Source organism: Ursus maritimus, unplaced genomic scaffold (assembly GCF_017311325.1).
Source record: "Ursus maritimus isolate PB19 unplaced genomic scaffold, ASM1731132v1 scaffold_12, whole genome shotgun sequence".
Lineage (NCBI taxonomy): Eukaryota > Metazoa > Chordata > Mammalia > Carnivora > Ursidae > Ursus > Ursus maritimus.
In genome coordinates, this window is record NW_024423564.1 from 66,609,069 (window position 1) to 66,753,247 (window position 144,179).

The following is a 144,179-nucleotide window of genomic DNA, read 5'->3' on the forward strand; positions in this document are numbered from 1 at the left end:
TGAAAGGAACCAAAGCACCTAGTCTCAGCAGTCTTCTTCAAAACCTTAAATTTGCTTTCCCAATATGAATGTAAATATTTAGATTCCGCCATCTGATGAATTTCTTCACTTATTTGAGTAGGAATGCTCTCAAAGCCTTAGTCTTTACTCTCGCTTCATCCTGCCGCTGTTTGATTAAACCACCAGCAAAGTCCCTCTGTCCAGGCTGGACTACATCTCTAGATAAGAATTCATTACAATCTCTTCCAAGAAACCAAGATAATCTCAATACAAATTTTGGTGGCTAATATGTTACAGTACTTACAGATACTTTGTTTCCTAATGGCAAGTTTGTTGAAAAATGTATCATTAATAAGTGAATTTCATAATACACATAGAAAGAAATGAACCTATTATAATGTAAGAACATCCATAAATTGCACTCACTATCCCCAATGACTTTATACTTCTTCTTCTTCTTTTTTTAAAGTAAACTCTGTGTTCAATGTGGGGCTTGAACTCATGACCATGAGATCAAGAACTACATGCTCTACCACTTAGCCAGCCAGGTGGCTCCTATTCCCAAGGACTTTAAATATAAAATCAAATTACGCAAGGACAAAATTCCTTACCTGATTTAAACCTGTATACCAAAAATGAGAAACATTTTAATAAATCTCACACTAAGAACACTGGAAGTCACTCTGCATTAGTAATGGCAGAAAAAGATAAGAAAGGAGAAAACAAATTTCTCAGAGATTTTTTAAAGGAAGAATGGATTTAAGAGACAATTCCTTTGGGCTCTATAGCCTTTTTTTTTTTTATTCTGTAACTTTCAATGCTTCAACATGATGCCAAAAAAGAATATACTAAATAAAAGTAACCAGTAAGGAAATCAAACATTTATAAGATATATTTATTATTTTTCTGACCAAAGTGCAATGATTTTTAAATCTCCTTAAACAAATAATTGAAAAAAGTATTCAAGAAAATAAAACACAAATGGAAAATTAACCAGATGTTTTTACTTCATACCAATCCTACATTTAGTCTAGAAAACAAACAAAAACACTTTGAATCAAGTGTTACTAAAACGCTAACCAAATCATTTACCATAAACCTCGTACATGCATTTCAAGGTTCCACTGCTAGGAATTTTGTTAAGATCAATTTAATCATTAATAACACTATATAATAGAGCACAGGAACACAGGTCATTAGATGTGATCCTTGCCCCTCACCCTCAGATTAATGTCAGAATAAAGCTGACAATTCTGCCAGGCTCTGAACCCCCAGTGACCCCATCCCAATCCCTGGAAGCAAAGAAGATGCCCTGTCACACAACTTTGTATAAGTTGTAATAAAACAAAGCCTAAGTTTTCTTACCTTTCTATAGGAAATGGTCAGTTATTTGATAAATACTAAAACACTTCTAGGAATTCATTTTATAAGATTGTTTACCAAACACATTTTGCAAGAACTGACTACACAATAAGTTCCTTTGGAATTTGGTCCACAAATTCACTTAACAGGTTGGAAATTTAAAACCTGCAAGAAAAAAAGGATGTGGGGAATCCCTAATCCTAACATGTTGTAATTATTAAAGGGATATACAGACATACTAAAAAGTTTTGCTCACAGAAGGCACAAACTATAAAAGGGATATGCTTTTTGAATAAAAACAAAGAACTAAGCTGATATCCTTCTTTGTTTTGTGAGCACCATAGCTAAGATGAAGTTAGACCCGAATTCACTGTCTACTCCTACAACCAAAAAAATCTAAGATAAAAAATTTGTCTTACTACATACTTTCCAGCCATTAATTGAGATGTAATTATGAAAGATTAAAATTGCCTTAAAAAGGGGTTGTAATAGCAGCTATCAAAGCAATATTCAAGCATGATTTCGAAGATGCTTTCAGGTTTAGAGTTAGCCTTCTTTGTCAAAAATCTTCACGACTTCATCGAAAACCTGTAAAGGACAAAAATAATAGTAATTTAAAAAGCAGGTATTATTAAAACACATTATGTGGCTAAGTTCCTGTTAAAAAGTCAATTTTTAAATTAATTTTCAAGATGTATCATATTAAAAATATTGTAATTTGTTGGTTTCATCTATTTTACTTTAGACAGTAGTATGTAATAGCAAAAATACATAAAAAATGGTAAACAGGTACATTCAATTTTATTGTGTTTTCAGGACAAAACAAATTTCTTGATCGGTAGCAATTACTTGATAAAATGCAAACTGAAGTGGCTTGTTTTTCTAGATCTGGTTCTAAAGCACTAACTTCCCTGATGTACCAGCTCACTTCTATGGGAAGGAGTAATGGATAAAAAACCCAACAGAACTATGTGATAAACAAGGAAGGTCCAGAAAGGAAGACTCAGGGAATCAAGGCAAGAGGAGATGGATTAAGAGATACTAGAAAGAGCTGCTGGGCACTGAGAGATCATCAATTTTCAGAGGAGAGAAGGGCCGGGTCTGGAAGCCCTGCGCCCCTAGAGCTCTGTGCTCTGTGATGAAGAGATGGAAGCAGCCCGGTGCCCTTGAGCTAAGAGGAATTGCCATTCACATTAGATTTTAAAAAGTGAACACGGTCCAAATCATAGTTCTCAAAATGCCAATTTTCCAGTGCTTGAGCAAAGAGGTTTGGAATTAATAACCACGCATTTCTTGTGAGGAACAAGTCTGAAGTTGTAAAATTTACTTTAGACGCTTTTCAAAAAGGAGAAAAAAAAGCTCATTTTTCATTTAGTCTCCAGGGTCTTGAAAAGCAAACAAACTAACTTGTCATATCTCTTTTTCTCCTGCCTACCTACCCCCCCTGGCCCTGCTAAATCACATTTTTACTTGACTTTTCTTTTAAGGCAAGCTAGGGATACTCACTTCGTCAACAGACTTAGAGGCATCTATTTTCTTGACTTTCCCCATTTCTTCATATAAGTCAATAATTGGCTTTGTTGACTGAAGATAGGTCTGAATTCTGCAAAAACAGCAAATAATGCAAGGTTCTAAGTATCCACCCGTTCTTCCCCATGTTACAGGATCGCTCAGAGCACAACCCAGATCTGACTCCCTTACCATCTCCTTAGACAAGACATTTTACGTATTGAAGCATGCCATTCTCTGTGTCTGGGCAAACTGAGGCAGGTATTTAATCTGCTCCTCAAAGTTCCCAACTGAGCCTAAGGCGGCGATGTGTAAAATCTGCAAAGTACCTCTTCTCCAAGCTCTCTCTGTTGTCATCACTTCTACCACTACTCTTTCCCCTCTCAAGGCATCGTTCGATACAGATCTAAAAAGAGAAATAAATAGTCATTACAAAAAAAAAAGATGTGAATTTGCTATTCACATTCACCATCCTTTTTTTTTTTTTTTTTTAAAGATTTTATTTATTTATTTGACAGAGAGAGACAGCCAGCGAGAGAGGGAACACAAGCAGGGGGAGTGGGAGAGGAAGAAGCAGGCTCCTAGCAGAGGAGCCTGATGTGGGGCTCGATCCCAGAACGCCGGGATCACGCCCTGAGCCGAAGGCAGATGCTTAACGACTGCGCCACCCAGGCGCCCCCACATTTGCCATTCTTTTAACCTGAAAAGAGAACAAAGTTTGAAGAGAATACAAAAACTCCTACATTGAAACTAATTTGTCTAATTCATTAATCAACATGCAAAGTCCTTTTAAATTTAAACATGTGGCTCAATTTATATAAACTAGGTTAAATAAGTACAGAGCATAATAAGAATTCATTCATGACTCAGTTTTTCCTGTGTACTTTTTTTTAAACCGCAATAAAAAGAAGATCTGTATGTGTATGCTTCCATCTAGGATATATTATTAACTTATTAGGTATGAATTACATGCCTCAAACTTTGTTCCATTTTGCTTACTTTTTGATAATTCCATAAATCTCCTAATATTTAAGAATCAACAAATTTGCATTTGAATAAAGTATCCCTTGTTAATAGTGAATAAACATTCCTTAGTTATAAAGCTGTGGTAACATTCTAAAGTTATCTTTGAAGAATAACTGAAAACATATTTTTGAGGGTTGGAAAAAGAGAGTTAGATTTTCAAACAACGCAAAGGCTGCAGCAAGTCTCTCCAGCAGAGGCACATTTGCAATTCAACCCAAGAAGAGCCAACTTCCTTCCAGGCAGTACTTCAGAGTCTTATTCTTTCAGGCTGTTGGCACTAATTTAATGAAGTTATAGTGCAGCTGTCAAACAGTCAGGCCCTTTAATTAAATGATCCTGAGAAATTCATTTAGTTATTCAAAGGTATGTCTGGGTATGTTATTAGAAGTACCAGGAAGAAAAAGAAGGCTTCCCTGCTTTTTTCAAGATCCTTTCACTCTTAGGGAGATCACTATCAAGCTATCTTCCCCCCCTCCCAAATCAAGCTAGCTTATATGTTTAAAAAAGAAAGCTTTCCCAACTTCCCAAAACTGTTTCCCTAACATCCTAAGGCAATGCTCTCTGATAAGAGCGCAGCCTCATTACCTCACATCATTGGACACGTCAATTCTTACTTAAAAACAAAGCAACTACTTGTTATCTTGAAAATAAAACAAATTTGAGGTCCACAAAGTTGCTGATGCCAAACAGTTTTTAGTAGTCCAACAGCAAGACAGTGCCTCTCCAGTTCAATTTACCAGTTCAAAGTAAAACTGCTGCCAATATAACATGTAAATGTAAGTACAAAGTCACTGTTTCTCTCTAAAAACAACTGTCCGTTGGTTAAAGCCCATGTGAGCTGATGAAGGTCTTCATTACCTCATTATTACAATCAAAAAACAGAACGAAAGACACATCTGCCTTCCCATCCATGGTCTTGTTCCATCCTTGAAGGTTGTCTTGATTTCTTGGAAACCCATCAATCAAGAATTTATTCTTCTGAGCATTGGCAGCCATTGTCTGATCCATTTCCTAAAAGAGAAGGAAGATTTAGGTTCAACAGGACAACAACAAAATGCAATTTCTTTTTTTCAGTGTTAACATGTTAAAGAAAAGCATATACTAGGTTCAAAAGTAGCCTAACTGAAGGAGTGACTAATTTTATGAAGTTTATGGGGCGAGGGTAGAAGAAAAGGTTTGACTCAGGAACGATGTCCATTTGAGGGGGTATCTGAAACAATGAAGCATAAGCAGAAATGTGAAAAAAAAAAAAAAAAAAAGCTCGTAAGGTAGATATCAATAAATGACTACAAAATGCTGACTGACCACACAGAAGAAATTAAAATATAAAGACGTACAGAATTCTATTAATTTTAAATTGGCAGCAAAAAGATTAGTTGAAAAATGGAGTGAAAAGGGTAGAGAAGTTCTTTTTTTTTTTTTAAGATTTTATGCTTACTTAAATTTTAATTAACATATAACGTATTACTGGTTTCGGAGGTAGAGTCCAGTGATTCATCGGTCTTATATAACACCCAGTGCTCATTACATCACGTGCCCTCCTTAATGTCCATCACCCAGTTACCCCATCCCCCCACCCCGCTCCCCTCCAACAAAATGCAATTTCTTAAGCAGGGTGTTGGAGATATGAGTGTTTGTTTTGTTATTATTATTCCTTAAATCACTAGTAAAGAGTGGAGGGTGCATAGAAAAAAAAAAAAAAAGACTTAAAGGCAATGATCCAGTGTAGCAAGTTGGTGGAATTACAGGTATGTATCCCTTCCCAATTTATACACATACACACATACAACTTTTTTTCCTGCAGTTTCTAGATTTTCTTCAGTAAGCATTTATTACTTTCATATATACATTCACAAAGTTATGAAGGGCAAAAAGAAAAAAAAAAAAAGCATTAACCAGTATCTTTGCTCCAGCCCCTAGAGACCCTATCTTGCCTACCCCCCTGCCCCCCCCCCGCCCAATTCCCAAGTCATTTTGCTGTAGGAAGAAGTATGCTGCTTCTGCAGCCATTCAGATTCTCTGCAATAATTCAAGTCCAACTGCACAAAGCTTCAGACAAATATAAAGAGATTGCTAGCATTAATTATTAGCATAAAAGTTAATATATTTCTGACAGAAGCTAATTAAACTTTAAAAGCCACTAGCTACCCCATAACACAGGTAGCAGAGGAAAGAATTCAGTCAAGAAAGACAGCAAGAGAGCACGCTTCACCACCCTCCCCCAAAGTCTGAAGCCAGAATGTCGAAATATGTGAACAGGGGATGCATATCTCTGAGGTCTCCAAATCCTCACCACCGCCCGCCACCATGGGGTATGCACTGATGCATGGCTCTGTCCCGCTCTAGAGAAGCCTCTATTCCAAAGCTAACCAACAGCCTGTCCCCTCAGTGCTCAAACTATCTCCTTGTTCCTCCAGAAGAACAAGGGCCATCAGGCCCTCTGATTCCTTCATCTGAGGGTTGGCTGTGTCCCAGCATTTGCTTCTCCAATATTCTCCAAGAATACAAAACTTGCCCAGAATGTTTTTGGGCCCCTGCTATATAGCATTTCTACTCCAATTATGGTAGGGAAGGTATCTGAAGAGGTGCATGGATATTGTGCTCACTCAATGTACATTAACTCAAGGCCTATTACTAGGGAACATGGACAGCGACATGGCTCTTGGCGGGGCTCATGGTTCAGCAGGTAACAAACGGGTAAAGAAATGTGCTAAGTTCTATGAGGACGTATGAAAGGATGCTATGATAAAACAAAGAAATAAAGCTGATTCCTAAATCAAGAGCTGAGTCCTAAATCATGAAGTGGCAAGCAGACAGGGATCAAGGCACTCCAGAGAGTGTAAACTGAATATATAAAGGCTCGGACATGAGAAAGCATAACAGCTTTGATGAATCTGAAGTAAGCTGAGGCAGCTGAATATTAGGACATGTTACAGAGTGGTGGGAGATATGACTAGAAAGCAGGTAGGGGAAAGATTAAGGAACAATTTATTATGCCAAAGGAACTGGTTTTTATTCTGGAAGCAACAGAGGACCGCTAAGGAATTTTAAGCAGGATATGCTTGTATCACCTTCTAGAAAAAAAATCACCCTGACTGGGATGCCTGAGTGGCTAAGTCTGTTGAGCGTCGTCAACTCTTCATTTTGGCTCAAGTCATGATCTCGGGTTTGTGAAATCAAGCCCCATGATGGGCTCTGTGATGGGCTCCGCACTGGGTGTGGAGCCTGCTTGAGATTCTCTCACTCCCTCTGCCCCCCTCCCCTCCCCCTCTCAAAAAAAAAAAAAATCACCCTGACTGCGCCATGAAGGTTGAATTAGAAGGGGACAAGCATGGATTAAAGGTAAAAAGACTCATGAGAAGGCTCTAGTGATGGTCCAGGTAAGGAAAAGAGGACCTGAACTACGGTGACAGTGGTAATAGAGAAAAAAAACTAAGTCAAAGAGGGTTAAGAGGAAGTTAACTGGAAGATCTGCTCACTGAATTGATATGGGAAAGTGAGGAAGAGGTGGAAAATACCGGATAGCCCCCAGATTTCTGGCTTGGGCACAGATGGTAGAACCATTAACCAGGACAGGAGATGAAGGGTGATTACACTTTAGATGATACACTGATACGCTGAGACACTTGTTAAATATTTGGGCGGCTGTCTAGTAATTAGAAATATAGGTCTGGAGTTCAGGAAAAAGGTGTGTGCTAGAGCTATCGATTTTAGCATGTGTTAGTATAATGAGAGCCGTGGGCATGGCTAAAAGCATCCAGCATGTGGGGCGCCTGGGTGGCACAGCGGTTAATCATCTGCCTTTGGCTCAGGGCGTGATCCCAGCGTTATGGGATCGAGTCCCACATCAGGCTCCTCCGCTATGAGCCTGCTTCTTCCTCTCCCACTCCCCCTGCTTGTGTTCCCTCTCTCGCTGGCTGTCTCTCTCTGGCGAATAAATAAATAAAATCTTAAAAAAAAAAAAAAAAAAAGCATCCAGCATGGACTACGTAAAAGGAGAGGAGAACCATGGATAAACCCCAGAGAACACCATGGTTTAGGAAACTTGTAAGGAGACGTAAGGAACAACAGCTGTTGAAGCAGAAAGAATTAAGAAAAATGGTGTCACACAGAACAACGAAATTTCAAAAAGACAGTGAATAGAGTTAAATGCTGTAAGAAAAATCACTAAAAATAACCCCTAGATTTGATAAGAAAGATCACTGGTAACAATAGCAAGAGTAGTTTCAATGCAGATGGAAGTAGAACCTGACTACAAAGGGCTGAAGAGCAGAAAGTGAAAAACGGAGATGACTTTTTCACGTTTAGTGATAAAGCGGAGAAAGGGCATTACATCTAAAGAATAGGGAGGGAGGATATATTCTGGAATAGAAGCAGGTGACTCCAATCTCTGAAACAAAAGGTAAGAATGCGTGTAAATGAGCCACTCCTCCCCCTCAAGTTCCTGTGTTGCACCCAGGTGCTCATAGATCTCTCTCCCGTTGGGTTTCAACGATTTCTTGCTGTTCTCACTCTTGCATTTCTCCTTCGCAGTTTCTTGTATGTGAAAATACATGTTAATGACTCATCCTGGGAATCTATAGTGGAGAGATACCACGTAAATGCAAGATAACTATATTTAAGATGGGACATATTTTAATTTGATAGCTGCTAATCTCCATATTTCATACTGACGATGGTGACACATTCACCACAAAAGGAAACATCAAAATTGAGAAAATGGCAACAATTGGAGGGTCATGGGAAAAAGGAAGAAAGGAAAGGAAGGAAGGGAAGGAGGGAGGGAAGAAAGAAGGCTTACAAGAAAACAGAAAAGGGAAAGGAGGGGGGAAGGAAGAAGAGGAGGAGGGAAGGGAGAAAAGGAAGAAGAAACAGAAATGGAAGTGACACACTGCATGTTGTGGAAGGATCAAGGACACACATATGGATGTGAAACTGAGCTAGCTGATCCTAGATCGAGGTAGAGAATGCTTGCTACTGCCCAGTTTCTTCCCAGGTGAAAGCAGAATGTCCAGTATTACCATTCTCAAACAGCATGGCCACCTACCACAAGCCAAGAAATTTAGTACTCTCATTTTTTTTTTTTTTAAATACTCAAAGGAAAAGTAGATTTAGTTTCTCATTTCCTTGCTGGTTTAAACTGGTTGGCATTCACAGTCCTTACCCTCTTTAACAAACTGATGGTTATCTCAACTGGCACAATCTTGCCATCTTTAATGTACTTTTCAATGAGTTCACCATACTGTGAATCTGGGTTCTTCCTTTCATCACGAAGAAGTTCTCCTGCAGAAAGGTGGGTGTAACCATATTTCTGAAAGAAACAACACATAGGGAAAAAAATCAGAATACATTCAACCCAGGAGCACCTGGGTGGCTTGGTCGGTTGAGCATCCCGCTCTTCATTTCGGCTCAGGTCATGATTTTGGATGGAACCTCAGGTCTGGCTCCGCCCTCAGCATGAGTCTGCTTGTCCCTCTCCCTCTGCTCCTCCCCCGGCTCACTCTCTCTCTCTCTCTCTCCCTCTCGTTCTCAAAAAAAAAAAAAATAATAATAATAATAATAATAATACACTCAACCCAGTGGTAGGACTATCAATTTTTTTCCTTCATGTTAATTTCCATAGTCTAACTTTTCTATAATATGCTTTGCTTGTACAGTAAACAAATAATAAACAAATTTTAAGAGATTTTATACAATCAAGCTTGCTTAAAAAACATTCTTGGGGCACCTGGGTGGCTCAGTCATTAAGCGTCTGCCTTCGGCCCAGGGCGTGATCTCAGGGTCCTGGGATCGAGCCCCGCAGGGGGCTCCCTGCTCTGCTGGGAGCCTGTTTCTTCCTCTCCGACTCCCCCTGCTTGTGTTCCCTCTCTCACTGGCTGTCTCTCTCTCTTTGTCCGATAAATAAATAAAATCTGAAAAAGAAATTTTTTTTTTTTAAAGATTTTATTTATTTATTCGACAGAGATAGAGACAGCCAGTGAGAGAGAACACAAGCAGGGGGAGTGGGAGAGGAAGAAGCAGGCTCATAGCGGAGGAGCCTGATGTGGGGCTTGATCCCACAACGCCGGGATCATGCCCTGGGCTGAAGGCAGACGCTTAACCACTGTGCCACCCAGGCGCCCCTGAAAAAAAAAAATTCTTAACCTGGTAGGGCATGGTAGCTAAAATGTTCACACACCAAGAAATCATCCCGAAATTTATGTAACTATTCAAGGCCTTAACATTTCATTATAATTCTTTAGAAACACAATCAAAGTTTAAATGTCATTAATAATGTTAAAAGAAATGCCTAACAAAAACCTATATAATTCAAGGCAAAAAAAAAAAAAAAAAAATCTCACCACTGTTGGCCATACCCACCTTCTACAAAATGCTTCCCTTCCTTAAAACATCGAACTGAACTCATCGGCATTTACACTAACCCTGTTCTTCTGGTCTGTTCCCTTTCTTGGTAAATAGCACAAATCCTACCTCCTCCACAAAATTAACTTTCCTAACCACTCTGGAGAGTGGTCACATAATCAAACAGTGCCTTCAAGTACCACTGTCTCTCTACCGAGACCACTACCTTCCTTACCATTCTTAAATATCCATCTCCTCCTTCTCCAGTTGCAACTAGAGGTCTCATCTGTAAAATGGGAATACAGATACCTATTTTATAAGTTAGTGGTGATGACTAAATGAGATAACATATATAAATTGCCTACCAAAGAGCCTGATGCATAGTATGAGATAAAAGTCATCAATTATCTTCTTGCCATTATGAAGATACTTATCTTAAATAATCTAGAAGCATTTTTATATTATATGTATATATATATACACCATTTTTATATTACGTATATACATATACACACACCTGCATACGTACGCACTTTAATGGTTTTTATAGAAGGACCAATCAAGAGGCTTAAGTGAAATTACAGATACGAATAGCCTATGAGAGGTCAGTAGAATAGTATTATTATGATTGTGATGATCATTATTGTGTAGGACCTAATGATGCATTAGGTCAGGGTGTAGGGTAATAGTTGAACTAAGTCATATGAGATGCTATAGTGTTGTTCTGCCATTTCCCCATGACTGGAATGAGAAAACAATGTAGATCTAAGAAACAATTCTGAATAATGAGAAGCTTCTTCCACCACATGAACGTACACATTCCCTGTCATTAAATCAAAAGAACTATAAAATCTACTTAAAAAACATTTTTGGGGCACCTGGGTGGCTCAGTCGGTTAAGCCAACGACTCTTGATTTCAGCTCTGATCATGATCTCAGGGTTGTGAGACTGAGCCCCAAGTCGGGCTCTGTGCTCCGCGCGGAGTCGGCTTGTCCCTCTCCCTCTGCCCCTCCCCCCACTTATTCAATCTCACTTTCTCTCTCAAGTAAATCTTAAAAAAATTGTTTCAAATAAATAATAAAAAGAACACTTAATATTTAAAAAAGTGTTTTTACTCTCAAATATCAGGGCACTCAGAACTATATTCAATTTTCAGTTACAACAATCATCCCACCCCAAATTCTTAAGACTCCCTAAATGGGTTTTTATCTCACCTATAGTTAAGTGTACAATAAAAATTTAATATCTTAAATTTATCTTTAATTTCAACATTTAGATTTGAGGAAGCCCACATTCCCACCCTCCTTTTAAAGCAGGATATTTCAATTGCACAGTTCATAAAAACTCTCAATTACCTAGGTTATGGTGAGTCTTCTTTTTTTGGACTGCAGAAGCCATATATTCTTTACCCCTTTTTCTATTTCTAAACATTGTTGGCTAAACTTGTTCTTGCTGAGTAAAGTAAGCTAGCGGCAAGGTAGTCAGCAAAGGAAAACAAACTCTAAATAGTTTATTTGCTGACTAAAATTGGGCATAAAGTTGGATGAGAATAAACAAAACCGCAGCGTCACTCGTGTCTCTTAGTCATACAGCCCCTTCCATTAGAATAATCAAAAGTGTATTTAGTTGTTGTAACAGGCTTTAAAAAAAAACCCTCCCATTGTTTACAGAAAATGGAAATACAAAATGTTTAATTATTTAAACTGTTATTCTAAAATTATTTCCACACCACACCATTTTTAAATGCTACTTTGATCACCAAGCATAAGGAAACTACTGAAAGATGGGTGTAGAAAAGACTATAAAAAATGAGGCGTGACCCACTTTCCCACTCACTATTATAATTTTCAAAAAGCATTTTGCAACTAGTGTCCATAAAATTTTATAGCAGCTCCATTTCCTACAGCTTACTTTGCTTCCTGCTTGGAAGTCTATGCTTGCTGGATGTTCGCATCTGGTCTAGAGATTATAGCATATGGTAATATTGAATAACTGCAGAGACAAACAGTACTAAACAATGGCAAATGCTTAGTGAAACACCAACCACACAGACTGCTCTGTACGGACTGCCTCTGCTGCAGGAACAACATACATTTAGAAGCCCAGCTAGTAATTTAGAAATGAGTACATACGGTATTGGTTTCCTGACTCTGGAGTGCTCCAATTTGCAAGCTTTACATTGCATTAAAATGGGTTTTGGCATATCACTTTTCTAAAAGAGAAACTAGTTATAAACTGTAGAAGTATACAAATGATATTTTAAAAAATAATTACACACAGTTTGTCAAAAAGAGAGAAAACAACCTTATCTACAAAGTCAAACAAAACAAGGAATTTAAATAAATATAACCACGTCAGATCTATACATGTGTCTTCCTATTTCTCATCCACATTCCACTTTTTAAAATCCTCTATTTACTGTTTTATACTATATTTTTCTTAAGGATTTTGCTGAAGCTTTCCTCTTACCACAGAGTTTCTACAACAAAAAAGCAACTATCACTTACACACTAGCTATTATGGTATTTTAATAACAACTTCAAGGAGCATGTTTTTAAAGCATTCTGTTGTCATTAAGTAGTCACTGATGCCAATTTTGAGGAAAGCAAGAATGGCTATTTCCCAGGCTTAACCAAAACTTTTTCACATTCTCTGAAATTTCCTAGCAATTAAAACCTAGTGGGTCACTAACTGCAGTCTTAAGAACAACATTCAAAACCACAGCAGGTTATAAATACTATAAACTACAATAAATACAATTACAAGCTACTATTCAACTAAAAATAGCTTTGTAGTGACAAATGTATAAACTCAATTCATTTAGAGGAACAGTCGCAACTTTTTACTTTCATTTTCTCCCGTAAGAAACTGAAAAAACAACTCAATAAATTTTTATAAACCACATACTAAGATTTGGAGGGAGAAAAAAAAAGCACCATGCTCTCAATAAGGACAGAATGGCACTCTACTTTACTAGGTGAATGTTGACAATTTTATGGTATCAAATCTCCAATCATCTTGACGGACTTCTTTCACTTCTTAGCAATCATCTTTCCTTCTTTCTTAATTTAGGTAACGTGGTTCTATGTGAACAAAAACAATAAAAACAACCAAAAACAAAACCACCACAACAAAAAAGAGTTCAAGGTAAAACTGATACGGGGTGCCTGGGTTGGCTCAGTGATTAATAGTCTGCCTTCAGCTGAGGTTATGATCCCAGGGTTCTGGGACGGAGCCCCGCCTAGGGCTCCCTGCTCTGCAGGAGCCGGCTTTTCCCCTCTTGCTCTGCCCCTCCCCGCCCCCACTCGTGGTCTCTCTCTCTCTCTCTCTCTCTCTCAAATAAATAAAATCTAAAAATTAAAAAAAGGTAAAAATGATGCATAAATGGCAAGTCCTTGGAGGCAAGAAGAGATCCAGATGCCAGATACCTCCTCCAGTTAGTGTGGTGATTGGAAAGTACCATGGGACTGCTTCTGAGCCTCACAACAAAGGGCACATAGCAGATATATCAGATATAAATATATTTTTAATGTAACTATGTGTGTTAAGATTATTGGGCATCCTTTAAATAGTGGACGCATCTATGAAGCATTTAAGACTAAGTTTACTTTGGATTCCCTAGAAGATTAATGAACCTTCAAATGTAAATTTTGGTTATGTACTATCAACAATGCACCTTCAGCAGAACACCCAGAAATGCTGCAAGGACTATCCAGAGCGATCCACTCACCAGTCTGGTGCTTGTTGCAAACAACAGCTTCAGAGCCTACAGCCTCCCAGCAACATTTTACGTAAGCCTATCATTCATTTCAAAGGGATTTCCAATAGAACTTTTTCCAATTACTCTAAATGAGATGTCTGACAAGGACCTTCCAAGAACAGAATCTGCCAGTCTTGGGGAACTTCCATTACTTTGAATGTAAAAACTAACACAGTGCCCAGATGCTTAAAACTGGTCAAACGTTTAAGGTTCCTTCCAGTTTCACCGACAGTGGGTTTGAAAAAGGGTCTTTCCTATAATCACCATTAAAGAAAGGTTAGCATTAAAAGAAAAAAAAAAAAAATCCAGGGCAAGAGAAGCCGAGTGTAATAGTTGACTTAAGTTGCTAGCGGATTTCCAATCTCATTTTTAGTCTGCCCTCATTGTATTTCCAAATGTATGCATTGCATTTCACATGCCTATTTAATTGCAAATCTACATTAACTATAAACTATGGAAGTTATAAACCAAGCTAAATCTTTTCTTAAGCAAAAAGCTTTAGCAGACAGATTTTAAATTAAAATGAAGCATACTTCTTTTTCTAATTAAAGAGTGATATTTTAAAAGCTTATATTCCGAAAAGAAGAGGAGGGGTATAATCCATTCAACTGCACATAATTATAGCACTATTTATTTTCCTCAATGTTTTGCTCTTCATATAAGAAAACCTTAATTCAGGCAATACTTAAATCCATAAATATTTATTGAGTATCTATGAAATGTCAGGTCATGCGCTGATTCAGGGAAGGTAAATAGGATGTAATAGTGACCTGCATATATAAAGTGACGGGCACCCTACTATTAACTAATAAGGCAATTCTTCATACTTGCACAACTTTTCCTAAGGAATTCAGTCTTTACCAGCACCGTCTGCTTGGGGAAGAAGCTGATTCTTCAGAGGAGGTGGCAAGAAGACAGAACAATAAATAAAACTTAAAGCAAGGGTGAGTTAGAAACCCCCCAACACTATTTCCCCACCTGCGTAAGTCTGCATATCCCTCTAACAGTTTGCGAAAGGCTCTCAGATAACTAAGGATTTGGGTACCTGATTGACATACCGAATGGGCCCTATAGCAACTGTGAATTGCAATTTTCACACTCCAATTTCATTCCAGTTGGTCATTGCCAGTATTTCTCTTTTAATTCATCTCACCCATTCTTAATCAATCTGTATTCCCTACATTAGAAAGAGATGGAAAATGGTCAAAGATGAAGACCAGGCCCAGAAGCCTCCTGGGATTTCAGGAGCTCAGAAGCAATAATTTGAAAACTTCCAACACTAATGGACAGGCCCAGAGGTCTTGTTAATCTTGGAAAACACTCTCTGATCTTGTTAATTGAATGACCAATTCATACAGTCACCGTAGGGTCTACAAGCTATGCACTCGTATCACTACAACCCAAATATTGTTGCAGGTGGCCTAAGAGCCTAGAGTTCAGTTAAGTCATTTCCTGTGAGAACACTTGGAGGACATATATCAAACCACTCAGATGAAGCCCTTGCCTCTATTTCACATTAGAAAAGAGAGGTTTTTAAAATATTAAGCAGGCCTAATTGTATTTATTATTTAAAGAAAAGTAAATAACACTAAAATCAGAATATCACTACCTATGGAATACCAAAAGTAATAAAGTCACCCTAAGAGATTTAACTACTTGAGGATGCAATTTGTAAAAAGCATCATCACAAAATAACAACATTTTAACAGCTCAGGTTCTCCCTAAGGGCTAGAATTTATTTGGATTTACGAATCCACTCTTTGAGTAAAATGTGCAAAGGATACCAAACTCTGAATTCAATAATGTATACAAACATAGCATTTGAGCATCTGCAAAAATGATCAAACTAATGGAGAAATGCACTTAGAGAAACAAAGAATTCAGCAAGAACCACAAGGACATAAGAACCTTGCATGAAGTCACATCCTCAGAACACTGAACTGAAAGTTACGGGATTATTTTAAGACTAAACTCTGTCACAACCCTGTGTGACACTGGAAAACTGTGTAACCTTTCTTAGATCTCAGCTGCTTCATTTCTAAAACACAATTAATACTATCAGAAATAATATCTATACTATACTATCGGCTACAACAAAGTATTGTTATTAGCTATTACAACTAGAGGTATTCTCCTTAAGAACACAGTCCTAAATACATGGTCTACACTGCTAGATTTAAGACCTACTATGAGAGCATTCATGTCAGGGAGAAGTTAGACAAACACATTCAGGTTATTCCTGGAGCAAAGGCCAAAATAATCAGTGGCTAAACTACAAATTACATACCAATCAAGGAAAAGAACTACCAAACTGGGTCAACATCATACAAATGTACACAAGAAAGGAGCAAAGTCAACAAATAACTACAGAACAAGTATAGTATGATAAATGACAATCCAATCCACTATGCAAATAGCCTCAAACACAGAGGCTCCAAAAATTGGCATCAGAGATGTATTTGAGTACATTTAAAAATTTATGAGAACAGGAACTTATCTTGCTTATAAACAAACAGATCAATAGCTTTCCAATCAACTAGCAATGACTAATTAGAAAATATACATTTTAAAAGATCCTATTCAAAACAGCAATAAAACTTAAATTAGGATTAAAACTAATGTATAAAAATCATATAAAGAAATTAAAAATCCTTAAAACCATTACCATAAAAAGAAAGCTTTGGGGCATCTGGCTGGCTCAGTTGGAAGGGCATGCGACTCTCGATCTCAGGGTCATGAGTCCCACATTGGGCGCTTACTCAAAAACAATAAATATTTTTAAAAAAATAAGTAAAAAGAAGGCATCTGTGTTTCTGTGTTCCTGAACAGAAGGATGCAATACTATAAATATTTTAAAATTCCACAAATTAATCTATGAATTTATTGCAACCTCAAACAAATTTCAACTGGAATGAATTAATTTTTTTAATGAAACAGAATGACCTGATTCTCAAGTTCATCAGACAGTAAATGCGAGGAGAAAGGCCAAACCTGAAAATAATTTTAACAACTACAAGTGGGAACTTGTCCTACCAGGTGGCATAAAATACCACAAAACTATAATAATTAAAACAGTATGACACTAGTATAAAAATAGGCAAACAGAACAATGAAACTCAACAGTCCTGAAACAGACCCAAGTATAAATGGGAATTCAATAAATGACAGACTTGGGGGTCCTGGGTGGCTCCGTTGGTTAAGCGGCTGCCTTCAGCTTGGGTAGTGATCCTGAGTCCCGGGATCCAGCCCCGCGACAGGCTCCCTGCTCAGCAGGGAGTCTGCCTCTTCCTCTGACACTCACCCCGCTCTGGTGCCCTCTCACATAAATAAATAAAATCTTAAAAAAAAAAGATAGACTTAGAATCTAAGAACTAGTAAGGGGAGTGAGTGGCTGGCTGGCTCAGTCACTACAGCACACAACTCTTGATCTCGGGGTCCTGAGTTTGAGCCCCACGTTGGGCACAGAGAGTACTAAAAAAAAAAAAGAAAAAAGTTAAAAAAGACTTAAATGAAGGGGCACCTGGGTGGCTCAGTCAGTTAAGCATCTGCCTTCAGCTCAGGTCATGATCTCAGTCCGGGGATCGAGCCCGACATCGGGCTCCCTGCTCAGCGGAGAGTCTGCTTCTCCCTCTCCTTCTGCCTACCCCCACTTGTGCTCTCTCTCGCGCTCTCAAATAAATAAAATCTTTAAAAAAAACTTAAATGAAATAAAAATCAATGAGGAAAAGATTAACTATTTAATAAATGATACTTGCACAACTAGCTACCCATCTGGGAAAAAATTAAATCAGATTCCTGCATCATACCATATGTAAAACCCTAAGCAAAAAACCCTATGACAGTATTAGAGAAAAATAATCTTGAGATATAAAAAAGGCATTCTAAAATAAGAACCAAGTCAGCTAAGATTTATGTTTGACCACATAAATAATAAAAACTTCAGAACAAAGATATCATAAATATAATCAAATAACAAGCAAGAGCCTGGAAGAAAATGTTTTCGCCATACAAAGGTGGAAGGGGTAATCCACACTGTACATAAAGACATCATACTAACAAATAAAGAAAAAACCTCAATATAGAAATAGGCAAAGGATAAGAATAAACAATTCACAGGAAAGAACAGATGCTCAATTCACTGGTAATCATGAAAATGCAAATTAAAACAATGTGATTCCATTTTCCACCCTTCAGATCGGTTAAAATAAAAAGACTGCTCTATCTGGCTATGGCAAGAATGGCGGTAGGGGTGTGGGAAAACCAGCATCCTCATACTCTGTGGGAGTGTGAACTGGTTCAGCCTTTTTAGATGGCAATGTAGCAGAATCTATCAGAATTTCAGTTTATACTCCCTCTGGCTCAGTACTTCCATCTCTAGGAGCTGTGCTACTGAAAGAGTTGCACATGCGCGCCAAGACATTTTGTACGTGAATGTTCACAGCAGCATCATTTGTAAACAAAATCAAACTGTTCACCAACATACAAGAGGTTAAATAGATCTTTGTATGTATTATGAATGATGTAGAGCTATCTCTATGGAAAGCTATCCAAGATACACTGTTAAGCAAAAAAATGCAAGTCACAAAACAACAGGCAACATGTGTGCACACAGATGTGCGTGCATTGCATCTGTGTATAGACACATCAAGAAAAGGACCAGAGCGACGCGTGGCTGGCTCAGTCGGTAGAGCACACTACTCTGGATCTCAGGGTCGTGAGTTGGAGCCCCAGGTTGGGCGTGGAGCCTACATTAAAAAAAAAAAAAAAAAAAAAAAAAAAAGGACCAGATACACATACAAAAAAATTTTTAAGTGATTACATAAGGAGTACTCTGAGGTTGATTAAGGAGAACTTTCACTTTTACTTTATGTACTTTCAAAACGTTTGAATCTTTATAATGTACATGTATACATATAAACTTTTTAAAGTTTTAATAGATATACTTTTACATAAAGCATATATACTATCCACACATCTCTAAATGGCAAATACCACAAAGAAAAATTAATGATTTAAATGTTTTATTAATATAAAATCCTTGGGGCATCTGGCTGGCTCAGTCGGTGGAGCATGCAACTCCTGATCTCGGGGTTTTAAGTTCAAGCCCCACATTGGGTGTAGAGATTGCTCAGAAATAAAAATATAAAAAAAAAAAGTACATACATATGTGTGTGTGTGTATATGTGTGTGTGTGTGTATACATGTATATGTATATATAAACTCTTAAGAAAACAGCAAAATGAAATTCAAAATAGCCTCACATGAAGGATAAAATCCCTACATAAAAAAAAATGTAATTTCAAGAAAAAAGGGAAACAGTACCTGTACAATCAAGAACTTATTTAAAATTTAAAACTAAATCATTGTAGAGAATAGCAAAAACCAATTCAAATGTTTGAATAAAAATTTCTCTGTAAAGTGAGCCATTCTTTAAACAAAAGAGAAACAAAAGTATAATATAGCAACACAAAAACATACTGCATGGGCATGAAGTCAAGAGTTATATAAGGAGACAGAAAACAGTTCAGTTTTATAGCCTAGAAACAGATGGAAATTTAGAGACAACATTCAGTTGAGAGAATCCAAAAGGCACAGCAGCGAAGGTTTAAAAGGAAACATATTTCAATGAAGCCCTACTCTAGACACTAGAGTTCAAAATTGTAAGCAAGTTGTTCTGTAAATGACACCTTCATGGCAAAGACAATATACTCATACTACTTCTAGTCTCCAGAATAACCCTTTGGAGCACTTGCAGAACTTTACTGTGCCAAGCAATCTCTCTCAATTGATTTTTTAGACATAATTAATCTTGCTTAACTTTAACAAAGAATCGTCTTCGTTTTAGTCCACCAACCTGTGCTAATAGAAGAAAGTATGAGCAAAACCATTTTTTCCCCAAAGATTTTATTTATTTATTTACTTACTTATTTATTTATGTGCCAGAGAGAAAGAGAGAGAGAGAGGGAGCACAAGAAGGGGGAGCAGAAGGCAGAGGCAGAAGCAGACTCCTCATGGAGCAAGGAGTCCAATGCCGGACTTGATCCCAGGATCCCTGGATCACAACCTGAGCCGAAGGCAGACGCTTAACCAACTGAGCCACCCAGGCATATCAAAACCATTATTTATTTGGTTTTGAAAGATAGTACATGTTTTTAAAATTTGGGGGTATAAAGTTTAGTTTCATTACATTTTGTTCAATCTAAAATTAAAGTCGGCAAAACAAATGAACAAACAAAAAGCAGAATCAAATCTACAGATACAGAGAATAAACTGATGGTTGCTGAGGGGGGTGGGCAAGTTATAATAGAAGATACAGTATAGGGAATGTAGTCAATAACACTATAATAATATTGTATAGTGACAGATCGTAGCTACACTTGTGGTGAGCACAGCATAACCTACAGAGATCCTGAATCACTACGTACACCTGAAACGAATGTAACATTGTGCATCAACAATCAATCAATCAATCAATCAAAGTTTAAGTCTAAGAATACACATTTTTGATGAAACAGCCATTAAATCCTAACCCAGCTTGGAATTCAATGTTGGCCACAGGTAACTGTACCCATTTCTATAATGGGGAACAGAGAATATAAGGGACTCCCAGTTCTTGATTAGAGCCTAATTTCTTCCTATAAGGGAAAAAGTGATAAACGTATAGAAAATTTTATGGCAAATTTTCTTTCCTGCCATGACTATACAACAGGAAGAACACTGGAAACCATTCTGTTAAATGGGCAACTTCTCTCTCCCACCCCACTAGTGTGACTTAACTTGGTTGGACTCAATTATGCCCTAGAATCAGTCAAGTAAGCACTAAGAATCTGTTACCCTCACTCCTCCTTTCCATCCACCACTACCGCCTCTCTCATCCACCCCCTACTCTTAGTCCCAAGTACAAGACATACACTTACCAGCTGTCCTCTTTTTTAGTTTTAAACGTATCAATCTCTTAATCCCTGCATCATAGGCAATAGATCGCATACCTTATGTTCTAATGTGCAAGATGTAAGGCCTCATCAAAATTAAGAACTACTGTGCTTCCAAGGGTACTACCAAGAAAATGAAAAGACGACCCATGGGATGGGAGAAAATATTTGCAAATTATATATCTGGATAAGGGACTTGTATCTAAAATACGTAAACAACTTTGTAACTCAATAATAAAAAGATAATCCAATTCATAAACAAAGACAATTTGTAAAATGCAATATTCCGGGGAAAAGAAAGAAAAAAAGGACAAAGGATACATGTCCCCAAAGCAGGTATACAAATGCCTGGTAAGTATGGGAAAGTTGCTCAATATCATTAGTCACTAGGGAAATGCAAACCAAAACCATAGTAAGATACCACTTCCCATTCACTGGATAGCTGTTAAAAAAACAAACAAATGAAAAAAACAGGTAAGAAGTGTTAGCCAGTACATCAAGAAATTGGAACCTTTATACCCTGTAGGTAGGAACGTAAAAGAGTGCAGCCACTTTGAGAAAGTCAAGCAGTTCCTCAAAAGCTTAAATGTAAAATGTCTGCACCTCGTCTATCTGACAAAGGCTTAATATCTAGAATAAAGAACTCCTATAACCGAATAACAAAAAGCCACCTCAATTAATAAATGGGTCGAGGACTTGAATAGACATTTCTCCAAAGCTACACAAATGACCAACAAGTGCAGGAAAGATGCTCATCCTAGTCATTAGGGAAATGCAGACTGAAACCACAATGAGATACCACTTCACACTACTAGGATGGTAAACTGAAAATTAAGTGTTGGTAAGGATCTGAAGAAGCTGGAACGCTCAAACATTGCTGATGGGAATGTAAAATGGTAACAGTCACTGCAGAAAACAGTTTGGCAGTTCCTCAACAAGTTAAACAGAATTATCATATGACCCAGCAATTATATTCCTAGCTATACAACCAAAAGAATTCAAAACTGACTCAAACAGATGCTTGTATGCCAATGTTCGTTGCAGCATTATTCACAATAGCCAAAAGGTGGAAGCAGCCCTGTCCCACAACAGATAAATGGATAAACAAAATGTGATGTACATATTATGAAGTATTAGCCATAAAAAAGAAAAAAGTTCTGACACATGCTAATGTGTATGAACCTTGAAAACAGTAATGCTAAGTGAAATAAGCTAGACACAACGAGACAAATACTGTGATTCCACTTGTGTGAAGGATGCAACATAGGCAGATTCATAAAGGGAGAAAGTAGATCAGAGGTTAACGGGGACTGGGAGAAGGGAGGCATGGGGACTTATCTCTATATGGCACAGTTTCTGCTTGTGTATCAAAGAAGTTTTAGAAAAGTGGTGATGGCTGCACAACGTGGTGAATGCGATTAACGCTACTCAGCTGCACACTTAAGACGGTTAAAATGAGAAATCTTAGTTGTATTTTACCACAATTTAAAAAAATTAACAATGTAATATCAAAACCACTGAATTATACACTTCAAATGGGTGAATCGTATGTAAGTTATATCTCAATGAAGTTATTTTTTAAAAAAACAGAATACAGGGGTGCCTGGGTGGCTCGGTTGGTTAGGTGTCTGCCTTCAGCTCAGGTCATAATCCCGGGGTCCTGGAATCAAGCCCCACATCGGGCTCTCTGCTCAGCCGGAGTTGGCTTCTCCCCCTGCCCGGCAGCCCCCTGCTCCACGCCCCGCTCATGCTTGCATGCTTTCCCTCCTCTCTCTCTGAAATAAATACTTAAAAAAAAATACAATTCCTGAAAAATCATAAACAAGAAAATTTCCAAAACAGGGTATTAATTATATAATGTATCTAATCTATACAGTATATTGTTATATAGATTATATGATAAAAGTATATTTATTAACATGGTAATATGTTGACGATATTATAAGTGAAAAAGCAGGGGCGCCTGGCTGGCTCACTCGTTAAGCATCTGCCTTCGGCTCAGGGCGTAATCCCAGAGTCCTGGGATTGAGCCCCACATCAGGCTCCTCCGCTGGGAGCCTGCTTCTTCCTCTCCCATTCCCCCTGCCTGTGTTCCCTCTCTTGCAGGCTGTCTCTCTGTTAAATAAATAAATAAAATCTTTAAAAAAAAAAAAAAGTGAAAAAGCAGGTTTCCAGACAGCATGAGCCCACTAAAAAAAAATGTCTGGAAGAAGATGCCTGAAAATAGTGACTGATGGTAGCTTTCTCTGGATGGTAAGATTACTGATAATTTTTATATTCTTTTTCTTTTTTAAGATTTTATTTATTTGAGAGAGAGAGGAGAAAGCATGAGTGAGGGGAGGGGCAGAGGGAGAGGGACAAGCAGACTGTCCGCTAAGTGGGGAGCCCAATGTGGGGCTTGATCCCAGGACCCTGAGATCATGACTTGAGCCGAAGGCAGATGCTTAACCGACTGAGCCACCCAGGAGCCCCTATACTCTTATTTTTATGTATCTGTATTTTCTAAATTTTGTGTAATGTTCTATACTCCTTGCATAATAAAAAAGTAACCAAAATAAGAAGTATGTACATCTTTAATAACAGGACAGTTGAGGTATACATACAGTAATAGCTTATGACACTTAACCCATCATTAGGTCACTAGCTCCATTTGGCATCTAATAATCTATTTTGAATATAAATAATATTTATACTATAAACTTCCTTAAATCCACTCACCCTTTCTAGGATTTTTAAATGTAAGCTAACTCCAAATACTTTCTCTAAGTACAAAGATCTTTCATATTCCATAGCCTCTAAATACTATACCAGATTTTCTAAAATTTATAAACTGATCAGTGTGAGCAATCACTTTCCATGTTATAGCAAACAATAAGAATATAATGCTTTCCAAAACTACTTTTTTCCAAATTACTTTTTGATCTCTTTCCTACAGGTCTTTTCTAAAATGATAAATGTCACCTACACACTCAGTGTCATGTACTGTGCTGAACATTGTTGAATCATCACCTCATTTCATCTTCCTAACAGCCCAGTGAGGTTGGCATTATCATGGCTTTACAAACAAAGATACAGAATCAGACAAGTTAGCAAATACAGCTGTAGGTGGTAGACTGAGAGTCAAACCAACGTTTGAATTCAAAGTCTACGTGCTTTCTAATTGTATGCTCTATCGTAAGAAAGAAAGTTGGTCCTAATACCCCAATTCTTACATATTTGTAATGTGTAAAATACATACATGCACAATTCTATTTCAGAAAGCTACTCCTTTTCCCACCTTACACATTCTTTGTTACCAGCCTGAAGCTCTATGTAAACATGAAATACACAGGAAGTTATTAAATACAATTCCTTGAGCACAATTCATACAGCACAGAATGGCACAGAAGGTATCCATATTCATAGTGACTGGCTGATTTGCCTCTGAGTGTGACTACACTGGATTTCACGCTATCTAACACTGAAGTCTCGGGATACAGATTTGTTTCAGGGCTGGCAAGACCACCTACTTCTATACCCCTCCTTTTATAAGAGGGCACGCTGAGATAAACCGACCTGCCAGTTAGTGGAGAGGAAACCAGCACTTGAACCCAAATCTGACTATTAATCCACAGTAAGCATCTGGGGCAATTCCTAGGTGACAGACCTGGAGACAGTTTTTTGCCTTCAAGATACTTACTGCCTTTGAATAACAGAATCTACTGGTAGAAATTAAAAAGGGAATTCAAAGTTGATGTACTTTATCATTGGGTTGTATCCTAGCATAGGGATGAGAGGAGAACTTTATCCACACACAAAGAGCCAGACATATTTGGCCTATCTATCATCCAGCCAGATTCTGACCATCCTTGCTTCAGTCTTGCCTTTATGACACCACTACCGCTTCTGACACCATTACCATTTCCACTTGCCACCTCCCTCACCCAATAATCACTAAATAAGTAGCAAATAAAACTGCCCACAATATAAAAACCTGTATTAACCATTAAGTCAATTCCCAATCACATAATCAAAGCATCCAGGCTGTCTCTCTACTCCCTGTAGACACCAAGAAAATATTAATTCATGTTATCTACCTAAACCATACATAATTATAAAGGGAAATCTTATCGGTTAAATTAAACACATAATACTTTCCAATGGCACACACCAGTGACAAATACATCACGGAAGTTCCAAACGGATGGTGGGCAGGGAAGCAGTCTCTTGCATAGCCCCAAGTTAAGCATATTTAATTGTTTGTTGAAATAAGATATAGCCTAATGATGAATGAAACCAATTTACGGGTCTTCTGGAGAAGACTGATGGGACCCAGTCCCTCAACGTGAGTTTCTGAGAATGGTCGGTAACAACCGGTCCTTTTTCCTTTACCAAAGTAATGTTTTGTTAGGTTTATTTACCAGGCAGCATAAAACTGTTGGCAAACAATATGTCCACTCGCACCTGTTCTCTATTAAATTCTAGGTGCTCTTATCACATATTTAGTCTATAAAAATGTTCTTGATTTGCCAGGTTAAAGCAATAGAAATGTTAGAGCAAATACATTTTCATAGGCAACTGGGCTAAAAGTATTAGCTTTAAGGTTAACAAGAGTAGGTGTGATTCGGCGAACATGACATGAAGAATAAGACGGTTATCACCCATGTCCACCCTTTCTCTCTTACCTGATCTAAAAGTCCCACTACTAGAGAACTTCTCTGAAGTGCTCAGGACAAGCGTTAGAAAAAATACTGTACTCCTATGTAACTTTGGGAGGTCCTCAGTGATTGAGGTTCTCTCCCCATTGGCATCTTAACTAGAATGTGGTCTTTAGATCAACCCATTATTGTCACTGGAACTTTAACCCAAAGGGTGTACATCAAGCAGATTTCAAAGAGAGTAAGGATAAGGGAAAGAACTGATGTTGAAGAGGCGCTTTGAGCTAAGACTTAGGTCGAGGCATCTAATTTTCATGGGGGTAGAACATATACATACATTCAGAGAAGCTCCTCCCTGCATAGCAAATTCATGTAGTTGGATATGTGTGTGTGTGTGTGTGTGTGTGTGTGTGTGTGTGTGTGTATTTTTTAAGATTTCATTTTAAAATAATCTCTACACCCAACATGGGGCTTGACCCCACAACCCCAAGATCAAGAGTCACATGTTCCACCAGTCGACTGAGCCAGCCAGGCACCCCAAATGGAGTATTTTTTATAAAATTTTTTCTTTATTTTCTTCAGTAATCTCTACAGCCAATGTGGGGCTCAAACTCATGTCCCTGAGATCAAGAGTCTCATGCTTTACCAACTAAGCCAGCCAGGCACACCGTATATATATTCTTTTTCAAGGCATGACTGAGCTGGCAGAAAATTAAAGAAGTAACTCAGATTTAGCTAAATCGAGGATGCACAAATCTGGAGTGAGTGTGTGCTAGAGTTGTGGCTGCCCTGGGGTCTTTCCCCACCCCCAAATCTCTGATGGCTAGAACCTGGGATTTAATGGCCCACAGACTGGGGAAAGGGGACAAAGACTGAGGCCTAAATAGGACTGGAGATCAGATCAAAGAGCTCCATGTAAAGTCAGAACCCCAAAAGGATGATACTCTTCGTGGCTCAACTAGAAAAGAAAACCCACCAGGCAGAGAAAACTGCAACAATTCCTAACCACAAGCCCATACTGATTAAAAAAACTTGTTAAGGAAAAAAGAAGGAAGTTCTGAAGTGCAAAAATAAATGGTGAATAGACAAACTGGTATACATGTGAGTTATTCTACACAAACATTACATCATTGCTATAAAACATTAACACATCATTTGCAGGGATTTAAGAAATCACTACAGTATTTAAATCCTGGAACACAGATAGGATGAACCTAGAGTTAAGCCTACTAAGGTATTTCTACTGATTAGGAGGGGGGAGAGTAAAAATATTAATCAATACTAGACTTAAGTTAAATAACACGTATGCTTAAAATTTCTAGGGCAGACACTAAAAACAGACTATAGCAACCAAAGTAGGAGGGAGTAAATGAGGGGAGGCATCTCAATCAAGTCAAAGAAAGCAGATGCGAGAGGGGGGTGTACAAAATTCATACACAAAAAGATGATGATATTAATAAAAACACTTATGTATGATTTACCACGTGCCTGGCACTGCTCTAAGAACTACACATATTAGTTCACTTAATCTCCACACCACCCCTTTGAGGTAGATACTATGTATTATTATTCCCATTTTACAGATGAAATTTAAGCACAGAGAGATTAAATGACTTGGCTGAGGTCACGCGTACAGGTGTTAGGATGAAATTCAAACCCAGGCACTCTGACTCTAGAATCTGAACTCTACGTAGTGCCTAATAGACAATACACAGGTATGACACTTTGACATTCATTCATATCCTTTCAGTTCGATTTTTCTTCATCTAATGACTAAGAAATTAGCTACCTGTACCAAACGTACCCAAAGTATAGCTACTTACACTGCTCAAACCATTTCCTACGTTGACTATTTATGGATAAGCACAGAGTAGGCAAAGAGGGGGGTGCTAACATATATGAAGTAATAATACATATTAGGCACTCTGCCAGACATTTTATTACATAGGTTCTTTTGGTTAATCCTCACGATCACCATGAAAAGTAAATTAATATTCCAAATTTTCAGTGGAAGAAACTAAAAAGCAAAAATTTCAGTAACTCACCAAGAGGCAGGAACCCAGGTCTGAATGGCTTCAAAATCTATTTAAATGTTCAGTGAGCATCAGTTTATGCCAGATGTTGTGCTGGGCACTAAAGATATGAGAGTAAATCAGACATTTGAGGTTCTACCCATATGGAGTTTATGGTCTAAAGGGGGGTAATCTTTGGGGTTCCTGGACCCAATTCTAACTTGAGGGACAGGTTGCCTTACACAATTCTTGAACACCAGCAGAGTGTCCGAAAATTCAACTCAATTCTATCTACCCAGAGATATCGTCAGCTTTCACAGGTTAAAGGTTCAGTCCTACAAGACGCCCCCCCCACCACCACTTCAGAGCCCAGTTCCAAATCCAAGGTATTGCCTGTACTTCTGACCAAATGACTATAAATTAGAGGACCCCAAGACCCCCTCTTTGGATTTGATTAATTTGCTAGAATGGCTCACAAAACCCAGAGAAACATTTTACTTACTAGATCATTGGTTTACTATAAAAAGGATGTAACTCAGGAACAGCCAGATACATGCATAGCACCAGGGCACAGAGCTTCCGTGCCTCTCCAGACAAGTGTCTCCCCCTGAGTCTCCACGTGTTCACCAACCCAGAAGCTCTCTGAACCCCGTCCTCATTTTTGGAAGCTTTATTACATAGTCATGATTGATTAAATCATTGGCCATTGGTTAAATATCCAGGTTCACTCCCCTCCCAGCAGGTGAGGGGGAGGAGTGAGACTGAAAGTTCCAACCCTCTCTTCACACAGTTGGTTTTCTGGTCAACCAGCACCCCGCCCACCTTACGTGGGGTCCAAACCCCACCTCATTAACATAACAAGAAACACTTTTGTAACTCTGAACACTAGGGAAATTCCAAGGGTTTTGGGAAGGTGTTAAGTCAGAAACTGTGAACAAAGATCACAAGTTGTTCTGAAAATACCTAAGTATTGTTCAGATCTAATTACTTAACAAATATAACTTAGATATTTCTTTTGGACTAGGGTAGTTGTGAAAAAATTACTGAGACACTAGGGCACCATGAGCTGAGAATGTCCTGGAATTTCCGTAGTAAGCTAAGATCTGAAAGATAAGCAAGCATTTCAAACACCAAGTAGGAGAAGGAGTCAAAGACAGGGTCCCCACCCTTGAAGGCATTACAATACAGTTCAGAAGGCAAAAACTACAAGATAAACAGTTTTTAAACAATGTAATGTTAAATTTGACTATTTGCAAAAGTTTTTCATATCTTTTCTCATAAAATTCTATTAAATGCGTATCTATCCCTACTAAATTGAAAGCCCGTAGAAGCCTGCCTCTATCTGCATACACAGATAAGCACACAGTCTGCATTCAGGAAGTGTTTTCTGGGTCAATCTCACATAGGTTTACTCTCCTTAGGCTTTTCTCAGAAATGAAACCTCCAATTACCCGTCAAGGGTAACTCTGCTTTAAGTGTTCTCTACTCCCCCACATCTCCCAGCTGCTTCTTTCCTACTGTCCTTCAAAACTGAGTTCAGACACACCACCTCCCCTGGGAAGACCTCCCTGACCCACTAGACTGAAATTTAAATGTCCTTATTTAAATGGTATATTTAGTACATTTTTATCATAGGACTTACCACTCTATTCTATAGTAGTCACCGATAAACTTCCTTACCTCCACACTAACTAAAAGCTTTCAGCAGCAGGATGTGTGCTTTATTCAGCTCAACAACAATCACAGTGCCTAGCTCTCAAAAAACTGTTTTCTGAATAAATGACAAGTCAAAGGAAATTTTTAAAATTATGTTTTTTCACCTTTATGGACTTATTGGAAAAAATGAGGAGTTTACTCAGAAAAACTTTAGAAAGGGGGTTCACAAGTTTGCAAAAATTAAAGCAGTTCATAACCATCCCGTGCTATCTAATAAAGAACGATACACTGCTGACAGAAATGTAATAAGTATAATGTTTTTGAAAAGTATTCTGACAATTATCAATTAAAATTTTTAAAAATGCACATATCCTCTGACTCGACAATCCTACTTTTAGGGACTTTATTTACAAAAACAGTATCCATATGCAATGTCTATTTACAAGGAAGTTTTCTGAAGTACAGTTTACAATAGCAAAACAATTCCTGGAAACTATCCTTAATGTTCATCAATAGGGGAATGGTACAACCATGCTATAGAACATGAATATTATGGAATATTCTACAGCTACTAATAAGAATGAATTAAATCAGGTGCCTGGGTGGCTCAGTCCGTTAAGAGTCTGCCTTCGGCTCAGGTCATGATCTCAGGGTCCTGGGATGGAGTCCTTTGTAGGGTTCCCTGCCCAGCGGCAAGTCTGCTTCTCCCTCTGCCCCTCCCCCCTGCTTGAGCTCTCTCTCTCTCTCTCTCTCTCTCTCTCATGCTCTAATAATAAAATCTTTAAAGAAAAAAAAAAAGAATGAATTAAATCTATACGTAATGACCTGAAAGGATATCCATGATACATTCAGTAGAAAATAGACGAATCCCATCTGGAGGTAAAAAATACATATATACACTGGCATTTTTATTTCTAAGAATATTGAGAAAGAGATGGTGAAGCAGTTAAAACTAGACAGCTAATACAAAAGACATCAGAATTAGAGGGGATTTTACATTTCCCAACCAAGTATGTATTACTTTTGTAATTTAAAATAGAAAGGTAAAAAAAAAAAAGAGGACGTTTTCAAAAGTAATGATAGTAGTATCTCAATATAGTCTCCTCTCCTACAAGTTCTTAACCAAAAAAAAAAAAAAATCTAAGTTACAACCACCTTTAATAAGAAAGGTGGTACATCAGAAAAGTCAAGAATTCTGTGGACTATCTCTTTTACAGATAATTTAAACTTTCTATTATTTAAAAAACCTATCTCTTACTCTATCCTATCCCACCAAAAGGAGAGAAAGGCCTATTCTTAAACAAGCTTAATGTTCAGTGGATCTTTCTATCAAGTTTCTTCTATGAGCCATAATCTGCTTTGGGGATTTGTAATCAGGAGCTTGGATATTTCAGAATATTCAGCAGATTTTCACAACCATACCATTTATTCACTGAGAGTAAGCAGAAGTGTTACATAAGAAATCTGAGCCTGACAGAGCTAGGTCTCATTCAAGCATTTCTGTCCTGAAATTGGGAGAGCTAACTGCTACTTGGGCGCCCCCTGGGGACCAAATTTTAAAACTTTTTACATCTTAGGACAAACCAGTGTCTTCTAAGAAATCTACTGATTCAAAAAATACTTATTAAGCCCTTACTATGTGCCAGGCACAATGTACAGCACTAGAAACACAAAGACAAATAAAATCAGCTTTCTGATTTCTACATGCTTAAAGTTAATATCATCCCAAAATTTCTAAGCACAGTAGGTAGGGAGACCATACAAAGTATGAATTACCCATATAGTCCCTGGAGAAAGTTATGACACAGAAAATGACAAGAATGTTTTTGGGGTACTAAAGAAAGCAATTTGGCATTGAGATAAGATTTAGCATAATTTGTTTATGTAAGCAAATCTTTAAAAGAGAGGAGATTTAAGGGGCGCCTAGGTGGCTCAGATGGTTGAGCACCTACCTTCTGCTCAGGTCATGATCTCCAGGTCCTGCAATCCAGCTCCTCCCCCCCCCCAGCCCGGACCCCGGGCTCAGTGGGGAGTCTGCTTCTCCCTCTCCCCATCTCATGCGCGCTCTCTCTCTGTATTTCTGTGCCTCAAATGAATAAATAAAAAATCTTAAAAAAAAAAGAGAGAGAGAGAGAGGAGGTTTAAATAACCTTCCAGCTAACACATGCAAAATTGTGATTATTTTGAAAGACAAATTTAGGTTATGGCACCAAAATTTTTCTTGGGCCAAAACAATATAAATAAAGCTTAATTTTAGAAATTAAAAAAATGACACAGTAAGCCCATCATCCTTTAGTAACAAGTTATTCCACAATAACTCTAAGCACTTAACTCTGGAAGGATTGCACTGACTTAGAACACCGCTAATTTTCAAAAACAAATCGAGTACAAGAGGACACAGATTTAGAAACAATTAGTTACAAAATAAAATAAAACTGAGGAAGACAAGTACAAATAAATGGGCAAAGTCAACACCCAAATCTCCCTCAAATCCTCTCATCCCAGTTCAGAACACTTTCAGAAGACACTGTATCAGATCTGCCTTTTCTTCCTCACAGTCTGGGAGAGTAAGCAGCAGAGGTACAACTCACCTCAAGGAAGGAAAGAAGGCAGGGAGGGAAGGGAGAAAAGAAAGAGATAGATAATAAATAAATACATATAGACATACAAACCAGCTTCCCTCCCCTTATATCCACATCACTAACTGCAATGCCCCAGGACATTGGAGGGCCAGATATTCTCAGATTCTATAGCCAGGTCCAAATATGTACTTCTGGCAGCATGAGTTGGAAATCCATGTAATTCCCCACCTCCCCAAATTGTATTTCAGTCACAATTCAGGTACCCTGTGAGCTAAACTAGCACTGGCATGATAGATAGGGAATTTAACCTTTAGTTACAGAACTTTTTCCCTACAGAAAAAAACTTAGTCCTCAAAATTACAATTTTTTAGGATTCAGTTTATATTTGCTTATGAAATTTAAAAAATGAGTCAAAATACAGAAGACTCATGAGGGGGGGAAAAAGTCTCTGACTTAACTATTCACAGACATTCCATTGTTTAATTTAGTCAGCTAGGAGATAGCAATTGCTAAATTATAAACTATTTGGAATTTGTAGAAATCAACCCAATTATCGCAACTGGAATCAAGAGCAACTATTTTCATGAAAGATGACAATTTAAAACAATTTAAGCTCATATAATTGCCAAAATACTAAAGAATAATACATTATGAAACATTTAATCATGGAAATCTTATAGTTGATAATTAACAGGTTTAAAACATTATCAGCCATTACTGAACACAGTAAAGAATAAATACTAGTTACAGAATGTGTAGATTATTTTTAAAGCAGTGGAGTAATTTGAGTATTATTAGTTTGGGTGTGGATATTTAAAGCCACATTATGATTCAGAAACAAAATATTTAAATGCATTCAAATACAGCAGTCATAAACCAATTTTTAAAGTAATACTACTTTAAAGTAGAAATAACCAACTTCATAAATTAAGTACAAGAAGTATAAAATGGAGAAAAAAATTATCTGCATCTATGTGTGCCAGATATTTTACCTCATTTAATACTCACAAATACCACACTAGATAGGTATCATTTCTCTTTTCACAGAGGAAGGCCAGATAAAAGTAGCAACTTCCCTGGGTCTAAACAAACAGTAAATGGGGGGCACCTGGCTGGCTCAGTCAGTAGAGCATGCAACTCTTGATCTCCAGGTTGTGAGTTCAAGCCCCACAGTGGGCATAGAGATTACTTAAAAATAAATACAATCTTTTTATTTTATTTTATTTATTTATTTGAGAGAGAGAATGAGAGAGCACGAGAGGGAGGAGAGTCGGAGGAAGAAGCAGACTCCCTGATGAGCAAGGAGCAGGACTCCGGAACTCCATCCCTGGGACTCCAGGATTATGATCTGAGTCAAAGACAGTGGCTTAACCAACCGAGCTACCCAGGTGCCCAAAAATGAATAAAATCTTAAAAAAAAAAAAAGAAACACAAAGGACAGAGTTAGGGTTTGAACCTGTATCTCTTTGACTCCAAAATCTTTTCTCCTTTCCCTATTATGCTACATACATGTAAGAGTCATCTCAGATATTTAAAACAAACAAACAAACAAACAAACAAAGGGAGCCTGAGTGCCTCAGTTGTTAAGCATCTGCCTTCGGCTCAGGGCGTGATCCCAGAATGCCGGGATCGAGCTCCCCTACTGCCTCCCTGCTTGGCTGGGAAGCCTGCTTCTTCCTCTCCCACTCCCCCTGCTTGTGTTCCCTCTCTCGCTGGCTGTCTCTCTCTCTCTGTCAGATAAATAAATAAAATATTTAAAAATAAATAAATAAAAATAAAACAAAACAAAACCTGACATCATTCAGTTGCCACTTATCTTAAAAAGTTAAAAAGAACCAACAAAAATAAGAAGAAAAATATTTATGGGGTTTTTTTTGGTTGAATTAGTTCCACTTTCATTCCTTAAAATGATCAGTAATTATCAAGACAGCTGTAAAACAGTAATGAAGTAGATGTTACTATTTGACTTTCTTTGGATGCTCTTTAGAGAATAAAATACAGGACAGGAGTGCATTGTATGAACATAGGAATGGAATGAAAGTCCAAAGCTAATATAAGCCACGTCCTGGAACAGCAGAGGGCATTATTTTAGAAGTTCTGGGTCAAAACTTTTGTGGTCACAGAGTTTCACAGGGATTGTTTGGGTGTTTTACAGCACCACTGGTCGCCTCTCATTTCTATATATCATATCCTGTTTTCCTTCACTCCCCTGATTCTCCAATTAGCCTTTCTCCTCACAGTGTCACCGCAGCTAACCACGTTTACCTGTTCGAAAATTAAGAGAACGGAACCGGTAACCTTAACATGTGAAGCAACAACAAAAAAAGTAACACAATTTTTGAGTCGGGAGGTATTTCACATTGAGTTTAAATCTGGGTGCAGAGCTCTTAGGGTCCAGAGTGCAACTGAGACTCGGAGAGAGGAAGTGACTTGGCCATGGACAAGGCGTGAGTTGGCAGCGGGACCAGAGGTTGAAGCTTGAACTCCTACTCTGCTCCTCAGCTTTTCGACCACACGAATCCGGACTGAGCCTCAGAGCTGGTACTGCCATTGACAGGGTCACAGAAGTGCTCCGGGCAGATCACAGAATACCTTAAGCAACACCCTGTCCCCAGGGGTTCTTTTCCAAGATTAAGACCAGGGTAAGGTTAGCTGAGGCGTTGGCGTTTACGGAGGGTTTGAGGGAAGGGGCGGAGTGGATAAACCGGTCTCCCCTCCAGATAGCTGCGAGTGCACACTGCCTCTAACCTGAACCCACGCTCCTGCTGCCTTCACCTACCACACAACCAGCGACACACTGACCTCGGTGCGCCGGGGGTCCCCCGAGGCTGATCTTCCCGGATCTCCCTCCCAGCCCACTCTCGAGACGAACCTGATCCCCAAATTGTAAGGAAAGAGGTGCGCGGGAACAAAGCGACCCCAAGCGGTCCCCCTCCATTACGGGCGCCCCCGAGGCGGGCGGACGTGGACTACGAGTCCCGACAGGCTGCGCGCCTCAGGACCCTCGACTACCGCCACGCGGGCGCCGCAATGGTCGCCGGGACTCGTAGTCCGCGGCCCCGGGGGGGGGGGGCGCGGACCGCCCCGCACGGCGGGACAGGCCAACCCGGCGTCCGGTCAAGCCCAGGGAGTGCGCCTGCTGCCCGGGCCTCACCTCGACGATGCGGGCGCACTGGGTCCCCTTGCCGGCGCCGGGACCGCCGAGGACGAACACGACCAGCGGTTTCATGAGGCGGTGAGGGCAGAGGAAAAGCGGCCGGCGGGTCAGCAGCGGGAAGCTAAGGCCCAGGACGTGCAGCAGCCTCCGGCCGCAGCGGTTCAGCATACACAGCGTCTCCGCCCGACGCTAAGGAGAGCTGACAGCAGCCCGGCCGGCGGCGGCGCGGGGCGGGGCGGGGGAAAGGGGGCGGGCCGAGTCGGCGCCCGCCGCGGCCCCGCCGCCGTGGCTGCCGAGATGTCCGCGCCGCAGCCGGAAGGGGCGGGGCTTCCGCTGCTCCCTAAGAGGCTGCGCCTGGGCGCCCCCCGGTGCGGGCCCGCGCGCGTTCTCGTCCCCGCCCCTCTGCCGGCTCATTCATCCCACCGCTGGCAGTTCGTCCAGCGGCAGAGCCTTCATCGCACGCCTTGTGTGACAGGGCTGTGCTGGCGTCTGCAACGCGACGCGGGGGAGAGAAAACCTATTGTCTGCTCGTGAAGAGTTTAAATTCCAATGGGGAGGCATCCGAGCTGGACAAGCCAACGTAAGAAGAGATGATAGACAAGAAGGAAGGAAGGAAGAGTGATAGAGGCTTTGGAGGAAAAGAGCGGAAAAATAACAAGGGGTGGATGTGATTTGTAGAAGGGAGGCAGAGAAAGCCTCTGAAGAGGTGACATTTAAGCCAAGACATAGGAATAGGAAAGAGCAAAAGCAGGTAAAGACTAGGATAGTGTCCCGCAAAAAGAAAAGCGCGTGAAAAAACCCTAAAACAGCCTGTGTTGGAAAAGGCCGGAGAGACCAGAGCTAAGGGAATGAGGCAGAGAATGGAATGTGGGAAAGGTAGGCCCAGGCAGGTCGTTCAGGCGCTTTGGTTATGGAAAGGAGTTGGTATTACATTTTAATTGCAGTGGGAAGCCTTTAACTGTAACTCCATTTCTCTGCTGCCTGCATGTGAGAAAAATCTCATTAAATAGAAATAAAAATTAAATTTTTCAGTCACACTAACACATTTCAAGTGCTCAGTGGTCACAGGCGGTAGTGGCAATTGTATTGGACAGCTCCTAGAGAACATACCCACTACAATCAGTTCTATTGGGCAGTGCTGTACTAGAGCTTGTATTTAAGCTCCTGGGAATGATTTGATAGAAAGGGAGACAAGCAGCCCCTTGAGAAGAAAAATCAGTTGGGCTCGAAGGGACAAATGGAGGGCCTTAGATGACTTAAAAGGTTTTAAGAGACAGGGGTGACTGGGTGGCCCAATTGGTTAAGCTTTCCGACTCTTGATTTTGGCTCAGGTTGGTGGGATTGAGCGGGGAGTCTGCTTGAGATTCTCTCTCTCCCTCTCCCTCTGCCCACCCATCCCCCCACGCACACACACTCTCTCCCTCTCTCTTCCGTGGATCGATAAATCTTTAAAAATATTTTTTTAAAAAGGTCTTAAGAGACCAAGACATTAATTTGCAATCAGAGTTGCAAGAAGGGCACAGTTGCAGGAAAGTTTGAAGGTAGGAAGAGTTCCTGTCTGAAAATTGTATTTTCTCAGTAAAGAAAAGGCAGTATCAGCTAAGGGTAAAGATTTTGTGGTAGGATTTTTGAGAGAGAAGGTATCAAATAGACATTTTTTAAGACTGGAAAAGTTTCTAAAGAAAAATAATCAGTAGGACTTCTGAGCAATATTAAGAGCTCACTTGGTATTTGAGATCATGGATTTTAAATTTGAAGGTGTTTGGGTGCAGACAGAGAGAAGACAGATTCTTGATGTCACCCAGGGTTGGATTTTTGCCAAGCAAGTACAACAGAGGGAGAGAGGACCAGCATGGTGTTTGCACGAGAATGTTTGCGATGATGTATACGGAATCAAAACCATATAGAAAGCAAATGATGGCATATGAGGGCTGACAGTGGGGATGTGGAAGAGAGCCCGGAAGGGGGCCAAGTTATTAGAAGCATCGATGTTGAAGAATGACTGCGGTTGGGTATTTGAGTAAATGAACTGTCAGTACAGATGCCAGTGTTCTGAGTGGGATATTTGGAATTGAGATTTCAGAGATTGTAAGTTTCTTTTTTTTTTTAAATATTTTATTTATTTATTTGACAGAGAGAGACAGCCAGCGAGAGAGGGAACACAAGTAGGGGGAGTGGGAGAGGAAGAAGCAGGCTCCTAGCGGAGGAGCCCGATGTGGGACTGGATCCCAGAACTGAGCTGAAGGCAGATGCCCAACGACTGCGCCACCCAGGCGCCCCCAGAGATTGTAAGTTTCTGATGCTGTTGAGATTCAGGGTGAGCCCAAGCTGGGTGAGACTGCAGGAGTAGAAGGCTGAGGCAAGAACATGCCCTGTGGTTGGAACTGAGTGGCCAGGGTGTTAGATTTGTCATCCAAGAAGTTTACAAGATAGCATTAGAGTGAAGAGAAAAACTACAAAAGAGGAACTAAGTTGTTGAAGACAGAGGGACAAGAAGTTTGATAAATGATAGCAAACAGGAGGGGAAGAGGGTAGTATAGCCAGCTTCCGTCTGGCTACCCTCAGTCTCTTTCCCCTCTACCACTCCTTACCTCTCTCCTTACCCAGTATTTCCAGCCTCCTCCCCATCTCATCCTAGCTTCTCTCCCTCCCTCCTCTCTCTCTCTCTCTTTTTTTTTTTTTTGACTTATACCATCTCTCCTCCCCTTCTTTTCCCGTTTCTAACTTCCTCCCATTTTCCCTTTCTACTTCTCTTTTTCTGTCCTTCTCCCCACCCTGTTCTCTTTCTTTGCCTCTCTTATCCCTTCTCTCTTCAGTTCCTACTTCCTTCCTTCCCATAATTTCTACCTTTTCCTTCCATGGAAGAGGGAATGGAATATCTCAGATCATCAAAGCTAGAGACATCTTATGATTAATAACTTACATTCCTTCACAATATCCCTTGTTTTGCTTGTTTATTGAGCCCCCTGCACCCCTGGGAAGGAGGAGCTAGGACATCAGTCAGCTGAAAACAAGAACAGTTGGTTACAATACTAAGAGCTAGTAGTATAAAAAAGGCCTCATTGAAGCAAATATGCCTTCTTTTTCCTTTGTGCATGTTCTCTTAAGTGTCTTCTGTATCTCTTCTGGCAATTAAAAGATATTCAGGATATGAAGTTTGTGGAAAGGGGGATTAAGAAGCTATTCACATGATTTTAGTGAAGGCCTTAGACCATATAGACAAAAAGTAGTCTTTCTTGATCCCATGATGGAGTCCACCAGAATAAGGTATCCACACCGGAGTGTGGATCCAAAATCTCATTGTATATCTATATATAGCAAGGTGCAGGGACTTTTCTATGTCTCTCTGGAGAGCTCTGACCACTGTAGATTGAGTACCTACTGTCTTGTATCTTGCCCAGCTCTTTTATGCCAACCATGCAGACAACTAAGGAAAATACTGCTGTGGAAATATATCAAAAAGTGAAACTCATGGGGCGCCTGGGTAGCGCAGTCCTTAAGCGTCTGCCTTCGGCTCAGGGCGTGATCCCAGCGTTCTGGGATCAAGCCCCACATCAGGCTCCTCCGCTGGGAGCCTGCTTCTTCCTCTCCCACTCCCCCTGCTGTGTTCCCTCTCTTGCTGGCTGTCTCTCTGTCAAATAAATAAATAAAATCTTTAAAAAAAAAAAAAGTGAAACTCATATACTCATCCCTGCCAAGGGTTTTCCAGGGAGTTATTTCCAGGAAGAACAAGGCTAGGCTAAAAAACAATTTATTATTTGTTAGTTCTGGGGGCCTGTACTGGTTATCTATTGCTACATAACAAACCAACCCCAAAACTTAATGGCTTACAACATGAAATGCTTAGTGTGGGAACCCTGCCCTCCCTTCTCCCCTCCCCCCTTTGCCCCACATTGGTGACCTAAAATGTTCAGTGTGGGTAGTGCTATGAGTAGAAAGAGGATTAACATGGAGGAGTTTTTCCAAAGCACCTATGTTACCATACCAGGCAGTCCCATGCGGCCATGCCAAGGATTCATAAAAGACACCATGCTACTCTGATGCTTTAACATTTAACCCCTCTACTTGTCCACAGTGAAAGGTCTAACTCTAACACCTTGCTCCTAATTTGTCCCCAAAGAATTCACTGTGTTTTTTTTTAAAGATTTTATTTATTTATTTGACAGAGATAGAGAGAACCAGCGAGAGAGGGAACACAAGCAGGGGGAGTGGGAGAGGAAGAAGCAGGCTCATAGCAGAGGAGCCTGATGTGGGGCTCGAGCCTGATGTGGGGCTCGATCCCATAACGCCGGGATCACGCCCTGAGCCGAAGGCAGACACTTAACCGCTATGCCACCCAGGCGCCCTAAGAATTCACTTTTTTTAAGCCTTAGATCAGTGCTCCTACTCCTTGGAGAAAAGGGTAAGTTCCACCCAGATGCAAACAACCAGACCTTCAATAATAATATGCCGTAATAAATATATATTGAGTAAATGGGTGTCACCAAGTAAAGGGCCATTTCCTAACTAAACCCATAGATTGAATTCCTAGATTAAATAAATTTGATGAATATCTGTTGAATATCCACTAAGTACCAGGCATTTCACTTACATTACCTAATTTTTGAATGATATCCAAACTTTTTAATAATCAGTGCAATCAGAATATTTGTAAATTTCTTCGCCAAGATATGCTATCCCAGGCATCAACCCTCTAATTACTGGACCATGGAGAGGTCCTTGGGGTCCCCGGAGAGGGGTGGAGGGCACTCAAAGTGCTCAGTGGAGTAGTTATAAACCAACTAATCTGAAAATAATTCACTATTTTAACCACCAATACTGGTCTTACCAGTTGTGTGTTGATTAAACATCAGCCTTGCCTTATAGAGTCCTCTAAACGATGTGACATTAGTACTGTCATTTTGCAGGTGGAGAAACAGCCAGGAAATGGAAGTACTTTGTTCAAGACCACATAGGCAGTAGATAACAAAGTCAAATTCAAACTCAGTGTATATGGCTTTGAATCTACATTCTTTCTATACAATACAGACCCCATACAAGATAAAAAGTTCCATATTCACAAAAGCCCCTCAAAGTTAATACTATTACAGATGAGAAGACTGATCTCAGAAAGATTTATAACAAGAGCTATCCTCAAAACCCACTCCTACCCATATGTGTTTATTTATCAAGTATCTTAGGTCTTTGGGGCATATATTCAATGTATGCTATTATTTCCAGGGTATAGCTATGTTCTTAGCGAACTCTATAGGAGCTGTCCTATTTATCATAATTACCCTTTAGCAATAGATCATCTGTTCCCATACTTTCATTTTCCCATTCTTGACCATACATACCTCTGCTGGTATGTGCCATTCATTCCTCAGGATTCAGCTCAGATCTTTCCTCCTTCAGGAACCTCTCTCCAAATTCCCAAGACTGGGTGAGGTGCCCCTTTTTTGTTCTATACACATCACCACCACCACCACCACCCATACACACTTATTCCTTCCCCCCTTTACTTCTGTTGTAGCACCATGGTGTATTGTGTATCTCCACACTGGATTTGGAACTTCTGGAAGGAAGACACTATGTCTGATTACTCTTTGTACAGCATGACAACCTGTTATTGTTACAGTAGGATTCACTCTCTTAAGTGTACTCTGAGGTCCTTGGAATATTTAGACTACTTTGGTTGCTGCCACTCAAGCTTAATCTACGATGGTCTTTGGCAGCTAGTTCCCTGTAATTACAAAAACACCTTTCTTGAGTATACTTAGGAACCAGTTTCTAGGATCAGTCTGGGCAATGAAGCAAAGACATGGCATGTGGTAGCATTGGAAGGCGGGGTAGCAGGCCATATGCTTTGCATTCAGGCCTTTGTAGCCATCTATTATATTGCGATCTATTTCCTGGAAGGATGCTTAGTGCATTACATCACCTGATGCTTAATGGAGTTTCTAAAATGCAGATTCCTGTTACTTAGATTTGCATATTTGCATATTAGATTTCCTCTTTTATCAAAGGACCACTTAACAAAGACTCTGAGAACATTTGTTAAAGGAAACATGGTCTTTAAAAAGCTGATGTGGTAAATCTGACAACAGGCAATATGCGTAACCCCTTGGGAATGTGTCAGCTGAGCTCAGTCGGGTTTATGCTGCAGAATGGCAGGCTGAACAGGGAAGGGAGATTGTCTTATGATGGGTCTTACAGCATCTTTGCTTATTAACTCTGAAAGCATAGGTAGGATGGTTATACCTATAGTTTCCTTGCCTGCAAAATCAGGATAATGGTACATTAACTCAGTTACGCAAATACTTTTAGAGAATTTACCTATGTGTGTTATTTCATCATTCCTGTCTTCATTCCAAACAATCCAAGCTTTAAAAAAATCAATAAAATAAGGCGCATCTGGTGCGCATCAGTGGGCAGAGCGTGTGGTGTGACTCTTGATCTCAGGGTCATTAGTTTGAGCCCTACACTGGGTATAGAGATTACAAAAAAAGAGAAAAAAAAAGGTAAAATAAGTGGACTTGACACATAAATTGTTATTTTTACCTCTCCCAAGAGGATTAAGAGTCTCAAGGGAATTTTATACAAATTGACAGTTTAACAATCCCCCTAAAAAATATGTTTCTTAAAAGCAAAGCTGCAGGTGTTTTTAAAGAGCAGTAGTCTAGCTTAGCTCAGAAGTGTAAATAGAGAAAGGAAAATTGGTATTTGGAGAAATTGAGTAACAAAACTCATAACTAATTCCAACTTCCTTGTTCCTGGTGATAACAATACCTCTTTAATTCCTTCAGCCAGCCTACTAGCAGACATGCCAGGGTTTATGACACCAAACATTTACCCAGGGTTAACATAAAGACTATGGCATGTAGACAGGGACTGAAAGGGAATAAGGAAAAATGAGAACAACGGATGTGTTAAGATGTAGAATTTTGGGTGAAATTTGCCCTTTATAATTTTTTTTCTTGTTATAGCATTGTTTGTGCAACAAACTCATGCATTTTTTAAATGTATACCATACTAGAAATGATCCTCTGTGAAGCAAATTAAAGCACTTGCAAATTTGAAAAGTAAGGCTGGTAGCTTTTCTCTGTAGGGACCCATAACCAGAGCAATTCCCTAGTGTCCTGAAATGACATAAATTTTTAAAAACGGGGATCAAAGAAGAGATCAATAGAATAGTATATATTCAGTCTATTTAAATTGTCTGCAATCTAAAAATAATTCATATTTGCTTTGAATAATTACCTCTTATTACCCCACCTTTAAAATTGGGCCTTCCTTGTTCTGTTTGTTATATCCTTCCAGTTCCCTATGCCATCAAGCGCAAAGCTGAGTGGGTAGTAAGTCCTTGGTATAGCATTTGTAGATTTTATTTCACTAAGCTTATTCTCTAATTTAACAAATCAGTTCCCTTAATCTCTATGAATGTGTTGCTCATTTATTAACACTGTCAATTGTCAATACATCTGGACAAATAATATATGGGTACTCTTTTAATTAACTTTCGCACTCATTAACTCTTTTCTATAATAATGTACAATATGCAAATGAGGAAAATCAATTTTAGAGAGATTAAATGGCAGAATTGAGGCCAGATCCCCAAAGCCAGTGATTGTTACATTATAACATAATTCAAAAAATGTTCTCAATATTTAGGGAAGTAGGCACTTTAGGCACCTCTCAGTTGTTCTAAATATGAGGCTGAGTCATTCCAATCCTTAAATGAAGTCAATAATTACCTTTCTCTTCATTTAATTTGAGAAGTATCTGTATTATGCATATCATTAAGTGTATATCCTGCTTAGGAATCCAGTGGTAATAAAATGTTTAATTGAAGTCTTACTGGTATTTGAGTTCTTATTAAGCAAAAAGAAGACATTTTATTTTATTGCTGTTGCTCAAAAAGTTAGCATATGTTTCAACTCTCCTCTTGTCCCTTCCTTTTTTTTTTTTTTCTAAAGATTTTATTTATTTATTTGACAGAGAGAGAGACAGCCAGCGAGAGAGGGAACACAAGCAGGGGGAGTGGGAGAGGAAGAAGCAGGCTCATAGTGGAGGAGCCTGACGTGGGGCTCGATCCCGTAACGCCGGGATCACGCCCTGAGCCAAAGGCAGACGCTTAACCGCTGTGCCACCCCAGGCGCCCCTCTTGTCCCTTCCTTTTTTCTTTTTTAGTAGACTTTATTTTTTAGAACAGTTTTAGATTTATAGAAAAATTAAGAACCTAGTACAAAGTTCTTATATACCCCCCACAGAGTTTCCCTCTATTATTAACATCTTATATTTAGTATGGTACATTTGTTACAATTAGTTAACCAATATTGGTACATTATTATTAACTAAAGTCCATAGTTTATTTAGATTTTCTTGGTTTCTTTTTTTGTTTTTGTTTTTATTTTTTGAGAGAGAGAGCATACGTGCAAGGGGTTGGGGAGGAGGGGAAGAGGGAGAAGGTGAGAGAGAATCTTAAGCAAGCTCCACTGACACGGGGTTTGATCTCATGACCCTGAGATCATGACCTGAGCTGAAATCAAGAGTTGGACCCTTAACTGACTGAGCCACCAAGACACCCCTAGATACGGCCAACATTGTCATAAGTCATGTTGATAGTATGTACACTGGATATGCCATTTTCAACACAGCATATCCAGTGTACATACTATCTACATGAGTTATGACAATTTGACCGTGATCACCTGGCTGAAGTAGCTTTGGTCAAGTTTCTCCAGTGTAAAGTTACTCTTTCCTCCCCTCTTTCCCTACTGTACTCTATACCTACCCTACACCTAAGGAGGGAGTTATGTGTTATGTTCATCCTTTCTCTTTTATCTAATATCATCTTACATTTCTCTTTCAGATATCTTAAAGTAGTTCTAAAGAAAACCATAGATCAATAGGGTCCCACCCAAAGTCCCTTTCTTTTACATCCCAAATTCAATCTCTAATGAAATCCTGTTGATTTTACCTTCAAAATATATCTAGAATCCAGCCACCTTTCACCACCTCTATTGCTAACCACTCTGGTTCAAGCCACCATCAGTGTCTCTCCTAGGTGGCTTGCAGTAGCTTTCTAACTGGTCTCCTTGCTTCCCCTTCCCCCTCCAGTTTATTCTCAAAGTAGCAACCACAGTAGTCTTCTGAAACCTAAAGTCAGATCTTGCAGCCCTTGTTTAGAATATTCCAGTGGTTAGGGCACCTGGTTGGCTCAGTTGATAAAGCATGTGACTTTTAATCTCAGGATTTTGAGTTCAAGCCCCACGTTGTAGGTGTGCAGCCTACTTTAAAAATAAATAAAAATAAAAATAAAAATAAAATAAAATAAAGTAAAATAAAATAAAAATATTCTGGTGACTTCCTGTCTAACTCAAAAGTGCAACCAAATCCTTATCATGGCCTTTAAGGCCCTGTGTGGTCTACCAACACCTTCTCCCCTTCAACCCTTGCTATTCTTCTCCTCACTCGCTCTGCTAAGGACATACTGGCCTCCTTGGTCTTCCTTGAAGATGCCAGGGAGCTCCCTCCCTAGGGCCTTTGCACTTAATGTAACTCATGACAGCCATCAAGGTGTCTTTCTCCAGAAAGGTCATGCCAATCAGCTGCAAAGCATACACTTGGCTAACAGCCTCTTGCTGTGGCCTTCAGGATCTGCCTTAGCTTGGTGCTTGCTTTTTCTTAGAAGCCCCAGCCAATGACTAAGCACAGCAAGGATTCTAGCCATTTCTGCCTAATGTGTAACTCTTCTAATGGGCAATCGTTGTTCCCGAGTTCCCTATTGGGTTGGCAAACACTTTGTCAGACATGCAACACTGTCTGAGGATCTTCCTACTCTCATACCAGAGCTGAGGAACTCACCATCAATTCTCTTAAAATGAGTGCCCTACATTCTAAGAATTTTTTCAGGAAAGCAGAGAATGACATTCTATAGCGCATATCTCTCTATTGGCTAGTTTTTTTTTTTTTAATTTATTTATTTGAGAGAGAGAGAGAGAAAGAAGGCACTTGCCCACCACTGCGAGCAGGGGGAGAGGCAGAGGGAGAAGAGAATCTCAAGCAGACTCCCTGCTGAAGGCAGAGCCCCACCCTGGGACAATCCCACCACCCCAGATCAGGACCTGAGCTGAAATTGGGAGTCAGTTGCTCAACTGACTGAGTCACCCAGGCACCCCTCTCTTGGCTAGTTTGATACATTTTTCAGGATAATGTTTTGGGGACTCCTGGGTGGCCTAGTCAGTTAAGCGTCTGCCTTCTGCTCAGGTCATGATCCCAGGGTCCTGGGATCCAGTCCTGCATTGGGCTCCTTGCTGGGTGGGGAGCCTGCTTCTCTCTCTGCCTACCGCTCCCCCTGCTTATGCTCACACTCTGCTCTCTCTGACAAATAAATAAAACCTTAAAAAAAAAAAAAAAAGGATAGTGTTCTAACTCCCTCGAAAGAGTGGACGCTTACTCAGAACAATACAACCTACAGTTGCATCTCACACTTTGACATTCCCAAATTGCTCGGAAAGCTACTATAAGTGAAATGTAGAGGAAAGTGGCATTTCAAATCCTCACTCCACACTAACTAGCGGTGTGGTTTTACACATTTTTTTTACATTTACTACCTTTTTGAATAGTGATAATACCCACTTTGGCTGTTGCAGGTCAATCATATAAAATAATGGTGGAGAAAGCTCAATTACCAACATTAGTCCTAGAGACTAAGAATAAATGGTTTATAAATTTAAATCACGTTCTTTTCTACTCAACGGTAAGGAATTAAAACTTTTGTTGTTGTTGTTATTGACAGGAGAGGATTCTTCTTAGCTCAGAAACTAGAAGTAACCTAACTTCCCTCTCTTTTGTCCATTTAAGTAAAAAGTTTTGTCCGCTTCTACTCGCCGAGCGACAATTCGGACAGCAAGCACTTCCCACTGCCTCTGCCACCCCTGCATCCACGGGCTTGGGCTTCTCATTGCGCGTGCGCAAGGCCCGCCCCACCCCGGAACTTAACCGTTGACCAAAATGTAGTGTTTAAATCCTCCGGAATCTGATCCTGCAGGGCCGGTGGCGCACTCATTTCTCCAATGAGGCTTGGGATTGGTCAAGCGCCGGATTGGTGCGGAGAGCTGATTGGCTGATGTAGCAGTACGTCACGGCGACCGTGCGAGTTGCCTCTGGCGCCGCCCCTGCCCCTGACGGGTCGGATTTCCGACCAGTCAGTAGGCGCGGCGCGGGCTTCGGTTTCGCGAACCTCTGTTTGCCGCCTCGGTTCCCGCTACCCTAACGTCCCGGAGGCGGGGTGGAGGCGGCGGAGGCGCTCCTTGGAGCCGACCTCTCTTCCGACCTAACAAACGGACCCCGCTGGGCGGAGGTTGCGGTGAGCCTGGCTTTGTGTCCTGGATTCTTCCGAAGGGCGGCAGCGAAGCTCGGAGGAGGACGGTGGGCAACATTCGGGGCCCTGTGGTGGGTTCAGCCCTCCTGGAGCCAGAGGCCGACGATGTGAAGGGGAACTACTGGCAGAAATAAGTCAAGCGGACCACGAATTCCCTAGGAATCGTTTGTCGTTAGGTATGTGAAAGAGGTTTGCCGTAGATAACGTGCCATTTAAAGGTGTTTTTACTGTGAAGCTTTGATGGCTGAAGTGTGCTGGTTCTTGCATTCCTCGCATTCAGCTTATATAGCTACGTAGTTAAGGGGTCAGTTAAGGTTTGAGGTCCGTGGTCTACTGGGAATAGTGTGTAAGCAATACAGTGTGAAAATGCTGTGTGTGTGAACGCAGGCGGTGGTCACATCACATGGTGTCCAGGAGATGGTTTTACAGAGCAAGTGACATTGGATTTGGACTGTGAAGGATGATGGAGCTTTACCAGGGCATTCCAAGTTAAGGGAACAGACTGTGCAAAGATGCTTGAACTGGGGGAACTGTAAATAGTTCAATTTGGTTGGAATGTAGGGTAAAGGATGAGGTTGGAATAACAAGGTGGGGCCAGATTGTGAAGGTGCTTTATTTTGTATATAAAGAAGAGCCATCAGCTTTTTAAGTAGGGGGAATAATTTGGCCAGATAGGCACAAATACCCTTCTAGGAGCACTCTGGGGACTTTTCTGTAAATCTGGTGAGAATTGAAGTCAGGAACTAAGGTTGGAGAGATGTTAAGGCAGAATTTATATGGGGAAACAGGGAGGAAGGGGAGGTAAGGATAACTTCAGGGTTTCCATTTTGATAAACGATGCCATTATCTGAGAAGAATCTGTTTTGCTAGATATAGGTGGTATGTGGTTTTAGTTTCACTGGCTTTAATTGCTTGTGTGATACTCTTAGAATAAACTCATATATTGTTTTAAAATGAGAAATAGATCAACATTATCTTTTTACCCTAATACATAAAGGAAGAGGGGACAAATATGGAGCTTTAAGACTTTTTTGTTTAATGAAGAAAAATGGCATTTTATGTACTTTCTAGAGTTACAAATATCGATCCGAATACTGTAACCTGTGACAACCAAGTGATGTAGAAGGGCTTTCAAGTTTAAAGCCTTCATTCCATAGATGATGCATGAAATCCAGATATCTCCAAGAGGGGCTTTTTAGTCAATGTTACAAGAACACTCTAAACAAGATTTTGTTCTAGTCAGTAATTTCAGCCTCTGGCTTTATCTGAAAAATCTCTTCTGCACCTGCATTAATAACTCTCTCCTCCCTTATCTTGCTTCAGACGATTCCTTCTTGCTAGAATTAAAGTAGAATGTACAGGGCCTAAAGAACTCCAAGACCTAATAAAAGAGTATAGGAAATACTGAACTGTAAAGAAAGGACTATGAGCTCTGTATTTTGCTTTGATAATATTTAGATGGAGATACCCAGTGGGCAATTAGAAATATAGGTTTGAAACTGAGAAGAGAGGTGGAAGCTGAGAGTTTGCTATGTACAGATGGGTGTGGAAGCAATGGGAGTGGATGAGGAGTACCCAGAGAGGGCATGTGCAGCCAAAAAAAGACCACTGATTCTGTAGGGAAACAAGTCCGTTTGTGGGGATGCAGTATTTGTCTCTGTCTCCACAAGATTTAAGGTTTGTTAACCTTGTTACAGATCCAATAAATATCTAGTTTGTTGTTCCTATGTACTGTTTTGAGGTTTTCTGAATATTGTGAGGCTTTTGGTCAAAATTTCATATATTAAATACTGCCTGCTGCCTAGATTAATATTAACATTAATTTATAGGCAGAATGACTATAAAGTATGAAAATGATCAGATTCTACAAGCATTTTATCTTACTAATCCAAAGATGAAGGCACTTCATATAAGTAACCTAATTTTGCCTGTACTGTTAATATGTGGTGAAATCATGTTTCTTATTTTTTGTTTTTATCATTCATTAGTAACATTCTCTTTACTTTTTTAGGATACTAAGCATTTGAAATTGAATACATAATTCACCAACTATCATGGAGCCTACATATTCTCTTGCAGGGCCCCAGATGAATACCAGGTATAGAAACATTTTTATTAAAATTTTTTTCACTGCTTCTCATAACTTGGGAAGATAGGTTGGAATAGGAAAACAACAACAACAACAGCAACAACAACTTTCAAATCAGGAAAACCTGGGTCCACATCTCAGCTCTACCACTTGGTAGGTGGGTGACCTTGATCAAGTTAATTAACTTCTCTAAGCCTCAGTTTCCTCATCTGTAAATGGGGGATAGTAATCTCTATATAACAGAAGATTATTGTGAAGGATTAAATAAGATTACTAAAGTAAAGGGTCTGGCACATAGTAGGCACTTAGTAAATATTACTTTCATTCCCATCTTCTCTTTTATGGTTTCACAGCGCATCTTTATTGATGGGAAATAGAACCTGAGCTCTCGAGGCTAAAAATCATAGACATATTTATTTACATCCTAGACAAGTGAGAAAGTGGTTGGGTTCCTTCCTTTGTGTAAAACCTAATCCTTGATGGGAAAAATTTCACATTGGATATACCAAGTTTCTTTAAATGTCCCTAAACCTTTCCCCACTCATGTGGAATAGGAAGGAGGAGCTTGCCACCTGTCCCCTAATTTTCTCAGTCTGTCAGTACTCTGGGGATAAGGCAGATTGGCTTGTGTTATTTGGCTGTTTAGGTCATTTATCGTTCCTTTTTTCCCTCTAGGGAGGGACAATTAATGCTGACGTGAATTTTTTTTTTCTTCTAAACTATAATTATATCCATGAGTTACCTTCATTCTCTGTACTTTTCTTTTCTGCCAGATGTTTTTGATGAAGATAGTGGGAAACATGACCCAAAGAGGCTATCATATTCCTTTTGCTTAATTTTGGCCCTTCTGTTTTATCCTGCTGCCACCCCTTATTCTTTGAAAATTTGTCGACTCTGTTCTTTGAAAAAACTTGTTGCACTTGCAACAAGCCAATACATTCTCTTTTTTATTTTATTTTTGGGTCAAATTCATTCCTTACATTCTAGGTAAGATAATATTCTCATGTAATTTAAATTGATTATTCCTGATATATTCAACTCTAGTTTTTTTACTTATTTAATGACCTTTGGTTTTCTTTCTTTTTTTTTTTTTTTAAGATTTTATTTATTTATTTGAGAGTGAGAGAGAGAACATAAGCAGAGGAGAGGCAGGGGGAGAGGGAGAAACGGACTCCCTGTGGAGCAGGGAGCACGACGTGGGGCTCAATCTCAGGACCCTGGGATCATGACCTGAGCTGAAGGCAGACGCTTAACTGAGCCATCCAGGTGCCCCTGACCTCTGGTTTTCAATAATCTCTGGGCTACAACAGTTCTGAATTATTTAGGGGTTATAGACCGCTTTGAATATCTGATGGCATGAATCCCCTCCCATAAGATAAAACACTTACATACATACATGTAAAATTTTGTGCCACGTTGCAGGATGGTTGTGTTTCCCCTGCCTCTAAAGTCTATGGTATACCTTAGATTAAGAAAAGGAGTAATAGCAACATTTATTGAGATCTTGTTACGTGCCGTTTGCTGTGCTAATAAGCATATTACATTATTCTTATTTAATCCTCATAACAAACCTATGAGGTATAGGTGCTATTATTATACCCCTGCCTCTTTTTTTTTAAACTGTAGAGTGATTAACCAATCCAGAGTTATATAGTTGATAAGTGGTATAGGCAGGATTTAAATCTGATGTGACTTCTACTTTAAACCCTTTACATAGATGCACTCATTTAATATTCAGTGTAATTACCAGGAGATACAGGTATTATCCTGTTTAACAGATGAGGAAACTGAGGCACCGAGACATTAAATAACGTGAGCAAGGTCACACAGGTAGCAAATTTTGAAGCGAGTTTTCAGACCTAAACAATTGATTTCCAGACATTTTGCTTTATCCACCACATCATACTGCCTCTCACCAACTGATAAGTGATAAATATATTAGATATAGAAACTTAGATAAACTGACAGTTTGTTACTTACTAGCTTTGTGACCTTGAACAGCTCAGACTATGTCCTCATTTCAAAAACGGGAGATTAAAGATCCTTCTTACAGATATTATGAGCTCAAATTGGACATGGATTTGAAAGCACACAGCTAGGAATAGTGGTGGAGCCGGAATTGGAATCCAGGTTCTAAAGCACTATACCATTCAGCTTTTTAATTGTTGTATAAAGTTAGGAGAGTTATAGTTTGTTATTGATAAAATGGATAATAAAGTGTTTCTGGAAGTTTTAGTGAGAAATCTTGTGTATGTAAAGTGCCTTCTGGTATGCCTGGCACACAGTAGGTGATCAGTAAACGGGCTAGTCTTGTAGCTGAGAAGCTTCATTAGATGATATGTGAAAGTAAAATCTAGAACGAGGTATTCTTAATACATGATATGATTAATATTCTTTTAGTTCAACTAAATAGTCTACTAGCCCACAAATGCACTGGTATAGGTAGCTCACTGTCAGAGCTTGCGTGCTTTAATTACACGGGACTCTGACTGATATCTTTTCCTCAGTTCTTTCTCTCCATTGTTTTTTTCTTATGGTTTTCTCATGTTACTCACTTACGTAAAATAAAAACTTTATGATGGTGTTCTGTATGATTTAACATTGAAACCTTGCTTTATGCTGTCTCTAGGGTCTTTGCTAAGGAGTTACTTATAATGCTGTCCTTTTGATGCTTCATTACCAATTAAACTGAAGTGATAGGACCCAAGATACCAAGTTTAGAAACACTGAAAAATGAAGACTGTATTAAGTTTTTGTGCTTTTCATAATTTTGTTGGGTGTTATCTAGAAATTAGTTTAGAGGGACAGAATTTTAATTTTAAATTTAAATGTAATTTCATGGTTTATACTATTTCTCTGTTACTTAATAAGGATATTATAGGATTGATACTCCTGATTCTTATTTATTTATTTATTTTTTTCTTTTTAAGTAGGCTCCATGCCCACTGTGTGGCTTGAACTCACAACCGTGAGATCAGGGGTCACATGCTCTACCAGCTGAGCCAGCCAGGCGCCCCTTCCCATTCTTTTTAAGAAACGTGTGTATATAAATTTATGTATGCATAGGAAAAAAAGGACAGGAAAAAGCTATACGTAAATTTTGAGTGCTTATTTTCTTGATAGTAAGGTTATAAGGATTTTTTTTTAACTTTTTAAAAATATTTCTAAGCTCCTTTAAAATTAACATAAGTAGTTTGAAAAGCCCCATTATTTAATGTTAAACTGCTTCTTATAAAATTTCTGCTAAGTATGCTTTTCATTGTGCTTTGATTTAAAAACTTTTTTTAAAGGTTTCCTTCAAGCAGGATGGTACCTTTCTACTTTCCTCCATCAAAATGTGCACTTTGGAACCCAATCCCAGTTGGAGATTTCATCTACTTACATCTCAATTACTACAGGTATAAGATGTTTCTCTTTTCAAATCAAACCAGTATAAACAGGAATCAAAAGGATGTGTAAGGCAAAGTTGATTACTATGACTAATTCCTTTTTTTTTTTTAACTTTTCCATTCAGAAACTCCCCTCAAACAAACTATCCCTTTTGTGCTTTTGAGAAATAATCTTAATTTCACAGTTAAAATGTTCTGCAAATCTTAAGTTCTAAGTATTGTAGGAATTCAAGAGACAAAATATAATAAAAACTGAAAGGGTATTTCATTGTGCTTTAGCATGCTGTCTTTGTAAAACATTGAGAAGATTGAACTGATTTTGAGTGGATAGATCATTTTAGAAGAAATATAAAATATGGTTATGGGCAGGATCTTGAAAGAAAGACATAAAAACTTAGGCTTAAAGAAATAGAAAATAGAGATCCACTGCAATTTTGTGTGTAAGGGAGTTACTTGTTGAAAGCAGAATTCTAAGAAGGATGGGTCATAGTGGGGAGAACCTGGAGTTAGCTTAGCTGTGAGATGGTTTTCTGTAATCTAAGCAACATCGATTTATGCCATACTGGTTTGTTTACCTGGAGTCAGACGGCCTGGGGGGTCAAATCCTGATTCTACCACTTCTTATTTATGCAACTTCAGTAAAGTAGGCAAGGATCCGTTTCCTTATTTAGAAAATGGGAATAACAATACCTGTTTCATAGCACTCTTGTAAGGATTAAATGAGACAGGCTCTGTAAAGCAGCAGTTGGCACGGTGCCTGGAACATAGGAGGTATTCAAATAAATGGTTGCTATTATAAGGGTTTAGAGCAATGTAGCAGTATTAAGATCAAAAGGAAAGAATGAAACAAGGTATTTTAAAGAAATAACTTATAGCATTTGATGATGGATTCAGTCAAACTAAAGGAGAGATACAAGTCAAAAAGTAAGTTCTAAACTAGTTGGCAGAGGAGGATAGTATCATTGATAAAAAAGAGTCTCGTGGGGGTGCCTGGGTGGCTCAGTTGGTTAAGCATCTGCCTTCGGCTCTGGTCATGATCTCAGGGTCCTGGGATGGAGCCACGCATCGGGCATCCTGCCCAGCAGGGAGTCTCCTTCTCCCTCTCTCTGCTCATACTCTCTCTCTCTGTCTCTCTCAAATAAATACATAAAATCTTTTTAAAAAACTCCAATGGTCCTATGGAAGTTCAATGAAATATTTCTTAGACTTGTTCATTCTTTTCTTGATGTCTCTTGACCTTTTATATTTTCTGTTATCTTTTTGTGCTACAATGTGAGTAATTTTTTCTTCAACTCTACTGATTTTCTCTTTAGGTGTACTTAGTTGCCATCTAATCTGTACGTTTAGGTTTTTTAAATGTGGAAGTATTCCATGTATATGAAAGATTGTTTAAAATATATGTGCAGAGTTTATAGGATAATAAAAATTCATGTACCTATCCCCAGTTCATTATATTGAGTTTGTAATTGATTATATTTTTATTTCTGCAGTTCTTTGTGGTTCTTTTTCAAATTTGCCTCATCTTTTTTTGATAGTATCTACTTCCTTGCTCATATTTTGGAGTCCCTTTTATATACTTCACATTTTAATCATATTTTTTATATATTCTACATTCAGTAATAGTATCTGAAGTCCACAGACCGTATGTAAACAAACAGATGTGGTATTTCAATCAAACCTCATTTATAGAAACAGGAGGCTGGCCTCACAGTTTCTTGATCCTTGCTCTGGTTCTTAAAATTAAGCAAATGCTCAGAGAACAACTATAACTGCAGTGTCTACTTAGTGCAATTCTGGTTTCCAGGCAGCTCTTCCTACCCACTCCCACCTCCTCCCCATCTTTGACCCTAGAATTTCTCAACAATGATTTTTCTGTACATGTTAAAAGATGTGTGTTATATTTTAGGCAGCATTTCATGGCAGGAGGGTTTTTAGGATATCAGATCTACCATATTCATGAAAGACTTTTGTTATTTTTCAGAAATCCAAAGCTTGTGGTAACTGAAAAGACCCTCCGACTTGCTTGTCGTCATGCTAAACAGAATAAAAAAAACCTGCCTTGCTTTTTACTTGGTTCTGTCACAGTAGATGAAGGTAATATACTTTAAAAAGATATTTTTATAACTATAATAGAATTTATGTTTTGAATTCAGCCAATTATTGTAGTGTGCTTTCTGTTAATTTTCTTTGCAATATACCAAAGTTTATAAGGGTAAGTAAAAGTTGACACTACCCCTCACAGACTTCACAGGTCAGGTGGAAGAATATACATGCAAGCCATTTTTTAAAATAAGAGCTTAGTGTACTCTTAGTGTTCATACTTAGTATGAACAAAATGCTTTGCTATAATTGTAGGCTTGCTTGATTGATTTCAAATTTTTGTCATGCTGTATAATAACTGCTATTTTTGTTCTTCAGATGAAGAAAGTATGACATTGACAATAGATCGTTTTGATCCTGGTAGAGAAGTATCTGAATGCTTAGAAAGAACCCCTACGGCTTCTCTTCCTGGGGACTTTGTGATTCCATGCAAAATTCATACTCATGGAGTTTGTTCAAAAGAAATAATAGTTCATGACGCAGATGACTTCAGTTCAGCTTTTAAGGTGAGATTTATTGATAACTTGATTATTCTTAATTGAACACAAGAATCACGTTATGTGTACTATGTTGTATTTCAATGAACCCATATTTAACAAGTATTCATAATAATTTCTGATTGAATGATTGTTGCTAAAATACAATTGAATGTGGTTTCTGAAGGCAGAGATTCTAGGGAGGTAATATGGATAGCATTCCAGAAGGGGAGGCAGTATGACCAAGATAACAAAGTGCAGGATGTCCTCAGGGTGATATTAAGGGTGTAGATTTTTGCTGCTTTTTGTGGGCAATCAGACTGGACCATTAGTTTGGCCAGATTGTAGAGATCTTTGTCTGCCAGGCTAAGGCATTTGAACTTTGTCATATGGGCTATGTAGAGTCATTGAAAGTTTCTGAAAAGAGGAAATACTATTAAATCAAGGATAGGTAATCTAATAGGGCAGCCTGACTGAAGTCAGAGAGAGTAGGTAGGCCAAGTCAGTAGTCAGGTGGGTTTTAGAGAAGGTGTATTAGCCTGGAGTAGAGTGGTGGCAGAATGGCTAGGAAGGACACAGTGGGCCTGAGCAACTATGCAGGAAGAACTGACTTGACGATTTGTGTTAATAAGAAAAATAATTAAGAATGGAATGTAGATTTTCTTTCTTTCTTTTTTTTTTTTTTAAGATTTTATTTATTTATTTGACAGAGAGAGAGGCAGAGAGAGAGGGAACACAAGCAGGGGGAGTGGTAGAGGGAGAAGCAGACTTCCTGCCGAGCAGGGAGCCTGATGCGGGGCTCGATCCCAGAACGCTGGGATCATGACCTGAGCCAAAGGCAGATGCTTAATGACTGAGCCACTCAGGCGCCCCAGGACTTTAGATTTTCTTAGTTGAGTTGGAGTTAGTTTACATCTGTTTTTTTTCATGTGATAAATGTTTATTGGAAATAACATTCTTTAATAACAATTTGAAATGCTGCTGGGACATCTAAGGTGGCAATATGTAACGGAGCTTGGTACAGTAAATCTTACTCGCTTTGACATAGTTATTCATGTAACCTTTTGGTCGCATGGAAGAAATGAGAGAATTGAAATGTTACAAATCAAATTGTTTAATTTTGTCAGATCAAGGTATGTCAGTATGAAGCAAAACGTTTAGAGACATGGACAGATTTCAAAGTTTTAAAATAATTATATAATATTGATTCCTCAGGCTCTGCAGCACCATGTGTGTAGCAAAGATTCCTTGGATTGTGGTAAACTGCTTTCCCTAAGAGCTCATATCACTTCCAGGGAAAGTTCAGACATTGTGGATTTGGATTTGCATTGGGCAGCAGTAACTCTGGCAAATACCTTTAAGTGCACACCTGTGAAGCCCATCCCCATTATTCCAACAGCTCTGGCAAGGAACTTAAGTAGTAATCTGAATATTTCTCAAGTTCAAGGTACCTATAAATATGGGTAAGTAAGAGATAAATTAATTTTAAATATTGGTTACATTAGTATATTTTCATGGTATCCACATCATATGAAATATTTGTGCATTCAGTTTGTATGCCAGAGATCTGTGGTGGCTAGATAAATAACCAAGGAAGGTAAAAAATGAAGTTGTTAAATTTTGCTGAATATAGTTCAGAGTTGTCCCTATCATCCCAAGAAAAATTAATGGTAAAATTTATAATAAGGGGCACCTGGGTGGCACAGCGGTTAAGCGTCTGCCTTCGGCTCAGGGCGTGATCCCGGCGTTCTGGGATCGAGCCCCACATCAGGCTCCTCCGCTATGAGCCTGCTTCTTCCTCTCCCACTCCCCCTGCTTGTGTTCCCTCTCTCGCTGGCTGTCTCTGTCTCTGTCGAATAAATAAATAAAATCTTTAAAAATAAATAAAATAAAATTTATATTAAAAATTGGTTGTATTTTATTATTTGAAATTAAGAGACATTATCCTCTATGTCATTTTGCCCTTTGTATTTTGCCTAGGTTTGGGTCGTTGTCTTTTTTTTTTTTTTGGACTATAATCTATGAGCCTAACAGAGGCTGAAAAATTTTTTTATTACTTGCAGTTTTAATTGTGAATAATGAGCACTGCAGAGAGAGAAAGGAGATAGCTAAATAAAAATTTGTAGTATTCTTGCTTACCAAATAGTCAACCACTTGAGGGTGGAGTTTCCCCACATAGCTGGAGCAGCATCCTCTCCAGCTTTCTGTCACCACTTAGTTTCTTAGGAAATGTAAGCCAAATCGCATGCTTTCTGACCCTCAGCAGGGCTGCTTCCCTGAATCCTCATACACTTTCTTTATCTATTGTCTACTGAGCTAGGTTAGACAATGTAAGCACCCTCTGCTTTAAAGTCTAAGCAATTCACTTCTGGCTTCCTTTCCCACTGACTCCACCCTAGTTCCTGTTAGGTCTCTAGAGCTGAAAATGTTTGCCAAGATACACTCGACTGCAAGTATAGTCCTCTAAAAATGCCACTTCAAAAGAGGAAAAGAAAAAGAGAGGGTTTTCTTTTCAGAGGGCCCCTGGAATAGCTAGAGAAGTCCTATTTTTGAGTCCCACATGCTGACTGGAACAACTTTCTGGTTGGAATGGTACAAAGGAAAAAGTGTGTGTTCTAATATAATATCATGGTATGGTCAAAGGTCATAGTGATCAAGAGTTTGAATTAAGTGAAACATTTAAGTCTCTAGGAGTAATAAGTGCTTCTCAGTTGGGACATGGGAATTTTTGTTAAAATTAACCAAAAAATTAGGTTTTCTTAGTACCTATGCCCATCTACTAGTGAAGCATGAATTTATCTTTCTTTGAATTTTCCTTCTGTGACCCTTGGCATACTAGTAGTAACCCAGCATGTTCAATATTCTATTTAATTACCTATTTTCCTTGCTCCTTCTTCTCTAGAATTATTTAAGTTGTGACATCTGTCCTTTTCTTTGACCATTTTTCCTTTTCCTTTCATTTATTTACCCTGATATTTTTTAGGATCCATTATAGAATAGGTATTGTGTTAGACACTGAAATTAAATAGATAAAAACCATATTTATTGTCTGTTAAGTATATTAATGCCTAAACATGATGCAGATAAATATAATGGGGGTTTTATACAGTGCAGGGAAAGCAAGAAGGTGTGTCCAAATTGCCTGGGAAAATCATGGAAAGCCTGAGCTAGTTCTTTTAAAGAATAGGAATTTATCAGATGGTCAAGGCAAAAGAGCTTTCAGAGCAGGTGTAAGTGTCATTTTTTTTTAAGTTGTTTTTTTTTTGTTTTTTTTGTTTTTTTTTTTTTATCTTAAGTAATCTCTACACCCAATGTGGAACTCTATCTCAATTTTGAGATCAAGAGTCAAGTGCTCTTCTGACTGAGCCAGCCAGGTGCCCCAAGTGTCATTTTTTTTTCCCCTAAGGTATTATTTTTAAGTAATCTCTACACCGAACATGGGCTTGAACCCACAACCTTGAGATCAAGAATTGCACGTTCTGTCAGCTGAGCCAGCCAGGCGGCCCCAAGTATCATTATTGATCCATAAATCTCCCTGCCAACTCGGGCTTAATCATCTTGTCATGTGGCCTGATAAATTCATTATCTTTGTGTTTTAGGGTTATTATAGCAATAAAATGTATCCTCAGGGGAACTATCAAGACTTTATATCACTAATAGCATCATTTTTATTTTTGTGTTTTAAAGCCATAATGATGAAATTAACTCTTTCTTTTTCTTTTTTTTTGAGAGAGAGAGAGAGTGAGAGCATAGCAGTTGGGGGGGTGGGAGTATGAGGGGCAGAGGGAGAGGGAGGGAGAGAATCTTAAGCAGGCTCCATGCCTAGTGCAGAACCCGATGTGGGGCTCAGTCTCACAGCCTTAAGATCATGACCTGACATGACATTAAGAGTCCGACACTTAACTGATTGAGCCATCCAGGCACTGCAACTCTTGACAATTCTATAGTTATTCATATTCTTAAAAGTTACTGTCAATAATAGGGGCACCTGGCTGGCTTAGTCAATGGAGCACGTGACTCTTGATCTTGGGTTTTTGAGTTCAAGCCCCCCACTGGGGCTAGAGATTACTTAAAAAAATAAACTTAAAAACTTAACGGTCAATAATAAATCTAATAACAAAGTTTAAATGTGGGATAATGTCCTTTTAAGAAAAAGTGAATTTTGGGGTCTATTATAATGGTTCCAACGTTCTTTGATAGTGGTTGGAGGAATATAGTGCGTGGAAGATTGAATATACTTCACATAATTCAGCTTCATTAGTGAGAAGTCACATCTGTTGCAGTCTTATCAAGTCACCTGGATGCTTGAGCACTTCTAGTAACAGGAAATTCACTTCTCCCTGGGAAACCTATTTGAATCTCAAATAGTCAGCCTTGATTTTAACATTCCTGATTAAAATAAGTGGATACTTTTAGAGCAAAACTTTTTAAAAAGGTTTGTGATCTTCAATGGCCATTTTAATAGAAATTTTAAGATATTAAATCTCTTCAATCTCTTCCTCTTTTGGGATTCTTTTTGTACATTTTGAACTATTTGTGTGTGTTTGTGTGTGTGTGTGTGAGAGAGAGAGAGAGAGAGAGCGAGAACATTCATTTGAGTCATCTTTCCTGCCTCAGATATGCTTATTCAAGCTCTCAGATTATATCTTTTAGGTAAAAAGTACATACTTCTAATTGTTTTTTACATGAACGTTTTCTGTTTAGATATCTTACCATGGATGAAACACGCAAATTGTTACTTTTGCTGGAGTCAGATCCCAAGGTTTGTTCTCTACCATTAGTGGGAATGTAAGTATTGTATTATATATGAAAACCTTTTCAGCCACATATGTATTCGAATGTATATAGTAAGCATGTTAATTAGTTGTACTATGAATATATACTTAATACTTAGATCACCTTATAAAGCCACAAAGGCCAGTGATTCACGTTCTTATTTTCATAGCAGAATCATTTAAAACCAGATTTTGTCCAATCTTAGGAAGAACTCCAATAAATAAAATATATAAAGTTGAATTCTTCTGGTTGAAGTTGAAACCTTAGAGCCCTGTTTCTTTAACCTTCATCAGTACCCCCTGTCCTTAAAGCACCTTGAAGAACACAGGGCTCAGAATAACACTTTACACTGCCAGGCAGTTTTACAGTAATTCCCTTTGGTGTTAATGGCTTTCTCTTTAGAGTTTGTGGTTAATGACATTTAGACAGATTATTCAGTCAGAAATTTATGTTCTTTGAGTATTTATTGAGTGCTTACCCTATGCATATGTGTTGCAATTTAAAGCTCTCCAAGGAATTTATAATCAAGGTGAGGCAATAAAAATATATGTATATTCACAAATAGAAAAATAATAAGTATGTGATTTATTATGAAATGAGCAATATAGACAGCGTTATTAGTATTCATTAGAGGGATGATAGGGGACATTTCCTTAAAGAAAGCAAACTTGAGCTGGACCTTGAAGAGTTTGGATAATAGAAGGGAGGGGACTGGTGGTACGTGCGGTTAAACAATGAGAACGCACAAATGTTCTGCATGGCACAAAATCTTACAGTCTGTTTCCTATGGTCCTGATATCGGCTACGGGTTATACCAAGTGAATGCCTATTAAGAGCCTTGGGTGTTTGGGGCTACATATATATGTTACAGCATTTAATCCTCTCAATAACTCTATAGTTTTAGGCTGCGTTAGCATTCTCCCCTAATTTAGCCCATTCTTCCTAGTCCAGGCCAGTTGATTCTAATTGATTCCTGCTTTTATCTCTGTTGTTAACCATTTTGTCTCCCACCATTTTCTTGTCCTCTCAGGTGAAGAGGGCAGAGAGAAAGCTCTGTCTCTATATATCTATATTCCTTGTAATTATTAGCATGGTCTAGTGTTCATAGATTTCTTATTTATGAGCTGTTTAATGTATTGCTGGTGAATACCAAGAATCTCTGCTATATTACTTTGAGAAGGATGTAATCTAAAGCTCCTTAAGGATTAATTTGTAAGTGACTATAGCTTTTAATTTGTATTTTTTCTTTTAGTTGGCTATCTGGAATTATACATATCTATAGTCCTCAGGTATGGGCTTGCTGCTTACGATATATGTTCAGTTCTTCTATTCAAGAAAGGCAAGTGATATTTTGTATTTTATTTTGATCTTCTCCCTGTTCGTGTTTTATTGGTCTTGTTTAAAATTCATGCAGTGCCTTAACCTTTTATAATACTTTCAGACCAGAAGAATATGCACAGTAAGAAAAACAAATCTTACATTAAATGGGAATAAAACCGGATTAAAAAGGTGTGGTTGCAGTGTATTTGCACATGTGAAGGAATTCACTTGCCTAGCCATAGTACTATAACACAGAAGATACACTTTTTAGGTGTGGGGGGAAAAACCTAGAGGTCATCTACTGAGGCATCCTATTTTATAAACAAAGAGATTGATTTTCAGTGAAGTGATTGAAAATGTGTTGCCTTATGCATGTTTTATTAAGTTACACAGTGCTAATACTAGTACTGTAAGAAATATTTGAGATATTTAATTTTCTTTCTGGAACTGAAGCACAAGCATTGGAACTAGCAAAGAAACTTTCTAACCTCAACTCCTCATTTAATTTTGTTATTTTGTATGTGATATACCACCATTCCCCTCTTAGCTTTTTCATCTCTTAAAATTTCCAGGTCTGTTTGTGTCTACCTTCGGTAGCTATAATACACTTTTTTTTTAATTTAGATTTTATTTACTTGACAGAGAGAGAGAGAGCCGAGCATGCACCCACAAGCAGGGGGAGAGGCAGGCAGAGGGAGAGGGAGAAGCAGGCTCCCTGCCTAGCAGGGAGCCTGATGCAGGACTCAATCCCAGGACCCTGGGATCATGACCTCAGCCAAAGGCAGATGCCCAACTAACTAAGCCACCCAGGTGCTCCTATAATACACTTTTTAAAAAAACTTTGTTGGAAAGGCAGCACAAGTCCATGGCAATAAATCAAACATATGTAAAGATATATAATAAAAAAATAAGTTTCTCTTCTACCCCGTATCCCCAGCCAGACCCTATCCCTAGGGACATTTACTATTAAATGTTAAATAGTATCTTGGGCTTCTTTACTAAAATATCGATGTGTGGACAAACTATCATCCTCTCCTATCACAAATAGGAGCATACTGTTCTTTTCTGTATGTTGCTTTTTTTCTCTGTATCATTATACCTTAGAGATCATTACATCTTGACACATACAAATTTAGTCACATTTTTGACAGTTGGATAGAAAGTAATATGTATTGGGATGCCTGGGTGGCTCAGTCAATTAAGCGTCTGCCTAAGGGGCTCCTTGCTCAGCGGGGAGCCTGCTTCTCCCTCTGCCTGCCACTCACCCTGCTTATGCTTTCTTTCTCTGTCTCTCTGACAAGTAAATAAATAAAATCTTAAAGAAAAAAAAAGGAAAGAATATTATATTTTAAAAACTAGTCCTTTTGCCTTTGCAGACAATTTTGTGTTTATCTTTGTATACAGACGCATATGTATATATACTAGTATATTTGTAGAATAAATTCCTAAAAGTGGTTTTGCATATCAAAGAGTATGTAATTAAAAAATGTTTTTTTCTTTTGTAATTTTAAATTTTTGTAGACATTGCCCGTCAAAGACTGCCAGTTTATAATCATTCCAACATTGAGAGTGCCTGTTTTCTCTATCCCCTCACTAACACTGTGGAACAAATATTTATTGAGCACTACTGTGTACCAAGCACTGTTCATGATATTGGGGATAAGCAGTAAACAAAGACCCTGCAGAGACAGGCAGTAAACAGAATAAGTAAAATGAGTAGTATTTTATAAGATGATGAATGCTGTGGAGAAAAATAAGCAGGGAAGGTAGATATTGTGTGTCTGGATGGTAATGATAGGTAAAGAGTTGAAATTTTATTTTTTAAGGTTATTTATTTTATTTATTTATTATTATTATTTTTTAAAGATTTTATTTATTTATTTGATAAAGAGAGAGAGACAGCCAGCGAGAGAGGGAACACAAGCAGGGAGAATGGGAGAGGGAGAAGCAGGCTTCCAGCAGAGGAGCCTGATGTGGGGCTCGATCCCAGAATGCTGGGATCACGCCCTGAGCCGAAGGCAGGCGCTTAACAACTGAGCCACCCAGGCGCCCCAAGGTTTGTTTTTTTTTTTTTTTTAAGTAATCTCTACACCCAGTGTGGGGGTAGAACTCACAACCCCGAGATCGAGAGTCGTATGATCTACTGAAAAGAGTTGAAATTTTAAATAGGGTGGTCAGGGAGGCAAAGTCTTGAGGTGAGGAAGGAAGCCATGTGGCCAGCTGTGGCAGCGTACCAGGCAGAGGATACATTAAGTGCAAAGACTGTGGGTGAAAGATCCCCTTGCATCTTCAAGAGACACCAGGGAGGCCAGTATGCCTGAGAGGAAGGAGGGAAGGGGAAAGTAGCAAACCTCAGAGAAGTAACTTTTGATCTTTACAAATCTGATGGATGAAAAATGGTCTTTTCTGATGTCTTATAACCTCTTCTGGGATCTTCGCATTCATGTCTCTGGCCATTCTATTGGATTATGCATCTTTTTCACATTGCTTTGTAAGAGCTCTATTTCTTTCTCACTCTCTCTATACATATATAATATGTAAAACATAGAAATGTACATTTATAAAAAACGTGTGTGTATGTATGGCAAAGATTGTATAAATACAAAAATGTGTGCAAAGGTTTTTTCCCCCAGATTGCCACTTCATTTAACTTTGATTAATGATATTTTTCCCAGACTTAACTTTTAATTTTTTTATTTTTAAAGATTTTATTTATTTATTCGACAGAGATAGAGACAGCCAGCGAGAGAGGGAACACAAGCAGGGGGAGTGGGAGAGGAAGAAGCAGGCTCATGGTGGAAGAGCCTGATGTGGGGCTCGATCCCAGAACGCTGGGATCACGCCCTGAGCCGAAGGCAGACGCTTACCCGCTGTGCCACCCAGGCGCCCCCCAGACTTAACTTTTAAGTCAGATTTATCAGTCTTCTTTTTCAGTCTTAGAAAGGAATTGCCCGCTCTAGGAGTATTTATTGAAATAAAAAATCTCTTGTGTTTTCTTCAGGTGCTTTTTGCAGTTCTCCTTTTTACATTTTGTTTCAACTTTTCAAGATAGTTTTATTTGCAATAAAACAAATATTCATTTTAGCATATTGTACAAAGTTTTATTATCAGTGACTGGTCTTACTTTTAACTACCTCTTGGCAGTAAAAGCTAGGTAAAATTGGTTATGAAGCTCTCTCTGTTAGTCTATGTTCAGTCTGAAGCATTAGGCAATTTCTCTGATACCTGAGCTCTTTAATTACTGCAGCTCTTTGAACAAGAGAGAAGTCAGCACTGCTTAGCATAGCTTAGGTTGGTACTTTACAACATTCTGAACAGTGGTCTTGTCTGACCCAAGAGAGAGGAATTGAGCAGAATAGGCATTCTGCCTCCACAGCACTCACTGCTTTGTTTTATTAATGGTGTAATGTATCCCCCAATTATTTTTCATTCAGTGTTTTACAAAGGAAAGACAACTACTAAAAGTATTTTTATTTATTTATGTTAAGATTTTACTTGTTTATTAGAGAGAGAGTACATGCACACACATGTGTTGGGGGAGGGGCAGAGGGAGAGGGAGAGAGAGAATCTCAAGCAGGCTCCATGCTGAGCCCTGAGCCCAAAGCAGGGCCCCATCTCACAATCCCAAGATCACAACCTGAACTGAAATCAAGAGTCAGATGCTCAATCGACTGAGCCACCCAGATGCTCCTTTATTTATTAAAAAAAATTTTTTTTCTTAAAGTATTTTTAAATACAGTTTCCCTCCTTCCCATCTGAAAGAGCAGGCGCTCCTATGAAACCTTTTGTAAGCCAAAATGACATAAAGCAAAGGAGCAACTACCATTAATTTATATGGAAAAATTTTTGAGTAGTCCCAAACTGAGAAAATAATCTCTCTTAGGCTTTTCTGATACCTTAGGACATGTCTTGCTAATAGACGCACAAAATCAGTTGAGACGAAACACAATACTCACAGACATGTGAGTACTCAAAGCTATGGCTGCTTGATGCTGAGATGCTGAGTGTAGTTCCTGAGGAAGGAGCCTGGCAGAGCTACTCTAGCTTTTGGTGCTTGCTACCTCTATAATGGCTCTTGCAACACAAATGCTGAACGTTATTTTCGATTTTGCCTTTTTTTGTAAAAGCAAAAATTCTCTTTGGATTTCTTTCAGGTAGTGAAAACAGATTCTAACATAGGTCTTCTGTAAAACTGAAGTGGCCTAATGTGAACTTTTGGAAAGGGGATATCTGTAGTTGGTTTTAGTATGTGTTTTAAGGATTCTTGATGACTTTACAAATATTTGTTGAGCCACTCATTGAATAATAAAATGAATGTTTATCCATGCTTATAATAGTGAAATATTGTAAATTATTAAAATGCCCACTTTTAGAAGTCTGGGTGAATAACGGCACATCTTTAAATTGTAATACTGGGTAGTCACTAAAAAAGAATAAAGAGATCTGAAGTATAATATAGAATAGGGACATGGGAAGAAATCCAAGACAGTCAAATAAAAAATAGCAATTACTAATACAGTTGACCTTTGAACAATGCAGGTGGTGTGGTGCTCAGTCAGAAATCTGCATGTAGCGGTGCCTGTCTGGCTCAGTCGGGATCTCTGGGTCATACGTTCAAGCCCCACATTGGGCGTAGCATTTACTTAAAAAAAAACAACTGCATATAACTTGATTCCCCAAAAACTTATACTAATAGCCTGCCGTTGACCAGAAGCCTTATAGATAACCTGGTTAGTTAACACATATTTTGTATGTTATATGTATTATATACTTTAAATATTCTCACAATATTACAAGTATTCTTCAATAAAGCAAGCTGGAGAAAAAAGTGTTATTAAAATCATAAGGAAGAGTAAATACACTTATAGTACTGTGTTGTATTTATTGACAAAAATTCATGTGTAAGTGGACTTGCACAGTTCAAACCCATGTTGTTCAAGGGTCAACTGTAGTATGTATGGTATGGCCCCATTTTTGTTAGATTGTATAAAATATTTTTGTAGGGGCGCCTGGGTGGCTCAGTCGTTAAGCATCTGCCTTCGGCTCAGGGCGTGATCCTGGTGTTCTGGGATCGAGCCCCACGTCAGGCTTCTCCGCTGGGAGCCTGCTTCTTCCTCTCCCACTCCCCCTGCTTGTGTTCTCTCTCTCGCTGGCCGTCTCTGTCTCTGTCAAATGAATAAATAAAATCTTAAAAAAAAATGTTTTTGTATGCTGAGGAGAAAATTATGGAATTATATACACTAAACCAGAGAGTGGGGTGGTTTTCATTTGTTTTATATATCCCTGTTTTGTTTGAAGTTTTTACCAGGAATATGTATTTCATAATAAAATGTATTTTAAAAATTAAAAATCAGTAACACTAAAAATTAAGCATATTTGCTCCCTAGTTTTTTCTTTTTTTCTTTTTTTTTAAGATTTAATTTTTTATTTGAGAGAGAGAGACAGAGTGCATTGGGGGAGTAGGGAGCAGAAGGAGAGGGATAAGCAACCCCCTACCAAGCATGGAGCTCGACGCAGACCTGATCCCAGGACCTTGAGATCACCACCTGAGCCAAAGTCAGATGCTTAACCGACTGAGCCACCCAGGCATCATGCTCCCTAGTTTTCTTCCCAAAATTAGACTGCTTAGATAGTTTATTAACTAGGTTGAGAGATTTATGTAGAGGTGTTAGAATATACTCTTACTATCCTCAGTAAATTTTAATTAAATGGCATTTTTTTGTCCAGGGTTTTTTCAGAATCTGGAAATTTCATTATAGTTCTCTATTCTGTGACACATAAGGATCCTGAATTTTATGAATGCCTCCCCTGTGATGGCAGGTCATCTGACCTTCAGTTCCAGCTACTAACCAGCAAGGAAACCTTACATCTTTTCAAAGTAAGTGATTTGATTACCTAGCACATTAATGACTGTTTAAGGTTACGTGTTGGCAGTTTAAACCCAGTGGTCTTTACCCTTTAAAACAGTAACTCAAACTATTAGGTTTTGTTTATAATTATTACTGAGTATTAACAATACTCATTTGTGGTTAATGTCATTTTGTAAATTTTAGATCCTGTCTCCAGAACCAAATTATAATACAGGATCAGAGCTTTTCCACGGAATAAATTACCCATGTTGTTCTAAAGCCTTTGAAGAGTTTTAAGAATTTATATGTTTGTATCATTTTATGTTATTGAGAGTTAATTTGTGATCTTAGTGTTTTGTTTGCCCTGTTATTTTTTAAATGTGTGGATATAACAAATGGTTTCTCACATTTGAAAGTCAGTGTTCATGTGTAATCCTAGGAATCAGAATAGATTGTTGCTATATCTCATAAAACGCATAAAAATACACAGGTGATAGTCGCAGAAAAAGTAGGTATTTGAAACCGTAAGTGTCATTATGTATAAACATTCAAAGACTACTTTTTAGTAAAATGATTAATTGTCCTATGTCTCAGACTAATAATAAAAAAATTCTCAAGGTGCCTGGCTGGCTCATTTGGAAGAGTGTGTGACTCTTGATCTCGGGGTCCTAAGCTCAAGCCCCATGTTGCATGTAGAGCTTACTTAAAGAAATAAAAGTTTTTTTAAAAATTCTGTATTTTAATTATAAATATAATTATCTTAATTGAGGTCTAATAATTTATTTCCATTCTAGAGACATATATCACTTATTCTTTAGATCACATCCTCAGTTCACAGTTATTATTTTCACTGAATCCCTGGTTATTGAGTGAGTTACATAATACAGGTAATTAAGTTTTCACTTTCATTTATGTAGCAGGGAAATGGGACAGTTTTAAAAAGGTTACATAAAAACAGAACTAACATATGTTTGAGCAATTCCACTTCTGGATATTTATCCAAAGGAAATGCAAACACAATTCAAGCACAGACTTGAAAAGATATTTGTACCCCCGTGTTGACTGCAGCACTGTTTACAATAGCCAAGACATGGAAGCAACCTAAGTATCCTTTGATGGGTGAATGGATAAAGAAAATATGGTATGTATGTGTGTGAGTATACACACACACACACACACACACACACACACAGTGGAATGTTAGTCATAAAAAAGAAGAAATCCTGTCATTTGTAACAACATGGATGGACCTTGAGGGCCTTATGCTAAGTGAAAGAAGTCAGAGAAGGCCAAACACCACATGATCTTACTTATGGGTGAAATCTAAAAAACCCAATCAAACTGAACTCATAGATACAGAAAACAGATTGGTGGAGGGTTGGGGGTGGGCAGGATGGGTGGAGGGAGTCAAAAGGTATAAAATAAGACATGAGGATGTAATGTATAGCATGGTGACCATAATATCTTCGAGAGTTGCTAAGACAGTAGATCTTAACAGTTCTCAACACAAGGAGAAAGAATTATAACTCTGTGTGGTGATGGATGTTAACTAGACTTATTGTGGTGAGCATTTTGCAGTATATACAAACATTGAATCATTATGTTGCATACCTGAAACTAATGTAATGAGATGTGTCATTTATATCTCAATTTTAAAAATGATTTAAAAAAAAGTTACAGCAATGGAAATGTCTCCCTCCTCCCAGTGTTTCTGAGCTACTTTTCATCTAAATAGAATTCTCGTGTGTTTTTATTTAAGTCAGCTCTCAAAGTACAACCTACTTCATTTCAGAATGTTGAACCTTCTGACAAGAATTCAATCCATTTTGAACTGACTGCTGAAAGCCAAAATGCAGAAACAGAGTTTTTCAACAAGGTTTCCAAGAATCTTTCAATTAAAAGGTAAGAGATGTTTATGTTATCATGTATACTTTTTAAATTATATTCACTAGTTTTTGATCGATAATAAAGTAACTCCCTAATCTGTTGAAACTGATTGTTTATCTTAGATACCATAAGATGTCCTTGCTTTACATACATTACTTCATACTCAGATGTTGGATGATTTTTTTTTTTTTTTTTAAGATTTTATTTGTCAGAGAGAGAGAGCACAAGCAGGGGGATCAGCAGGCAGAGGGAGAAGCAGACTCTCTGCTGAGCAGGGAGCCCTGTGTGGGACTCTATGCCAGGACCCTGGGATCATGCCCTGAGCTGAAGGCAGATGCTTAACTGACTGAGCCACCCAGGCACCCCGTTAGATGATAATTTTAATGAAGTGACAACTTTAATATGGTTGTCATTTGAGTTGCTTTATTACATGGGGGGAAAGTGTCAGGAAATTATCTTGCTTAGGAAGAAACATCTTGTTTTTGTTCAGTTTGCCTTCTGTTCTGTTCTCTTCCTTATAGTTTTAAACCTGGGCCTATCAGAGAAACTCCTGTAAAATTTAACTTCTCTACCAAAAAAAGAAAAAGCACTTGGGGATTAATTAAATAATGGCTGTGGCTCTTTGGGTCTGTATATACCTTTTCTGGTAAAAAAAGATATTCCTTTATAGTAGCATTCTCCAGAGAAACAGGAACAGCAGGATGGAAGGGGGAGGGAGGGAAAGATTTGTTTTATGGAATTGGCTCATGCAGTTGTGGCTCAGGTCCTGGTCTCAGGGTTGTGAGAATGAACACAACATCAAGCTCCACACTAGGCATGGAGTCTGCCTAAAATTCTCTTTCTCTCTCACTCTGCCCCATTCCCCTCCCTTTCCCCCATCCCCCAAAAAATATCTTCACAGAAACATCTAGAATAATGATTGACCAAATATCTGGTTACTATGGCCTAGCCAAGTTGACACATAAAATTAACCCTTCAGATCCCTATTCCAGCTTTCTCATTTATTCTACTACATGCCAGATAGTGTGCTAATGGCTGGTGATACGATGGTATTAAAAACAGTTGCAGACATGATTTCTTCCCTCATGGAATTTATAGTACAGTGATGAAGTGTTGAATGTTCTCCATATTATTGTAGAGGTCCACTAATTGAAGTTAATAGTTTGCCAAATATTTTTTTTTTTTTTTAAGATTTTATTTATTTATTTGACAGAGATAGAGACAGCCAGCGAGAGAGGGAACACAAGCAGGGGGAGTGGGAGAGGAAGAAGCAGGCTCATAGCTGAGGAGCCTGATGCGGGGCTCGATCCCATAAGGCTGGGATCACGCCCTGAGCCGAAGGCAGACGCTTAACCGCTGTGCCACCCAGGCGCCCCAGTTTGCCAAATATTTAATAACCTCATTTAAAAGTTACTTTGGGGTGCTGGTTTTGATGCTGTAGGTCTGAAACTATTGTTTTTATAGTAAACTCTGCATCCAACTTGGGGCTCGAACTCAGGACTCTGAGATCAAGAGACGTATGCTGTACTAACTGAGCCAGCCAGGTGCCCCTAAAACTACTGTTATTTTAACTTGCCCTAGTAGTTAATTTGTCCTTTTCTCAACTTTTTGACCATAACCTTAACCTGTCTATGGGCACCTTTAATACTGTCTGTTTAGTTATCTCGCATGAGAAACAGGAGGTACAAGATTCATTGTAGATCATTACAGTTATTGAGAAAATGGCTTGACTTCTTTTTTTTTTTTTTTTTTTTTTTTTAAAGATTTTATTTATTTATTCGACAGAGATAGAGACAGCCAGCGAGAGAGGGAACACAAGCAGGGGGAGTGGGAGAGGAAGAAGCAGGCTCATAGCGGAGGAGCCTGATGTGGGGCTCGATCCCATAACGCCAGGATCACGCCCTGAGCCGAAGGCAGACACCTAACCGCTGTGCCACCCAGGCGCCCCGGCTTGACTTCTTTTGATAGAATTCATTCATCTGTCCTTAACACTTGATTCTATAGGTGGAAATTAACTATGATACAATTTTAAAATAAACGCCAACTATACCTCTATATGTTTATAGAGGGCACAACATAATAGTTGTGAGCTCAGTTTATGGTATAAGACATCTGCATTCAAGTCCTGGCTCTAAACATCATTATTCCATCTGTAAAATGGGAATTATGACTGAATCTGTATTAGTTTCTGGTGTTGCTCTGACAAATTCCCACAAACCTGTTGACTTACAAGCAATACAAATTTATTGTCTTCCAGTTTTGGACGTCGGAAGTCTGAAGTGGTCTGTGAGGCTGAAATCAAAGTGATGATAGGGCTGCGTTCCTTCTGCAAGCTTTCGTATAGAATCCATTTTATTCCCTTTTCCAGCTTCTAGAGGCCATGTGCATTCCTTTTCTGGTGGCCCCTCACACTGTCCTCAAAGCCGGCTTCTGACTTCTGCTTCTATCCTCACATCTTCTCCAACTCTGACCTTTTTGCCTCCATTTTATAAAGGCCCTTGTGATTACATTGAGCCTACCTGGATAATCTAGGATAATCTCCACATCTCAAGATCCTTAACTTAATCACGTCTGCAAACTCCCTTTTACCAAGTGCAGTAAACATAGTCACAGGTTCTGAGGATTAGAAAGATAACTGAGGTATACTGTCTCCATCTTTGGTCATTTTAAGTTATCCTTGATATAGTTTAGGTCACCAGAAAACTATATTCTTCTAGCTTTTCAGGAATACCTTCACTGTCTTTTTAAGTCTTTATTCAAAATTTTATTGAATATTTATGGAAGAAAAAGTTGGATTAACGAAACACTTATAATTTCTTTAACATTATTTTTGATAACTGCGAATTTTCAACTCTGATCAAAGCTTTAATAACGATTAGTCACTTTTAGATTTTAATAAAATGTTTGTCTCACCTAAAGAGCTGATGTTCTAATTATACAATATAAAGTTTTTTCTTCTTGCCTTGACTGCTACAAGAACTCAGAAATGAATTTTACTGCTCAATGTCAGAAATTTTATGTGTGTGTGTGTATATATGTTTGTGCTATCATAAGTAAGCATGTAGCAAATATTAATTCCTGGGACTCCTGGATGGCTCAGTTGGTTAAGTGTCTGCCTTTGGCTCAGGTCATGATCCCAGGGTCCTGGGATCAAGCCCTGAGTTGGGTTCCCTGCTCACTGGGGAGTCTGCTGCTCCCTCTCCCTCTTCTTATCCCCCTGCTTGTGCTCTCTCCCTCTCTCTCAAATAAATAAATAAATAAAGTATTTAAAAAATATTAATTCCTTGCCACAAACTTGGGTTCTAAAAATGTAACTTTTTTTCTTTTTAAAAATAATTGAACTTAATTTCTAATTTGACTGCCCAATTTTTATAGAAACCAAATTTCAGTCAATTCAAGATCTGTTTATCTTCTTTTCTGTGAGGTTATATGCAATTTGGAGGAATTAATGCTGTGCCAGTAATAGTAATGTGGGATGACATGATTATCATCCAGCCAAGCTGCCATTTGCTCAGGTGTTTTCATTTGCATCTGGTCTTTGGCAGTAGATTTGTGCGGTCCTCTGCTGTGACCTCCTTACCCTAGTCAGATCACTGGCCCTCTGTCATGTCCATGCTGCGCTGTGGCACAGAGGGTATCCTAATATTCTCCATGTCACTCTTGGCAGCTGGGGAGAACTCTGTGGAGCTCAGTGCAGACCCTCAGTGCAGATGCTTAAACACACCATGCAGATGTTCTGATTGTTTCATTGCAGCACTTTGGCTCAGAAGGAACTCTGTGAGTGTTTGCTTCTCAGACTCATCAGGGTTTAGGGCAGAGGTCTCTCAGACCTTCCATATCTACCTTGGGGTTTCTGTTGGGCTCCTTGCCAGGGAGATAGGGTGTTGGACCCTTTCTTAGGGATTCTGTCAATGTCTGCACTCTTTAAGCTTCCTTCTGGCTTTTCTCTTCCCTGAATTCGTCCTGTTGAGACTTTATCTAGGATGCCAAAAAACCTGATGCATATAGTCTTCCAAATTTTAGTCTTAAACTCTCAGCTTTGGAAACTCCAGCACTCAAAATGTCACTGTCCTATAGGGGCAGGCCCCTGTCACACAGTGACTACAACTGATTGAGTAGAAGGAGGTACCTCAGTTGATGTCTCCGAGTTTCCCAGCACACATATAAGTGTACAGGAAAATATAGTAGTTCCTTATCAAGTTCCCTTTTTAACACAGTGAGTGTTTAATGCAGTGAGTATATAGCTTTATCACCAGTTTATAATTTTTTTATGGCAAGCACTATGCCTTATTTATAACTACATTTCTCAGAGTGGTTATTCAGAAGATGCTCAGTAACTGTTGATATTTTGTGACTTTAAGAATAACTGGGTTAAACTTCCCATGATCAGGCAAAGGGAAGTAGTTTATTAAGCATGAATCTGACTGGACCAGCTTTTCTAGGCAGCTAACACTGGCCTGAAAAAATAATCCGTGGTTGTCAGGTACTAAAGTAAATGATCCAGATACTACTGGGGCTTATTAAAGCACTTTATTCAGTTTCAAAAAGAAAGAACAAATAAACAAATAGATTACTGAAGACTTTTCTTTACTCCCCTCTATTCTTTAGGTCTTCCCAAAAGTTATCTCCAGGAGAAATGCCAATAAACGATCATGACTCTGGTGTTGAAGATGAAGATTTTTCTCCAAGACCAATTCCTAGTCCTCATCCTGTGAGTCAGAAGGTATCACTGATCTTGTAAAGAACCCACCTATGTGTTTAGAAACCTAAAATCTCTTCATGTTAAAGCATTCAATAATATTACCTGAAATTTATTTAAGTTTTATTCAAAGATATATCTAGGTATATATCTGTACGGCTATATCTATATTATATCTATATATACAGATATAGATATTTTTCACAGGTACATGTAACTATTATATGTTACGTATATAATAATACATATGCATTTGTGTGTACATATTATAATAAGTACATATAATGATTGCTTCCAGAGAAAACTGAGGCACAGATTGGTTAAGTTGCCTGCCAGTATTACACAACTAGTAAGTGGTAAAGCTGGAATTCAGGAGGTTTGGAATTCAGTAAAGCTAGTAATTCAGAAGATTTGGTTTCAGAGCTTGGTGCTTTTAACCCATATAGACTCAACATTCTGTACCATCACCAGAACTTGACATTGTTATCACCAAATCTGAGAAAACATGATACTTGCATTTGGAGATTGCTAATAACCCCTGTTATAATTTTTTGACTGTAGGCAATCTGTGGGTTATTGTGGAATTGTGCCTTAATTGGAACAATTACTTATTAGAAGGAAAATGAATAGGAAAGATTTTTAAAAATTAATATCAAATTATAAGCAAATTCACCACACGAATATTTAGTTTACTTTTTTCTGCTCTCTTCCACCTCTTAATTGCAAGTATTGGTAAAAAGAATAACAGTGAATAATTTCACTTAGTAGAAAAATATTCTGAAATACTTATTGGAAGATCTTTTGTTACTTAAGATGCAGAAACATTATTTGCTACGAGATCTATTGAAGCATTCTGCCAGTGATACGTTGTTTTGCAGAGAGAGGGTAAAAAAGTCTATTATAAAACAGTTCCTATATTGTGTTATGTGATTTAAGCAACATTAATCAGTGTTCCGATAAAAGTAGTTCCATTGTTAAGTGAGTTTGTTAAGGCAAGGACCTTGTTTACTTTACTGACAATTGTTTTCCTAGTGCTAGCACATAGAAGATGCCCAGAAAATATGTGTCAACTATCTAAAGAATGAACACTTTTTAATGAGTAATTGGATGTAATTTGGAAAATATTAGTCTGAAGAAAGTGCAACATCCTAAAAAATACTTTTCTTCTTTCATGTCTTTCCCATTTATAGGTTTCTAAGATCCAACCATCAGTTCCTGAACTTTCCCTTGTGTTGGATGGCAATTTCATAGAATCAAATCCTCTGCCTAAGCCATTGGAAATGGTGAATAATGAAAATCCTTCTTTGTTGATTAACCACTCTGAACACTTGGAGCCATTACAACCTCAGCTTTACGATGACAAACGCAGCCTAGAAGCTGAAGCTGGAGAGCTTTCCTTGAAAGGGCTACCAAATCAGTTAACCCAGAGCACTGTTCCTTTGAGACACAGCAAAGGAAGACAGCCATCTACCTGTAAGAACGGGAACCCCCATATCAGGAACAGCGTTAAACCGTCTTCTCTTAATAGGCCATCTTCTGATACAAATGTACACAAAGAAGAATATCCTGTAAGATCCTCCACATTTAATTCCGAGCAGTCTTCTCATGCCCCACAGTCTCACCCACACAATTTTGTTTTTTCATCCCATAATTCAGGAAGACCAATGGAACTTCAGATACCTACTCCACCACCGCCGTCTTACTGTCCTACAAATGTTTGCAGTTGTTGTCAGCATCATGGCCACGTGCAGTATAGTCCAATAAATTCTTGGCAAGGAATGAATACAGTAGGGTCTGTTCAAGACCTCCCGTCTGAAGCCCTTCATAAGCATTCATTATTTCACCCAGGTGAATGTCCAGCTCTGTACCCGAATGCATTCTGTTCTTCAAGTAGCCCCATAGCCTTGAGACCTCAGGGAAACACAGGTGGTTGCACTCCCCACAGGATTGTAGAACCATCGCCTCTGGCAAGACTGCCTTCACATGTGGACTCACGGAACCCACCACCTTGTGCGGTATGCATGCACACACCCAAGACGGGGTCAGATAACGGAATGATGGGACTGTCTCCGGATGCATATAGGTTCCTCGCAGAACAAGACAGACAGTTGAGACTGCTTCAGGCACAGGTTTGCGAGCTTCCTTAGTTCTTTTAAATTCATGGTATTAATATGGTTTCTTAAAAATAACTGAGAATTCTTTAGTAATTACGTTTTATGCAGTAAAATTGTAGAATATCAAAACTAGAAACAACCTTGGAAACCAAATTCTAGTTCCTGTTGTTTTACAGATAAGTAAAAAGAGGATTAGAGAGAGAAAATAATTTACCCAGGGCGCCTGGGTAGCGCAGTCGTTAAGCGTCTGCCTTCGGCTCAGGGCGTGATCCCGGCGTTCTGGGATCGAGCCCCACATCAGGCTCCTCCACTATGAGCCTGCTTCTTCCTCTCCCACTCCCCCTGCTTGTGTTCCCTCTCTCGCTGGTTGTCTCTCTGTCACATAAATAAAATCTTAAAAAAAAAAAAAAAAAAAAAGAATTTACCCAATGACACATTGCTAGTTAGGAGTAGAGCCGGGACTAGAAAGTAAGCCTTCTCTTCTCTGCCTTGTGCATATCCTAATCTACAACATGACTACATTTTTCTTTCATTTGTTGCCTCTAACAAAAAGTCTTTGTAGTTTAGTAAACCCTGGTATACAACTCCATCTAAAACCTGCACAATGTATTCTGATGCAGCTCTAATTTGTCAACCCTGTAGTATGATTAGTACTTTTAGCCAGTGTACCTTTAGAGAATAGTTCTAGAACCTCTTCTGTATATCTATACTAGACGTGTTTCACTCATTTTACTATGAAATGCTTCCTTTCTTCAGGCCTTTATGGCAGTTTTTAGTCTTTTAGTTATATGTTACACCATTCAATCTTGTACCTTTTTTTTTTCCCTTTTCTTTTTTTATTTTTTAAAGATTTTATTTATTAATTTTGACATAGAGAGACAGCCAGTGAGAGAGGGAACACAAGCAGAGGGAGTGGGAGAGGAAGAAGCAGGCTCCCAGTGGAGGAGCCTGATGTGGGGCTCGATCCCAGAATACCGGGATCACGCCCTGAGCCGAAGGCAGACACTTAACGACTGCGCCACCCAGGCACCCCTTTTTTTCCCTTTTCTTACTGGTACCCTTTTTCCACATACCTACCACAAATCCCCTACCTTCTTCCTCCCCCCGGCCCTGCTCCCCAGTATGAATGAAAACAACCCGAAATGTATTCTTCCATATTTTGTCCATGATCCTGTAACTATGCCAAATATATGTATAATGGACATTATATACATGTATGATTTTTTAGAAATCTTTGTTTTATAAAACTGGAGTCATAGTGTTTGCATTTTGCAAAAACAAAAAAAGATAATTTGAAACTTCTGCATAGGAGTGCCTGAGTGGCTCGGTCAGTTAACCTGCGTCTGCCTTTAGTTCAGGTCATGATCCCAGGGTCCTAAGTTCAAGCCCCATGGTGGACTCCCTGTTCAGCAGGGAATCTGCTTCTCCCTCTACCCTTGTTTGTGCGCTTCTGCTCTCTCTCCCTCTCCCAAATAAATAAATAAATAAATAAAATCTTTAAAAAACAAAAATTTTAAGGACCACTTTTGCTTAAAAATGCTGTAGATAGGACACCTGAGAAAAATGTAGTTTCATTGTTTCTTAGACCTAGTAAATTTTTTGAAATTGTAAAATGTAAGTTTGATTTTTATAAATCCTTAAAAATATTTGGCACACATTTTAATGTAACTAAACATTTCACATTGAAAAGATATAGTTCTCATTTATTTCTTGTTTTTAAAAAAAGACAGTCTAAAAAGACCTTTTAAATAGAAATCTTAGTTACTTGGGATTAAAATGTAAATATAGACTAATGAGTACATTATCTAAATCATTATACTTGGAGAATACAAGAAATGATGTAGGAAATGCTTTTATGATAAATACACATACTATTTTGCTCATGTGAATTTTTTTAACATTATTTTAGGTTCCACTTTATTTACATATAAAAAATCTTAACACATTTTCTATATAAGTATATATAGAACTATCTTATTCTGTAGGATTTTGTTAAAATGATGTATAACAAATTTTCTAATTAGTCTCCTGTTCCAGTCTGAAGTTTCTGCTATTGCAGACAGTGCAGCAGTCAACATCCTTGCACTTGGCATTTCCCTGCATGTGTGCATATATCTCTGTAGCATAGATACCTAGAAGTAAAATTGTGAAGTCGAAGAGAACACAGACATTTTAAATGTTCAAAGACAGCCAAACTTGTTCCTGTCCTAAGGGAGACTTGTTTCAAGTCTCATTTTGGTGTAGTGGTGAAGGGATTGGGATCTGGCACCGGTCTCCTTGGGTTCTAGTCCAGTTTCAGTGTAACATAAATTAATGCAATCTTGGGCAAATTACTTCACTTCTCAGACTTTAGTTTTCTCATTCACAAAATAAGAATGTACATAAGTGTATGGAGTTCTAAGGATTGAATGAGTTACTAGGGAAAGGTGGCTTAGAATAGTGCCTGGCATATAGTTAGTGCTCAGTACATGTTAACTATTACTATTTTTATTATCATTATTATTTCAGTTAATGACATCACTTCTCATCCTGTTGCTCAGGCAAAAATCCTGGGTGTCAGAAGCCCTGGTTTTACTTTCTAGATGTATCTTGAACTTAACTGTTCCTTAACCATCTTGCCTGCTGCCTCCCTAGTTGAAACCATCTTCTTCTCTTATCCAACCATGCTACTTCCAGTACTGTCCCTATTTTTCCTTGGACAAAGTTGGAAGTTTTCCAATGATTGTATTCTCCAAGTAAAAGTTGGAAACATGACAGCCATCTTCTTAAAGCTCAAGTCAGATCATAGGGCTTCTCTCTCAGTGGTTTTCCTTTGCAATTAGAAAATCTAGATCCTTTGCGCTGGCCCTTGAAACCGTGTCGTTCGGCTCTGTGTGCCTCTTCTAGCTCATCTCTTGCTCCTGTCTTCCATGTTCACTACACTTCAGTTGCAGGATGTGCTTTTTGTTCTTCAAAAACATGAGCTTGTTTGTTTCCACTTTAGGTTCTTGACCTTGCCGCTCTGCCCAAACCTTGTAATGACTCACTCCTTCTCAGCAGTCAGGTCTTAATTATGAGTTTTTGGTTTTTGTCTCTAGGGAGCTCTGGGGAGAGAACTTACAAGATTCATCACTGTATTTTTTTAGCACCTTGAATAGTACTTCACTTATAATAGTTACCTTATACATATTTTGTAACTTGAATGAGTGAGAATGGCCACCCAGAAAGGTTGTACCAATTTAATACTCCAAAGTTGTTTTTCCACATCTCCAGTATTGTGCATATCAAACTATTAAAATTAGTATCAGACTTATAAAAAGACAGTTTTAATTTGCACTGTATTATTGTAATCAAGATTGATCATTTTATTATTTATTGGCCATTCATATTTTGTGTGAAGTCTGTCATTTACCCATTTTGGGTCCTTTTCTAATTAATTTGTGAGAGCTCATTATATATTAGGAAATTGGTTTTTTATCATATATGTGTGGTAAGCATTTCTTACAGTTGTCTTTAATGTTTTTTGTTTTAACCATTTGTTTTGTGCAGAATATTCCAATTTAGATATAATTAGGTCATTTTCTTTCTGGGTGTTAATTATGTTTAGAAAAGCTTTCTTCCTCAAGATTATAAAAAATTTATTCCTCATCTTCCCTCCCCCTTCAGGATTTGTTGCTTTATTTTGATATATGAGATAAGAGGTTTTTCCTTTTTAATCCTCAGATAACTGGCCTCATATATTTATTGAATAATGTATCTTTTTCTTAATGATTTGGAAATATTTTTTTATGGTGTAACGGAAGTATCATGTGTTTGCATCTATTTCTGTACTGTATTCTCCACTGACTTGCCTATCTGTTCTAGCACCAGTACCATTCAGTTAGCTTTATTGAGTGTTTCCTGTGTGATCTCTCTAAACTTCACTCTTCTCATCTGCAAATTGGAAGCAGTGATTGGTATTATATGTAGATTTGATGGTTAAATGAGTTTATGTGTATGTGTGTGTGTATCTGTATGTATATGTGTATATATAAAGTAGTTAGTGTAGGTCCTGGCTATCTTAAACACTCAAAAAGTTACAATTATTTTGTCTCTTAATCCTTACAACTACTTTAGTTTTAAGTGATATTGAGGCTCATAGTGGTTAAGTAGTTCCTCCTAAAAGGTAGCAGAGTAGGATTTAAACTTATATCCTCATGACACCAAAGTCCACATTATAAACCACTGTAAGTACATATGCCATTTTGTATTATTAACACAAGTTATATTTCTACTGATCTTAATAATTTGTTGATAATTTATATTTTCCTGTATTAGTAAAGGTAATTTGCTGAAATTAATGACATGAATTGAACACAATAGTATAATTTTTTTTAAGATTTTATTTATTTGTCAGAGAGAGAGCGAGCGCACAAGTAGGGGGAGTGGCAGGCAGGGGGAGAAGCAGGCTCCCTGCTGAGCAATGAGCCCGATGAGGGACTTGATCCCAGGGCACTGGGATCATGAACTGAGCCAAAGGCAGGCGCTTAGCCAACTGAGCCACCCAGGCATCCCCACAATAGTATAATTTATAGGGAAATAGAAAATCACAGCGTTTAAAAAGGGAGGCTTTTCCATGCGTAAGTATATACCCAAGAAAAATGAAAAAATATGCTCACATAAAAACTTGTACAAAAATGTTCATAGCAACATTATCTATAACAGCCAAAAGTGAAAACAGTCCAATGTCCATCAACTGATGAATGGGTAAACACAATGTGACATATCCATACACTGGGATATTATTCAACCATAAAGTACTGATAGGTACAACACGGATGTGCTTTGAAAATGTTATGCTGAGTGAAAGAAAAAAGATGCAAGGCCACATATTGTGTGGTTTCATTTATGTAAAATGTCCAGAATAGGGAAATCTGTAAAGACAGAAAGTAGATTAGTGGTTGCCAGAGGCTGAGTGTGGGCAATGGAGAGTGACCACTAGTGGGTATAGGTTTTTTCAGGGGATTAATGAAAAGGTTCTAGAATTAGATGGTGGTGATGGTTACAAACTTTGTAGCAAATTTACTAAAAACCACTTACTTGTATACTTTGAAGGGATGAATTTTATAGTATGTGAGTTTTATTTTAGTTTTAAAAGGAACAGGGAAAACTTTTGGTGTTTGAACCTCAGCTTTGCTACTTGTTAGTTACATGACCTGGGCAAGTAACTTTAATTTCTCAAGTTTTTTTTATCTGTGAAGTGTGTTTAATAGTAGTATATTCTTTATGGGGTGGATTGTAATAATCATACATAAAAGCTCTTACTACAGTGTCTTGTAAAACAGGAAGCACTCAGTGTTTGCTACTGTTATTAATAATTCCAGTTTTAGCATGGCCAAATATGGGCTATTCTGATTAACCTTTATAAGAAGAACCTGTGTAAAAATGTTCACTATATGGTAAGGAGTTAGAATATAGCTCTTATCTTAATTTTGATTTGTAAGTGGACTAGGAATGAAATACTGATTTGAAGTGTTAACATTCAGGCTTTTTTACACAAGTGTCAATTTATGAATGCCAGTTTAGATATCTTTATGTTTTCACTTTTAAATTTGCACTTAGCCATGGGGCACCTGGCTGGCTCAGTCAGTAGAACATGCAACTCTTGATCTCTGGGTTCTAAGTTAGAGCCCCAGGTCAGGCATAGAGTTTACTTTTTAAAAAAATAAATAAAATTCATACTTAGCCTGCTTAAGTGCTTTTTAATAATGAAGGATGGTGATTTCTGCATTGAATAAGTTTTATGGTGTGATCTAACTGAATTGTGAGAAAATAGAGTTAAAAGTCAGTTATTTATAATTGGGGCACTTCGTAATTTTTTAAACTCTTCCGCCAGTTTGGTTGATTACTTCGCTGCCAGTTTAAAATATGTTTTTAATTGATACAGATTCAGCGTTTATTGGAAGCACAGTCTCTGCAGCCCTGTTCCCCTAAGACAGCCTCTGCTGAGGACACGGTGCAAGCTGCAAGACAAATGGAGCTGGTTTCCATGGAAGCACAGTCTTCCCCTGGCTTGCACATGAGAAAAAGTGTAAGCATTGCTGTGAGCACAGGTAGTTTCATTTTTTTTTTTATTTGTAAGGAATTTAAAAAAATGCTGTTCATATCACTTTTAAAAATTTTACATTGAAATTGGTGCATGGTAGAAACAGAACCAAAGCCAAGGTGAAGAGAGTATCACTTATTTAAGCCTTTGTATAATTTTACCCTTTATGAAAGAGAGCTATATCTGAACACAAATGGGAGACCACATGACATAATGCATTATTTTTGCTTCTTTCCTAGACTGGACCCAATTCTTATAACAAAAATCATCTGTGGTTTGAGGGATCAGGGAAGGTTTGTTTCATCTATGCCGTGTATTGATTCTGGGCCTTGAAGGGTACATAGGGTTTTAGTAGGTGGAATGGAGAGATGGCAGAGCAGGATGGGTAGAGAAAATAGTAGGAGCACAGTGAGAAAACACAGGGCTCTGAATTATCTAGTACTGACCTATTTTATGGAGAACCTTTATTACATCTTTCAAAAACGAATGTCTCCTTTATTCAGTAAGCAACATTGAAGGCCTTTTTGAAAAATCAACTAATAATGTAAATGACATATATTTGGTTACATGTTTGCTCACTACCAGACCATGAGATCTTCAAGAATGTCCCCAAGATCTAGCAAGATGCCTAGTACATAGGGTGGTGGTGTTAAGAATGAAGAGAAAGAGTTGTGTAGGGTGTTGATAAGATTTGTTAACTAATTGGATGTGGCAATTGGAAGAGGTAGGATGCTAACGTTACTGGTTTGGATCCTGGAACAGAAGAAGGACCTTAGTGGAAAAATCAGTGAAATCCAAATAAAATCTGGAGATTTAGTTAATTGTAATGCACTAATATTGGTTTCTTGATTTTGAAAAATGTGCCATGGTAATGTAAGATGTTAACTTCAGGTCAAACTGGTGAGGAGTATACAGGAACTCTGTATTATCTTCTCTATAAATCTAGAATTATTCTAATATTGAAAGTTTACTAAAAATGAAAATAAAAGTTACTCCAGGATTTTCAGCTTAGATGACCTAGGGAAGGCAAGTTAGAGAAGCAAAAGGGAGAGGATGAGTTCAGTCTAAATATCTTGTGTTTTGAGCCACTTTGGGAAATGAAGATGGTGATACCCAAACATTTGAGGAGTGGAGATTGGTTGATGACCTAAGACTTATAAAAGGAACAGATGAAGATTTGAGACTGGAGAATAAAGATTTGAGAGGGAGAAAAAGAAGGAAGGCAGATTTCTATATTCTATCTCTGAACCCATTTTTTAACTGTCCATGTAGAGGGGAACGAGGAGGGAGGGGAGAAGAGCCTCATGTACATTTTTAAGTCAGATATTACTGAGTATTAGTCAAGATTCTTTGGCTGCAAGTAATGTAAACCACTTTGAAATAATTTAAGTAAGGAAGGGGAATTTACCGGAAGGATATGAGGTGGTTTCATGAAAACCAAAGCCAAGAGTGGGGCTGACTTCAGGAAAAAACTAGAACTAGAAACTGGAATACCATTAGGACTATCCAACTATATGGCTCTTTTACTCAGTTTTTCTACTCGTTTTTTCTGGCTCACCCAAAGTTTCAAAGTGTATGTGTTACACAGTTTTAGCCATGTACACAAACCAGGTTACTGTCCTTTAGTCTTTTTTCAAATTCAGAGAACCTGAATGGCCTAGTTTGGATTAGGGTTTAATCCCTGGTTCAGTGGTAAGAGGGTTGAGAAGCATGTAATAGGGACACACCTGCTGGAGTCTCACCTTCGTTAATTGTGGGGGTGACAGTTCCCAGAGGAAGTTTGTGTGTGTCGTAGAGGGTTAGTGGACAAGGAGCTGTGGGTATTGTGAGCTAACCAAACATACATAACAAGCACACCAAAAAAGTGCAGTTTCCTCCTATAAAAGCTATACTTTTACTGTATTACAGTTGCTTCTCATCTGTATCTGCTCCTAGACTATAAGCTTTTAGGATTTTGAACACTGCCTTATTCCATGATTGTATCTCATTAGCTAATATGATGCCTAAATCATAATGTGTGCTGAATAAAAGATAATTGAATGAAGTAATTTACATGTTTAAGCTTATATTCTGAAATTATTTTGAAACCTCATAGATTCATATTCAGTTATTCAACTTGGATAACCTGGGGTAGTTATTACTTACACGCAGAAAAAAGCATTATTACTAATTGTTAGAACTAAATGGCTTTTAAAAGCATGTTTATTCTACAGTGATACTTAATTTCCTGAAGGTACGTATTGGTAAATAGTCCAGAAGATTAGCAGCACTTATGTAGCTTTTTCATAATTGTTCGTTCGCTCTTTCTTTTCTTTTTTTCTTTTTTCTTTTCTTTCTTTTTTAAGATTTTTTTTTTTTTAAAGATTTTATTTATTCAACAGAGATAGAGACAGCCAGCGAGAGAGGGAACACAAGCAGGGGGAGTGGGGGAGGAAGAAGCAGGCTCATAGCAGAGGAGCCTGATGTGGGGCTCGATCCCAGAACGCCGGGATCACGCCCTGAGCCGAAGGCAAACGCTTAACCGTTGTGCCACCCAGGCGCCCCTCTTTTTTAAGATTTATTTATCTATTTGAAAGAGAGAGAGCATGTGCATGGGAGCTTTGGGGGGAGGGGCAGAGGGAGAGAGAGTCTCAAGCTGACTTCTCTTTGAGTACGGTGCCTGTCATGGGGCTCCATCTCATGACCCTGAGATCATGACCTGAGCTAAAACCAAGAGTTGGATGCTTAACTGACTGAGCCAGCCAAGGACCCCAAACATTTGATTTTTAAATACTTGCCTGATGTTACGTATGTCTGATATGTCCTTTAGTATTCTCATAAATATTATATTTAAAGATAGAAATCAGAGAGCCTAGGGACTAGTTATTTTATATGTTTTCCCTTGTTTTTCAGAACAGTTTTCTGTACACACACATACACCCTAAATTGTATTCAGAATCTTTATATGTGAAATACATCATTTGAGAGCCACACTTCTTGAAGAGACAGGGCCCAGAATGTCCCTTGTTCCCTTTGTCCCCCGTTGTTTTTTGTTGTTTTTCTTTTTTAAGTAGGCTCCATGCCCAGTGTGGAACGCAGTGTGCTTGAACTCACGACCCTGAGATCAATATCTGAGCTGAAACCAAGAGTCAGACACTTAACCAACTGAACCATCCAGGCGCCCCCCCCCCCACTTTGTACACCAGTTTTCTGGCTTTTCACCTTAACCTTTTATGGCATTTCTGAGAGGATATAATCTGAAAACATTTCTAGGTAATTGTGCTACAAAAATACAGTTAGTCTTACTTAGAGGTTTGTCAGAGGATTATTTTTATAGTAGTATATTTGTTTCAGTATCTGGTTAATCATTTAATCTCCAGGTGCCAGCTTGTTTTGGAATGTAGCCGGAGATGATCAAAAGCCTGAATCTCAGCTGAGGCAAGATGATACCAAGATTTCCAGTGAGGACATGAATTTTTCTGTTGATATTAATAATGAAGTCACAAGTCCTCCAGGTAGCGCTTCTTCATTAAAAGCAGTTGATATTCCCAGCTTTGAAGAAAGCAACATTGCTGTGGAAGAATTTAATCAGCCACTTTCTGTATCCAAGTAAGATGTCTTTGATTCTACATTGATCCTCCTTTTTTTCTTTTTAAATTCTAATATTCTTTTGGTGTTTTAACTCAGAAACTGTTTTGTGAATAGTATTTTCGGTAGTGTCTTTTCTGATATGGTTCTTATGTAACTGACAATTCTGGCCCTTCTAGAACTGTTCCCAGATGTCAGTCATTGGATGTGTTACAGTCTAGCTGAATCAGAACATCTGAAGAAAATTTCAGACGTACATGAGTTTAGGCTTCACTGTAGAGATTCTGATAACTAGGCCCCAGATGGAAATGGGGCCCTGAATTTTGTAAATTTTTAAGGATTCTGCATGTTGCAAGTATGTATATAAATATATATATATAAGAATTTATTTCTGAGATTTACTTCAAAGTAACCTGGTGAGAAAAAAAATAGCTTGTGGAAGATGAAATGGCTAGTGGTGTAATTGGAGTAAGATTGATTTTAAGTAGGTAATTTTTTAAAAAAAGATTTATTCATTTATTTTAGAGAGTGCATATGAGCAGGGTGGGTGGGGGAGGCTTGGGGCAGAGAGAGAGAGGGGGAGAGAGAACCCCAAGCAGACTCTGTGCTGAGTGTGGAGTCCTACATGGGGCTCCATTCCAGGACCCTGAAATCATGACCTGAGCCGAAATCCAGAGTCAGCTGCTCAACTGACTGAGCCACCCAGGTGCCCACTGGAAGTAGGTAATTGTTAAAACTGTGTATAATGGTTTGTTAGACTATTCTCTCCTGTGTTTGAAAATTTTCATGAAGTTTTTATTATTATTATTAAGCAAGGATTTCAAAGTAATTTAGATCCTCAGGAAATTAGGAAAGAAATTCAAATATCTTTGAGCTTCTGATAAGTGCTGCCACAGAACTAGGCCCTAGAGATTGAGCAGTAGGTTAGGAAAAGTTGCTAACTTCATGGAATTTCCATGACTTGCAGAGACAAACAGTAACCGTATAAGTAACAAATAATTTAATTTCATATAATGACAACTGCTCTGAAAAAAATAAACCAGGGTGATCAAGTGGGGTGTACCTAGGGTGGTGGCATGGGAGTGAGGGATATATTAAGTAGGGGATGGTAAAGGAAGCCTTCCCTGAGGTGGTAACATTTGAGCAGTGAGTAGAATGATGAGAAGGAGCCAGCTCTGAGAACACATGAAGAGTGCTCCTGGTAGAAGAAATGGCAGGTGTAGACCCTGAGGTGTGCAGGAGCTTGACAGCTCAGGAAACAATTAGGAAAGCCATTGTGGCTAGACACAGTGACGGAGAGGGAGGGGTGAAGGGAGGAGAGGGGAGAGAGAGAGCAAAGTGCTCAAGAGAGCGTGCTTATAGGAAATGGGGTCAAGGATATAGGCAGGAGCCAAATTATGTGGGGGCTTTGTAGGATGTAAAAAGGAGCTTTGAATTTATTCTGTGCTCATTAAATCCAGGGAGGATTTTAGACAAAAGAGTGGTATGATCTGATGTTTCATTTTTTAAATAGCTGTTCTGTGGCAAATGAACTGAAGGAGTTTAGAGTGGAAGTAGGGAACTGGTTAGTATAGTAAAAGCCAACCCAAGTGAGATGAAGGAGCTTGGACTTGTGGAAGTGCTAGAAGGAATCAGGTGCAGAATAAATAAATGAGAAGGTAGAGGAATGATGTAGGCGTAAAACACCATATATAATAGTTAAAAGAGGTGAATTTGGTGGTGGGGTGACATGGGGCAGACAACTGATTATTTTTTTTTAATTATAAGCCCTGTGATAATATTTGACCTTTTTTTTTTTTTACTTGATACTTTTTAGGTACATTTTATTTTTACTTATTTTTTAATTTAAATTTTAGGTAGTTAACATACAATGCAATATTGGTTTCTGAAGTAGAATTCAGTGATTCATCACTTATATATAACACCCAGTGCTCATCACAAGTGCCCTCCTTAATACCCATCTAGTCCATCCCCCACCCAACTCCCTCCATCAACCCTTGCTTTGTTCTGTGTTGTTAAGGGTCCCTTATGGCTTGTTTCCTTCTCTCCTTTTTTTCTTTTCCCCCTTTCCATATATTCATCTGTTTTCTTTCTTAAATTCCACATATGAGTGAGATCATATGGTATTTGTCTTTCTCTCACTGACTTATTTTACTTACCATAATACAATCTAGCTCCATCTATGTTGTTGTAAATGGCAAGATTTCATTCTTTTTGATGGCTGAGTAATATTCCTGTGTGTGTGTGTGTGTGCGCGCGTGCGTGCGCCTACGCACACACCACATCTTTATCCATTCATCAGTCAATATCCATAGCTTGGCTGTTGTTGATAATGCTGCTGTAAACATTGGGGTGCATGTACCCCTTCAAATCTTATTTTTGTATCCTTTGGGTGAATACCTAGTAATGTAATTGTTCAATCGTAGGGTAGCTCTCTTTTTAACATTTTGAAGAACCTCCATACTGTTCTCCAGAGCGGCTGCAGCAGTTTGCATGCCCACCAACAGTGCAAGAGGGTTCCCCTTTCTCCGCATCCTCGCCAACACCTGTTGTTTCTTGTGTTATTAATTTTAGCCACTCTGACAGGTGTGAGGTGGTATCTTATCCTGGTTTTGATTTGTATTTCCCTGATGATGAGTATTATCACTGAGCATCTTTTCATGTGTCTTTAGCCGTCTGGATGTCTTCTTTGGAACCATGTCAATTCATGTCTTCTGCCCATTCTGGGTCATTTATTTTTGGGTGTTGAGTTTGATAAGTTCTTTATAGATTTTGTATACTAACGCTATCAGATATGGCATCTGCACATATCTTCTCCCACTCCATAGGCTGCCTTTTAGTTTTGTTGACTGTTTCCTTGGCTGTGCAGAAGCTCTTTATCTTGATGACGTCCCAATAGGTCCTTTTTGCTTTTGTTTCCCTTGCCTGTGATGGCGTGTCTATTAAGTTGCTATGGCTGATGTCAAAGAGGTTGCTGCCTGTGTTCTCCTCTAGGATTTTGATGGTTTCCTATCTCACATTTAGGTCTTTCATCCATCTTGAATTTATTTTTTGTGTATGGTGTAAGAAGGTGGTCCAGTTTCATTCTTCTGCAAGTTGCCATACAGTTTTCTCAGCACCATTCATCAAAGAGACTCTTTTTCCTACTGGATAGTCTTTCCTGCTTTTTCAGAGCTTAGTTGACCATATAGTTGTGGGTCCATTTCTGGGTTCTCTGTTCTGTTCCATTGAGCTATGTGTCTCTTTTTGTGCCAGTACCATACTGTCTTGATGATTACAGGTTTGTTAATAGAGCTTGAAGTCTGGAATCGTGATGCCTCCAGTTCTGTTTTTCTTTTTCAGAATTGCTTTGGCTATTCATGGTCTGTTGTGATTCCATACAGATTTTAGGATTACTTGGTCTAGCTCTGTGAAAAATACTGGTGGTATTTTGATGGAGATTAAATTAAATGTGTAGATTGCTCTGGGTAGTATAGACATTTTAACAGTGTTTGTTCTTCCAATCCATGAGCATGGAATGCTTTTCTATTTCTTTTTGTCCTCTAATATTTGTCATTTTAAATTATTCTGTTTATCATAATGATTAAAACAATAAACATGTTCCTCCAGAAAACTAGAAACATTTATCTCCTTTGCTCAGTATGTATATGTTTTAATCATATAATTAAATTCTCGTAGTATGTACCACAATGTATTAAAAGAGGTATGTAAATATGTCTCCCCCGTTAAATTGAATTCCTATAGGACAGGGATCATATTCATTTCTGTATTTTTTTTTTTTTAAGATTTTATTTATTTGAGCAAGAGAAAGTGAGAGAGCAGGAGCGGAGGGGGAAGGGCACAGGGAGAATCAGAGTCCCTGCTGAGCAGGGAGCCCAATGCTGGGCTCTATCCCAGGACTCCGAGATCATGACCTGAGCTGAACTCAGACACTTTACCGACTGAGCCACCCAGGCGCCCCAATTTCTATATCTTTAGAACTTGACCCAGTGTATGGTCCCCATATTACCTATTTTGTATGGGTTCAATTGATAGGAAGAGCAATTTAAGGTGAGTCCCAGGATAAGTCCACATTTTATTTGGAATAATTATAGAAACAGAAAAAGGGTGCCTGGCTGGCTCAGTCGGAAGAGNGGAAGAGCATGTTACTCTTGACCTCAGGGTCGTGAATTTGAGCCCCACGTTGGGTGTAGAGATTACCTAAATAAATAAAACAACTTAAAAAATAACTGAGAACAAAGAGGAACTAACTATGGTTATCCTTATTTATCCTCCTTGACTTCTGTAAACTGCAGACTTCTTTCTAGAATTATGGGGGTTTTCTCCTGAAATAGTTTCTAAGTCAGAACTTAAACATCTCCAAACCATTGTGGTTTTTAACTTAAGAAACCTATCTGAGTTAATTGGTAGAAGGTAGTTAATTGCTTTTTCAGGGCAGCTAATCAGCTCTATTGATTCCAACACATAACTAGATGTAAATCTGATCTTCAGCATAATGTATTGATTTGGATTAAATATGACTTCATTGTTTTCTGTAGTGGTTTTAGTGATTCTATAGGATTCTTCCCAAATGTGTGTTCTGATTCATGCTGTGCTTCCCACTGCTAAGTGTTCATACATGGCACCTAGCCACCTGGGTTCCTGTCCCCCTTGGATAGTCTTCCTAAATCTTTTTTCGGATGTTAAAGCAGTCTGTGAGGGATAAATTTATTTGCCTCAAAGCATAATTGGTAACTGAAAGCTTTTTCCCAGTGAAGAGCAGTGGTATGTGGTATTTATAGAGACTTTCATTTGAAAAAAATCCTATTTTTCTTTAGAAGTCATACTTCAGACATACCTACTAATACTTGTCATATTAGAATCATCTTTTAAAATTTTGTTTCGAGGTGCCTGGCCGGCTCAGTTGGTAGAGCATGTGACTCTTGATCTCAGGGTTGTAAATTCAAGCCCCACATTGGGTGTAGAGATTACTTAAGAATAGGATCTTTTAAAAAAATATATAAATAAAATAAAATTTTGTTTTAATCTTAAATCTTTTGAGGTTAAAGTCTTTAATGTTTTGGTTCTTTTATTTTTCTTTTGTTTTTGCTTATTAGGTTAAACAACAAAACAAAAAAAACAAAAAAAAAAAATTTTTTTTTTTAAAGATTTTATTTATTTGACAGAGACAGCCAGCGAGAGAGGGAACACAAGCAGGGGGAGTGAGAGAGGAAGAAGCAGTCTCCTAGCGGAGAAGCCTGATGTGGGGCTCGATCCCAGAATGCTGGGATCACGCCCTGAGCCAAAGGCAGACGCTTAACGACTGCGCCACCCAGGCACCCTGGTATTTTAAAATTCTTGAAAATGCAGTGTGGCTGAGTGATTATGATTAAGATGATGGGCTCAGGTGCCAGACTGCCTGGATTTGAATCACAACACTGTGAACATAGGCAGGTTTCATAATTTATGGATGACTTGGTTTTCTCATCTGTAAATGGAGACAATAAAAGCACCTATCTCAGGATTGTTGTAAGGGTTAAATAAGTTAATATATGTAAAGCACTTAGTTCCTAATTACTGTTATCATTTAGCTAAAGATGGAGTGAGGCAGGGGCGCCTGGGTGGCACAGCGGTTAAGCGTCTGCCTTCGGCTCAGGGCGTGATCCCGGCGTTATGGGATCGAGCCCCACATCAGGCTCCTCCACTAGGAGCCTGCTTCTTCCTCTCCCACTTCCCCTGCTTGTGTTCCCTCTCTCGCTGGCTGTCTCTGTCTCTGTCAAATAAATAAATAAAATCTTAAAAAAAAAAAAAACATAAAGATGGAGTAAGGCAAACTCAGTAACTGACACGACTTATTTATTTATTTATTGGGGGGGGGGGGACTCTCCTTAAAAACAAAGTGCTTTGCAAATGTTTGGATGATAAATATCCTGCTCAGTACAAGTAATTTCCCAAAAAGCCATAAAATCTCTATAAAGACTAGATTTCTGCTTCTCTGAGAGTTTTGATGATTTCATTAAAGTGAAATTAGTTAACATGGTTGAAGATAAAGGTTCAATTTGATGTTTGGGGAACAAAGGGAAAGCAAAGGGAAAGCCAAATTGGCTACCAAATTTTGGAGAGCTTTGGTTGGTAGAATAAGGAATTGTGTTTGTTTTAATAAATCATTCAAGGTTTTTGTTTGTTTTGTTGTTTTGGTAAAAAAATACATAACATAGGGGCACCTGGGTGGCGCAGTCGTTAAGCGTCTGCCTTTGGCTCAGGGCGTGATCCCAGAGTTCTGGGATCGAGCCCCACATCAGGCTTCTCCGCTAGGAGCATGCTTCTTCCTCTCCCACTCCCCCTGCTTGTGTTCCCTCTCTCGCTAGCTGTCTCTGTCAAATAAATAAATAAAATCTTTAAAAAAAAATACATAACATAAAATTTACCATCTTAATGATGTTCAAATGTACAGTTTGGTAATGTTATGTACACTTAACATTGTTGTAAAACAGATCTTCAGACCTTTTTCATGTTGTAAATCTGAAACTCTGTACCCATTAAAGAACAACTCCCCTTTCTCCTCCCCCTCAGCCCCAGGTAATCATCATTCTACTTTCTGTTTCTCTGCATTTGACTACTTTAGATATTTCGTGTAATTGGAATCATACAATATCTGTCTTTTTATGAGTGCCTTATTTCACTTAGTGTAATGTCCTCCAAGTTCATCTGTGTTGTAGCACGTGACAGGATTTCCTTACTTTCTAAAACAATAACATTCCATTGTATGTATATGCCACATTTTCTTTATCCATTCATCCATTAGTGAACATTCGGGATACTTCTGCCTGTTGGCTATTGTGAATAACGCTGCTGTGAATATGGGTGTGCAAGTATCTCTTTGAGACCCTGCTTTTGGTTCTTGGATATATACCCAGAAGTGGGATTACTGGATCACAAGGTAGTTGTACTTTTAACTTTTTGAGGAACCTCCATACTGTTTTCCATAGTAGATTCAGTCATTTTATAGTTCCGCCAACAGTGCAAAGGGTTTTGCTTGCCAACACTATTTTCCGCGATTTTTTGTAGTAGCAGTTTTAACAGGTGTGCGGTGATAGCTCATTGTTTTTGATTCGCATTTTTCTCTCATGATGACTGATGTTGAGCATTTGTTCATATACCTATTGGCCGTTTTATATCATCTTTGGAAAGAAATGTCCTTTGCCCATTTTAATTAATTAGGTTATTCGATTTTTTGTTGTTGAGTTGGAGTTCTTTATATATTTTAGATATTAACCCCTAATCAGATGCATAATTTGCAAATATTTCTTCTACTTAAGGTTTTTAAACAGGTACTTTTTCTCTGTATATAAGATTTAATTCTTGGGACGCTTGGGTGGCTCAGTTGGTTAAGCATCTGCCTTCAGCTCAGGTCATGATCCCTGGGCCCTGGGATTGAGTCCCGCATGGGGCTCACTGCTCAGTGGGAGCCTGCTTCTCCCTTTGCTTGTTGCTCTGCCCCTGCTTGTGCTCGCTTTTTCTCTTGGTCAAATAAATAAATAAAATCTTAAAAAAAGAAATGATTTAATTCTTCGTTATACCTGAAACTGATGTAACATTATGTGTCAACTATACTAAAAAAAAATTTTTTTTTAAGATTTAATTCTTGGTATTAAGTATACTAAATTTGGATACTAAAGGAAATTATACAACATAATTTCACTGAAGTTCTTTTGAGTTTAGGATAAATTCACAGGGGTCTTTACTGGTTTAAGTGCATTTTCATCTTAAGGAAGGGGTGGGGTGGACTGGGTGACTTGGAGAGCTCCTTCCTGATTTTAAGAACAGTGTGTCTTTGTGTCTGCGATACTAAATGCTGATTATAATAATCTCTATTTGTAAATTTTATTATTTGTTAAAATATTTGTGCATTATATTTTTGTTATTCTTCAGGATCTCGGACTTTTTTTTTTTTTTAAGGTATTATGTATTTATTTGAGAGAGAGAGAGAGCACGAGCAGGGGGAGAGAGAGAGAAGCAGGCTCCTCACCGAGCAGGGAGCCCGATGCAGGGCTTGATCCCAGAATCCTAGGATCACAACCTGAGCTCAAGGCAGACACTTAACCCACTGAGCCACCCAGGTGCTCTGATCTCAGACTTCTTAATTAAATTTTATTTGAGAAAAGGAAACTAAATATAGAATTATATCTTGCCTTAAGCATTTTTATTTTGAAATTTTAGGTTTACTGAAAAGTTAGAAAAATAATGGCTTTCACCCAGGTTTCCCTAATGTTAACACCGTATATAACCATAGTAAAATGATCAAAACCAGGAAATTAACATTGGTACAAAACTATACTAAACTGCAAATTCTAATTGTACCAGTTTTTCCAATAATGTGCTTTGCTGTTCCAGGAACCAATATAGGATTTCACATTGATTTATTAATTATGTCTCATTAGTCCAGTCTGTGACAGATCCTCAATCTTTTCTTGCCTTTTCACTTTGACACTTTTGATGAGTCAGTTATTTTGTAGAATGTCTCTTTTAATTTGGGTTTGTCTGATACTTTCTCATGATTAAATTGAAGCTTTGCATTTTTGACAAGATTGCCACAAAGAGGTGTTGTGGCCCTGCCCTCTCAGTGTATCCTATCAGTGGGTTACATGATGTCACATATGTTATTAACTTTGAATGCTCAGTTAAGGTGACGTCTGCTAGTTTTTATCACTATAAAGTTAAGAATTTTCCCTTTGTACTTAATAAATACCTTGAGGCAGATACTTTGAGACTGTAAATATTCTCTTCTTGAGCTTTCTCCCTCTGATTTTAGCATCCATCTATATAGATGTGCCTGTCACAATGATTGCCATAGTATTTGACTACTGATGATTTTGTATTTTCCTCATTCCTTCTACATTTGTAAATTAGATTTCTTCTGTAAGAAGAAGCTGTTTTCCTTCTTCTCTGCTTTTGTATTCATTTATTTGTGTCAGTGTAGACTCCTGGACATTTCTTTTATTCTACAAGTTATAATTCAAACTATTATTTATTTTATTTGCTTAAATTGTTCCAGTTTTGGTCTTTGGGAGCTCTTTTAGATTGGCTTCTGTTTCCTTTGGAAAAGGACTCATCCTTTTTCAAGTGTGTTCTTATTTTTTGGCACCACAAGATGTTCCAGGCTCATCTTGTGTTTTCCCTGCCCCAACACTGGAATCAACTACAGAAACCAGGAGCAATGGTATCAGAGAACGTATTTTAGAAGAAAGATCTGAGCAGTAGGTATATCATTGCTACTTTGTATCTGTGCTTCTATGCCCTCTTAGGATACACATACTACATCCTTATTTATTTCTACGCATATCTATCTTTATCTGAAAAGCCTTGACTTCATACCAGTCCTCTGATTCCAATCCAACACATCTCTTTTTCTTATTTGTACCTTCTTTCCCCAACAGTTCACGTACACTATAGTTACTTATTTGTTCAATTCTAGTATACACATAAAGTAATTTCAGAATTGCTAAGAATTCTGAAATGGATTTTCTAGAGTATGTATATTTGTTTGTAATTCGTTTTATCTTTAACCTTACAATATCCAATGAAAATACCTTTTTCCATAGTTATTCAGGTAGGTTATTTTCTTTTGCATTTCCTTATGTGGTTGTGTTATTTGCTTGTAATACTGTTAGGTTGGTTTGTTACAGCTTGTATTCCACTTGAGGGCCGTTCCATATTCTGGCTGATTTTGGTTGTTCTTTAGGTATCTGAAACATTACTGTGATTTTAACAGACCAAATTAGATTTTTAAAAAAGGTATATACTCAAAGAAGTGTTGTTCCCTTCTCATTCCTGCCATCCTGTTCCCAAATCCCCCTTTTTCCTATCCCTTTTCCCACCCATCTCCTTTAGATAACCAATCTCTTTAGTTACTGGATTAACTTTCTTGTATTTCTTTTGCACAAATGAGCAAATGTGTCTGTATTTTCTTATAATACTTCTTTCTATATGAAGTGTAGAAAGGTAGCATGCATAGGTATTTTTTTTAACTTTTCTCTTTTCCCTTAACAGTATGTACTGGAAATTACTCCAAATCAGTCCTAGAGATCTTTCTTTATATGGCTATATAGTACTCCACTATGTGGTTGTGCCACAGTTTAATAAACACTCTCCTACTCGTGAGTATTTACACTGTTTCCAGGGGGTGCCTGGGTGGCTCAGTTGGTTAAGCATCTGCCTTCAGCTCAGGTCATGATCCCAGGGTCCCGGGTCCTGGGATTGAGCCCCGCTTCTCCCTCTCCTCCCCCCCTTGCTTGTGCACGCGTGCTCGCTCTCTCTCAAATACATAAATAAAATCTTTAAAAAAATAAAATAAAAAAAAATAGACTGTTTCCGGTATTTTTCAATTACAGGCATTGCTATAGTCATTATCTGGTACCATGTGTATTTTTGAATTGTTTCAGAAGTGGGATTTTTGCATCCAAAGTTAAGTGCATATGTAATTTTGTTAAGTGTTACCAAATTTCCCTGCAAGAGGTTGTACCAGTTTACCGTCTCAGCAGCAATGGATGAGATTACCTGTTTTCCCACAGCTGTGCAACAAAATATGTTGCCATATTTAACAAATTTTACCAGTTTAATAGGTGATAAATGGTATTGATGGTGTTTTAATTTTCATTTTAAAAATTATGAATGACTTGGATCACTTCTTCATGTTGAGAGTTATTGCCATATTTTTGTGAATTGTTAGTTTATGTCTCTCACCATTTTTCTACTAGAGTTTTAGGTCCTTTGTTCTTATTTATTAGAGATGTTAGCTCTTTGTAATGTATGTCGTGATTATTTTCCAATTTGTCAGTTGTCTTTTGACTTTGATTTTTTTTGCTGTGTAAAAATTTTTTACTTCATGTGGTCAAATTTATTGATTTTTTTCCTTAGAATTATATCTTAACTAGTATTTTATAGATATTCATTTCAGCTAATATTTACTGAGCTTATCATATACCCAGTGGGTACTGGGTACTTCATATCAAGTTCAAATTAAGCAGTATGGGGGGCATGTGGGTGGCTCAAGTTGGTTAAATGTCTAACTCTTGATTTCAGCTCAGGTCTTGATCTCAGGGTTATGAGATCAAGCACCATGTCAGTCTCCACAATGGGCGTGGAGCCTGCTTAAGATTCTCTCTCTGCCTCTGCCCCCCTCTCTAAAAAAATATTAAGCAATATGGGAAAAATTGGAAATAAGCTGAGTTTTAAAGAAGAGATGTATGGTTAGAAAAATTATACCTATAAAATGAAATACTATGTAACAAAATTTGTTTTTAAGAATATTTAGTGAAATGAAAAGATACTTATGATATATAATGTTAGGTTTTAAAAAGCAGCCTCCAAAACTACCTTTGGTATGGTATAGTTTTTCAGAGAAAATACTACCTGTAAGAAAAAAAGTACAGATGAAAGTACTCTAAAATGTTAATAGTGGTTTTCTCTAGGTATTAAAGTATGAATGCAGGGCACCTAGGTGGCTCAGTTGGTTAAACGTCTGCCTTCAGCTCAGGTCATGATCTCAGGGTCCTGAGATCGAGCCCCAGGTCAGGCTCCCTGCTCAGTGGGGAGTTGTCTTCTCTCTCTCCCTCTGTCCTAACCCCGTTCTTGCTATCTCTTTCTCTCTCTCATGTAAATAAATAAAATCTTAAAAATTGAAACTATGTATGAGTTTTATTTTTTTGTATTTGATATAACTTTGAGCAGTTAACTAACCTCTGTGCCTCAATTTCCTTATCTGTGAAATAGGCATAATATGTAGTATCTGTCAAATCTATCTTATCTATCTGTCAAGTAGGCAGAATATGTAGTATCTGTGAGTTTTATTTTCTTCATATTTGGTATAACTTTGAACAGTTAGCTAACCTCTCTGTGCCTCAATTTCCTCATCTATCAAATAGGCATAATGTATAGTATCTATCTTACAGGTCTTTTTGGTAAGGATTTTGTAAGAGGATGCACTTGAAACAGTACCTGCCCTGTAATAAGCTTTCTGCTAGCTAATATTTATTATTACCTTTCTCTACAATAGCCACATTGTTGCTAAGAAGCGTTTTTTAATATTGCTTTCCATAGTAAATTTAAAAATATATATATACTAAATTTGAAAGTAATAAATGCTCATTGTTAAAATTTGGGAAATATGTTAAAGCATAAAGAAGGAAAGAAATCTGCCAAATATATAATGTGATTCTAAATGGCAGTTTATGAACTCTTATTTGACAGGGATCTTTTTTTTTTTTTTTTAATTTTATTTATTCATTTGACAGAGAATGCGAGCGCAAGAGCACAAGCAAGGGAACCGGCATGCAGAGGGAGAGGGAGAAGCAGGCTCCCTGGCAGGGACCCTGGTGCGGGGCTCGATCCCAGGACCCTGGGATCATGACCTGAGCCAAAGGCAGACGCTTAACCAACTGAGCCACCCAGGCATCCCCTGCCAGGGATCTTAACTATATTTTAAAACTTAAAATAAACAAATAATGTATTTAAAATCTTTAAATACTTGCATCAAGTTCAGGAGAAATCAATAGGTTGCCAGCTTTCAAAAAAAGAAGTTGTCTGGGGGCGCCTGGGTGGCACAGCGGTTAAGCGTCTGCCTTCGGCTCAGGGCGTGATTCTGGCGTTGTGGGATCAAGCCCCATATCAGGCTCCTCCGCTATGAGCCTGCTTCTTCCTCTCTCACTCCCCCTGCTTGTGTTCCCTCTCTCGCTGGCTGTCTCTATCTCTGTCGAATAAATAAATAAAATCTTTAAAATAAAAAAAAAAAGTTGTCTGAATATAAATAACATGACTTAAAAAGGTGCTACGATCTGGTTTATGGGCAGCCTGTCAAGATGAGAGTTGAAAATACAAACCAGAATGCTGTTTGAGTCTTATCCCTTTATTTCAGAGTTACTGCACTTCAAATATATGTTAAAGGTATCTTGATAACGGACACATTATTTATATCCTTTCAAGCAGTTCTTCTCCCGTTGTGAGAAAAGATGCGCCTGTGTTCTTTCCGAATTCCATGCTGGCAGAGAATGTAAGCATGTGCTTACAGAGTGGACCAACAGAGGGTGCCAGTAACAACTCTGTAACATCAGGGGAACCAAAAATTGAGCAAGTAATGCAACCCTTGCCTCATCAACCATCAGATAATCAGAAAATATACCAGGATTTATTGGTAAGAAAATGTAATACATTTCATCTTTTCTGAGATGATTAGGGTAGACTAGTTAAGCCTCTCCTATCTTTAAACTGATTGGGACCTTGGTATAAAAAGATTTTCTCCAAATTAATGATACATAATTTATTTCTTTTAGCTTTTCATGATTATGATAACCCTAAATTCAGTAATTTTTTATAAGCATGCCAGTCATCAGATACTTAGATAGCCAGGGGAAAATCTTAAAAAACAAAAACAAAAAAACAAAGTAAAGTTAGTACCAGAAAAAATAAGGAACAGTTTGCAGAAAGTTTGAAAATTGGAAAGTAGGAGAATATTTATGGTAATATTTGTTGCATTATGTAAACAGATTTTTATTGACTACTTCGCTTAGTCTAAGAAGGTGAATTGAGTAAAAAGGGGCGCCTGGGAGGCTCAGTCCATTAAGCATCCAACTCTTGGTTTGGGCTCTGCACTCAGCCGGGAGTCTGCTTGAGGATTCTCTCCCTCTGCCTCCTCCCTTACCCACCTCCTCCATTGCACTGTCTCTCTAAAATAAATAAATCTTTAAAAAAAAGATGAACTAAGTAAAGTGAGTAATATAAAGATAAATATGATAGTCACTGCTCTTAAGAACCTAGGAGAAAATAGCACATGGATACCAGTAGCAAACAATGATAGGATAGGCTGAGAAGTACTGAAAGCAAAGGCAGCATGGAATAAAAAGAGATAATTCTGGTTGGATGAAATAGTCATCTAGTCATCTTGGAAAAATTAGAATATAAACTAAGACTTGAAGGTTGAATGACCCTGGCTGTCACTTCCATCCAAAGTGTAGACTTTGGAACATTTGATTTCTCCATACTTCCTAGTACCCTAAGTATTCATCAGTGAACACGTACTTGCTGTTTGCCTGCTGGGTCCTATACTGCTGCTCGCAGCTGTGTGCTCAGGGAATGAAATGTGCTCTAATGGCAGCAAGGCAGAGGTAGTACCCCAGGTCATTCTCATTCAGAGGGAGAAAAGAGAGGAGTCAAATTCTGAAAGTAACATAAAGATCTAATTTATAACTCTGAGACATTACCATTTTTCAAATGAAAGCATGATTTAAAACTTTGGTTTATAGTTACTATAAACCCTTGAAAACATTTGAGGTACTATTCAAATGATTTTATAGCTGTTAGTTTTAAAATGAACAAGTTCTGAACATTCTAAATTTCCTCTAGGGTCTGATGAAATCATTCATTGAATGGGCTTCCTTTATAAAAACCCCATAATATAAAAAAAACTTCCAAATATACTTGATTCTTTGTAGAATTTGGCTAGATATTATTTTGCTTTTCTCTGGCCTTACTTATGCGCTATTTACATTTTTTGTTTCCTTAGATTGTTAATAGTGGTTTTTCAAATAAATCTTTTTTCTTTTCGTTAGAGTCAAGTGAACCACCTACTGAATAACTCCTCCAAAGAAACTGAGCAGCCATCTACCAAAGCAGTAATTATCAGCCACGAATGCACCAGAACACAAAATGTTTACCATACAAAGAAAAAAAAACATGATTCAGGTCTGGCAGACAAAGATTGTGTTCTTAATGCAACCCTTAAACAACTAAGAAGCCTTGGAGTAAAAATCGATTCTCCCACTAAAGTGAATAAAAATGCACATAAAGTGGATCACGCCAGGTAACTTTAAAATTTGTTATTTATTTATTTATTTTCAAATTTTTATTTAAATTCTAGTTAATTAACCTACCGTGCAATATTGGTTTCTAGAGTAGAATTCAGTGATTATCATTTATAAACAATACCTAGTGCTCATCATAACAAATGCCCTCCTTAATACCCATCACCCACTTAGTCCATCTCACACCCACCTCCCTCCATCAACCCTGTTTCTTCTCTATCTTTAAGTTTCTTATGGTTTGTTTCCCTCTTTTTTTCTTCCCCCCCCCCATGTTTGTTCATTTTGTCCCTTAAGTTCCACATATGAGTGAAATCATATGGTCTTTGTCTTTCTCTGACTTAATTCACTTAGCATAATATATCCTAGCTCCATCCACATAGTCGCAAATGGCAAGATTTCATTCTTTTTGATGGCTAAGTACTGTTCCATTTTATACATATACCACATTGTCTTTATCCATTCATCGGTCAGTGGACCTTTGTGCTCTCTCCATAGCTTGGCTATCGTTGGCCTTCGACTCTGTATTTTTGTATCTGTTAGGTAAATACCTAGTAGTGCAGTTACTGGATCGTAGAGTAGTTCTGTTTTTAACATTTTGAGGAACCTCCATTCTGTTCTCAGAGTGGCTGCACCAGTTGTCTACACCAGTTTGCATTCCCACCAACAGTATACCTGTTGTTTCTTGTGTTGTTAATTTTAGCCGTTCTGACAGGTTTGATTTGTAGTTCCCTGATGATGAGTATTGTTTAGCATCTTTTCATGTGTCTTTAGCCTTCAGGATGTCTTTTCTTGGAACAGTGTCTGTTCACGTCTTCTGCCCATTTCTTAAGTGGGTAATTTGTTTTTTGGGTGTTGAGTTTGATAAGTTCTTTGTAGATTTTGGATGCTAACCCTTTATCAGATATGTCATCTGCAAATATCTTCTCCCACTCTGTAGGCTGCCTTTTAGTTTTGTTGATCGTTTCCTTTGCTGTGCAGAAGCTTTTTATCTTGATGAAGTCCCATTAGTTCATTTTTGCTTTTGTTTCCATTGCTTGTGGTGTCGTGTCTAGTAAGAAGTTGCTGTGGCCAAGGTCAAAGAGGTTGCTGCCTGTGTTCTCCTCTAGGATTTTGATGGTTTCCTGTCTCACATTTAGGTCTTTCATCCATCTTGAATTTATTTTTTGTGTATGATGTAGGAAAGTGGTCCAGTTTCATTCTTCTGCAAGTTGCTATCCAGTTTCCCAGCACCACTCATTGAAGAGACTGTCTTTTTCCTACTGGATAGTCTTTCCTGCTTTGTCAAAGATTAGTTGCATCATATAGTTGTGTAAAACTTGTTTTAAAAGATGAAAAGACTTTAGAGGACACCTGGTCGTCTCAATCAATTAAGCATCTGTCTTTGGCTCAGGTCATGGTCTCGGGGTCCTGGGATTGAGTCCTGCATTGGGCTTCTTGCTCAGCAGGGAGCCTGCTTCTCCCTCTGCCTATTGCTCCCCCTGCTTGTGCCTGCCGTCTTTCTCACTCTCCCTGATAAATGTATTTTTTAAAAAAGGTGAAAAAATTTTAGCTGTATTGCAGCAATCTCATGAGAAAAGGTATTAGCTTGCCACTCAATTCAGTTGATTCATCATTTATTCAGGGCCTACTATGTGTGTGATGACTAAGAGACCATCTCTACCCTATAGTAGGAGAGTGGTTTTTACATACATAAGAGATACTGCGGGATGTCCTGGGTGAAGATGCCAACAAAATGCGCTGGGAGTCTTGGAGAAAGAAATGAATTCTTACTCATTTCTGGTGTCTGGAAGGTCTTCCTGGAGGTGACAGGGTCTTTGTCAGCTACTGGACATTCAGTTAGGCAGTTGTACCAGCTAAAAGGCAAAAACATTCCTTTCCTTAGGAATGTGTTTTGAACAGTAGAGTCCTACAAAGCTTACTTACTGCTTACCAGTTACAATTGGCCATGTTCTTCTGTTCAGATTCCTCTTCATCAAAAGACGACTTAGCACAGACTTGTTTTTAAAATCTGAAAATTGTATTAAGATTAGCATGTCTTCTGTTAATTGTTTTTATTGTTTTCTAGTTGCAAAAGTAACAGGGTCTCATGATTTAAGAAAGTATTAAATAGGGGCGCCTGGGTGGCACAGCGGTTAAGCGTCTGCCTTCGGCTCAGGGCGTGATCTCGGCATTATGGGATCGAGCCCCACATCAGGCTCCTCTGCTATGAGCCTGCTTCTTCCTCTCCCACTCCCCCTGCTTGTGTTCCCTCTCTCGCTGGCTGTCTCTATCTCTGTCGAATAAATAAATAAAATCTTTAAAAAAAAAAAAAAAGAAAGTATTAAATAACACACAAGAATATCAGGTAAAATGTAAAAGCTCCAACTCCCCAAATTCCTCAGTCTGGACCCTCCTCCCAAGGTTACTTCTCTTAACTGTTTCTTTTGTATTCTGTAGACATATTCCATGCATGTTCAAGTGCGTATGGGTGTGAAGACTATTGCAATTTGTTTTTGTTTTCTCTTGTTTTGTTTGCTTAAAATTATGTCTTAAATACTTTTCTTTATAGGTATATGCAGTTCTTTTGCATGCATTTAAACAGCTGCGTAATGTTCTGTTGTACCCACGGTCCTATAAGATAGTGAACCTGTCCTCTGTTAATGGACTTTTAGGCTGAATCTCTTATTTCTTATCTCGGATGATGCTAAGTAAACGTCATTCTATAGGAACTTGTACAAGTATATTTGTTGGATAAATTCTTACAAGTAGGCAGAATCAAATGATATGTGCATTTAAAGTTTTGGTAGTTGCTGCCATTGCCCACCAAAATAGTTGTTCCAATTTACATTCCTACCAACAGCGTAAGAGAATAAGGCTAGCATTTTTGAAGATTTTATCTCCATACTGTGCGATAGAGGCTACATAATGTATGTTGGAATATACAAATCACCCTGCTATCTGTGTGGAGCACTGCGTATTTTGGGGGGCAGTTTTTAAGTAATTATTTCTTCAGAGTGGTTACCCAGTTTTAGTGTCTTCACAGTGACACACTGGAAATAATAAATTTTCAGTATATAATGAACTTGATTGGTTTTTTAGATGCTTTAGAATGAAATGGGAAGTCAAGTCTTTTTGATTGATCATTGTGGGGTAGTCATTGTTTTAATCAGGATTATTCTTTATTTAAATAATAATTTACATTATAAATTTATACTACGAAAAGTATACATGCTCAGGGTTGGTGTTTTAGAAAATGAAGAAAATGTCATTTGGACTTATAACATCTGAAAAAAAATTAGCTTTTTAAGAATCAGTTGCAGTTTTACTATATATACAATTTTTAAAATTTTTCTTTAAGCATTGTGATCTATACCCATTTTTAAAATTTGCTTACTTGAGTTGAAAAACTCATAGATATACGTTCATAGAGATTGGATTTTAACTTCATATAAGATGATTTTCTCAAGGAAGTGAAAGCCAATATGAAAAAAATTGTTTTCAGTTCAAAGTGATATGTTAAATTAAGTATTTTCATAGAGGAATAAGCTGACAAAAACCTAACAGTAACAAAAAATTTTTAAGTTTTATTATATGGTATAAGTTGTTCTATAAAATATTGTTTGTAGAGCTTTGGAAATAGAGTTTGCTATTTATTTTGTTTTCATACTCAAGGTAATACAAACTTACTATGTAAAATGTAGAAAAAACCATATTCACACCAAATTCATTTATTATTAAAACTTTACTTTTTTTTCCTTTTATTGTTTTTCTAAATTTATTTTATTTTATTTTTAGATTTTATTTTTATTTATTAGAGAGAGCGAGTGAGCATGAGCCGGGGGAGGGGCAGAGGGAGAAGTGGACTCCGCACTGAGCAGGGAGCCTGATGAGGGGCTCAATCCCAGGACTCCAGGATCGTGACCTGAGCCAAAGTCAGATGCTTAACTGTTCCTTTGCTGTGCAAAAGGTTCTTATCTTAATAAGGTCCCAATAGTTCATTTTTGCCTTTGTTTCCCTTGCCTTTAGACATGTTAGACATGTCTAACAAGAAGTTTCTGTGGGTGAGGTTTAAGAGGTTGCTGCCTGTGTTCTCTAGGATTTTGATGGATTCCTATCTCACATTTAGGTCTTTCATCCATTTTGAGTCTATTTTTGTGTATGGTTTAAGGGAATGGTCCAGTTTCATTTTTTTGCATGTGGCTGTGCAATTTTCCCAACACCATTTGTTGAAGAGATTGTCTTTTTTCCACTGGATGTTCTTTCCTGGTTTGTCAAGAATTAGTTGACCACAGAGATGAGGGTCCATTTCTGGGTTCTCTGTTCTGTTCCATTGATCTATGTGTCTGTTTTTGTGCCAGTACCATGCTGTCTTGATGATGACAGCTTTGTAATAGAGCTTGAAGTCCAGAATTGTGGTGCCACCGGTTTTGGTTTTCTTTTTAAACATTTCTTTGGCTATCCAGCGGGGTCTTTTCTGGTGCCATACAAATTTTAGGATTATTTGTTCCAGCTCTCTGAAAAAAGTTGATGGTATTTTGATAGGGATTGCCTTGAATATGTAGATTGCTCTGGGTAGCATAGACATTTTAACAACATTTGTTCTTCCAATCCATGAGCATGGAACATTTTTCCAATTTCATTGTGTCTTACTCAGTTTCTTTCCTGAGTGTTCTGTAGTTTTCTGAGTACAGATCCTTTGCCCCTTTGGTTAGGTTTATTCCTATGATTTTGGGCAATTGTAAATGGGATCAACTCCTTAATTTCTCTTTCTTCTGTCTCATGGTTAGCATATAGAAATGCAACTGATTTCTGTACATTGATTTTATATCCTGCCACTTTGCTGAATTCCTATATGAGTTCTGGCAATTTTGTGGTGGAGTCTTGGGTTTTCTCCATAGAGTATCATGTCATCTGCAAGGAGTGAGAGTTTGACTACTTCTTTGCTGGTTCAGATGCCTTTTATTTCTTTTTGTTGTCTGCTGAGGCTAGGACTTCTAGTACTATGTTGAACAGCAGTGGTGATAGTGGACATCCCTGCCGTGTTCCTAATCTTAGGGGGAAAGCTCTATTTTGCCCCATTAAGAATGATATTCGCTGTGGGCTTTTCATAGATGGATTTTATGATATTAAGGTATGTTCCCACTATCCCTACATTGTGAAGAGTTTTAATCAAGAAAGGATGCTGTACTTTGTCGAATGCTTTTTCTGCATCTATTGAAAGGATCATATGGTTCTTGTCCTTTCTTTTACTTATGTTATGTATCACATTGATTTGCAGATGTTGAACCACCCTTGCAGTCCAGGAATAAATCCCACTTGGTCGTGAATAAGCCTTTTAATGTACTGTTGGATCCTATTTTTTGGTGTATTTTGGTGAGACTTTTTGCATCCATGCTCATCAGGGATATTGGTCTGTAATTCTCCTTTTTGGTAGGGTCCATGTCTGGTTTTGGAATCAAGGTAATGCTGGCCTCATAGAAAGAGTTGGAAGTGTTCCTTCCATTTCTATTTTTTGAAAGAGCTTCAAAAGAATAGGTATTAATTCTTCTTTAAATGTTTGGTAGTATTCCCCTGGGAAGCCTTATCCGGCCCTGGTCTCTTGTTTGTTGGGAGATTTTTGATTACTGCTTCAGTTTCCTTGCTGGTTCTGGGTCTGTTCAGGTTTTCTGTTTCTTCCTGTTTCAGTTTTGGGAGTTTATACATCTCTAGGAATGCATCCATTTCTTCCAGATGGCCTAATTTGTTGGCATATAGTTGCTCACAATATTTTCTTATAATTGTTTGTATTTCTTTGGATGTTGGTTGTGATCTCTCCTCTTTCATTCATGATTTTATTTATTTGGGTCCTTTCTCTCTCTCCCTCTCTCTCTCTCTCTCTCTTTTTTTTTTTTTTTGGTAAGTCTGGCCAGGGGTTTATCAATCTTATTGATTCTTTCAAAGAACCAGCTCCTAGTTTCTTTCCTTGATCTGTTCTACTGTTCTTTTGGTTTCTGTTTCATTAATTTCTTTTTTTTTTTTTTTAAGATTTTATTTATTTATTCAACAGAGACAGAGACAGCCAGCGAGAGAGGGAACACAAGCAGGGGGAGTGGGAGAGGAAGAAGCAGGCTCATAGCAGAGGAGCCTGATGTGGGGCTCGATCCCATAACGCCGGGATCACGCCCTGAGCCGAAGGCAGACGCTTAACCGCTGTGCCACCCAGGCGCCCCTGTTTCATTGATTTCTGCTCTAATCTTTATTAATTCTCTTCTCCTGCTGGGTTTGGCCTTTATTTGCTGTTCTTTCTCCAGCTCCTTTAGGTGTAAGGTTATGTTGTGTATTTGAGACCTTTCTTGTTTCTTGAGAAAAGCTTGTATTGTTACGTATTTCCCTCCTAAGACCACCTTTGCTGCATCCCAGCGGTTTTGAACAATTGTGTTTTCATTTTCATTTGTTTCCATGACTTTTTATTTTATTTTATTTATTTTTTGTTTTTAAAGATTTTATTTATTTGTTTGACAGAGAGAGACACAGGCAGTGAGAGAGGGATCCACAAGCAGGGGGAGTGGGAGAGGAAGAAGCAGGCTCCCAGTGGGCAGGGAACCCGATGTAGGGCTCTTTCCCAGCAACCTGGGATCACGCCCTGGGCCAAAGGCAGACGCTTAACGACCGAGCCACCCAGGTGCCCCTGTTTCCATGACTTTTTAAAAAATTCTTCTTTAATTTCCTGGTTGACCCATTCATTCTTTAGTAGGATGCTTTAGGCTCTTTAGCCTTTAGTATTTGAGTTCTTTCCAAATTTCCTGTTGTGATTGAGTGCCAGATTCAAAGCACTATGACCTGAAAATATGCAGGGAATGATCCCAGTCTTTTGGTACTGGTTGAGACCTGATTTGCGACCCAGTATGTCATTTATTCTGGAGAATGTTCCATGTGCACTCGAGAAGAATGTGTATTCTGTTGCTTTAGGATGCAATGCTCTGAATATATCTGTGAAGTCCATCTGGTCCAGTTTGTCATTCAAAGCCCTTGTTTCCTTGTTGATCTTCTGCTTAGATGATCTGTCCATTGCTGTGAGTGGGGTGTTAAAGTCCCCTACTATTTATTATTGTATTATTATCAATGTGTTTCTTTAATTTTGTTATTAATTGGTTTACATAATTGGCTGCTCCCATGTTAGGGGCATAAATATTTACAATTATTAGATCTTCCTGCTGGATAGACCCTTTAATTAGGATATAATGTCCTTCCTCATCTCTTATTACAGTCTTTGGTTTAAGATCTAATTTGTCTGATGTAAGGATAGCTACCCCAGCTTTCTTTGGATATTCATTAACATGATAAATAGTTTTCTACCCCCTCACTTTCAATCTGGAGATGTCTTTGGGTCTAAAATGAGTCTCTTGCAAACAGTATATGGATGGGTCTTGCTTTTTTATCCAATCCGATACCCTGTGTCTTTTGATTGGGACCTGTAGCCCATTTATATTTACAGTAACTATTGAAAGATATGAATTTAGTGCCATTGTATTACCTGTAAAGTCCCTGTTTCTGTCTATATTGTCTCTGTTCCTTTCTGGCCTATGTTACTTTTGGGTGCTCTCTTCGCTTAAAGGATCCCTTTTAATATTTCTTGCAGGGCTGGTTTAGTGATCACACATTCTTTTAGTTTCTGTTTGTCCTGGAAGCTTTTTATCTCTCCTTCTATTTTGAATGACAGCCTTGCTGGATAAAGTATTTTTGGCTGCATATTTTTCTCATTTAATACTCTGAATATATCATGGCAGTCCTTTCTAGCCTGCCAGGTCTCTGTGGATAGGTCTACTGCCAGTCTAACGTTTCTACCCTTGTAGGTTACAGAACTCTTGTCCTGAGCTGCTTTCAGGATTTTCTCTTTGTCTCTGAGATTAGCAAGTTTCACTATTATATGTCAAGGTGTTAACCTATTTTTACTGATTTTGAGGAGGCTTGTCTCTGCCTTCTGGTCTTGAATGCCTGTTTCCTTCCCCCGACTAGGGATGTTCTCTGCATTTATAATATGCTCCAATATACCTTCTGCCCTTCTCCCTTTCCTTTTCTGGGATCCCAATTATTCTAATTTGTTTCAGTTTGTGGTACCACTTATCACTCAGATTCTCCCCTCATGATCCAGTCATTGTTTATCTCTCTTTTTCTCAGCTTCTTTATTCTCCATCATTTTGTCTTCTGTATCACTAATTTTCTCTTCTGCCTCATTTATCCTAGCAGTTAGAGCCTCCATTTTTTATTACATCTCATTAATAGCCTTTTTTATTTTGACTTGATTAGATTTTAGTTCTTTTATTTCTCCAGAATAGGCTTCTCTAGTGTCTTCTGTGCTTTTTACAAGCCCAGCTAGTATCTTTATAATCATTATTCTGAACTCTAGTTCCGACATCTTACTTATATTTGTGCTGATTACGTCCCTGGCAGTCAGTACTGCCTCTTGTTCTCTTTTTCGACGTGAGTTTTGCATCTTGTCATTCTGTCCAGAGAATAATAGATGAGCAAGAGAACAAAATACTAAAATGGCAACAACGACCAGAGAACTATACACTAAACAAATCAGAAGAGACCTGAATCTGGAAAAAAAATTAAAAAAACAAAGAAACAAAAAGAGAATATAATCAGACAGGTGAACAGAACAGAGCAATACACTGGATCCTGAGTGTATTTTGGTCTGTTCGTTAGAAGAAACTACATCACAAAATTATAAGAAAAGAAAAACTTATATATATATATAAAAACTTATATATATATATATATACATATATGTATATATATATACAAAAAAATAAAATTAAATACAATGAAAGGATAGACTGTAACTATAAAGATGAAAATTTAAAAAGACTTTAACAAGAAAAAAAGAAGATGAAAAAAAAGAATGAGACAGGTGAGGAGAACCAAGCAATACACTACATTCTGGGTCTGGTCAAATTTGGTCTGTTAGAAGAAACAATTTTGCATCCCAAAATTGTAAAGAAAGAAAACCTTACATATATACAAAAATTAAGTACCATGAAAGGATAGAATGTAAGTGTAAAAATGAAAATTAAAAAATTTTTTAAAAAGAGTTGATAAAAGAAGAAATTGGTTGAAAAAGGAAAGAAAAAAATGAAAATTGAAAGACTAAAGATTCGTGGGGGAAAAACCATGAATCCTACATACTGTTTGCCCTAGCACTGGAGTTTTGCAGTTCTTTGTGATGGTAAACTTGGTCTTAGTTGACGTCTTGCCGATCCGGTGGAGGGGCCTGTTGCACTGATGCTCAGAAGTCTGCCCCGGCGGAGCTGCACTGCCCTTGCCAGGGGCCCGGCTGAGTAAGCTGCTCGGCTCTACCTGGTTTTTGTTCCCTGAAAGCTTTCCGCACAGCTGCACAGGATGAGAATGAAAATGGCGGCCTCCCCGTCTCCGGCCCTGGGGCCGAAAGCCCAGGGCCCCACTCCACAGAATGATTTGATGGCTGTCTAGCTGAATTCCTGGGACCAGATGAAACTAAGGTCTCCTACTCCTCTGCCATTTTGGACTATCTCCTGTGCAGTATTTTTCATTTAATCCTTAACAGTAATCTGTGTGGTGGACAGTATTACTCCTGTTTTATAGATAAGGAAATTAAGTATCAGTTTGCTCAAGGCCCCATACCTGTGATTTTAAACCTACTCTTCCCTAACTGCAAAGTCCATAGTTGGTTTTTGTTTTGTTTTGTTACTGTTTTGCTCTATTGCTTACTGCTTACTTAATTTTTTGGTGGGGTCTCATGGTGGTACATAGTCTGTTGCTTTGTGTTTTGACCATGCTGTGTCTACCAAACCCCACCCCCCCCGTTTTTTTTGGCTTTACATTGGGAAGTAATGTTTCCAAGTTGTAACCCTTTCTAAGCATCATCTTTAATGGGGGTATAATAATCCATTAAGTGGAACATAGCATTTGTTTACCTAACCCTTGCCCTCTTGTTGGAACTGAAAAGAACTTGGGAAGTTAGTTTCAATTTCTTGCTTAAATCACTTTTTTATTTTATTTTATTTTATTTTAAGATTTTCATTTTTAAGTAATCTGGACACCCAACTTGGAACTCGAACTTAGAACACTGAGATCAAGAGTCACATGCTCTACTGACTGAGCCAGCCAGGTGCCCCAGTTTCTTAGTTTTTTGTTTTTTTTTTTTAAGTGGGCTCCATGCCTAGCTTGAGCTCACAACCCTGAGCTGAGATCAAGAGTCAGACATTTAACCGACTGAGCCAGTCTGGCGCCCCAGTTTCTTACTATTTTAAATGCTGCTGTGATGAACGTCTTCTTGCAGTTTGCATTTTTTTGGTTTTAGGATTATTTCCTTAGAGTCTCAGAAATGGGAAGACTAAGTCAAAAAGGTAAGAAAATGTTAAAGCTGTTGCTGCATTGCTTTCTGAAAGAGTAAGTTTTAAGAGTCTTACCAGCTATATGTCTTACTATTTCACTCATTTTACTTTAATAAATACATATTGAACTTCTATTTCGAGCCAGCTCTGAGAGACATCATGGCAAACACAATAACCTGTTGAAGACATCTTTGCCCTCACAGAGCTCAGAGTGTGGTGGAGAAGACACACAGATAGTCAACTATAATATATTCTGTCGCCTCCTATGAAAAGGACAGATACAGTTTGTTTTAGAAGCACACAGGAGAGGTAGAACATTAGCAGTAGTTTTGTACCGTATTATAATTACCCCATATTAAAATTGCCCTTTTTAAGATTTGGGGGGGGGGCGAGAGGGAGGGAGAGGAACAAGCAGACTCTACGCTGAGTGTGGATCCTGATGCAGAGATCAATCTTATGACCCTGAGATCGTGACCTGAACCAAAACCAAGAGCCAGATGCCCAACTGCCCCACCCAGGTGCCTAAAATTGCCCTTTTAAAAGATGTTTACTAATTTAGACCAAAAATATCTTAAGCTATTCTTATTTATATTCTATCAAATATTTATAGGTTCTACATATTATTATAATTAAAAATGAAACTGGGGCTGGTACAGTTGGGTAAGCATCTGACTCTTGGTTTCGGCTCAGGGTCATGAGATCGAGCTCTCCATCGGGCACCATTTCAGTGTGGAGTCTGCTTGAGACTCTTTCCCTCTCCCTCTCCCCTCCCCAATCAATCAGTCAATAAACAAACCTTTAAAAAAGGTTTGCGCCTGGGTGGCGCAGTCGTTAAGCGGCTGACTTCGGCTCAGGGCGTGATCCCGGCGTTCCGGGATCGAGTCCCACATCGGGCTCCTCTGCTGGGAGCCTGCTTCTTCCTCTCCCACTCCCCTGCTGTGTTCCCTCTCTCGCTGGCTGTCTCTCTGACGCATAAATAAATAAAATCTTTAAAAATATAAATAAATAAATAAATAAATAAATAAATAAATAAATAAATAAAAAGAAAGGTTTAAAAATGAAACTACACTAAAACTGTTTCTAACACATAGAAGTCAGATTTTGTCTGTCATTAATCTTAGAAATATAAGACCATCTAAAACCTACCTAATTAATTTACATTGTTTCACAGTTTGTCTCAAACTTATTTTTTTAGTATAATCTATCACTCTCTACCAACTTCCAGTTTACCTAGCATTGGTATTTGCAAGGTTCCTTGCTGTTACTTTTATCTGGAATACTCTTTTTCACCTTTCTGCCTGCCAGATCCTCTTACCTATCCTTCAAAGCTGAACTCAGATGGCACCTCCTTTGTCAAGGTTTCCTGGACCCCTCACCAGAATATCGATGTTTTTTTACTCAGAATACCTTGTTTCTAATAGATTATAGCATGTTCTTGTGATAGTCTTTCCAGCAACATCGTGAATTTTATCTATCTGAGTCCTCTTTTCTTCTACCACACTTGGTGGACCTCCCATGAGTCATTTGCTAAATTAGTGAAATCCCACCTATTTGGGTCATCACTGAAGCTTACAGTGAATGCTTTATTTTTAGCACCTCTGTAGTTTTTATTGTCAATATTTATACTCTTTTGTTATCTTTTAACACATATGAATATAATATAACTGGTATACTTAAAGTTCATAAGGCAGTTGTTTAGAATTTAAGGTACACTGTCCTGTAGAAACAGTGTTATAAATTCATTTAGTATTCCAGGAAAGTACTGTATAATTCTTATAACCCACACTGTTCCTCCCAGTTCTCTAAACCACCTATTCTTTGTCATTGTACCTATGTGAAAACTTATTTCCTGTTCCAGTTCTGGACTTCAGGAGCATCTCCTCCCACCAGATGAGTAGCTGAGACAAGGGAAGGAAGATTTCGTTTCTTTTCTTTTTTAAGATTTTATTTATTTGAGAGAGCGCGCGTGCATACACGAGCGGCGGTGGGGTGGGGAGGGGTAAGCAGACTCCCCGCTGAGTTGAAGCCATCTTTGTCTTCAGATGCAGGGCTCGATCCCAGGACCTGGGATCATGACCTGAGCTGAAGGCAGACGCTTAACCAACTGAGCCACCCAGGTGCCCCAAAGAATTCCTTTCTGCTTTCCTGTTCCAGAACACTACAGAGATTAGGCAGCAGAGCAATGAAAGAAGGTCTTAGACGACCCTAGAAATTGTAGGGAAGATGGAGATTGTGGTTTTGGTGTCTGGCAACAGCCTCTATAGACATATTTCCAGTTCCTTTCAAATTCAAAACAGATCTTCAGGGGCGCCTGGGTGGCACAGCGGTTGAGGGTCTGCCTCCGGCTCAGGGCGTGATCCCGGCGTTATGGGATCGAGCCCCACATCAGGCTCCTCCGCTAGGAGCCTGCTTCTTCCTCTCCCACTCCCCCTGCTTGTGTTCCCTCTCTCACTGGCTGTCTCTGTCCTGTCAAATAAATAAAAAAAAAAAAAAAAAAAAAAAAAAAAAAAACAGATCTTCAGCAGTCTCTTTAGTTGCTTCCTTCCTTCCTTCTTATTAGTTAAAAACCCTATGTAGGATAAGTAGGAGGTGACTAATTGGGATTCGAACAGGACAATAAAGTCAAGGTTGGTTTTCATCTTTAAGTAAGTTAGAATGATTTTTGAGCTTCCCTTAATTGTCAGCCTGTGACTCTCATATACAAACATAAATGGGTTCTCATCATCCTTTCGTGACTGCCTATATACTGAGATTCTACTACGGCATATCTGTGCTCAAGGCTGTTAGGATTTGATTAGTGGGATGGCCTCCTTTTGCTTCTCATCTTTAATTACCCCGGTGTTATATGCATTGGTTCTGAGTATTACTGATTTGTTTTGTTTTCAAAGTAATGTTGTTTCCCCTAACCCCAAATTGAAATTAGCGAGCTGTGTTACACAATGAAACTTAAAAAACCTTCTAAACTGATATTGACTGGTTTATGGATTTATATAGATTCTTTAGCTATTCTATAAAAGAAAATCTAATTCAAATTAGACCTTCTTTTTCTAAATATTTACTCTTTTGAACTAGAAGTTTTTGTTCAAATTATTTACATTAATATTATCTGTAGCGATATTATACCTATATATATTTTAATGTGTACACAGGTCTTCTGATTTAATATGCAAATTGCTTATCATTTTGAAGAAATAGGCAAAGAAAGTAGAAAAAGATTTTATATTCAGAAGATAATGAATATTTCATCATAGAATAGTGTCTAGTCACATGTTCTACCGACTGAGCCAGCCAGGTGCCCCTAAACCAGTATTTTAAAATACTCATTTTCTAGGGCACCTGGGTGGCTCAGTCAGTAGCATCCAACTCTTGATCTCAGCTCAGGAGCTCAGGTCTTGATCTCAGGGTCACAAGTTCAAGCCCTGCATTGGCCTCCATGCTGGGCGTGTAGCCTACTTAAAAAAAAAAAATCTCTTGTAGCTTTTGTGTTGTTTGTTCAGTTTCCTGATATAAGGAGCAGATGTAATTTATCTTGCCAAAGGAGTAAGATTTTGTCCTTTAAAGCATAAGGATGTTCTAACTAAATCCATATATTAATCTTTAAATATACAGTGCAGTATTACAAATACATTTAACTGTTTGGCTCTTTTAAATTAGCCATTAACTCTAGAATCTATGATCCTGAGGACACTATAACCTAACAATTGTGTATGTTTTTTTAATAGGTTATTTCTGACAGACAAACGCCAAAAAAAGATGAAAGTCTTGTATCCAAAGCAATGGAGTACATGTTCGGCTGGTAGTAGAGTAAGAGCCGAGAACTCACCTACCACGGAGGAGGCCGCTACACTAAACCGAGTTAGCAGAGTACTGCCGGCTGTCCTTTGGTTAGTTGTATAACCACTCATGGCAGCACTGGATAGCTAGCTCAGACTTTCTTTGGAAGCCTTTTTCTTTAAGGGTACAGCATATTTGTAGCTCGCACTTTAAAAGATGCTTGAGATACATTTTAAAGAAACAAAAAATCCCTGTAAATAGGATTTTGTGCTTTCTGTGATGGTGCATGTGTAAGCACAAAAACTCAGCATTGATGACCATAAATTATCTAATTGAATTTGTGGTGAAGCTTTGTAGTCTTCATGAGTTGGTGGGGTGAATTTCATGAAGGGTAACTTGTACAGCTCCTTCTGACAAGACACAAAGATTATAATTAACAATTTGAATTATGGTCTTTTAATTTAGATAGTATTTAATATTTTAATTGTCCTTGTTTATATATGTCCTGTCATGGATTGTCATCCTTCAGTATTCTAAAACCAAAACAGTCTTTTTAAAAACCTACTAAAGTTTCTTGATAATAAACTTTGTCAATTATATATATTGAACCTTTTTTGTAAGTGATTTATTAACTATTTTAAAAAATTTGAAGTGTTTGCTGAAAGAAATATGTCATGAATTTCCACATACATGTAATCTAGCTTGAATAACCATGTAACCATCAATATTTTGCCATACTTTTTTTTTTCTCCCCCTTTTGTTTAAAACCTGTCTCAGATATGATGTCGTTTTAATCTAAATACTTGAGGATACATCAAAAAAGAACATTCCCACTTGTAATTACAATGTCAGTATCATACCTAAGAGAATTAGTAAGAGTTTCTTAGTATCTAAAGTCCAGTCCATTTGAAAATTTCCTAGTTATCAGGGCACCTGGGTGACTCAGTCGGTTCAGTTCTAACTTTGGCTCAGGTGATGATCTCAGGGTCCTGGGATTGAGCCTCACGTCGGGCTCCCCGGCTTCTCCCTGTCCCTCTGCCCTCCGCCCCCGGCTTGTGCTGTCTTGCTGGCTTTCTCTCAAATAAATAAAATCTTTGAAAAAAAAGAATAATGTCTAGATAAATTGGTATCTCTTCCATCATATTAAGACAGTCTCCAAAGCAGTAAGTACCAAGAAGTTTAAGGAAAAATTACAAGGTGGTTTTAAAGACCAACATCACTGAGCACACTGCGCCGTTGCTTCGTGATGACGTCACTGGTTTCAGGAATATCAATGGTTGGAAATAGCTTCTTCAGAATTTCGGGTGCTTCTCAGAATGAAAATACCTGGTCCTTATTTGGGTTTTACGGGGGGTAGGGATGCAGACAGTGGCCGGCATATGTAAAACAGCTTCATTGGGTGAAATGGAAAGTCTATGTATAACATAGTTTTTGACCAGAATATAATGTTTACCACAACCAATGCTACACAAAAGATTCTAATTTGTAGGGAACAGAAAAACTGATAGCAAAGTAAAAGGTGCGGAATGGAGTATAAACAGTGGTTGTGGAGCCCCAGAGAGTAAGGCAGACCTGGTCTCAGCTTTTCAATTCCTAGCTGTTCCGGTTAGGGAAAGCAGTTAAAAATCTCTATTCCTTAGTTTTTTTAACTGTAAAATCAAGATAATAGTACTAATTTCTTTTATTCATTTAGTAAATATTTAATAGAGTGCCTACTGTGTACCAGGCACTGTTCCAGCCACCGAGGATATTGACGGGGTGGGGGGTGTTAAAAATCCCTGCCCTCATGGGGTTTTGTGAAGGAGTTAGATGATAAATAAGAAATGCGAGTTAAATATATGGACTGCCAGCAGATGATACAAATGTGAAGTGTTGGAGAGCGGAGCATGAGGTCAGAATATTTAGCTCTGAGAGAGGTGTCTGTGAGGATTAAATGACATATTGAATGTTTAGCAGAGTGCCTGGCATATATAAAAGGCATCAATAAAAATTAGCAGCTATTATTATATTTATTTTTTATTTTTATTTTTTAATGATTTTTTATTATATTATGTTAGTCACCATACAGTACATCCCCGGTTTCCGATGTAAGGTATTATTATATTTATGATAGTAAGGAAAAAGGCAAGTCAGTTGGTTAATATTAATGAGATAACACCAATCAAAAGGGAGTTGAAAATTCTATCTACTGAAAGAAAATTAGTGTATACAGAGACACACGCACTAGTCCATATCCAGAGACTGGTTGATGTTTTTCACTCATTACAAACGCAGTCTCTTCAACTGTGAACAATTTAATATTCTGAGCTACTCACCAAAGCTTGTAAATGTTACATCATCAGATGTTTTTTGTGTTTGATTTTATTTTTGTTTTATTTTACCAGAATTGAATGGCTTTTACATTTGGGGGTGTTGTATTTGTTCTTGAAACCGTGACTGATGCCTACATTTAGGAAAACTAGTTGTGTTCCACTCTCAGTCTCTGAATCATAGACTACCTTCTAGTTTGTCATATTTATCTCTGGAATGTATCTGGATCGTTAAGACTTAGATGTTTGAGCACTCAGCTAAAAAAACACCATGAAGCTTAAAGCTGAAGACCTTTTGTTACTTTCATAGAGTGGAATACATTTAGAATAACTCGATTTTGGTGCTCAAACTAAGATAAATGATGGCCTGCTCCTTTGTGTCTTTCAGTGTGTTGGCATGCATCAGCCCTGAAGCAGTGATTTCTGGATTAAACTACATGTCATTTGCTAACGTTGGCATGAGTGGCTTAAGCCCCAGCGGTGTGGATTTGAGCATGGAGGCAAACGCTATAGCTCTGAAGTATTTAAATGAAAACCAGCTGTCACAACTCTCGCTCACTCGATCAAATCAAAATACCTGTGACTCATCCTTCAGCCTTCTACATATTAATACAGACAGAAGCACAGTGGGGCTTAGTTTAATTTCACCAAACAACATGTCATTTGCAACTAAAAAATACATGAAGAGATACGGCCTCATACAAAGCAGTGACGACAGTGAAGATGAAGGGGAGCCTGCAAGTGGTACAGGTAGCAAGGGTGAGCATTTATCGACTCAAAACCTTACATCCGCACCTGAACAGCTGGACCGTCAGAAAGAGCCTTCTCGGAATGCCTGTGAAATAATTCGTCGTTACAGCTGTGAATCCGTGAGCACCCGCACAGATGCGCCAGTGTTGAGAAATATTACAAATGAAGTTGTCCAGCCGAAAGCAGTGCAGCCACTGAATGAAAATCCAGCTTTCTTATTGAAAAACCTTAAACCAAGTCCTGCAATGAACCTCCGAACAGGAAAAGCAGAGTTTACCCAACATCCTGAGAAAGAAAATGAAAGGGACACTGCAATTCTTCCTGAAGGTTTGAAACCTGAAACTTTGAAGCAAACGAATAGTATGAATTCAGTAGGCACCTTCTTAGACGTAAAGCGGCTCAGACAGTTGCCAAAATTGTTTTAAACCTTAAACTCACCACCCTCCTGTTCTGAGGATGGGGTGTCTCTTGAGGAGACTTAGGGAAGCCAGAGCCTTTGGTAGTCTGGAAGGTGCCTAGGCATTCTAAGGGCTCGTCGGGTTCTCGGCAGCAGCTGATTGCAAAGAGCTGAACAGGTGCGCTGCTGGGCTGTGAATGGTGCGCTGGTGGGGGGGGGGTGAAGTGCTCTGTTCAAGTAGAGCGAGCTGCTCGGCAGCCCTGCAGCCTTTTTAAACAAATCCTGAGATCAGTTATTTCGACAAATTTAGGTAAACCGGTACCGTCCAGCTCTGAATCCGAACTGCTCTTTTATACTGTAAATTGTGAAAAGTTAACTCCATTTTCCTAGCATCTCACATCTCCATCTACCCAGTATCACTTGAAATAACATAAAATAAACTTATCATGACCCTGACTAAATTAGCTAAATCAACCCTTATTGAATTTAAGGGGAAAGTTTTATTTTTAAAAATAACTTTAAGATCTTTTATACAGTGAGTGTATATGTTCTCTTAAGATACGTATTTGTTAAATTCTGTGGAAGTAAAGCTTTTGCAGTCTGGTGGGTTGATGTTAAGGTAACGTTATCAACTTTTAGCACTAGCTATCACAAAATAAGAAAATTATTGAGTATGAGTGTGCTTTGTAAACTTTGAGTGTTTCAAGTGTTTTAATATTTTTTAATAGAACTTAATAAAAATGTCTAGATTTACTGTCTTCCTCTATAGCATATCCTTCTCCCCTTGTTTTAAAAAAAACTTTTGAGGGGCGCCTGGGTAGCGCAGTCGTTAAAGCATCTGCCTTCGGCTCAGGGGGTGATCCCGGCGTTTAGGGATCGAGTCCCGCATCGGGCTCCTCCGCTGGGAGCCTGCTTCTTCCTCTCCCACTCCCCCTGCTGTGTTCCCTCTCTCGCTGGCTGTCTCTCTGTCACATAGATAAATAAAATCTTTAAAAAAATAATAATAAATAAATAAATAAATAAAACTTTTGACTCCCCAAAAGTGACAAAAATAGTAACAGTCCAGGTATACCCTTTGCCCTGCAACCCCCAACTGTAGTATCTTACATAACCGTAGCAAACGATCAGAACCAAGAGACTGACATCGGGCACAATATTAGCAGCCAAACCACAGACCTTTCAGGTGTCACAAGTTGCTGCGCGCACTCGTTAATTTACTTCTTGGCGTGTGAATCTGGTCACTTATTATGGGTCTGTGTAACCTCCACCACAGTCAGCCTACAGAACTGTTCCATCACCACAAAGAAACTCCCTAGTGCTGCCCTTTTAAAATACAATCCCCCGTCCTCCAGCCCTAATCCCCGACAACCGGTGGTCTGTTGTCCATCACTAGAATGTTGTCATTTTGAGGGTGTCGATATAAACGCCATCACGGTAACTTTTTGAAGCTGGTTCTCACTGAGCGTAATGTCCCTGAGATCCATCCACGGTGTTAGTGCTGCTTCCTTTTTCCTCCCACCTTCTTAAGAATTAAGTTTTAAAGTTTTGTTTCTAAATATAAATGGAAAAAGTCCTCATTCACTTGAGAGAGAAAGCTCTTCTGCTGAAGTTAACTTAAGCCGTCATTGCCTCATATCCAAGTTTGACGTGGAAGCTGGAAAGAAGAGGACTTTGGATCTCTGAATACTTTCTAACTCATCTGGGCCTTCTGAGGGAATCATCTGATAGAACAGTTCCTCATTTGTAAGCAAAGTATAGTGACCTGGTGGCTCCTGCTGTTCCCCGCGGGACCCAGGACCAGTTGCTGCCTGTTGCCCAGCAGCGGTGGTCTTTCCGGTGAAAAGTAAGGCATGGAAATAGCAATGATGGTGATTCTGTGTCTCTGTTTCCACGGGCATCATTTGGCACTTTAGTTATAGCATAAAAACCCACTTAAAGTCTTCACTAGAGTCAACTTTTAAGAAACGGAATTGTCAGTGCCACTTTGCGTGTGCTCTATTTAACATTAGCCCCCAATATCTCACCCAAGAAGCCAGTGTGGGCACAATTTATATTGCACGTGATTGAAAAACCTGAGAGAACGCTAGTGAGTTAACTGACAGCCTCATTAACTATACCATTATCACTGGGAACCGTGTCATTTTCACACCAAACAAGAAGCTCTCTGTCTGAACAATGAAAACTGAACCTGAGGCGTTTCAGGCAGAATCTAATCCCATCCATTCTGTTACCACATCTAATTTAAGGCCCATGATAAGACACAAACAGTTTTGGAGACCGAATTTAGACTGCATGATTAGTTCAACAAAACATGTCTCTTTCTACTAAATGCATGTCTAGAGAAGAGGGCCCATCACGGAAGCCTCTGGAAAGTTTCCTAAGAAGGTTTTACTGTGGGGGCACCTGGGTGGCTCAGTCGGTTGAGCATCTTCCGACTCTTGATTTCAGCTCAGGTCGCGATCTTAGGGTCGTGAAATCGAGCCCCGTGTGGGGCTTCGCGCTGGGCGTGGAGTCTGCTTGAGGTTCTCTCGCCTTCTCCCTCTGCCTCCCCGCCCTCCTCCCCGCCGCTGCCCGCATGCTCTCACACTCACACTTTCTCTCTCTCAAAAAAAAAAAAAAGTTTAACTGTGGGAAGTTATTTGGTAAACTCGTTGCTATGGTAGCTTTCAGGCATCTTTGGGCAAAGCATGAGTACTGGAAAAAGTGGATTAAAAGACTTTGGATATGATTGCCTCTCAAGTGATATCTGTCTGAATTTTTTCTTTCATTCAGTCCCGCAGTGTACCATTTACAGATACATGGGTGCCACTTCAAATGGAATAAGGAAATGATGGAGCTTCCATTACTCAGCTTCTGGAAGACAAACCCACTCGTCTAGGTCCTGGCCAGTTGTCACCTCTGCTCTCACCAAACGTGCCCTCTCTCAGCCTCTGAACCCTTTGCTGCCTTGTAACTCTCTGCTCACTTGTCCTCTGCCTCACCCTTAGCGTGCTAAGCTGCACAGGAGTAGAGGCAGACATGTTAGACATTAACCTTGCCTTTTGCCAGCTGTTAAGAACTCTAAGGAAAACAGATACACCCTGGAAACAGTCATACCACAGTATGAGACAGATGAAAAATGGAAAGGAGGGATCCGGCCTGTAAGGAGCCACAGAAGGATCATCATGACCACTTCCATCTTTTTAGGACTCGCGTTCCTGGGTGCTATGCAGAGTACTCCATGTGCATTGATCGGGTCATTTAAGCATCCTGGCTGACCCGAGCTGGTGATTGTCATTCTCGTAGATGAGACCTGAGGGAGATAATTTACCCAAGTAAGTTGCTAGCAGAGATGCAAGCTCTTACTCAGCCACTGAGAAATACAACTTCTCTGAGGCCTGAGGAGTTTTGGAAGAGCTTCCTACAAGAAACATCTTGAGCCGAATGAATGATTCTGAATAGTGCAGTCAATGCTCTTTTGAGTATATGCTGTCCTCCACGCTGCCATGCCTTATTTGGCCCCAGGAAGGAGTCCCCTGGCCCTTTAGCCAAGACCAGAAATTACTATTCTTTACTCAACGGTCCTGAAGTAGACAACCCCAGCTCTGTCAGTGTTAAAGAGTTCACTTCCATGATTTTACATCATGGTGGTCAACAGAGTCTAGCGTATGGGCTCCAGAAAATTAGAGGAACCAAAGAATTTTCTGTGCTTTTATTTTCTAGATGTTATGAGGGCAGAACCTTTCCTGGCCGCCTAGATTAACTGAGAGGGCTTTGTGCCTGCAAAATAAATTTAATGGTAGTGTCTTAGGTTTGCAGACTGCTTCACACTTTTCAGAGTGCTTTCTGACCTACTTCCTCATATAATCCTCACATCCAAAACCAGATTGAAATATGGATGGCAGGCATCATTAGCCCCTTTTTACACATAATGAGAAAGACACAGATAAGATACAACTGGCCAAGGTCATACATTTTTAGTTAACAGCTAGGACATCAGCCTTGTGTTCTTCCATAGCATCCAGCCCAGCAACAGCTTCCTCCTCCATTCTTCCTCTCCCCACCAGCACCTGTTTTACTCCTAATCATTCAACAGGTATCCAGTGTTGATTCTGCTGGGCACTGAACTAGATGCGAGCATAAGGTGATTAACAGGACAAACTTGCCATGTAGGATCTCAATCTAACCAGGGAGAGACATGCAAACATTAGCAATACAGTGAGGTCAGCACTCATAATAAAACTCTATAATGTGTGAGGGTATATTAAGAGGAGCTGGGAGGTGGGGTAATTTGGAGAATGTTCTAGATTTTTCCAGAATCTTGCAGGAAGAATAGGAAGGGAAGGGGAAGAAATGGTATTTCTGATAGAGGGAACAGATTGTTGGGAAGCAAAGAGATATGAAGAGGCACAGCATTGGAGGAGGGAGTTGGGGTCAGGAAACCAAAGGGAGAAAATATCCAAGTAGAAAGAACTGAGTCAGCAACAGTTAGGTTCCTCTATTGCTCTGCCTCAAATTCTGTGACTGGGCAAGTCACCTCTTATCACTAGGCTTTTGTTTCCCAATTTTGGAGGTGAAGGGTTAACCTGCCTATCTGGCATTCTGTGATTATGAAACGATGCAGAAATATAAGGTGTGGGGAACGTCTGGGTGGCTCAGTCAGTTAAGTGTCTGCCTTTGGATCAGGTCATGGTCCCAGGGTCCTGGGATCGAGTTCTGCATCGGGCTCCTTGCTCAGCGGGGAGCCTGCCTCTCCCTCTGCCTGCTGCTCCCCCTGCTTGTGCTCTGTCTCTCTGACAAATAAATAAAATCTTTAAAAAAAAAAAAAAAGAAAAGAAAAAGAAATACAGGGTGTGAGGAGTGGTTTGCAAGTCCAGAGGAGGGAGAGGCTTCTGCAAGAGATACCATTGGAGTTAGGTCTAGAAGGGTTTTGAAGGATTTCCACAGTCACAGGTGAGGAAATGGAAATTTCCTTACTTTTTATAATGCTTAATATATTTCACAATTTAAAAAGAAAAAGAGAATTCCGTTTTCCCCAAGATGTTGAGTAATACCTTTTCTAAGGGTTACCTGCATGTCTTTCTCCAGCTCTGAGTTATATAGTCCCTGTTTTTAAGGAGTTCAAAGTCCCGGGTGGAAGGAAACCTCAAACCCACAAAAAGGGGCTTTAGGGTTTGGAAGTGTGGGTGATGTTCCCTATCTCCTCCTCTCCATTCCCCAAACCGGAACTGTCTGGATCGCAGAGAACATCCTCAGAGGAAATCCTGTTTTCCACTTCCTGGTCAGAGGCTGAACTCCAGGAAAAGGATAGATTTGGGGAGAGCCCTGTGCCCTGCCTCTTCGTGGGCGGTCTGAGGCCTGAGGCTGGGAGGATGAGAGGGGCTAATTAAAAACACAATGGAAAAGATGACGTCAGGTATTCAAGGGTGTCAGAGCTGCAGGGCCCTCAGAAATCACTTGGTCCTTACTGTACAAATGAGGCCCTGAGAAGGGACTTGCTCAGTAAGCACAGAGCTGGGGCCGGAATCAGGAGTCTAGACCATACTGTATCTGAGTCAGTAAGCTAGGTATCAAGCAATAACCTAGGCCCTTCCTATTTTCCTTTATACCATAAAGAGGGGGGGGAAAAAGGCAGTGTCTGTGCACACGCACACACACACAAACACACACACACACTTCCCAGCCTTCTTGCTTTGCTCACATGGCTTCCTTTGCCTCCAAACCCTCCATGGGTTTAACGCCCTGTGTGTATCCTTCAAAACAGCTTAAAGCCTACCTACCCTGCCCCACATCGCTTCCCCATCCTGCAGGAAACCTTCCCAGAATCCTGTTGTGGAAGTGACATTTTTCTCCTCTGACTTTACTCCTCTCTCTGGTCCTCTTTTTGTCCTCTTACAGATTTATTACAACCAACTTATATGTTGGTTATGTGTTCCCATGGCTGGGAGTTCCTCAAGGTCAGGGACCACGTATGATCCCCTTGTCCAGTGAAGAGTCACAGGCACAAGGTCTACTGAACATCCCGCCATATCTGGGGCCTTGTGGGAGACCCCGGGGAGCATAACACCGGAAGAAAAGGCACTGTTAGACCCTGCTGTTGTAAAAATGCATTTGCGCATGCCCAGACACACATGTGCAAAATCACATTCATCCATGTCTATCCAACTCAGAACCTCACTTAGCCCTCACAGTACCCCCGTGAAGTGACAGAAGCAAACATTCAGTTTCACCCGCAAACACGCATAGTTCTCCGTGAAGTCGCTGCCGAAGAGTGGCTTGCTCCAAACCCCAGAATCACCCTGGAGAGGCCTGCGCTGTGACTCTCGAAGCCCCCTCCCTACCTGCGCTCTCCTCCCCACGGAACACAGAGAGTACCTGTGGAGACCAGGCGTCCAAGAGCCCCATCCCCACGAAGGCCTGCATTTCCTGGGCTGCCCCAGGGAGGGGCTGCTGCTCGCAGCTTGCGTACCTGCAGAGCCATTTCTGTCTCCTAGTAAGGGCCATACAGCTGGATTCTAGGGCCAGGTGGGCTGGCCAGTTGGGCTTCCTCTAAGTTCATGGCCCAGGCTCCTGCTGGGCGGTGTCCCTCTCCCTCAATTTCTTTCTCCAGCTGTGTTACTCTTCTTCCTCCAACATACAATTGCAGTGCTGCTACGCTGTCTCTAGGATATGCTGGGGCATAGACAAATCAGACCCAGTCCGTGTCCCCAAGGGGCTCGTTGGGGTTCAGAATCCCCCTAATATATGCGGTTGGCACCATGTTGGAGGGATGTTTGAGGGACACAGGAGAAAAAGCTAGAGGCAGGAACTTCTGCTCTCCTGGAAGTCCCAGGGCAGCCAAAGTCCTTGGCTCCCTCGGTCTGCCTAAGGAGATCTACTTGGTGTTCACCCTGCCCCCCACCCCCTGCCACCCAGTGCAGCAGGGCCCCAGTGTATAGTCCTGGGGGAACAAGACCATGGTGGGACTGACCTGGGAGAAGCAAAGTACCCAGCCTTGGGCTGCCAAAGGCCTGAGATCATGGATATGTTTCCAGTTGGCTCCTTTCCATTCTCCTGAGCCTCATAGGCATAAGCCTCAGCTCCTGGCAGGCAGCCCAGATGGGCTCTGAGGCCTCTCGCATCCCTGGCAGCCCCCACAGGGCCCAGAATTACTGTTCAAACGCGTTTGATTAAAATGAACAAATAAGCAGAAGCCATGCCCACTATAAAGGTGAGGAAACTGAGTTCCGGGGAGGGTGGATGACTGCTCTCCCACCACAGCTTCTAACATTAGAGCGTGAAGGAAGCCGGATTTCTTAACCTAGTGCAGAGCATGCCATCCAGGAAAGGGGACGGGTGTCCAGGCACCTATGCTGTTGTCTGGCACAAACTAGACACTTAGCAAATGTGGAAGAAAGGATGAATGAAGCTGGGTGGCATGCATTTGGGAGAGCCCTGGCCCACCGTTCTTGCCTTACCGACCACAAAGCCCCCTCGTATAACTGGAGTGACAGTCACACGGAGCTTCTCGCCGTCCCCAAAGGTACGCTTTCCCTCCCGCCGCTGGGCCTTTGTGCCTCTGCTGTTGCACTTCCCGGCGTCTGCCCGGCTACTCACAGTCCAAGACACATGACACCGGTTTGTAGTCTAGTCTGACCCTTCCCAGCGAGAATACCCACCACACACACACACACACACACACACAGTGTTTCTCCTGGGTTCCCAAAGCATTTTGTGTACCCCTCTCTAGCAGAGCACGTATTAAGCTGCATGCGATCCTTGCTTCTGTGTCTCTCTCCCCTCTTAGCATCTGTAGGCCTGAGCACAGGGCCTGGTGTGGAGTAGAGGCTTATAATAAAAATTATAGCTTCTATTTATTAAATTGTGTTCAGCTCTGTGCTAAGCTCTTTGTATATGTCTCATAGTGTTTCCAACAACCCTGTGAATCATATATTATTTTACCCCCATTTTATTTTATTTTATTTTATTAAGAATTTATTTATTTATTTATTTATTTATTTATTTATTTATTTATGAGAGAGAGAGCGTAAGCTGGGGGAAGAGCAGAGGCAGGGGGAGAAGCAGGCTCCCCGCTGAGCAGGGAGCCCAACTCAGGACTCCATCCCAGGATCCTGAGATCATGACCTGAGCCGAAGTCAGATGCTTAACTGACTGAGCCACCCAGGGACCCCTTTACCCCCATTTTGGAGACGAGGAAACAAAGACAGAGAAAAGTGCAGTAACTTGCTCATATATTCTTATCCAAGCCATTAGGCTGTCCTGTGAGTGGGTTCCAGGCTGCACACACAGAACCCAGGCCACACAGGGCCAGGCAGGCGAGAGGGCCTCCTGCCACAGCTTTTCCTGGTGACTCAGGGTTGTGTGACAGAGCCCGGTAGGCCTCTGTGTCTCCTTAATGGTGTCTTTAAAAAACGCTCCCCTTCCCTTCACACCCTTTTCATCACTCCCATGCTGCCGCCCCAGAGAGCTGGCTAGGACTCTATCGGGTCCGATTTGCTAGGATAGGACTGGGAAGCAGGCTCTTTGTTTCTACGGGGACCTGTGGGGTCACTGAAGTTGTCACCAAGAGCCTGAGTGGAGACCCAGAAAGAGGAAGGAGGCAAAGATGAGAGCCAGATTAAAGACAGAGACAGAAAGAAGAGCAGACCCAAAGAGCAAGAGCTTGAGATAGAGACAGCAGAGTGAAAGAGATGATAAGAGATAAAAGGGAGAGAGATCCTGTGGTCCCCTCGCCCCATCCCTACTAGAGATGGGGAAACTGAGGGTCAGAGGAAGTGACCCTACTTCCTGGCAGATGTGTCTGTCACTTTTGCAAACACCATCAATTCAGTTCCTCTCCTGTCCTCAGATATCTACCGCTGCTCGCGCCTGGCCCTCAGCGGCAAGGGTCGGGCTGTCAGACTGTCCCGGAGGGCTCTGGGGCATGCTAACGAGGACAGCGAGAGGGAGGGCGGTCAGTGCAGGATGGATCAGGGACAGCGTCCTGGACAGGATAAAACTGAAGCCAGGCCACAAAAAATGTTTGTAATCAACTTTACTGAGGCACGATTTACACACAATAAAATGCACCCATTTGAAGTGTACAGATTTTTGTACTTTTGACACACATAGGCTCGTGTAAGCAGCACCATGAATCAAGATATAGAATATTTTCATTCCCCAGAGAGTTCCCTAGTGCCTCTTTGCTGTCATCTCTCCCCTACCACCATCCCTGATCTGAACTTGGTCCTTATAAATTAGCTTTGTCTTTTCTAGAGTTCTCTATAAATGGAATCATACACAAATAGACTCTTTTGTACCTGTCTTCTTTCACCGAGCATAATGTGTTTGAGGTTATTTCGTGTTCTCGCATGTGTCAGTAGTTCGGTTCCTTTCATTGCCGGGTAGTTATTCTATTGCATGAATGTACCACAATTTGTTTATCCGTTCACCTGTTGATGGGCATTGGGATTGTTTCTGGTTTTTATCTGTTACGAATAAAGCTTCTGTGAATATCGTGTCCTAGAGTTCTTGGGGATTATATATTTTTCAATTCTCCCAAGTAAGTATATGTCTATAAACTGTGTATTTATAAGGAACTGCCGAAGAGTTCTTCAAAGTGGATGAATCATTTTTGCATTTCCCTTCAGTGTATGAGAACTCCAGTTGCTCCACACCCCCACCATTACTTGCTATTGTCAGGCTTTTTTTTTTTTTAAGATTTTATTTATTTTATTTATTTATTTTGAGAGAGAGAGAGACAGAGAGAGTGTGAGAGAGAGCAGTGGGGAGGGGCAGAGGGAGAGAGAATCTCAAGCAGACTCCACGCTGAGCATGGAGCCCATCACGGGGCTCGATCTCATGACCCTGAGGTCATGGCCTGAGCTGAAATCAAGTCAGACACTTAACGGACCGAGCCACCCAGGCAGCCTTATCGTCAGTCTTTTGAATTTTTACCATTTTAGTTGGTATCTCATTGCAGTTTTAGTTTACATTTCCCTAATGTAAATTTGAGCATCTTTTCATGAGATTTTTGGCTATTTGTTTTTATGTTTTAGGGTCACAGGGGATTTAAACTGGGACACATCACGGTGCGGCCCAAAGTGCCCATGATTTTGAAGTCGTTCTCTCAATGTTGCAATTACGTCATTATAGCTAGCAGGAATGAAGAGGACATCGGGTCCAAGCCAACGTGGGTGCCAATCAGCTGAGTGACCTCGGGCGAGCTGAGCCCGTTTCCTCATCTTTAAAGTTGGGGTCAAGCCAGCAGCCTGGCAGGGTTATTGTAGAGGACATGGCAGAAGAGAGGTCGAAGCAGGGAGCGGTGCAGGCAAACCTAGCAGGTGCTCAGGACAGAAAGCCCCCTTCCTCGGCCCAAGGATCCCGCCCACAAGTATTTCTGTGTACCCAAGGGCCAGGGCCTGTGTGAGTGACCGCCAGCAACTATATGCTAGCCAGAGGACTGGGGGCAGCACACGAGCTCTGTCCTTTTCTGATAGCTCTAGGGGCAAGACCACTGACGGCAGAGCTGTCTGGGCAGCTCTGCTTGGGAGGACAGAGTTAAGGCACTAACCGTTCCGTCTGTCCGGGGAGCAGCCTTGGTCTTCTGAACGCTCCTGTTAAGAGTTGTGCGTTAGGCAAAGGGACACAGCTTCAAAGCATTAGGAAGCACAGTGCTTTCTTAACACGTTCAGTTATCTGCTGGTGGCCTTTCCCGCAGACGACAGCGGGAACCAGAGCAGTGGTTCTCAGTTTGAGGAACATCCGAATCACCTGGACGGTCTGTTGAAATGCAGACTTCTGGGCCTCACTCCCAGAGTCTCCCAAGTATCAGGCCTGGGGCGGGGCCTGGGAATTTGCTTTTCTAACAAGTTCCCGGGTGATGCTGACGGTCTACTTCGAGAAGCGTGGAATTAGAGTGACGCCCTTTGTGTCCCTTTGGAGCTGGGATGGGGGCGCTGGGGGTTGGCAGCACAGAGACGACTCTCCCCACGTTTCAGCTTGGAATTCTGTCTCAGGCCTGCTTGTTGGCAGGGTGGAGGCTTCTTTCAGAGCAAGGAATGGAGACCACATGGAAGTAGGAGGGGGAAGCCATGATACCTCTTCAAGTCGGAGTTTTTAACCGTTAAGTTAATCCTGTGATGAGAACACTCTGATGTATAGACAATGATTACCTCCCTTCTACAGACGAGGAAAGTGAAACACGGAGATCGAAACACTTTCCCGGAAACATACAACTGGCAAGGAGAGAGTAGGCAGGGGACCCCGCACTGCCCTTGGAAGCAGCACAGCCTCCAGCCCGACTGCCCTGAGCCTGAATTCCGGCTCCACCACTCACCAGCTGGGTGTTCTCCACAAAGTTGCTCAACCTTTCCATGCCTCGGTTGGCTACCTACAAAATGGAGGTGACGTAGCCCCTACTTTACTGGGTTGTTGTAAGGATTAACTGAATTAAATACTTCTGAAGTGCTTAGGACAGTACCTGGTACCTCGTACCACCATACAGATGTGTTGAAAGTTAAACCTGGCTGCTCACCGGAGTGCACACCACCTGCCTCCCCTCCAGAGAACAAGCTCAGGGGAGAAAGCTCACAGACCGGCTAGAACCCAGGACCCGCGAGGAGGAAACACCTGAAAAAATTAAAACCTCCCATTTGGGGTTTAGGAAGAGCCCAGCCTTTGGTAGGGGTAGGGATGGAGGTGGGGGACAGGTCGGAGAGTGGCCACCACAGCCACAGGCCCCAAACCTGGCGAGACTGTTCTCTCCGGGCTGCTCCCCTCCAGGACCAGACTCCAGCCTGACCCGTCTGGGTCCCAACCTCCCCTCCGCCCTACGCCGCGCCCCCCCCCAGCCCAGGCGCTCTGGGTTTCCTGCCCGCCCAAGGCCCCCGCTTGGGGCGGGCGGAGGAGGGGTGGCATTTCCTGGCGGGGCCGTGGGCCACGTCACTCGCTCCTGGACGCTCGGACAGCGCGCTGACCGACAGGCACCAGATGCTATTTCGGGCGGCGCCCCGCTCAGTGCGCAGTTTCCGTTTTTCCACCGACCGTCGGAAACAGGGCTTGGGGGGAGGGTGTAGACGTCACGAGCCCCCAGCTCCAGGCGGGGGGGTGGGGGACAGGTCCGGGATGGCTGCCAGATGTCACAATCTGGAGCTTTGCGAACAGAGGGGGATGGTGGGCGTCACCTCCCCAACCTGCGACCGATGCCTCGGCACACTGTCTGCCAGGGGCTGGCGCACAAAAGCCTTGCCCTGTCCGCTGTTCCTTCCCTACAACCTAGTTGGGTCATTTAATGCCCCGTAAGAGAATCGGACAGCCTGTAGATGCCTCAGACACCCAAAGTCAAGGCATTCCAAACCAAATGCAGGACCTCTCCCTCTGCCCCCTGGACTCCAGGCCCCCATCTCCAGGAATACCGCCACCACCTGGGCAAAGGAAAGCCGGAAACCCAGCGGGTTCCTGGATTCCTCCTTCCACCTCATCCCCAAACCATATTCTTACAAACCCAGTTTTGTATCCTAAATACACACTGTCTTCATCTGCCTCAGTCCACCACCCTCCAACTGAACCACTGTAGGGTGAATTTGACACAACCACATTTTTAAATGAAACTTCTCTCTGAAGTAAATTAATTTGTTGTAATAAAGCCCAGTATTTAATAAAATGTACAGTGTATAAATCTCAAAAAAAAAAGAAAGAAAGAAAAAAGAACTAGTCTTCCCACTTCCCACCCCCATCCACACCCCTTCTCCACCTTGCGGCCAAAGGGCTTTCCAGACATGCAAATCCGATCCTGTACAGGACACTGTGCTCACCCTCCAACCAAATAAACAAAATGGTTCCCCCCTAAATCCTATAAACTGACCACAGACTTGCTCCAACCACTCTAGACTCTTTTTTTGTTCCTTGCATGAAATTAAGGCCCTTCTGCTTCAACTCTTGTCCTGCCTGGAAAGCTCTAGATGTTCACTCTTCTACCCACCCTCAGATCCCATTCTTATTTTTAAATTTTTTTAATAATAAGCGGGTTTTTTTTTTTTAAGATTTTATTTGTTTGAGAGAGTGAGCGAGCACATAGGCAGGGGGAGCAGGAGAGGGAGAAACAGGCTTCCCGGTGAGCAGGGAGCCCAATGCGGGGCTGGATCCCAGGACCCTGGGATCAGGCCCTGAGCTGGAGGCAGACGCTTAACTGCTTAACCGCTTAACTGCTTGACGGACTGAGCCACCCAGGTGCCCCTGGATCCGACTCTTAGATCTCAGCCAGTCATCATTTTCTCAGGGAAGCGCTCCGTGGCTAGGCTTTCTGATGGGAATGGCCAGCACCTATCTGGGGGGGCTCAGAGGTGAACTGACTTGCTCAAGGATGACAGCACTGGGCTTGGAACTCAGAATTACATGAGTCCCACACTTTCAGTTAAGTGATGCTGCCAGCAAAGGCAGTGGGGACCAGAAGAGGGAGAGATGAAAGCCAACCCCAGTGCAGGGAGGCTTCAGGGAGGAAGTGGCCAAAAGGTTGAGTCTTGAGAAATGGATGCGAAAAGAGGAGGCCAGTAAGGCAGAAGGAGCAGCAGTAGCTAGGGCATGAGGGAGGAGGGTTGGGTGAGGCGGGGCTGGAGCCATGGGGAGAGAGCAAGAGATGGGGCTTAATAGACCCAAGACACCCCTCCTCAGGGTCCATGCCAAAGGCTGGTGTGACTGGGCCAGGGGACATCTTGTGGCAAGTCCAGGAATTAAACTTTTTTCGCAGAACATGAATGGCCCTTCTCCCATGAGATTGTGTAGACCGTTACCTGTACCCACAGGGCACGCTGATTTCCACCAGAGCGCACAAGAGGATCAGAATGGACAGCCTGCACTGAATTAACCGTACCTTCACAGAGAGTCATCCTGGTGGCAAGGAGGGGCCAGTGCTCAGTCTGTGACCACACTCTGGGCTCCATCCTTGACTGGGACTCCATCTGGAACCAGGTGAGGGGGCTTTTCCCTAGTTCTTAGGCTCCAAGCCAGAGCTGCTGTAAGGACCAAGCATCCTGGCATGATGGGTAGACTTGTGGACTGGGAACTGGATACTTGAGTTTGGGTCTCAGCTTTTCCTGGGGTCACTGCGAGCTGCGTCCAAGTCATGTCTCTGTGCCTTAATTTTCTTCTCTATAACAATAACCGGAATTCCCATGCACATGCATATGATATCGTCCTGGGCTCTGGGCTGGGTGAGTTTCCAGAGATTATTGTTGTCACCACTGCCTTTTAAAAAAGATTTATTTATTTATTTGAGAGAGAGAGAGAGAGCACATGAGTGAGAGGGCAGAGGGAGAGGGAATCCCAAGCAGACTCCACACTGAGTGCACAGCCTGATGTGGGGCTTGATCTCACAACCCTGACATCACAACCTGTGCTGAAATCAAGAGTCCCTCACTCAACAGACTGTGCCACCCAGGCCCCTTGCCACTGACTTTTTTTTTTTTTAATGAGTATAGTATCGGTAGGTATAATCTCCCCATTTTACAGACAAAGAAATGGAGGTTTAGAGCCAAGTAACTTGCAAGATTTGAGCCTGTGCTGTTTCCCCTCCACCATAAAAGAATGAAAGCAGATACCCTCCCTGGGCTGAGTCCCAGTTGCCCACTGCTCACTGAACCCAGATTTCTACCCCACAGTAAGGTCTTAGTCCCTGCAATGAGTTGAGCCCAGATCTGTCCTCCCAGCCTAGGCTCTAGCTGCCCTTCTTCATCACCTGGGCTCCAGAGAGGACTTTGATGCCAAATTTGCTTCAAACCCAAGCTCCACCACTTACTAGATCTGTCACATCGGTAAAGTTTCTTTGACTCTCTGTGCCACAGTTTCTTCATCTGTAAATGGAGGATGATAATAGTACTAGCCTCCTAGGATTGTTTATGCAAAGGAAAGGAATCTGTATTTATAGAGTGCTTAGAACGGTTCTTCAGCAGCAAGATTAAAATGTTTAAAATATAATGGGGTGGGGACGTTCTCAGGCTCTGGGCTCGGCCTGAAACTCAGCAGAAGGGACATTTAAATCGCTCTGTTGACACCAGTCGTCCTCCACAGAGCCGCTGAATGTGAGCTCGGTCTACCACACTGGAGACAAGCATGCTCCATATTAGAGCAGAAAAGAGCCAGGGCTGAAGGGGCTGCGGGGTGGGGCAGGGGGGACCTGGGGCGCTTTTGGGGATGAGGAACTGCCCATTGAAACGCGGGTGTTTAGGACACTGGAAAAAGAGTGAACACCGCCGGGGAAGGGTCGGGAGTGATGGTTTGGGTGTCAGAGGCAGCGACGGAATTCTGGGATGAGAGTCGCTGAAGAAAGGTGTCTGGCAGGCCGAGGGACTGCGGTTGGGGGGTGCCCGGGTTCCCGAGAGGCTTCGGGATCAGAAATGGGGCTGGACTCACGGAGTCTAGACTGCGCGCTCAACTCTCGCCGTGGCGCATTCCGGAGCCGGTCCCAGCGCCGCACAACCAGTCCCCACTCCCTCCGGTGAAATTGCCAAATTAAAATGAATCATTTGGCCCATAATGGCCGAGGCGCTTATCGGGGGCGAGCGGACCCGCGGCAGCGCCTTATCTCGGCGGCGCACACGGCCCCGGCGCGCCTCGGCCCATGCTAACGAGGCCCAGAACGTGAGCGGGATTAGCGCGCGTCGCTGGAGGAGCCTGGGCGCGCGGGCGGGGGACGGGGACGGGGACGGGGACGGGGGCGGGGGCGGGCCTCCGCGCTAAGGACCAGGTCTCAAAATGGCCACACGCATCCCCCCGTAGCGGCAAAACGTGAGCATTCCGGCCTTTTTCTAGGGAAAAGCAACCTGCGGCCTCCCGCGGAATTCCCCACCAGTTCCTCTCTCCTTCTCCCCGCTCGCAGAAGAGGTCTTCGCTCCTTTTCCCTGGGTTTCTTTCGATGGGGGGCATTTTCCACGGACGCCCTCCGCTCGCCGCCGCCGCCCCTCCCGCCTCGGAGACTCTCTTCCTTCCTTCCCCTTTTTCCTTACGCAATATACAGAAATGAGCGAGGCGGTGGTTGGTTTTCATTTCTTCTTGGTGGTGGTTTGCATGCGGTGGGGTTGTGAGTGCGTGTGTGAGCCGTCGGCGATGCTGACTTCTTCCGAGTGTGGTCTTCCAGAAGGGTTGTGTGTCCGAGTGTGATGGTGTCCGCGCTCTTTGGGTTGTTGCTTTGGATTCCTCGAGCCCTTCTGCGTTTTCATCGTTGTATACGATTATGCTCGTTTTTCCTTCTCGACATGGGTCTGGCTCTGCGTGTTGGGTTGTGTGGCCTCTGCGACTGTATTTGGGTGGTTTCGTTGTTGTGTCGGGCGTGTGTGATCCTGACTACGTTAGATGTGTGTCCATGAGCGATCTCGTGGGACTGATTTCGTTGTATCGTGTAGGACCGTGTGCGAGCCTGACCATGTCGGCTTGTGGGGCAGTGTGGGGTTGTGTTTACTTTGCTTCCCTTCTGTGGGGCTGGACCGTGTGTGGTCCTGTCCGAACTGGGTTGTGTGCCCGTGTGCTTGTGTCCTTTATAAGTGCATTTTGCAAATCGCTGGGGGGTGGAGGGGAGGACGAGCAGGAGATGGAGCTGCAAGTTGAGGAGGCGGCAAGGGGGCGGGGAGAGGGATTTCACATTTTATTCCAAATTATGATGTATTCGGAAGCCAGTGTTGGCTTGGATGGGCAGACGGAGCCCGATCGGCGGCTGCTCTGTCCGGAGGCCAGTCTGTGCCTCGGTGTTTGAGGGGTTTGTAGTGAGTGGGAGGTTTTTCCAGGCTCGAAGCTGAGCAGCGCTCGCCAAGGCCCGCGCCTTCCAGCCGCTAGCCGCCGGCTTCTGTTTCCGCCGCACCCAGGCTTCATCCATTTCTGGTCAGTTTCGCGGGGACCTCCGCGGGGTCTGCGGGAGAGGCCTGGAAAAGACAATGGGCGCATTCTCCAGGTTTCGCGCCTGGGGTGGGGATCCTCGGGATAATTATTCTCCAAAGAATACTTTTCCTTCCCTTCCTCGGGTGAGCGACATTGCGGCGTGGGTCAGGTATCCGTCGCATCGGTGACCAGGGCCAGGCTTTGTGGAGGGAGCGGGTCAGTGCTGCCCTCGCTGCGAAAGAAATGGATTTTGTTTTGCCAGTTATTGTGGTTACTGATGTCGTCATGATCATTATCACCACCATCATCATCATTCTATTTAATTAAAGTAATCGTTCAGTAGCGAAGCGGCTTGTCCCTTTTAGCTTCTTTGGAGCGATAACAAAGCAGCACGGCTTCCCGCTACCAGCTCTATTTTTTTTTTAAGTTGCTGGGTTGGGGTAGGGAGAGAAAATGGAGAGAGGAACGGGCACAGAGACCCTGTCATAAAGCAAAAATTAACCCGGACTTAAGACACGGGAATGAGTGGATTTTCCCTTCTTCTCACCCCTCCCCCCATCTGGATTAGAAGAGGAGAAAGAAAATCTCCCGCATTGGACTGAAACCGCAGGGAAGAATTATTCCTATATTTCCACCAACGCCAGGGCAAAAAGGAGTCCTTTGGATTTAATCCAGGATTTCGATGTGTAATCATAAACTGGACAATTGAGGCAAAACAAATTAAACAAAACCCTTTGGAGAAGAAAAAAAAGCAACCTAAATCTCCGTAGGCTGCACACTGCGAAGCAGTGTTGGATCTTACCCTCCCTCCTTTGCCTTGTTTATTGCTGCGAGGAATTATTAGAATTCGCCCCTACGCTGCCAGTCTGAACACTGAAAAATTGAAAATCATTGTGTGGGGATGGTTGAAAGGAAGGAGGAGGCTTTCTTTCTTTCTTTCTTTCTTTCTTTCTTTCTTTCTTTCTCTTTCTTTCTTTCTTTCTTTCTTTCTTTCTTTCTTTCTTTCTTATCAGTAGGAAGAAAAGAGGGCACCTAGATAGATAAGATATCTGCCCCCCATCCTCTTGGATCTGTGCTGTTCTGACTCCATTCCTGTGGGAAAGTAGCCTTTGGAATTGGGTTCTGGTTTCGCTTTGGGCTAAAGGCGGGTATGGAGATAATGCGGGGCCTTGGAGGTTCTGCCCCACAGATCAGGGTGTGAAAAACAGATTCCCCTTTTCCAACACACATTTCCCTACTCAGCCGTGCTAGGCGTTGCGGCTGCTGCTCCATCCTGACCCGGGTTCCCAAGTCAACCGCATAGACACGTCAGTGCTTAGAAAACAAACTCGGCCACACTGAACCAGACATCCTGGTCGGAGGGCCCGAAATTGTTCTGCAGTCTGTGTGGAGCTCGACCTCGTTGTTGTTGTTGGAGTAAATAGTTATTCCTGATTGGTCAGGTGTAGGGTTCTTTTTTAAGGGGGTTTTGGGGGAGGCTTCAAACACCTGCAGGGTGGGGGCAGAAAGCCGGTTGCAATTCCCTGGGCTGGCTGTCGAGGACAGGAGGTAATTCCCAGCCATTCTTTCCCTCCCTCTCGCCCTCCCTCTTTCTCTCCACCCCCATCTTTCCTGGAAACTCGCTTTGGGCGCGGCAGACTGCCCAGGACCACACCGTGGCCTAACTGCTGGTCTCTCAGCGAGAAAGGGGGGAAAGCAAAGACCCCTGTCCACAACTTGGACCTTGGCTCCCGCCCCTCTCCGGCGGAGTGGAGATCCTATTCAGAGGGGCCGGTTTCTCTAAATATGCCCCAGGTGAGTTTTGGGGAACAGTATCGGTGGAAACGGTGTCCAGGAAGACCTTGGGTTCCAGCCTGGGGTGGGGGAGGCTTAGGACAGAGGACAGTCCAGTCTACGATTGGGTGAGGGGAGGACGAACCCAGAGCTGGGAATCCAGGATCTGTGCCTCTGCGGCTTCTAGAAGCACCCGATCCCGGATAAAAACACCTACCTGGACCTCGTCCCCCAGGCCGCTCCCATCAGTCCTGGTTCTGTGGGTGTTTCACAAGGCTGCTAACTTTGGGGCGGCTATATCCGGATGGTGCAGGCTGCGTGTGCCTGGGCCACTGGCAGGAAGAAGCCCCAGCCATCCAGGCTAGGCTAGCGCAGTCCCAACTCGGGTGGGCCCTGACCGGAGCCTAACGCCTAGGGTGGGGCTGTGCTGGAACACCCCTCCGCTCTCTCTCGTAGTGGCAGGGAAGGTGGCTCTGTTCACTGGTGCTTTGGGTTCTCGAGCAGGCTTGGGGCTCCCCCAGGGGGTCGTTCGGGTGTGGGTGCATTATGAAGGACAGGAAGCCAGCTAGCTCTTACCCGAGTCCCTGAATACCAGCGTAGGCTGTTTTCATAGGAGAAATTTTCCCTGCCGGGAATTGGGAGCTGCTTGAGACCCTGTGCCTGCCCCGCAGGAGCTCCTGGGATCCCTGTCTTGCTCAGACACAAACGGAAATGTTGCGGCCATCTGGCGACAGGAGATGAGGATCCGGTGTTGGGGGCTTCGAGCTGGTTCCGGGCCGCACAAAGACAGAGGAGTTATAATGGTCAAATAGTCTAGTGTGATTCTGTTCAAAAGCTTCTCCCCACTCTTTCATCTTCCCCGAATAAAAACAAATGAACGAACGATAATCACTCAGGCTTTCCTTCCAGTAATCTTAACCGAAGCCAAGTGATGGGGTTTAGTCCCCTACAACCAAAGGCACTTATGAGTCCTCTGTTGGCTTTTTCTGGAGCATGGACCCCTCTCCTGGGTGATCCTGGTTGCTGGATAGCCTGCCGGGTTTTCCTAAGGTCCCGGGGATGGGCGGGGAGAGGTCGGCCACAGACCCTGGGGACCAATCATAGGTTTCTCACAGGGAGCCTCGGAGATATAGATATTTATAGGCGGCTGGGGAGGGCATTTGGGGCCAGGGTCAACTCATCTGGAATGTGTGATCCTCTTGCCCCTCCGGGATCCGAGCCTACACGAAGCCTTGGAATTAATCAGAGGGTATAAATATGTCATAAGGAGAGCTTGAACTCAGTCTGGTGATTGCAGTGTGCACCGTTTGTTTGCTAGTCGGTTAGAAGCTGGGGCTGAAGCACGTGTCACTGGGCACACAACGGTGTGTGGGGACAGTAAGGTAGGGAACCAGCACCTTGGGGCTTGTATATTTTGCCACAGGATGGTATATTACTGGTGCATTTCACTGCTGCAGGGGAGCCAGGGAGACTGGACTGTAAACATCTGGAGCATTTCTAGTGGCCGCAGTGTCTTGGCAGTCCCGTTCTGTGGATACGGATCTATTGTTTCCGCCATAATCGTAAACTCACTTCCAATGAAGCCTTGCGGTCCCACTGCGTTTGCGGCTCTTGTGCACCAGGTCCCAGGGAATTCTGTCGTTTCCTGGTGAGCCCGTGGAGCTGGCAGACCAGGGCAGAAGTGCAATCCAGATGACAGTTCTCCATCAGCTCTTGTGTCTGGGGGCAATTCTGCGGAGCCCTCCTCGAGGAGGTTTCAGAAGTCAGGTCTCTCTTCTGGGGCGGGAGGATGTTTCTCAGGCCAACCCGGGTCCAGAGTGCTGCAGGGGCAGAATAGCTGCCATGAGTGATGAGATGGACTGTGCTTGGGGCTGAATTGGATTTTTGTGCATTTTCTGCTATAAAATATCCCAATTATCTAATTCTGGGAGGAGAAGCCTTATTTTGAATATCTTATAAAGTCTGTCGAGTTGAATATATATACATATATACACACATATATATATATATACACACACACACACACACACTTATATGTATGTATGTGTGTGTGTGTATTTTATTAAAACAACTCACAAGCACCCCCAAACTCCAGACCCAGAGTCTCATGTTTTTTATGGTTTTCATTCTTTTGGGGCCCTGGCTCCACTGGCATCAAAGCAGGGTGATGGAAGCCCCCCCCACCAGCAAGTGTTACTGGGGAGTAGAGCCTTTTTGTCACCCTGGAGTATGGTTGTGGAGAAAAGAAGGAGAGTCCTCAGCCCCAGGGATATACATGGGAGGGTGTATACAGGATAGCGCAGTGAGGTCACAGTTCTGGTCCTGCTCTGTGGATCTGTGGCAGACAGGTTCATGTGACCTTGGGCAAGGCAGTCCCCAATCTCCTCGCCAATAACAATGTTTCCTTGGGCATTTGCACGGTGCTTTTAAATGCATAAGTGAGGTATTGCTCCCATTTCCCAGAAGACAACAGAGGCAGGAGAGGGAAGAGTTCAAGGGCCTTCATGATAGGTCTTCCCACTCAAGAGTGGGAGCCTAGACCCCAGTGGCTTCAGGGACACTCCGAATGCCTGGGCTCCATACCCACTCAGCCAAGCCTCCCTTCCAGACCCCAGCTCACTTCTGAGTCCAGCTGAGCAGAAGGAGGTGGAGTGGGAGTGGGGGTGGGGGTGGGGGTGGGGGGACGTAGGGCTAGGATCATCTTCTTCCCTTCCTGGTGTCCCATCTCTGGTCCTGGTGGGAGTATAGGGCCACTGGAGTTTCTAGCAGCGGCACAGAATACACGGGGTATTTGCTTAGTGCAGTTGGGGACCCCCTGTAGGGGTGAATATTCGTGGAAAAGGAGAGCAGGAGTCTGGCTCTGGCACAGGCCACCCCAGGCCTTGTAGCCTCCATTCCCTGAGTTCTCTACTTGTTGAGAGGCAAGGGATGTTCGAAAAGCACCCCACCTCGGCGCCACAGTTTCCCCGCCAAAACCAAAAGGGGGGCGGGAAGAACACGGTCAGGGGATTTGTTCCCTCCTCTTCCCTTGCGGGCTGAGCAGGGGGACAAGATGACATTTCTTTCTCTTTCTCGCCTCTTTCTACATTTCCTTCCTCCTTTTTTCCCTTCTGTTTTCTTTCGCTGGCTGTATTCCTTTTCTTCCAATGTCTGTCGTCTTCTTCCATCTCCTCAGTGTCTGTCTCCCAGACACCCTCTCTCTTCTCCCAAACCATAGGCCCTCCTTCCCTCCCGCCCCAGCCCCGCCGCTGGGCCTTCAGGCCCCGGGGGAGGGCGTGTGTCCACGTGGCGCTAAGTGAGTCCGCCTCTTCCCACGTCTCGGTGCGCGAATTTCTCTCTGCCCTTCACCCACCCCTCGGTGGGCTGGGGGCGGTTGTCAGAGCGGGCGTCCGCTTGTCTGTCTGTCTGTCTGCCCGCAGGATGACGGAGCGGCCGCCGAGCGAGGCGGCCCGCAGTGACCCCCCGCTAGAGGGACGGGACGCGGCCGAGGCCCGCATGGCCCCCCCGCACCTGGTCCTGCTGAACGGCGTCGCCAAGGAGACGAGCCGCGCGGCCCCCGCGGAGCCCCCGGTCATCGAGCTGGGCGCGCGCGGCGGCCCGGGGGGCGGCCCCGCCGGTGGGGGCGGCGCCGCGCGGGACTTAAAGGGCCGCGACGCGGCGGCGGCCGAAGCGCGCCATCGGGTGCCCACCACCGAGCTGTGCAGACCTCCGGGGCCCGCGCCCGCGCCCGCCTCGGCCCCCGCGGAGCTGCCTGGCGACGGCCGCATGGTGCAGCTGAGCCCGCCCGCGCTGGCGGCCCCCGCCGCCCCCGGCCGCGCGCTGCTCTACAGCCTCAGCCAGCCGCTGGCCTCGCTCGGCAGGTCAGGGCCGCGCCGGGAGGGTCGGGCTGGGCGGGCGGGCGGCCACGGGGGGAGCACTCGGCCCGGGCGTCCCTCTGCCCCTCGGAGCGACCGCCTTCCTCCCGACGGGGCGGAGCGGCGGGAACGCGGGAGTACCGGGGGTGTTGTAACCTGCACGCCCGAGCCCGTGCGCCCGCGACCTGGGCTCCTCCGTGGGAGTGTGCGTGTGCGTGTGCGCGGGCCGGCTGTGGGGTGCTCCGTGCGTGTGCGGCGTGCGTGGCTGTGTGGAAGCCCGGGAGGGGTCCGCGCCTTCGGGAGTGCGGGCCTGTGGCTGCCGGTGAGCAGGAGCGGCCTGGCCGTGCAGTAGGGTGGTGGTGGTGGTGGTGTGTGTGCGCGCGCGTGTGTGGTGGGTGTGGTGCGGACCGAAGGCAGTCGCATGAGTGTGAGTACCAGGCAAGAATGTGTCTGACTGCGCTCCCTGTGAAAGTCTTCTGGAAGCTGCAGCCCTCAGTGGACAGGTAAGAGACAGATCTGAGGGTGGTTGCAGGAGGGCTCCCTCCCCTAAAACTGCTGCAGGGCGGTGCGGGGAATGGATCCTTCCCTCATGTCCTGAGCCCCTCTGCCCCTAGCTGTGCTCTCTGGCTGGGGCCTGTACCCCCCTCCCTGTGAAGGTGCCCATGCCCCTGCTGGGCCCACCGAGATGGTGGGGAGATAGAAGTAGGTTTGGGGTGGAGACAGGAAGGTGAGGCAGGGGTTGACAATGTGGGGCAGTTAGTGCGTCTGTGGGAGACCTTGGGGAAGAAGCTATGGAGAGCCCAGAGTGGGTGGGGGGCATGTAAGTAGTGGTCAGTCCAGGGAGGTTTCCTATATGTGGTCTGTCCATGAGCCCCCTGAGGCCTGGGTAAAGGTGGGGTGATTCATGGAGAAGGGGACCATGTGCTCCTTGGGATGCTGGAGTCGCACACCATCAGGTGTGAGGTTCACCTCTGCCTGCATGAGTTCCTGTTCAGGAGGGGAGGTGTCTGGACTGTGTGCTTGTATCTGGGAAGGGGAGTATGTCTACCTGTGGGGTGTGTGTGTTCATTCTTGTGCTCTGTGTGCTCACTTCTGATTGCATGTGGGGGGGGGAGGGGGTGTGTGTGGCCCTTTCTTCCCTTGCTTGTCTCACCAAGGAGAGAGTGGGAGCATTCTGTGAGTGTGTTTGGGTGTCTGTGTGCGATGCTCCTTCCATCCCAAACTCAGGTATAAAAGGAGCAGGGTTGCCCTTGTTTTCGGGTGGGGGGGGGCTCAAGAACACGTGGGGAGGATCGCTAAGGAGCCTTTCTCCCCTTCACCTACATGTGATCTTATGATCTGCCTGCTCCCTCCCACAGTGGGTTCTTTGGGGAGCCAGATGCCTTCCCTATGTTCGCCACCAACAACCGAGTGAAGAGGAGACCCTCCCCTTATGAGATGGAGATTACTGATGGTGAGTCTACCGGCCTCTTCCTTTGTACTCCCTCCTCATGCTGGTTAGAACCCCCTGAAGGGGGGATCATCAGGGACTACTCCATAGGTGTCTCGCATAGAAGGCTTGGTACCTTGGAACCCGAGCGGGCCAGAGTCCTTGCCCTGCAGCTGACTTGGGTCGAGGGGAAGTCGTGGGTGGGGCTGGGGGGGCCATTCTCATGGTCCTGGGAAGAGGGCACATGGCAGTGAGGACACATTGTGGTATTTAGCCCAGACCTCTAGGGTCGGTTGTAGTCCCCACTGTAGCTCCATTCCTGCATCTGGCAAGAATCCCAGGGGGTCGGCAGAACACATGGTGCTCCCTGCCTCTAAGCACTGACCCTCAGGGATTTCTTGCACCTCCTCCCAAGTCCTTTTTGGAGTCTGGAGTCCGCTCCCTGCCTGGAATTGCACCTTTAAGGCCCTTGTCCCAGGTCCCTATATCGTGGGGCCCGCTTGTCCCCTGTTCCAGACCCAGGACTGAGACCTGGAGTTCCCTTCCTGACGTCATAGATTCTACCGTGCCCCGCCCACATCCCCTAGCAGGTCCTCCGCACTACTCTTGTGAACTACGTGAGGAGTCCTTGGCACTGGACTTGAGAAAGGGGTTGGATGGAATGGGACAGTTGGAGTATCCTGTCCCTCTTCCCATGTAGTAGATGGGACCCAACACCAGGGGGCAGGAGAGCAGGCCCTTCAGAGCCCAGGACTTGGAGCAAATCCCTGGAGCTGCCAGTGTGTCAGCCTGGCTGGGGCCTGGGGCTCCTGTGGGAAGGACACCTGAGGCCTTGAAGCCAGACTGGGTTATTCAAGGAGCCGGTAGGAGGGACGTGTATTGAGCTGGAGCTTCTGGAGAGGAGGGGACCTAGAGTCTGGACAAGGAACGGACCACATAAGACCTAACCAGCTCGGGACATGAGGTGTAGGTCCAAGAGGGAAGGGTGATGGGGTGTCAGTGCTGCTGCGTTAGGGGGAGGGGTCACATCAAACAGGAAGTAGGCAGGACCAGCCTCGAAGTTCCCCAGGGAAGAGGCATTTTCTACAGAGAGCAGAGCAATGAGACTCAGGCACAGAGAAGAGGAAGGAGGAGAAGGGGACGAGGGGGTGAGGGTTTGGGGGGAGTGCAGAAGTGTAGGGAAGCCATTACTTATAAATGTCACCAATATTTACTGAGCACTTACTTGGTGCTTGGCCACAGAGAGGCAGAGGACACAGAGCGACGGACAGACTCGGGGAAGAGGAAGGTGCGGAGAGGTGAGGAGTTCTCTGAGCAGGTGCCAGAGAGGAATAGGCAGAAATGAAGAGGGAGGTGAAGAGAAGGGTATGTCTGTGGGGGGTGCAGACTATGTCCGCGAGACTTTGGAATCAGAGATTTTGCCAGATAGAGTCCATAGAAGTGGAACTAACGCAAGGACTAAAGTCGGGACTCTGTGTGGATTCCAGCTGCTGAGCTTCTCTGGTTCTCGGTGCCCTCATTTGGAAAGTGGAGGGAATAATAGCTTCCTCACAGCTTGCTGAGAGAGTACAGTGGGGTAAAGGGTTCTTAGGGCCGGGCTGCGGGTAGGTGCTCCTTCTGGAGTTCTGTCTAGCTGCAGCTGTGACAGCAGTTGTAACGCCCCCTCCCCACCTAGTTGCTCCCTCAAGGTCAGCCAGCATTAGCCATGGAGCAGGGACGGTCCTCCTCATGTCACAGCCGAGGGACGCCCCTCTGTCTGGCCTGGAGGCCAGAGAACATCGCATTATTCCTCTGCGGCAGCCTCGGGTAGGACCGCCAGCAGGTTGCTGTTTTTCCCGCCTGGGGCTGGCCTTTGGCAAAGAGTCAGCTGGGCCCAGGGTCTGTTGGGGTTTGGAAAGCCAGCTCTCAGAGGCACGGTGGGCCAGGGGTGCGTGATCCCCCTGAGAGATGGTGTGTGTGTATGTGCGTGTGCATGCATGGGTGTGTATCAGTGTGTGTGTGTGTCCGTGAAAGTAAGAGAAAGATGGTCAAGCAAGAAGGGCTGGCACGGGTGAGCAGTCCCAGCCTCAGTCTCCCTAGCCGTGAAGCAAGCAGTGGGTCCCAGGGGCGGCCTCGACCCCTCCTCTCCTCTTCTCCCCTACTGTAGTTTCCCCTATTCTGTGGTCTGGTTCTAGGGGTTATCGAAGAGCGCAAACAGATACCCCCGGACTGGCAGTTTGTTCCTCGCACGGAGCTTCCTGGCGACTGCCGGGAGCCCAGCTCCATGCCTCAGCGTTGGGGAGGGAAGCGGCCACCTCAGCCCAGGAGTCAGGTGCACTAGGAGGGCCCTCTTCGGTTTCCTCTGGCTTTGGGAATCCCAGGTCAGGCTGGGACATTTAGTGCAGTGCTTTGAACACCATAGGTGCTCAATACGTGCACGCCGGTGTCTGCCGCTGCTCCGCGAGTCTTAGTACGTGAATATAGTCCAAATATTGGTCTAGTCTGTGATCAGTGCACTGTAGATGTGGAGAGACTGAGGCAGCCCTCAGACACCTGCTTAGAGCCTCAGGCCACGCCTGTGCCTGGCCCATCTCTCCACTTCTCTGCTGGGGAGAGAGCCCACAGGGTAGGTCTTTTCCCTCTTGTCTCTGCTTTCTACTCCCTTCCCCCCCCCAGCCAGCATGATCCGCCTATTCTGTGTTTTCCATCACCCTTAGAATAAAGCCCCTACACTGACTGCAGAGACCCGTGGGGTCCGGACCCAGCCTGCTCTGATCACACCCATACTAATTAGCCCGGGTGGCTTCGGCCGTTTTCCAGCTCAGGGCCTTTGCACATAGCGCTCCGTCTTTCCTTCCAGGGCCTGGCTGACTCTTCTTCAGCCTCAAGTTCTTATCTTATAGATGTCACCTTCTCCAGTATGCCATCCCTAACCACCCAGCTGGTCGTAGTGGCTCCTTTGCATCTGTTATTATATTTGGTGTCCTGTGCGTGTGTTATTTGGTTGCAATTTGTTCATCATCTGTCATCACCATTAAAATATATGGTGTGATCCTCCCTGAGAGAAGGTATACTCCTTGAGGGCAGGGACGCTGTCTGTTTCCCTTAGTGCCTGGCACGGTGCCTGGTTATTAGTAAATAACTGGTGGATGGGTGATAGTAGCTGACATTATTGAAGGTTTAATCTGAGGCAGGTATTGTCTTTTTTTTTTTTAAGATTTTTATTTATTTATTTGACAGCTAGAGACAGCC

The 144,179-nt window shown here is 40.9% G+C and overlaps 3 protein-coding genes and 1 long non-coding RNA gene across 9 annotated transcripts in view; 2 read left to right on the forward strand and 2 right to left on the reverse strand.

Annotated features, from left to right (window-relative positions):
* Nucleotides 1-984: 984 nt before the first annotated feature.
* On the reverse strand, nt 985-35,209 carry CMPK1 (cytidine/uridine monophosphate kinase 1). Of its 2 annotated transcripts, none has more exons than XM_040627332.1 (6): nt 34,973-35,209; nt 9,062-9,208; nt 4,756-4,908; nt 3,201-3,277; nt 2,869-2,965; nt 985-1,950 (listed from the first exon to the last, which is right to left on the reverse strand). In XM_040627332.1, exons 1-6 carry the CDS (start codon nt 35,141-35,143, stop codon nt 1,909-1,911), a joined length of 687 nt encoding a protein of 228 aa, XP_040483266.1. In that variant the 5' UTR covers nt 35,144-35,209; the 3' UTR covers nt 985-1,908. The 2 variants fall into 2 exon arrangements, with proteins under 2 accessions (XP_040483266.1, XP_040483267.1); XM_040627333.1 differs by lacking the exon at nt 34,973-35,209 and adding an exon at nt 34,691-34,771.
* A 10,985-nt stretch (nt 35,210-46,194) lies between these two features.
* On the forward strand, nt 46,195-117,822 carry STIL (STIL centriolar assembly protein). The gene is made up of 17 exons (XM_008699233.2): nt 46,195-46,516; nt 48,352-48,438; nt 51,720-51,827; nt 53,800-53,912; nt 54,237-54,424; nt 55,610-55,857; nt 59,099-59,182; nt 60,423-60,509; nt 66,218-66,368; nt 68,132-68,241; nt 72,835-72,949; nt 74,116-75,054; nt 80,945-81,110; nt 84,463-84,691; nt 97,634-97,838; nt 99,253-99,503; nt 116,310-117,822. The coding sequence occupies exons 2-17, from the start codon at nt 48,395-48,397 to the stop codon at nt 117,094-117,096; spliced, it is 3,825 nt and encodes a 1,274-aa protein (XP_008697455.1). The 5' UTR covers nt 46,195-46,516; nt 48,352-48,394; the 3' UTR covers nt 117,097-117,822.
* A 15,825-nt stretch (nt 117,823-133,647) lies between these two features.
* LOC121102098 lies at nt 133,648-136,267 on the reverse strand. Its single transcript, XR_005834169.1, has 2 exons — nt 135,883-136,267; nt 133,648-134,124 (listed from the first exon to the last, which is right to left on the reverse strand). It is a non-coding gene; the product is annotated as an uncharacterized LOC121102098 (long non-coding RNA).
* A 2,818-nt stretch (nt 136,268-139,085) lies between these two features.
* TAL1 (TAL bHLH transcription factor 1, erythroid differentiation factor) overlaps nt 139,086-144,179 on the forward strand; it is a 9,498-nt gene continuing 4,404 nt past the window's right edge. For 4 of the 5 annotated variants that reach the window (XR_005834171.1, XR_005834172.1, XR_005834170.1 and 1 more), the window contains exons 1-2: nt 139,086-139,525; nt 140,878-140,972. Coding sequence is in view for 2 of the 5 variants with exons in the window: in XM_040627334.1 (XP_040483268.1) it covers nt 139,086-139,525; nt 140,878-140,972 (535 nt within the window). In the remaining 3 variants the exon portion in view is untranslated. Of the gene's footprint in view, nt 139,526-139,858; nt 140,023-140,877; nt 140,973-144,179 lie in introns of those variants that run through there. The other variant, XM_008699235.2, reaches the window with a different exon arrangement.

Coding starts and splice junctions, on each gene's coding strand:
- CMPK1 (XM_040627332.1), bottom strand. CDS start 35,143: ATGCTGAACCGCTGCGGCCGGAGGCTGCTGCACGTCCTGGGCCTTAGC. Junction 9,209..34,972: donor AGTGCGCCCGCATCGTCGAG/GTGAGGCCCGGG, acceptor TGTTTCTTTCAG/AAATATGGTTACACCCACCT. Junction 2,966..3,200: donor AGAGAGAGCTTGGAGAAGAG/GTACTTTGCAGA, acceptor CTGTTTTTGCAG/AATTCAGACCTATCTTCAGT.
- STIL (XM_008699233.2), top strand. CDS start 48,395: ATGGAGCCTACATATTCTCTTGCAGGGCCCCAGATGAATACCAG. Junction 48,439..51,719: donor GGGCCCCAGATGAATACCAG/GTATAGAAACAT, acceptor CTTTTTTTAAAG/GTTTCCTTCAAGCAGGATGG. Junction 84,692..97,633: donor CAGCCACTTTCTGTATCCAA/GTAAGATGTCTT, acceptor CCTTTCAAGCAG/TTCTTCTCCCGTTGTGAGAA.